The sequence below is a fragment of the Lutjanus erythropterus genome, chromosome 7 (genome assembly GCF_056507025.1).
Source record: "Lutjanus erythropterus isolate fLutEry1 chromosome 7, fLutEry1.hap2, whole genome shotgun sequence".
NCBI lineage: Eukaryota > Metazoa > Chordata > Actinopteri > Lutjaniformes > Lutjanidae > Lutjanus > Lutjanus erythropterus.
Window position 1 is genome coordinate 23789925 of NC_139323.1, and position 144179 is coordinate 23934103.

The 144179-nt window shown below is 40.1% G+C and overlaps 1 protein-coding gene across 8 annotated transcripts; it reads right to left on the reverse strand.

Annotated features, from left to right (window-relative positions):
- Positions 1 to 22185: 22185 nt before the first annotated feature.
- Positions 22186 to 98055, reverse strand: ephb3b (eph receptor B3b). Of its 8 annotated transcripts, none has more exons than XM_084723258.1 (16): positions 97276 to 98051; positions 59282 to 59346; positions 53206 to 53878; positions 47886 to 48041; positions 46526 to 46861; positions 43671 to 43795; positions 42886 to 43048; positions 42225 to 42333; positions 40182 to 40234; positions 39877 to 39999; positions 36572 to 36819; positions 35566 to 35781; positions 34010 to 34159; positions 32425 to 32624; positions 27583 to 27738; positions 22186 to 23998 (listed from the first exon to the last, which is right to left on the reverse strand). In XM_084723258.1, the coding sequence occupies exons 1-16, from the start codon at positions 97337 to 97339 to the stop codon at positions 23890 to 23892; spliced, it is 2946 nt and encodes a 981-aa protein (XP_084579384.1). In that variant the 5' UTR covers positions 97340 to 98051; the 3' UTR covers positions 22186 to 23889. The 8 variants fall into 8 exon arrangements, with proteins under 8 accessions (XP_084579384.1, XP_084579380.1, XP_084579383.1 ...); XM_084723254.1 differs by having other exon boundaries at positions 39793 to 40011; XM_084723257.1 differs by having other exon boundaries at positions 43659 to 43795.
- Positions 98056 to 144179: the final 46124 nt, after the last annotated feature.

The window sequence follows — 144179 nt, forward strand, 5'->3', positions numbered from 1 at the left end:
ACAGTTAATTAGTAACTGTATTGGAATACATATTTAAAGTAACCCTTCTACCCCTGGACTTAGATTTCCATAGAGAGATCATTTATATTTTTGGTTACAGCGCTGGTTTTCTGCAAAGTAAACATGCCTGAAGCCTTTTGCAAACACTGCAGCACATTAAACTCCCACCAACATAAGCCTGCCGGATGTCTGCTGAACTGTGATGAGGACACGAGCTCAGCGGGGGAGCTGGGAGAAAGTAAATTCATTATCTCGCCAGGCATCATGTATGCATTGCTGTATATGTGAGCCCTATTCCCCTGAGTAGCAGGCCCGCGTCAGTGCGGTTTCATGCTAGGCCATGTGATTTATGTATTACGGTGCTGCTATTATGCTCTGTTTACAGTAAATTAAGGTTCTGTCGTGATAACTGCAGCCACGAGGATATCTTATCTCCCCACAGTGGCATTTTGATGAGCTTGTTCAATGGCCTCGCCGTACCTGAAGGCCGCCGTACCTCTCACATGTCATCGATTCCCACCAACTGTCCAGCTTTGACCGTGAACTCCAGGTCACCCTGCATGGTTCCACGGGTACAGTCCTGTCGAATATTGTTTGTCTGGCAGACACACTCAACCTATCAGACAGAAAGACCATGCAGCTGCACCCAAACACCCAACAATAGGATGCTTGTTCTGGGACAGAAAAGGTCGGGTCCCCTTTTTGGAGAGGGGGTGATGTGAGCGGGTGGTCAAATATTTCAGGGGTTTTGCAATAGGATAATCCTTTGTGATGTTGTTTTGAATAGAGGCAGTCGTCTTTAGCTTTCTGGAGTATTCAATGAAGTGAAAAATTCACCCTTCCACTAGTATTTATTTACTGCATATAGACATTAAAAATGATCTATGTAAGAAATGTGCTGGTAACACTTTGATACACACTGATAGTTAGGTAAACTTTAAGTAATATTTTTTTTACTGTCAACAAACAATAAAATAACAACAGATTTCCATGTATAACTTTGTAAATGGTGTAGTGCATTTATAAATGTTATTTGGATAGACATTGAAAAGCTGCAACTATTTTTTTTTTATAATACTTTGTAAGTGGTTAATAAACACTGTGTGGTGCATCTATAAACATTATTTCGAGGCCATTATAAAGTTATAACTGATGTTATTAATACTTTTTAGATGGTTTATAAATACTGTGTCGTGCATCTATTTGGATGATCAGTTTAAATTTGCAACTGGTATTTACAACTCTTTGCAATTGCTTAATAAATGGCTTATAAAGCATACAAAAACACTATATATATGTTTGTTAACAGTAAAATAATTATTAACTTAAGTTTTATTATCTATCAATTTATCATTTATTAATGATTGTTACTATAAAGTGTTTCTGTAAAAAGCCAAGGGAGAAACATGCTGAAATCAGCATGTCATAATTAATGTATTCTTAAAGTAACAGGAATTAATCAAATGCCAAAAAGCCTGAGGTTTGGAAATCAGTGCAGTCACGTCTGGAAGTGAGTGCATGTGTTGGAAAGATGGTGTGGGGGTGTTGAAGACTGATGTTAAAAAAAAAAAAAAGGAGGAGGAAAGCCAAAAGCGTGGTGTGTGGAGACGGTCTGGACTGAACTAAGCTAATCAAACAGGAAATTTAATTAGCATTGTCATGACAGACAGCAAAATAATACACCAACAAGAAACGTGGCGTATGACACACTGGAACTGACACTTCACAGATGACCATTGGAAATGCAATTTAATGAAATTAATGACACATTTTGAAACTCTTCTATCATGCATATTGCTTATGTTTTTTAAATATTTTTATATATTTCTATTTGTGTGCTTGTTCCACAGGACTTTTAACTAAGAGAAGGAAACAAAGGTACAGATAAACACACACACACATGCTTCTTTGTTGGAAGTATTTGCCAATTAGCAAGTTGTGGGGCTGGAGTGGTAATTAGGCTTTCCAGTCGGCTGGTGTCTGTGTACAGCTTAGCTGAGACAGGTCCGAAGCTAAACGCCTCGCTATTTGTCCAGCAATTATGTCAGGTCCCCATGTCACAGTACAGACGTGACCAATTAGCTGTGCCAAGCTAAAGTGAAAGAGAGGGATTATGGCAGAGGAGATGGGAGAGGATGAAAAAGTAGACAGACAGAAAACGGGTGTGGGGGTGTTGGCGGGGAGCTCATCAGAGGGGGAGACTGAGGGATAGTCTGTGGGGAATAAGAGAAGAAAGGGAGACAGAGTTCGGCTTTGGAAATGAGGGGAAAGAGTGGGTGAGGAGGGTGTAAGAGAGCGGATTTCTTTTTTTATTCTATTGCTGTGTGATCATGTTTTGCATTGATCCTCGTCCTGACCGACATGTGGCAAAGGCGTGCTAATACACAGTGATATTTATGCTAATGCCGCTTCTCTGACCGAGCAGGGATAAGAAATTGATCTTTATTGACGTCTCAATAATTCTCTCTCGCATTATATGACATATTTTGATGAAACAGGCCTGCGCACAATCAATATTTTCCAGCTTGGAGTAATGTGACACTATGTCAACAGCCGTAGGAAAGTATACAGTGCTCTAGTTCATCTTGGCATTGGTCCATACTTACTTCAAACTGACAGATTATAGGTCTGCGACGTATCGAGCAGTGAAGCAGCACCTGCTCTCTGGGCTAGTCAAAACAAGTGAAAAAAACATAACACGGTCTGTTTCAGGATCTTAGAAATAAGGGTTCCAAAAGGGTTTTTCCTGAAGGACCGAGGTTCTACCTAGAACCATTTGCTTCTGAAGAAACTTTTTTTGAAGAAAGGGTTCATCAAAGGTTCTTAGTTAGGCCTTGGAACTGGCCATTCCAGTTCAAACACCTCATTTTGAACCACCAAAATAAATTGGTTCAGAACCTGAAAAGTAGATTCCCAGCAGTAACTAAAACATAGAAGGTTTTTCATGGGAACCAAAGTGGGTGTGTCATGTTCAACAGGTTGCATTGTGCAGCGCCCTCTGTTGATGACATCCTTGATCCTGATGAACCAAGGTCTATGAAAGTCTTGAATGGAACCGGTTCAAGAACCAGAGCTAGTGGAAGAGGGCCTTGTAAGACAACAGGTTCCATTAAGTACCCTTTTCATCTGAAGAGCACTTTTTGGAAGCGAGAGTTCTTCAAGGATTGTTGAAATTCTTTTGTTCAAGATTCATGACTTGTATGACATGTATACATACACATACATACATACATACATATGAGCATACATACATATGACCATGCATACATTCATATGACCATACATACATACACACATACATACATACATACATATGGTCATACATATGACCATACATGCATACATACATACATATATAAAAATGAGCATACATACATACATACATATGAGCATACATACATACATACATACATACATACATATAAGCATACATACATACATACATACATACGTACATACATATGACCATGCATACAAACATACATACATATGACCATACATACATACATACATACATACATACATACATACATATGACCATACATACATATGACCATGCATACATACATACATACATATGACCATACATACATACATACATACATAAATACATACATACTTATGACCATACATGCATACATATGACCATACATACATACATACATACATATGACCATACATACATATGACCATGCATACATTCATATGACCATACATACATACACACATACATACATACATATGGTCATACATATGACCATGCATACATACATACATACATACATACATATGAGCATACATGCATACATACATACATACATATGACCATGCATACATACATACATGTGACCATACATACATACATACATACATACATACATACATACATACATGCATACATATGAGCATACATACATATGAGCATATATACATACATACATATGACCATACATACATATATACATACATACATACATACATATGAGAATACATACATACATATGACCATGCATACATACATATGAGCATACATACATACATATGACTATGCATACATACATATGAGCGTACATACATACATATGACCATACATACATACATACATACATATGACCATACATATATACATACATACATTCATACATACATACATATGACCATGCATACATACATACATGTGGCCATACATACATACATACATACATACATACATACATACATACATATGAGCATACATACATATGAGCATATATACATACATACATATGACCATACATACATATATACATACATACATACATACATATGAGCATACATACATACATATGACTATGCATACATACATATGACCATACATACATACATACATACATACATAAATATATTTATAAATTGTTTTTAGAATTCTTTTTAATTTAAAATTTAAAATGAATTGTGACTTCTTGATGTTATTGAATATTTTAGCATATGTTTATGAAATAAACAATGTTCAAATTGGAAAAGGAACATTCTTTTTCGCTTACGCACCATTATGGTACAATGTTGCCTACAGGCAACGAACCCCAAAAACTTCCAAAAATAAAAATAAAAATAAAATTTCTTCAGATTATGTTTATTTAGTCTATTTTGAGACATAAAAACACATTTCCCTCACTGGCATCATAATGTGTACCATAGAGGGATATGACCATAAATACATACATACATACATACATGCATACATACATACATACATATGACCGTACATACATACATACACATACATACATATGAGCATACATACATACATACATATGACCATACATGCATACATACATACATACCTACATACATACATATGACCATACATACATACATACATATGAGCATACATACATACATACATATGACCATAAATACATACATACATATGAGCATACATACATATGAGCATACATTCATACATATGGCCAAACATATGACCATGCATACTTATGACCATACATGCATACATATGACCATACATACATACATACATACATACATACATACATACATGCATACATATGACCATACATACATATGACCATGCATACATTCACATGACTATACATACATACATATGGTCATACATATGACCATTCATACATACATAGATACATACATACATACATACATACATACATACATATGAGCATACATGCATACATACATACATACATATGACCATGCATACATACATACATACATGTGACGTACATACATACATAGATACATACATACATACATATATACATACATATGACCATACATACATATGAGCATATATACATACATACATATGACCATACATACATACATACATACATACATACATACATATGACCGTACATACATACATACACATACATACATACATATGAGTATACATACATACATACATATGACCATACATGCATACATACATACATACATACATACATACATATGAGCATACATACATACATACATATGATCATAAATACATACATACATACATATGAGCATACATACATATGAGCATACATACATACATACATACGTACATACATATGAGCATACATACATATGAGCATACATTCATACATATGGCCAAACATATGACTATACATACAAACATACATACATATGACCCTACATACATACATACATACATACATACTTATGACCATACATGCATACATATGACCATACATACATTCATATGACTATACATACATACATATGGTCATGCATATGACCATGCATACATACATAGATACATACATACATACATACATACATACATACATACATACATATGAGCATACATACATACATACATACATACATACATACATACATATGACCATGCATACATACATACATGTGACCATACATACATATATACATACATATGAGCATATATACATACATACATATGACCATACATACATATATCCATCCATACATACATACATACATACATACATACATACATACATACATACATACATATGACCGTACATACATACAAACATACACATACATACATACATATGAGCATACATACATACATACATGTGACCATACATGCATACATACATACATACATACATACATACATACATACATATGAGCATACATACATACATACATATGAGCATAAATACATACATACATACATATGAGCATACATACATACATACATATGAGCATACATACATATGAGCATACATACATACATACGTACATACATATGAGCATACATACATATGAGCATACATTCATACATATGGCCAAACATATGACCATGCATAGACACATACATACATATGACTATACATACATACATATGACCATATATACATATGACCATGCATACATACATACATATGACCATACATAAATAGATACATACATACATACATACATACATACTTATGACCATACATGCATACATATGACCATACATCCATATGACCATGCATACATTCATATGACCATACATACATATACACATACATACATACATACATATGGTCTTACATATGACCATGCATACATACATACATACATACATACATACATACATATGAGCATACATGCATACATACATACATACATATGACCATGCATACATACATACATGTGACCATACATACATACATACATACATACATATGAGCATACATACATATGAGCATATATACATACATACATATGACCATACATACATACTTAAATACATACATACATACATACATACATATGACCATGCATACATACATATGAGCATACATACATACATATGACCATGCATATATACATATGAGCATACATACATACATATGACCATACATACATACATACATACATATGACCATACATACATACATATATATGACCATACATACATACATAAATATATTTATAAATTGTTTTTAGAATTCTTTTTAATTTAAAATTTAAAATGAATTGTGACTTCTTGATGTTATTGAATATTTTAGCATATGTTTATGAAATAAACAATGTTCAAATTGGAAAAGGAACATTCTTTTTCACTTATGCACCATTATGGTACAATGTTGCCTACAGGCAACAACACCCAAAAAATTTCCAAAAATAAAAATAAAAATAGAATTTCTTCAGATTATGTTTATTTAGTCTATTTTGAGACATAAAAACACATTTCCCTCACTGGCATCATAATGTGTACCACAGAGGGATATGACCATACTTACATACATACATACATACATACATACATACATATGACCGTACATACATACATACACATACATACATATGAGCATACATACATACATACATATGACCATACATGCATACATACATACATACCTACATACATACATATGAGCATACATACATACATACATATGAGCATACATACATACATACATATGCACATACATACATACATACATATGAGCATAAATACATACATACATACATATGAGCATACATACATACATACATATGAGCATACATACATATGAGCATACATGCATACATATATATGAGCATACATACCTACATACATACATACATACATACATGTGAGCATACATACATATGAGCATACATTCATACATATGGCCAAACATATGACCATGCATACAAACATACATACATATGACCATACATACATACATACATACATACATACATACATACGTACATACGTACATACTTATGACCATACATGCATACATATGACCATACATACATACATACATACATACATACATACATACATATGACCATACATACATTCATATGACTATACATACATACATATGGTCATACATATGAGCATACATACATATGAGCATACATGCATACATATATATGAGCATACATACATACATACATACATACATACATACATACATATGAGCATACATACATATGAGCATACATTCATACATATGGCCAAACATATGACCATGCATACAAACATACATACATATGACCATACATACATACATACATACGTACATACGTACATACTTATGACCATACATGCATACATATGACCATACATACATACATACATACATACATACATACATACATATGACCATACATACATTCATATGACTATACATACATACATATGGTCATACATATGACCATGCATACATACATAGATACATACATACATACATACATACATACATACGTACATACATTTGAGCATACATGCATACATACATACATACATATGACCATGCATACATACATACATACATACATACATACATACATACATACATATGACCGTACATACATACAAACATACACATACATACATACATACATACATACATATGAGCATACATACATACATACATACATATGACCATACATGCATACATACATACATACATACATACATACATATGAGCATACATACATACATACATATGAGCATAAATACGTACATACATACATACATATGAGCATACATACATACATACATACATACATATGAGCATACATACATACATACGTACATACATATGAGCATACATACATATGAGCATACATTCATACATATGGCCAAACATATGACCATGCATACAAACATACATACATATGACTATACATACATACATACATATGACCATATATACATATGACCATGCATACATACATACATATGACCATACATACATACATACATACAAACATACATACATACATACATACATATATACTTATGACCATACATGCATACATATGACCATACATACATATGACCATGCATACATTCATGTGACCATACATACATATACACATACATACATACATACATATGGTCTTACATATGACCATGCATACATACATACATACATACATACATACATACATATGAGCATACATGCATACATACATACATACATATGACCATGCATACATACATACATGTGACCATACATACATACATACATACATACATATGAGCATATATACATATGAGCATATATACATACATACATATGAACATACATACATACATACATACATACATACATATGAGAATACATACATACATATGACCATGCATACATACATATGAGCATACATACATACATATGACCATGCATATATACATATGAGCATACATACATACATATGACCATACATACATACATACATACATACATACATACATACATATGACCATACATACATACATAAATACATACATACATATATATAAGACCATACATACATACATAAATATATATATAAATTGTTTTTAGAATTCTTTTTAATTTAAAATTTAAAATGAATTGTGACTTCTTGATGTTATTGAATATTTTTGCATATGTTTATGAAATAAACAATGTTCAAATTGGAAAAGGAACATTCTTTTTCACTTATGCACCATTATGGTACAATGTTGCCTACAGGCAACGAACCCCAAAAACTTCCAAGAATAAAAATAAAAATAAAATTTCTTCAGATTATGTTTATTTAGTCTATTTTGAGACATAAAAACACATTTCCCTCACTGGCATCATAATGTGTACCATAGAGGGATATGACCATACATACATACATACATACATATGACCGTACATACATACATACACATACATACATACATACATATGAGCATACATACATACATACATACATATGAGCATAAATACATACATACATACATATGAGCATACATACATACATACGTACATACATATGTAGCTCAGCGTAAGTTCAATCAGGAAGACCTTCTATTACGCTGCCTTCATTCACAACTTTCCTTTACTCCGCCTCTCTCCTCCTATTCCCTCTAATCAGCTGTTTGTGGGTGTTCACCTTCGTCTTTACCATCCATTCAGATTTTGCCACGGTCGCGATAGCCAGTCAATTTGCTGCTGCCAAATCTTTAAATCGCCTCTGTCTTTGCTCCATCAGTTGTCATTCAGTCAATCGTGCGACCCTCCTCCACCCCTCTCTCCTCCAGTCACTGGACCCAGGTAGCAGAAGATGTTCACCTCGATCCTCCCTGACGCCCTCTCCTCCAGCCTTCAGGTCCAGGCAGCAGGAGTCCAGAGCCACTTCACCTCACCAGTCTCTGCTTTGCACCTCATCATCACCACCACCACCAGTGTCTAGACCCCAGGGGGGTTCTCTTCACTACAGCTTCATCACCCCCATTTATATATACATATTGTTTCACCTCATTGGGGTCTAACCGCCAAAGACTGTTCATGTTTCATATATCATGCATGTGCCAATAAACCATTTCTCTTTTACTCTTAGTCTCTCCTGATTGAAATGAGCATACATACATATGAGCATACATTCATACATATGGCCAAACATATGACCATGCATACAAACATACATACATACATACATATGACCATATATACATATGACCATGCATACATACATACATACATATGACCATACATACATACATACATACATACTTATGATCATACATGCATACATATGACCATACATACACATGACCATGCATACATTCATATGACCATACATACATATACACATACATACATATGAGCATACATACATACATACATACATATGACCATACATACATATGACCATGCATACATACATTCATATGACCATACATACATACATACATACATACATATGACCATACATACATATGACTATGCATACATTCATATGACCATACATACATACACACATACATACATACATATGGTCATACATATGACCATGCATACATACATACATACTTATGAGCATACATGCATACATACATACATACATACATACATATGACCATGCATACATACACACATGTGACCATACATACATACATACATAAATATGAGCATACATACATATGAGCATATATACATACATACATATGACCATACATACATACATACATACATATGAGAATACATACATACATATGACCATGCATACATACATATGAGCATACATACATACATATGACCATGCATACATACATATGAGCATACATACATACATATGACCATACATACATACATACATATATATGACCATACATACATATATATATATATATATATATATATATATATATATATATATATATATATATATATATATATATAATTCTTTTTATAATTCTTTTTAATTTAAAATTTAAAATGAATTGTGACTTCTTGATGTTATTGAAAATTTTTGCATATGTTTATGAAATAAACAATGTTCAAATAGGAAAAGGAACGTTCTTTTTCACTCATGCACCATTATGGTACAATGTTGCCTACAGGCAACGAACCCCAAAAACTTCCAAAAATAAAAATAAAATTTCTTCAGATTATGTTTATTTAGTCTATTTTGAGACATAAAAACACATTTCCCTCACTGGCATCATAATGTGTACCATAGAGGGATATGAACATACATACATACATACATACATACATACATACATACATACTTATGACCATACATGCATACATATGACCATGCATACATACATACATACATACATACATACATACATACATATGACCATACATACATATGACCATGCATACATTCATATGACCATACATACATACAAACATACATAAATACATACATATGGTCATACATATGACCATGCATACATACATACATACATACATACATACATACATACATACATATGACCATACATACATATGACCATGCATACATACATTCATATGACCATACATACATACATACATACATACATACATACTTATGACCATACATGTATACATATGACCATACATACATACATACATACATACATACATATGACCATACATACATATGACTATGCATACATTCATATGACCATACATACATACACACATACATACATATGGTCATACATATGACCATGCATACATACATACATACATACTTATGAGCATACATGCATACATACATACATACATATGACCATGCATACATACATACATGTGACCATACATACATACATACATAAATATGAGCATATATACATACATACATATGACCATACATACATACATACATACATACATACATACATACATATGAGAATACATACATACATATGACCATGCATACATACATATGAGCATACATACATACATATGACCATGCATACATACATATGACCATACATACATACATATGACCATACATACATACATACATACATACATATGACCATACATACATACATACATACATACATATATGTGACCATACATACATACATACATACATATATATATATATGTTTTTTTTATAATTCTTTTTAATTTAAAATTTAAATGAATTGTGACTTCTTGATGTTATTGAATATTTTTGCATATGTTTATGAAATAAACAATGTTCAAATTGGAAAAGGAACGTTCTTTTTCACTTATGCACCATTATGGTACAATGTTGCCTACAGGCAACGAACCCCAAAAACTTCCAAAAATAAAAATAAAAATAGAATTTCTTCAGATTATGTTTATTTAGTCTATTTTGAGACATAAAAACACATTTCCCTCACTGGCATCATAATGTGTACCATAGAGGGATATGAACATACATACATACATACATACATACATACATGCATACATACATATGACCGTACATACATACATACATACATACATATGAGCATATATACATACATACATACATATGACCATACATACATACATACATACATACATACATACTTATGACCATACATGCATACATATGACCATGCATACATACATACATACATACATACATACATACATACATATGACCATACATACATATGACCATGCATACATTCATATGACCATACATACATACAAACATACATACATACATACATACATATGAGCATACATGCATACATACATACATACATATGACCATGCATACATAGATACATGTGACCATACATACATACATACATACATACATACATATGAGCATACATACATACATACATACATACATACATATGAGCATACATACATATGAGCATACATACATATGAGCATACATACATACATACATACGTACATACATACGTACATACATATGAGCATACATACATATGAGCATACATTCATACATATGGCCAAACATATGACCATGCATACAAACATACATACATATGACCATACATACATACATACATACATACATATGACCATATATACATATGACCATGCATACATACATACATATGACCATACATACATACATACATACATACATACATACTTATGACCATACATGCATACATATGACCATACACACATACATACATACATATATACATACATACATACATACATACATATGACCATGCATACATACACACATACATACATACATATGGTCATACATATGACCATGCATACATACATACATACATACATACATACATACATATGAGCATACATGCATACATACATACATACATATGACCATGCATACATACATACATATGAGCATACATACATATGAGCATATATATATACATACATATGACCATACATACATACATACATACATACATACATATGAGAATACATACATACATATGACCATGCATACATACATATGAGCATACATACATGCATATGACCATGCATACATATATATGAGCATACATACATACATACATATGCGCATACATACATACATACATATGAGCATAAATACATATGAGCATACATACATATGAGCATACATGCATACATACATATGAGCATACATACATATGAGCATACATACATACATACATACATATGAGCATACATACATATGAGCATACATTTATACATATGGCCAAACATATGACCATGCATACAAACATACATACATATGACCATACATACATACATACATACATACATACATACATACGTACATACATACGTACATACTTATGACCATACATGCATTCATATGACCATACATACATACATACATACATACATACATACATACATACATACATATGACCATACATACATATGACCATGCATACATTCATATGACTATACATACATACATATGATCATACATATGACCATGCATACATACATAGATACATACATACATACATACATACATACATATGAGCATACATGCATACATACATATGACCATGCATACATACATAGATACATACATACATACATACATACATACATATGACCATACATACATACATACATACATACATACATACATACATACATATGACCGTACGTACATACAAACATACACATGCATACATACATACATACATACATATGAGCATACATACATACATACATATGACCATACATGCATACATACATACATACATACATACATACATACATACATACATATGAGCATACATACATACATACATATGAGCATAAATACATACATACATACATATGAGCATACATACATATATACATACATACGTACATACATATGAGCATACATACATATGAGCATACATTCATACATATGGCCAAACATATGACCATGCATACAAACATACATACATATGACTATACATACATACATACATATGACCATATATACATATGACCATGCATACATTCATATGACTATACATACATACATATGGTCATACATATGACCATGCATACATACATAGATACATACATACATACATACATATGAGCATACATACATACATACATACATATGACCATGCATACATACATACATACATACATACATACATACATACATACATACATACATATGACCATACATACATACATACATACATACATACATACATATGACCGTACGTACATACAAACATACACATACATACATACATACATACATACATACATATGAGCATACATACATACATACATATGACCATACATGCATACATACATACATACATACATATACATACATACATATGAGCATACATACATACATACATATGAGCATAAATACATACATACATACATATGAGCATACATACATACATACATACATATGAGCATACATACATACATACGTACATACATATGAGCATACATACATATGAGCATACATTCATACATATGGCCAAACATATGACCATGCATACAAACATACATACATATGACTATACATACATACATACATATGACCATATATACATATGACCATGCATACATACATACATATGACCATACATACATACATACATACATACATACATACATATATACTTATGACCATACATGCATACATATGACCATACATACATATGACCATGCATACATTCATATGACCATACATACATATACACATACATACATACATACATACATACATACATATGAGCATACATACATATGGTCTTACATATATACTTATGACCATACATGCATACATATGACCATACATACATATGACCATGCATAAATACATACATGTGACCATACATACATACATACATACATACATACATACATACATACATATGAGCATACATACATATGAGCATATATACATACATACATATGAACATACATACATACATACATACATACATACATACATACATACATACATACATACATATTAGAATACATACATACATATGACCATGCATACATACATACATACATACATACTTATGACCATACATGCATACATATGACCATGCATACATACATACATACATACATACATACATACATACATACATATGACCATACATACATACAAACATACATACATACATACATATGAGCATACATGCATACATACATACATACATATGACCATGCATACATAGATACATGTGACCATACATACATACATACATACATACATACATACATACATATGAGCATACATACATACATACATACATATGAGCATACATACATATGAGCATACATACATATGAGCATACATACATATGAGCATACATACATACATACATACATACATATGAGCATACATACATACATACATACGTACATACATATGAGCATACATACTTATGAGCATACATTCATACATATGACCATATATACATATGACCATGCATACATACATACATATGACCATACATACATACATACATACATACATACATACTTATGACCATACATGCATACATATGACCATACACACATACATACATACATACATACATACATACATACATACATACATACATACATACATACATATGACCATACATACATATGACCATGCATACATTCATATGACCATATATACATACACACATACATACATACATATGGTCATACATATGACCATGCATACATACATACATACATACATACATACATATATACATATGAACATACATGCATACATACATACATACATATGACCATGCATACATACATACATATGACCATACATACATACATACATACATACATACATATGAGAATACATACATACATTTGACCATGCATACATACATATGAGCATACATACATACATATGACCATGCATACATACATATGAGCATACATACATACATATGAGCATACATACATACATACATATGACCATACATACATACATACATACATACATACATACATACATACATACATACATGACCATACATACATACATACATATATATATAAATTCTTAATTTAAAATTTAAAATGAATTATGACTTCTTGATGTTATTGAATATTTTTGCATATGTTTATGAAATAAACAATGTTCAAATTGGAAAAGGAACGTTCTTTTTCACTTATGCACCATTATGGTACAATGTTGCCTACAGGCAACGAACCCCAAAAACTTCCAAAAATAAAAATAAAAATAAAATTTCTTCAGATTATGTTTATTTAGTCTATTTTGAGACATAAAAACACTCCAAACATTTTTTCCCTCACTGGCATCATAATGTGTACCATAGAGGGTTAAGTTACTTTTGTCTAAGTGTTGACACTGGTTTTAATACCAAATGAAAGTTGAACAGTACAGATTATATGATCTTATTATATGGGTTTATTAAATAGTTGATTCTGATTGCTCAATTATTGGTTTGTTATTTCAGCAGATAGCTGCTATCAATAACAGACCGTTGCTGTGGACACAGTTCTGATCTTGTGGAGCAATAAAATCATTTTTGAATCAATAAAATAATTTTATTGCATCAAATTATTGTTTTATTTAAGTAGCCATGTAATAAGCATAGAAAGAAAATACCCTGACAGGGTGGGGTAGGGCCATATCACTGTGTCCAGTGAGTCTGTCCTCTAACAACAACAGAGGGGGACACAAAGCTGTAAAAGTTGTGGAGCTCTGAGATGAAATGTATTCTGCTTGCTGCAACACAAAAAGAACCCAAATAATCCTCCGTTGAAACTTCTCCGAGCGCATCTAGGGGGAAGTGTTTCGAAAATATCTGCTCTACCCAGACACCGAGACCACCCAATCCAAGGCTCTGTATTTAATTGGACAGGGAACGGGAGAAGAGGGGAGCCAGGGGACAAGGAGAGGGGTGGATGAGGTAGAATCTATGATCTGAGCATCTTTCTCTTTTTTGCTGGAAAACAAGACTGTTGGAGCAGTGCCTGCAGAGATGAGTGGAGCTCATATAAATTAGTGCTTGAAAGACAATATGGGCAGCTTTGGTGTTGCATGGTATTGACATAGCTCTACTGTAGATTGCAAACTTTTTGATTTGCTTGTGACATGTTTTGCAAGCTTGTGAAGTCTGAGGCACAAAGCAACCCCTGTTGTGATGGTAACTTTTGAGGAATATTATCTGATTTGGAACTATGCTGCTACATTTTTGGTATTCTTGTCGACATTTGTGCAATTTAACTCTTTTCACAGCTAAATCCGGTGAACTACTTTAGAATAGTGGCCTTTAACTCATAGTAACATCCTCAATAATGGTGAGGAACTTGGCGACTAAAGGAGCATTAGAAATAGATGAACTCTGTGTAACTTCTCCCAAGGATCAATATTCATTCATCAGGTGCCCGTAGCTATAAAGATGAAAGAAAGCATTAGAAAAAAAAATATTTTTACAGACAGTGTTACTCTAAATGTCCTCAGGCTTTTCCAAGGCAAGAGGAATCACTCAGCCTCAACCTGTCTGAAACACAAACATCAAATCAGAGAGCTCTGGATGAAAAATGAACAATTCCTGCTCAGGTACACTGGGCACATACGTAGACACATGCAGAGTTAAAGGGATAGTTCAGATTTTTTGATGTAGGGTTGTATGAGGCACTTACTGATAGTCAATATACAACCCCAATTCCAAAAAGGTTCAGACGCTGTGTAAAATAAAAATAGAGCACATTGATTTGCAAATTCTTGTCTACCTATATTAAACTGAATACAGTACAAGGACAAGATATTCAAACTGATTAACTTCATTGTTTTTGGAAATATACTCAATGGCTGTAACACATTCTAAATAGTTGGCACAGGGGCATGTTTACCACTGAGTTACATCTCCTTCTCTTTTAATGACACTTAATTAGCATTTGGCGACACTAATGTTGAAGTTCCCAAAGTGTCTGAACTCTTTTACTATGATGCCACAGTGTTATAACTCATTAAGAATGTGTCTTCACATTGTCTTGCTTAAATAAGCAGGGACATCCCTGACAAAGATGTTGTCTGGATGGCAGCATATGTTGCTCCAAAATCTGTATGTACCTTTCAGCACTAATGGGGCCTTCAGATGTGCAACATATCCATGTCGTTGGCACTAACTTGCCCCCATATCATCACAGATACTAGCAACTAAACGTTGTAGGAGAAATCAGCTAATTTTAGTGGAGCAACCTGCATTCTGCAAGGTTTGGAGAAAGCAGTTGTTTCCCATCAGAAAAGGCTGTCAGATGACAAAATCAAGTGGTGAAAATATTCTAAATACAGCGTACACTTAAACTGATATAGATTTTTTTCAGGTGAACCTTTGTTGGCTTGGCTGCAGTGTATTTCATATCTTCCGTGCTGGTGCCCCTCTCTGCCTCTTCAAAGTGGGGGGCTCAGTTTAGTTAGTACCTCAAAGTATTTCATACAGCCCCACTTAAAATAAATCGAACTACACCTTTACATGTGGGAGTGTAGTATGTTTATCTGAAACAGATAATTATCTGAACTGAGGCTTTGGTGCCACTTTATCATCAAGAAATGCTATTGTGATAACTGCTGAAAAAGTACATGCAGTTCTGGTAATGATTATAGGAGTGAGTGATGGCCATAAGCAGTGAAATTAAATGTGTTTGTCTTGGGCAATTACTTGACTGGAGAAAGTGTGTGTGGTTATGTGTTGGCATGCAGTACATCAAGGAGGAATGATTGAGCCCACATGAATGAATTATCGATTCCAAACACAACATAAAGACTCAGTCAGGAGATCAGGTCACATTTCTTAAATAATTTAATTGCAAAAGGGTCTTTTAAAAATATTTCTACAAGAATGCATCATCATTTTTTTTAGTAATTTGTTGTGTATGTCTGCACCATTAAATACATCTTAATGCTTTTCAAAGAGGAATTAACAATTGCATTTCTCAGCGCTTTATTCCGCCCCCCCCCCCCTCCCCTCCCAATTCACTACACATGTACAGTACTCTCTGAAACACTTCCTTGTACGAAGAGGGGGTTTTCAAAAGTGACCAAAAGACAGATGTGGGGTGAGCTTGTTAGAAGACAGAAGAAAAGACAGCACTGTATATATTTATTTAAAACAGACAACTGAAGAAAAGAAAAGTTAGTACGTGGTAAGAGGTTTGTTTGATGATCTGTGGAGGATGTCAAATAGGGATAGAAAGGTGGAAGGAATGTTGGGATAGTTTGGATCCTATTGGCACACACACAGATAACCACATCTGACAAAGCCTAAACTCTGCTGATCAAAGTGTTGTCTGTATAAAATGGCAATCCTTTTTATTTCACACACTCTCTCACATACACAAACATAACAGTCTGTCTTAATTTCAGCAAACGCGCAGTCAGAAGGATGAACAAAAGAGCGCAAGAGAGAGTGAATGCTGAATATTTAACACTCTCATGAATGTGTGAAAAATCCCACTTAAAGATTAATTGTTTGCAGTTGATGTGGTGGCAGTTTAATCACTTTAAGATGTGCAACACTGCCAGTTGAGCTCATCGCTCACGGCCGGTTGACTTTGGTGAACGCAACTCCAGACCCCGGCGCACCATGTGCACCTCATCAATAGTTCATGCAAGCTCCACAGCGCTGCCATTTTTCATGAGTGGGCATGCCTGCCATCTGATTGTGTTTAGCCCACATATGCCCCGTCTTTTTTTTGTGTGTGTATTTATCAACTGTGTCTTTTTTGGTGTCACATGCGAGTTTGCAGCAGTGGGGTTTAGCTGATAGGATGATTGAGGGATTAGTATTGTGTATTCCTGGGAGACTTTGGGTAAAAGTGAGCTTCTGATTGCATTAATTCTGCTTCAACTCTCACTGCTTTCCAATCAAAATGTTGTTTTGCTTTGCAGAGAAACAAAATAATTCTGCAGAATGATATCAAGAAAAAAAAATTTGCACACCTAACAGGCACTTTCAATATTGTCTCTTCATGATAACAAACACTGGTGCTTCTGATTCTCAGCCATTGTATCAGTAATCTAAAATGACGCTTTGATGAAAAAAAAAGTAAGGATATAAGGCTTATTTCCTGTATAGTTTGAGTACACAACAGTTGAATTACTATTTGATTGTGAACTTCAACTGTCACTAGGGATGTTACGACTTTTCAAATCCATGTTTCGATTTAACTTTTGCTTTTAAGTTTACGATTAGATTTGATTTTAACATACCGTAGCACTGACGGCTATGCAATTGTTAGACTACAGAATCTTGATTTGTAAAGATCAGATTGGTTTTATGCCCTGACAACTGTTGTTTATGTTTTTAAATTCTTTAAAAAGATAGTATACATGCTATCTAGTGTGATATAACAGCCAGTAAACTACGCTATGTTTTGGGAGACTACTGGGACAATTGCGAGTCTGCTTTTTTGCTTCAGTTATTGAAACTGAAAGCTCAGTTTTTAATTTAATATTGAAACCGTGACACCCCTAACTGTTACAAGTTAGTAAGCCCTTTGCAGAGTGTACTAGCAGTAGTGAAAACTGTATGTGGAATAAGATGAAACAATATAAAATGGGAAACACATCGTTTTGCATAATATCCTCCATTACTTTTGAAGGGACTTAAAGAGAGGCTGACAAAAGTAATATGGCAAGACACACTGCATGGCCACTAACATCACACTATCATTACACACCTAACTAATAATATTCACATATTGCATTGATCAGATCCAACCCAAACAATATGGAGACTGTCTGGAAGATCACACCGGCGATGCAGCCTCATCCATCCCTTCATTCGCTACCTTCAAACACCCCTCTGAGAGAAGTGCAAATAGTACAGTCTCCATGCTGCAGCTGCTATCATTTAGGATGAGGGGGGCCTGCAGATTTTTAGCTGTCTGCGTGCCAGGGCTGTTGATCCTGCACTGTACTAATCACGCAGCAGCCCGAGTTGAGACAGGATGATTGCAGGCCAGACAGGAAATGAAGAGAGATAATGATAGGTCAGCCCGCCGTATGTCTGCCCTCACTGCATGCTCGTATCCTTGCGATGCCAGATTGGCTGCTGCATTAATCGACCGATAGATTTCTGTTCTGACAGCTTTGGGTTTGATTGAAATGACTGGCAGGTGTAGGCTGCATCATCTCCGGACCTTCCTCCTAATGGCTCCTTAACAGTCCTACGTAAAATGGGTCCCACTGTTGGAGGTTGATAAGTAAAAAATAAAACCACAGAGATGCATTCGAGCGGTTTGCAGGAGGTTTTGAGTTGAAAACAATGTGCCTGGAAGACGATTAGTAACAGCTCAGTGCTTCACAAATGCTCTTTATGTTGAGGATGAGAATGGATCGCTTAGCGGAAGCTTAATATCCAGTTCAGGTGGCGCACACAGACTTGGACACACCTACACAGACACTCACACAACAATGGACGGAGAGCAAAAGGGCGACATGTTATTACCAGTAGTCTAACCATGGGTGTTGTTCCTCTCTACCTCCTGACTTTTCCTTTGCTTTCTGTTAATTTCACTCTGAATCAAACATTTCACAACAGCACTTCCATTTTTGTCAAAACACCATTTTTCTTGTTATTTATCGTATTTTTGTTACAAAACATGTACAGGCTGTTTAGAACAACAACAAAAATACAATATCCAATTTTATATGCAATTTCTTTTGTTTAATAATCATCAATTCATTCGGTGAATCCTCTTGGAGTGTCTCTTCCTTCTGATTGTTCCAAGTCCACTGTCCCAAAAGGCCTGAAGTCCATCTGGGTGTAGGTGGTGGGTGGGGGGGTGGGGTACAAATAAATACATAGGGCAGGATGTCAAGAAATTAAAACAAGATTTGATTATTTCTAAATCCAGATAATAGTAAGTAGAAAGTAAGGTGTCCGTCATGGTTTCTCTCAGTCTCTGCATGATGCATATATATATATCATTTTATATATATATATGTCCTAAGTTCATTTTTTTGGATTCAATAAAAAAGAATGTTTAACAGTTGTCCACAGAATATAGCGTAATTGTTTCAGATATATTTGCTCCTTGTCACGGTTCAGTTCATGCGTTAATTCTCCACGGTGGCAAATAGCGTAAGCTGTATTGTACAGTATACTTGTGTGCAACTCGACACACCCGCACATCCAAGCACACTTAGTCACACATACACGCACACATGCGCACGCACACATACAAAAACGCACACAAAAAGGCCAAGTGGTCTTTCTATAGTGTTGCCACAGTCCTTGTGTCCCCCTTTAATCACGTAAAGTGTCCAGTGGCGGGGGGGTTTACTTAGGTTTGACCGGCCATTTTTGAAACCACAAATCTCCCAAAAAAATGTGTAAGAAAACCAAGAAAAGAAAAAAGAATGCGGTGTGGACAAACAAAAATAAAACATTTTCATGTGTAAAAACACAGCTGATGATGAGCAGGTGATGATCCCGAGCTGCGGAGCTATCCTGAGTCACTTCAGGGTCAGGGTGAAGAGGTCATCTGCTGAGGACGCGGCAGCCAAAACAAGCGTCCAAAAATGTGGCTGCCCTCCTTCAACCTTTTCAACCTCTGTCATCCTCTTGACCTTTGACCTAATTTTTCCTCTTCCACCACCTCACCCTCCTCCAGCAAGCAAGTGCCCTTTTAGATAACACACCTTCAATATGAAGATGGAGAACAACACACACGTGCACAGTAAAACGACTTCTATCAGGGAAAGAACTGTCCTCTATCTATCTCCTTGGGTCCTCTGTTTTTGTTTTTTTTTGTTTTTTTTTTTGTATTTTATGCTTTTTTCATATCAGGGTGTTCATTCTTCTATGTCCATCGAAGCTGGGTTGAGAGATCAAGGGGAGGGACTCTTGCATGAGGATCAGAGTGTGACGTTTCGGTTACAGGGCTAAGGCCAACCTCACTAAAACACACATGCATGCAAACGTCAACCCACACCAGAGCTGGTGAGGCACGCATGGGATATAAGGGGGCTTCTTCCTCTTTCAAAAACACGCTAATTCTGATTGGATGGAAAAAAAGAAACAATGACGAATAACAAAAAAAAGCAGGAACAGGAAATGGTAGTGGTAGTGAAATAAAGAAAAACAAAATAGTCAGAGGCACTGCAAGCCAGTTTCATAGCGTCTAATTGGCAGAGATGGGTCAGGCAGCTAGGGTTTTCCAATGGCTCTCTCTGGCACAGTTCCTCCCCTGTTTTCCTGTCTGTCCGTCCTTCTTCGACTGCATCGGTCTGTCTGTGTGATCCCGTCGCTCACACCTGGACAGGAAGTGTTTGGTTCATCTGTAGTCTCATGTCCTGAATGCTACCAAGAATCTTCTTCTGATGGCCGGCCAACGTTACCCCTATCCGCAGCAAGTCCCTGTGAAGCGAGAAGAGAAGGAGAAGAAAATAAGAACAGGTGGCTCAAGTCGTAAAAAAAAAGAAAAGTAGGCAAACATCACATGTCCACAGTTGAAGTGCAGATTTCACTTTTCACATGCAAGTAAACACATACTGGACCAGGTGGGAATGGGGGCAGGCAAGCACCTTGGCAAATCACCCGAAAAATGGTTGACAGAGGGTATGTCAACAAAATGGGGACACTCATCCAGCTATAGTGGCTCTAACATACTTCTGTTGCCCGGCAGGTGGGAAAGATGAAGGTGTCAAAGGGCCGTGATGTGATGGTTAATGATTAAAGAGCAAACTTAGCTACTGTTCAGCAGCTGGCAGACTTCGCACCACACCACTTAGTTATAGAAACAGGGAGGCAGAAGATCTTTTTATGTAAGATATTAGTCAGATTACTGATGTCATTCATACTTAGAATGGGTCTGAGTGTCAGGAAATCAGCTTTAATTTGCCCACTGTTGCACAACTTATTCAGTGCTTAAAAATATCCATGAAAACCTACAGCAAATAAGACTGGAAACTGTAAATGAATCTTTTAATCACTCATAATCATCATTAGTAAGTGATAAATTGATTGTTAAACTCAGTTAGTTAATACTTGATTGACTTAACTGTTAACAAAACTTAATTAAGCATTTATTAAGCACTGTAAAATTTTATAAACATCAGCTGCAACTTTATTAAATCAAAATTCAAATAATATTTACACATACACTACTCAGTATATATTAACCATATATATAATATTATTAATATCAGTTGCAATTTTACAGTAATCATCCAGGTAATAGATGCAGCAGCTTGGTCGGCCTTATATACTTCAAATTATGATGCTGGGAGGAACCCCTCTACTATCAGTTTTTCCAGATAAAGTTTCAAATTATGCACACAAAAACTAGGAAACAAAACCATTTGCGTAGGTTTAGGAAAAGATGCTTTACATGCTTTGGGCTAAAATAAGCATGTAATGTAACATAATGTAACATAAGTTACATACATAAGCACATAAGGTATCAGTTAGGTTGACAAACTAAAGTCTGTTACTTGCACATACAAACTCATTTCTAGTTTATTGACCATAAAACAGATGTTACAAATATCTGGTCCCTCTCTCTATGTAAGGATGTATTTAAGATTTACAAATCACCAACAAATACTTAATATAGTATATAAAATGTTACAATATTTGCAACAATAAACTGTTAGTTTACTAATTAATCAGACTCTTATTGTCATTGCATCTTATCAGCTATGATGCAATATTTTATAAACTACTTCTATATTACACAGACTAATGATAAAATTACAAATTATAGTATTAGTCATAATTACTGATTAATTAATTATTTCATTGTTTAAAACAACTAATAGCTTAAGTTTAATAAACTATCAATTTACCATTTATTAATGATAAAGTGTTAGTGTCTTTTAGTGAAGGGCTCACACCAAATACAGTGTGTTCTTTAACGTCAGGTGAAGGGTGCAGTGAGAAAATATGAAAATGTTGACATACAGTTGACATTACTACACCCTAAAAAAAGGCCTGGGAGAGTGCACCTGCTCTGGCCTTCATTAGTCAGACGCCATAATCTAATCATCATGGCCATGTTGGTTTAACACTGTAGAATAATATCACGAGAACCTCTCTTTTCCGCTCGCTTGTTTGATTTCCCCAGCCGATAGCTGAGGAGAGATCGGACGGCGTCTGGGGCGGCGATTAGCTGACTGTTGGGGCTCTGCCACAGTCTGCGTCCTCTCCGTTTGCTCACACACACACACAGACACACACACACAAATACTGGATAATCTAATATTACACACAGACACCATACACTCTGCTTGTCTCAATGACTTTGTGGCCTCATCTTTTGTAGTACACAAGTGTGTGCTAAAACCCACACATGAACAAACACACACACATACAGTCCATGCATGTGCACACAAACTCAAATCCACACTGCACATCCATCCTCTCCGAAGCCAAATAAGGGCGCATCACCGCAATTTCACACAAATAAATGGTGTTTTTTTGTTTTTTCATATTTCGCTATCCCCATCAGAGCAGCGATGGTGGATGAAATGATAATAAATGGGCACCATTAGAGGAATTACTGGCCATTAAGGGCAACAGAGAGCCACAGTACACCACACCTGTCAGCCTGGCCAAATTGAAACAAATTACCCCCACCTCCATTGCCTATTATGCGGCTAATGAGGATAATTTATTTATCATTATAATCCTAATTCATTTATTTGATCATCACTGGCCTCCAATTTCCATGACTTCCATTACATCATTTCCTGTTTGTAAACACGGCAGAAGGTGGGTGAGTCGTCAAGGTCAACTGGATATCATGGAAGCAGCTACAATTGTTTGCTGAAAAATTGTACGACGCCGTCACACTGTGTGTCTGTGGATTGTAAATTTCTAATTCACATCTGAAGCATGTGATTATTACCAGTCCTCTCCTCCTCAATTATATATCAAATTACAGGAAAAGCATGAGAATCTTGTGTTATCTCATTTTGTGGGTCTGCATAATCTTTGTCTCATGTCTCTTGTCAAGTTGTATTGCCAGTATATCTCACATATTCCTTTTTTAAAACTAGCATTTCTTTTTTTTCTACATTATGGCTGGGTTCAACCAATAAGAACTAATTTTTAAACCCACTTAAATCATGGTTTAACATGAAATTATGTTGAACTGAACTCTAAAACTATCTTAAAATTAGTTAAATTTAATTACTATAAACCTAGATTAGATAGATAAGAGTTAAAACTTTCAATTCCAATTTAAAATGTGATCCAGTATTAACTTTAAACTTACTCACGAGAGGTTTAACTTTTAAAATAGCTGCCTTTTTGAGATGAATTAAGAAAGTTAAGGAACAGACTCAAACCAATTGAGATTTATGATAGGTCTCTTCTTTCTTTCACTCCAGTTGATATGTTAAAACTGCTGCTATAATTTAGCCACATTGCTCCATTAATTTGGCTCATTTATTATTTATGTATTTATTTATTTTATTATAGGCAGACAAGCACCTCCATATTTATTAAACTCTATTTAATTTTGGTTTACATGAATAAAGTTGGATTACTAAATTGGAATTACTTTTTAAATTGTGCTACAGTGATCTGCTTAATTTTAAATCTGGATTTACTCATTTACAGCCCAGCTTTTGTAGATTAAATTAATCTTTGTTAGTGCAACCCAGTCTATGTGTGCATAAATACTGGAAGAGTAAAAGGCATGATACTGCATGTCTTCAAGGCATGATTTATCAGCATAGCACAACAAAATGTATTCCTGAAATGTCTGCTAAATGTACCCATATAGTAAAATATGTGTGTTTTTTGTCCTTTACGTTATTCTTTGTACATCTGAGCCGAGTCACAGCTCCTTTCCCACATCTTATCATGTTTAATTTAGCCATGAGACTATTTTTATTCCCTCAAGGTCAATCTGAGTAACACTAATTTGACTCTCAAACTCAGCCCAGTCAATCACTTTAGGCCTGATTAGCTGAATCCACTCCCTCTCCACTCACTCTGCTGTCATCTGGGCCACCAGGTCAAAGGAAGCAAATCCGGCGTTGACGAAGTTGTCACGGTAGCGGCTCATCTTGATGGCGTCCAGCCAGTCCCCCACAGTGGTGAAAGTGGTATAGTCTGGCACACAGCGGTCAAGCAAGGGCTGGGATACCCTACATTCGGGGAGAGGGAGGGAGGGAGGAGGGAGAAAGAGAAACAGAGAGAGAGAGAGAGGGTTAAGGTCGTCACTCTACCGCCTCTATCGGCCAACCTCACCCCTAAACGCCCCCCGCTGAGCGCCACCTCTCCATCTCTCCACCTCTCCTCCTCTCTTCTCCCCTCTCCTCTCCTCTCCTCCACATGTAAGGAGTTTGTGTGCGTGTTGGGGGGAATGGGGGGGGGGGCACTTTTATGACTGGAGAGACTGGCTGGAGGCTTGGGTGGTGGATGCTGGCGCTGCAGCTGGTGAGGCTGGTGTGTGTTCACAGAGCAGATGTCAAATATGATCTTGAATGATGACTACCCACATTGTAATTTACAAGGAACCAGATCAGATTTATGTTAGGAAACTATAATCATTTCCTATCATTACAGCAACATGTGTCATAGTAACCAAGGGCGCATTTTTTTGTCAAGAAAGCGTTTATTTGGCAGCATCTGTAATGTAAGAACGTGGAATGTTTCCAATGTGTTCTTCCTGTTTTTGGTTAGCTGCTTGTTTTGTTGCAATGATATGTCACTGTGTTGCATGGGGAATCAGAAAAAAAAAACTGCCACATGAAACCCAATCTGAGTGGTTGTACTGAGTTGCATTTTCAAACCAACTACAAATGTGGTTTAAATCTGATCTGGAAAGATTGGATTCCATGCGGTTTTGCTGGACAGCTCAAATCAGATTTGTGCTGCCTGTATGAACATGGTAGTAGGATGTATGCCACGTTCTTTATAGATCATTGTTGTTGCTTTTAAAGTACATTATCTCAGGGTGTGTTTGAGGTGAAATACTTTGTGACGGTGGAGAAATATCTATGGAATGTAAACAAATATGTTGTTCTTCTGTATGTGGCTGCATTGTGGGACTGACTCACGAACCTGTGGACACTGTTTGACGTGCATGTGTGTGTGGATGTGAATATAGTGTAAAGATGTATGAGATACGAGTCGGTGTGTTAGTCACAGTAGATGGCGGTTGGCACGCCACCAGTTTGGAGAAGCAGAGAGGACTACCAGCACCAAAGCAAAGCAATAAACTGCTGTGGACAGGGTCAGCAACAAAACATATTCTAGCAACTTAAAAAAACACCCAGCTGAAAAAGGATAGAATTTCAGATATGACACCGCAGTTACTTAAGCCAAATATCACTCTCTTCAAATTAAGTAAAACTCCATAGGCAAAAATCTCCACTTTTACCTCACAGAAGTTGCCCCAGTCTGTTAGTCTGTGTCATCATGTGACTTGGGTAATCTGAACTATCCTTTTAAAACACCAACCTGACACTGTAATACAAACAAATTAACAGATCGAGACAGCAGTAGTCCAGAAGCTCTGTGAGGTAAAATGACTGATTTTGCCTCTGGAGTTTGGTTAGTTTTAAAAGAACAAGACTTGGCTGATATAACAGCTGTTTCTCATCTGAAAAGGCTGTCTGAGGGCAAAGTGGTGAAAATTTTAAACATAATGTACACTTAAACTGGTACTAATTTTTTTTTGGTGGACCTTTTAATATCTTTTGTTGCTGACCCTGGCCACAGCAGTACATTGCTTCCACGCTGGTACTGCTCTCTGCCTCACTAAACTGGAGGTGTGCCACCGGCATCTAATGTAGCCAGTGCACTGACTATTGACAAGTACCTCGTACAACTCCACTTCAAAAAAAAAATCCAAACTATCCCTTTAAGTCGTGTGCTAGTTTCTCTTATCAGTGTATGTGTATATTCCTGAAAATGTGTTTGAGTGTGTTTTGCATGTTCTTGCGCACCTGTTGACAGCCCAAAAGGGCCTTTCTAAAGAAGAAAGTGTGCGCTGATCAATGCTGCAGATAGAGAGGCCACCTTGGGAGTTTTAATAAAACTGTGCTACAACTCAGAGCGAAGTGAAGCGGATGAACAAGAGATGGGAGGTGGAGGTGGAGGTGGAGGTGGAGGTGGAGGTGGAGGGGGGAGACATGGTGGGAGTTGTGGAGAGGTGAAGGAGGAGAAACAGATGAGGGAGCGGGCTAACTGAAAGAGCGCCACTGTCTCCCCTCCTCTCTGCTCTGTTGATCCCTGTCATCCTTTTTGATGGCATTAGATTCATTAACAATTAAAAGAGGAATGGAGAGAGAAAAGAGGGAGAAAAGAGAAAAGGCATGGAGGGAGAGTTAATAACAGTGATACAGAGGCTCCATTGAGTGGTGTAGATGGAGTGATTTTTAATAAGGCCTGCGCTTTGGAGCTCAAGGCCTCAGGCCGTCGTTAACGCCAGACTCTGGCTTCTCTTAATGGAGTATTGTTAGTCCTCCTTCTCTTCAAAGTTGGCTTCAAAAGGGTCCAGAGAGTTGCTGGCCACATGTGAGCCACAAGCAGAAACACAGCAGGAAAGCTGGATAATATATTGCGCTAGCTAGTGAGACAGGCCAAGCCTAAATTCAAGGTCAGCGGCGAGGACTGTTGCAGTTTCTCCAAAGGGTTAGACTATTTTGCATGTTTAAGAAGTTTAGACAGTGGGTGTGATTCATTTCTCAAGTGTGATTTCTGCAGACACTAAACAGTAGAAAGATAAACACAGAAATGATTCATGGCGCTGCTGCCAGAAGTGTGACACTACCAAAGCTCAATTAGTCATTACGCTTTACAACTTCAAAGCAATAAGCAGTCATGTCAAGTCCACACAACACACACAATCAAAGGACCTCTGCGCCAGACAGTGCTAGCTAACCTCCAGCCACCCTTCAATGCCGAACAGGACGACGGTATCATCTCTCACTTCTCCCTTGTTAGGTTTGTCGGCAGGAGGCCACCTCTCCGCTGGCCCGTTTAAAATCTCGTTAGTGGCTAATTAAAAGGCGCTCCCATCTCTTTTTTGCATCGCCTTAATCGAGCTAATTAACCGCAAGCTTAATCTTCTAAGAACGTCACTCCGGTGGCCAACCGAGACCCTGGTTTCCCCCATGAGCCCAAACCAGGATTGTCTGCGGCCCTCCCTCAAGACAGACAGACCCTGATGCAGGGACAGATAGGTAGGTCATCCCCCTCCCCTGTCAGCTCCAACTCTGCTGCCACCTCCTCTCTTCCAAATTCTTTCCAAGAAACAGGTTTCAGGGAGAAGTAGTGCGGCTAAATGTAGATGTGACATCATTGATTGAGCTCCCAGTTGGCGGGGGAGTTGCTTTAAGGGCTGTATTGAGCTATGGTAATTTGGATTTGCATAATGGCCCAGGCTGCATTTGTTGAGAATTAAAGAGTTGCATGGGAAGAAATGTGTGCACTTTATAGAAGAGATTGTTACAGCTGAGTCAGAGTGACTCACGTACACTGTATCAACTCGGATAAGGAATATTTGCACAATGGAAATCATTATCGCGGCCGCTCTGGCTCAGGTGCAAATGAAGCGGCTTCAGCCAGTTCTCTCACGGCTGAAAAGTCAAGTGATTTCATTCAATAATCTAATGACCTATTACTGTAATCTATCAGTCCAGTAGGTCTCCTGCAACAGCCTTACATAACCCTACACTGTAAAAAAAAAAGTGGAGAAAACTCATAGTTTCAAGGCCTTTACAAGATTTTCTAAGTTTGTCATCAAACTCAAACTCTTTAGTTTTGAAATGAATTAAACAAAGTTTTGCCGACTTGTAATCTTTTGTTTATGTAATTTATGGTAAAACTTTCCAATAAGGGTCCATCAATTCACATTAGTTTATACAGTGTTAGGAATTAACTAACAGTTAATTAATAGTTAACAAAAGTGTCTAGTAATCATTTGCTAATAGTGTTCACGTTAACTATAGTATCAATTCATACATGATTCAATAGTTTATAAAGATACTATTAACAGCAGTTAATCCTGGAACAAGCATTAATTAACAGCTAATTAACACTTTAATAAGCATTAAGTAACATTAACAAGTTAACATGTTCAGAGTTAAGCTATTTTACGTTAACATGTAAACCATTAATAAATGTTAACAAGAGACATTTGTTAACAGTTACTTAATGCTTATTATAGTATTATGAACTGTTAGGTAATGTGGTATTACCTAATGTTAATAGCATCTTTATAAACTATCAAATGATGTATAAATTAATACCATAGTTTACATAGTAAAAGATTACCAAACACATTACTTAACTAATAATTATTTTATTATATGTTAATTGATGGACCCTTATTGGAAAGTATTTAACATTTACTTTTCTTCTTTCGATAAACTTGAATCTTTGAGTTTTAGAAACCCACCCAAAATTTGTATTTAAAAAATTGTTCATGATGACCTGTGAAACTGATTTGTTATTATTTGGATGCTTGAAAATTAAATGGTTGCAACTGAAAATATTAAATCCATTATTCACTCTCACTTTAATGAGTTTATTGAACATTTTTTGAAATACATTTTTTTCTAAAACTCGGAGTAACCCGGAGTAAATCATCTCAGCATTCATTATTAGTTGTTTTAAATGGACTCAAAACTGAAAAATCTGTTGAAGTAAGTTGACTTGAAATTTTGCATCTTCTCAGCTTTTTCGTTTTTACCATAATTAGACAGCATTGCTGTTTGTCAGAAAACTCAATAAGGACCTTCAAGGAAACTGAGAGCATCACAGTTAAAGTCTACTTCGATCATTACCAGCAAAAAAAATGCTAATATTACAGTTGAGCTTACCCAGTGGACTGTGTGCTGTTAGTGACCACCTTGAGGCTGGCAGCGTTGCGGATAAGCTTATCCAGCGTGGCCACAATCTGGGTGAATTTGGGTCGCAGGTTCCTCTCTTTCACCCAGCAGTCCAACATGAGCTGGTGCAGTGCTGTGGGGCAGTCCATGGGTGGGGGCAGTCGATAGTCCTGCTCCACGGCATTTATCACCTGAGGAAGGACGGCAGAGAAATCACAATCACTTGTAATCATGGAGTACGGTGTAGAGGGAGGACGGACAACGCAAGGAGAGAGAGGGGTCGATGAAAAGAGGGAGGATAGGAGAGGATGAATGAGGGAAATGATGGAAGAGTCAGAGATAAACAGGGAAAAAGGCTGTAGGGAAATAAGGGCTGGAGAAAGATTAGTGTTGAGTGGTAGTTGTGGGTGGGTATGTAGAGAGAGAATGGCTTTTGGACAGTGATAGAAAAAGTGGTTGAAAACTATTACAATTTTAAACGTCGACATTTATATCCTCTACTGCAAAATGCTTCTGTTTAATGCTGAACATTTCAACTGAATAGCTTTTCTTATAAATTATTAATATACTGTGCATTTCACATTAAAGGATAACTTAGGTATTTTTCAACCTGGACCCTGTTTTCCCATGTCTTTGCCTCTTTGTGACTAATGGACACAGCAATTTTTGAAACTGATCTGGTTTTGAGGAAGAGCGCTGCAGCCAGATGAAACAAAACTAAGCTACAGTGCACTGTCTCCAGCCACTACGCACCGCCAAAGTACATTCACTGAAAGCGGTTGTTTTTGCCAGTGACAGGCTCAGATTGTCATTATAAATGTGGGACATCATTATGGAAAAGATCCCTATAGAGAGACCTTTTTTTTAAAAGAGAAACAGCTGTTTTATTGATCTTGCCAAACTGACCAGACTCCCTTTGAAAAACTATAATCTTAACATCATGTTCACTCAAACTTGACAGAAATAAAAAACAAAATGTCTTTGCTTGTCTTTCCACTTTTCCAACAATCACCGACTTTGGTTTGGTCGAAATAAACCCTTAACGTTAGATGTGAAAATATCAGGAGAGGAGCAAGAGGGAGGTCGGACATCAGAGACGTAGCAAGGAGCCAGAATATTTTCAAATCTGACAATGTGAATTAAGGGTTTATTTCAACCAAACTAGAGTCACTGATTGTTTGAAGAATGGAGAGATGAGTAAAGACAGTTTTGGTGAGTTTTAGTTTGTTTCTGTCAAGTTTGTATGAAGATGACAATGATGTTAAAATTATGGTCTTGCAGAGGTAATCTGAATAATTTGGTGAGAGCAATAAAATAGCTGTTTCTGGTTAAACAAACTTATTTTACACTACAAAAGGTCTGTCTCTGTAATGATCCTTTCCAAATAGCAATCTGAGCATGTCAGCGGCAAAACAAGGCCAAAATCAATACTAGACCAATTTCAAAAAACTGTTGTCCCCATAGTTACTTAGACGCAAAAACAAGGGAAAAGGGTCCAAGTCAAAAAATACTAGAGTAACTTTTAAGTATGCAAATATCACATCATGGTATAAATAAAATCTTCATAACAGCTTACATCTTGATTGCTCATGTCCCAGTACGGCCGCTCGCCATATGACATCACTTCCCACATGACAATGCCGTAGCTCCACACATCACTGGCCGAGGTGAACTTCCTGTAGGCAATCGCCTCGGGAGCCGTCCAGCGAATGGGGATTTTCCCTCCCTGTGGATATGCGAATGAGTAGGTGAGCATGAAATACTGGAGGGATGGAGCACAAACACAGAATCACACACATACAAGAGGAAGAGAGAGGGTGAGTAAACACAGTCTAAGGGAAATGTTGATGCACAACACATGGGTGCAGACTGTAGAACCCAAACACCACATACATACACACAAGGTTAGTAACACAGCTACAGATAATGATATGTACAAACACATGAAGCTATAAGAATATTTAATGTGCTACAAGCTGTAGTTTTCAACATCAATATATCAGCCTCATATAATCCTCTCATAAAACTACCAGACAAATTGAGCTGTAGGTGAGGTGATTGGTATTTCATGCCTGCAGTGATTCAAAGTAAATAGCACACGCTTTCCAATTAAAACGATTGTTTCCTGTCACCAGGAGACTTGTCATCTTTCACTCTCCCTGACATTGCTCTGGGAGTCGTTGCTTTTTCTTGCTTTTGTAAACAGGATATGCAAGATGGAAGTGACTTTTCAATCAGACTTCATCGCTTGTTTCATGATACTACTGCAACATATTCAGAACGCTTTAGCTGGTTTTCACTGGAAGAAGGGAGCCTTCACCGGCCTTTGTAAGACTAAGGGTTCCATAAAAACCCCTTTTCATCCAAAGAACCATTTTGGAAGAAAGAGTTTTTCAAGGATCAACAACAAGGGATCTTTAGACCATAATATAAAAAGGTTCTTGGTAGAACCCCTTGGGTGGGTTCTTGGTAGCGCCCTTAGACAGCTGAAAGATTCTACATAAAACCGTTAATGGGAAATAGACAGAGTCCTGGGAAGAACCATTACACCATAAAAGGGTTCCCTGTAGAACCTCTCATAGGCGGTTCTGGGTAAAATCTTTTGCAGATGATTCAAGGTATAACCCTTTATGTTGGGTTCTAGCTAAAACTTTCTGAAAGGGTTCTAAGTGGAACCTCCAAAAATCAGAAACTGAAAAGGGTTCTCCTTTGGGGATAAGCAGAAGAACACTTTATGGTTCTCAAAAGTGTCCATAATTCTCTCCTTTGGAGGCATTTTGTGACTCTGATGTCACAGTGTCTGCAATACACATGAAATCAGCTGCAGTATATTTGCCTTAGTCCATTGTTTCAACTGTTCTTATTTTTCCCACCTATTATTCCCAGTGAGAAGAAAAAAACTCCCTTTCTGCTCAAAATGGTCATGTCATGTGGGAACAGACTTGACACAGATCTATTTTCCGAATGCACTCATACTTGGATATTTTGTAGATTAATTTGTAAAGGGGGCTAAAATTAACACATTAGTGATGTATTGATGTTAAAACATTACATGTAGCACCTTTAAACATTGATTTCAAACATGAATACACTTAGACATGAATACACACACACATTTACATCCTGACTCACCAGGGAGCTGGTGTAGGTGGGGTCTGTGGGGTCGTCCTCGAGGAAACGAGACAGGCCAAAGTCAGACACCTTACACACCAGATTACTGTTGACCAAGATGTTCCGGGCAGCCAGGTCTCTGTGCACGTAGTTCATGTCTGACAGGTACTTCATACCTGCCGCGATACCACGCAGCATGCCAACCAGCTGGATCACTGTGAACTGCCCGTCATTGAGCTGGAAAGAAAGGAAAAGACAGAACGACAAGGATGAATTTGATTGTATATCAAGGTCGCTTTTCAAAGGAATATGTTTATCTTTTTTCCAGCTTTATTTGTCCTACCTATCTTTACGTCTCAGTGTCTCTTACATATGTCTTCTTACCTGCATCTATCATCTCCCACTTCACACTGTCTTTTTCTTTTCTACCTATTCGTCTTTTCCACCTATCCATCCTCTGTTGATCTCTTCTCTATATCACCTTGTATCACTCCCCTTTCTCCGGCAGACAATGTATGATGTGACTTTGAGGCAGTGATTCATTGGAGACTGAGCTCTTTGTAAATGTCACCAATTGCCTGAATGCAGCATTTGTCAGATATCCATTGTGGGCTCTGCAGCAGAGCTTAAGAAGACCTTTTATGGCTTCAAAGAAAGTGAGATAACGAAAAGCAAGATCACGCAGATCCTTATGGAATTATTTGTTACTCTTATGTAGCGTTGTTTTATTGATAAAATCACAAACACATGTTTTACATGATTACAAGATGTTGTTAGATCTATTCTTGTGTATAGAGGTTGCACATAGATGTCACTTTTCAACCAGAACCAGAAGCTCCGATGTATTGTTTAATCTATTTGTACAATCAATCACACAGCAGCTCTTTCTCATTTTAGATGCACTTTTGTGTTTTTGCAGCATTGAAACTGGACGCTAACACTTGTTGGGTGAAACATTAGTGACTTCCATATACTGTGTCACATACATGCCCTCTATAATGTGAATGTCAGTGCCTGTTTTTCTCACCCGTAGGAAAGAATCCAGTGCCCCATTCTCCATGAATTCAGTCACAATCATCACTGGCCGACTCTTGGTGACCACACCTTCCAGGCGGATAATGTTGGGGTGGTCGAACTGGCCCATGATGGAAGCTTCAGACAGGAAGTCTCGCCTCTGGCGGTCAGTGTAGCCCACCTTGAGAGTCTTGATGGCTACGATGATCTCCCGCCGCCCGGGCAGCTTGAGGCGACCGCGGCACACCTCCCCAAACTCTCCTGTGAGAGCCCAGGTGAGACAGCCAGAGAAACAGCAGAAGGAGACAGAGAAAAAGAGGGAGGGGGGAGAGAGGAATGACGGAAGAGTGGAGGAGAGTGGGGGAAAAGAGGGGAGAGGGGACAGTTAACTGGTTAGAACCAAGGAGCCAGGGAAGGGTAGCAGGAGGGGTGGGACAGGGGGAACTGCAAGAGAAGCCACAACTCTAGGCCAGTGTCAGGGGATGATGGTGATAGGGGGGAGCATACAGTGACTTTGTGCTGTTAAACTACGGATTAAAGGAAACAGCGTGGTGAGTGTGAGGCATGGCGACGGAATGTGAGAAGATGTAGAGTTGAAAAAAAAAAAAAAACGCATGTTGAAATAAAAAAAAAAAAAATGGGTAAAGTATGGTGCTGGAGTGAGAGGAGCACAGGGGGATAGAGGAGGGAGGAGGGGCTGGTGCTAAGCTTCAGATTGGCTGGTGAAGCGGGCACAGGAGGAGGAGACAGGTGGAGACAGAAGCTTGGGGGTTCTCGGGGTCATGGACCCTTTACGTTTAGAGTCTACACCAAGCGTGTGCGAGAATGCAAGACAAATTAGGCGATGAGAGCGATGTGTGTCAACACGAGTGCAAAGGTGATTAAGTGAGGGAAGTCAGGGGAGGGGATGGAGGAATGGAGGGATGGATTGAGGAAGGGGGGGGGGTAGAGGAGAGGAAGGGGACAGGGAAGACAGGGGTTGAGGGTTCGTCACTTTAAAGGCGAATGCTGGGAAGCGACGGGTTTCAAGTAGTAGCCTCAGCAGTAGAAGAGCTGTTGTAGTAGTAGTAGCAGTAGTAATGGTAGTAGCAGAAGCAGTAGTAGGGGCTCCCATCTCTGCCATCACAACGTCTTCCATTTTGGCTCAGATACAATGCTAAGAAACTCAACCTCACTTGGCACAGTCCTGCAGCTTTTGAGCAGAGATATTACTATCAAATATATCAAATACATAAAATATTTTGCTACAACATCTACAACATCACATGTTAGGGAGGGTTCCTAAAAGAGGGACAACCACATAGTTAAAGGCCACATTCAGACAGAATCAGGTGCTGAAGTGATAAGCAGGGTTGAGCGGCAGTGTGGGGGTGTGCAGGGGTGTTTATTTGTGCTTAGAACAATCACTTTGAAACAATCATGAAATAACGCTGTATTTCTCTGATTCACAAGCTTTCTCGCAACAAGTGGTCCCTCTCCCCAAACAGTCTCTACCTTGTTTGACCACTGTTGCGTGCTCTCTCTAAGCAAATGGACACAAACCAAAGAAGGCTTCTTGGGCCATTTTACAGTATAAATGGTGAGCCAGATGTAGCTGGTTATGCAAAATAAACCAAGCAAGGTACACATCCAGTTTCAGAGATATTTAATGCTGACTGTAGAGCAATCTGATTGCTAACTAACGTGACTGGCCACTGCACCATGACAGTGGGTTGTGTTTCTCTGTTTCAACTTTTCCACTGCATATCACTTCATGTTTTTTCTGCATCCCAATTGGCCACCACCACTGCAGCCTTAATGGAATACCCTTACTCAAATGAATCAAATAACTGGTGCTTTCACCACAATGCCTGATTCTGTCTGAATGTGCCTGAGTGCTAGATAAAGGGGTCAAATATTGTGATCCAGTAGAAACCCTCTTTAATAAAGAGGTTCTCAAGACACTGAAAAGTGGGCAGGGTCAGAGACAGCCAATCCTGGACTAGAAACATTCTAATATCTTGCACCCCATCCAGACAGGATTCATATTTCAGGGAGATGCAGGAGACAAGTATTAGCTTTGCTCCTTGGTAACAGACATTGCTCTGTACAACACAACACATCCCCCTGGCCACTTCACATAAGATAACGATAACCTATTTGATGATCCTGTAGAATCAGATTCTCCATATGAGCTTTCAATAACACCTTTATGCCAGAAATCAAATAATGGGTTTGTGTAAAATCTGCAGAACTTCCCGGAATTCAAATGTGGAAGACTGCGAAAATTCAAAACTTGGAAGTGGGGAACTTCATGTGCAAGTATTCAAAGTTACATTTTAAAACATAAAGTGTCTATCCATATAAGCATATATAAAAAAAATACAAGGCCAATAAGTGTGCCAAAAAACAATACAACTGTAATTAATACAGAAAAAGATAAGAGGAAAACTGCACACATGCTTGCACAGGATTAAAATGTCCTCTAGAGAAATAAATCCTGTCTGTATGGGGCTTGCACTGTCCAAAACCTGCTTCTATTAGATTCATGGAGATTTTTAATCAATTAGAAATGGCTGCTGGTTCATTTTTATTTAAAGGTCCAGTGTGTAAGATTTATGGGGATCTCTTGGCAGAATATGGCAGAAATGGAACATAATATTAATAGGTGTGTTTTCATTAGAGTTACATGAAAACACATTATGTTTTTGTTACCTAATAAATAATAATAAATGTCTCATTCATTTATCTCTGTAGAACACACCACCATATTTCTACAGTAACCCAGAATGGATAAACTAAACACTAGATCTCTTTCACTTTTTTATACACATTCAAGGCAAACATAGGTTTTCTTACATGTTTGGAAAGGGAGTGTTCACAATCTGCAAGCTCGCCGCTTGATACTGCTAAATCCTACACAGTGGACCTTTAAAATAAATAAACATCTTTGCACAGCATCTCTTTTGTTCCAGGATTGGTCTCTGATTTAAGGACACAGGTTAAATGATAATCCACCATACAAAAGGTATGCAGCTACTCCAAATGCACATGGCATGGTAAACAACTTAAGGGTGCAAGGACTGTGAGTCAGGCTAATTTAAAGAGGACATACTGTAGCTAGTAATGCTTAAAATACAGGTAAGGAGAGTGCTGGACACATCTGTAATACTGGAAAAGGGGGTTCCTAAGAGGTGACGAGTGTGGGAGGGGAGGGAGCAATGAGAGGGCTAGCGATGAATTGAGTGAAAGTACCGCTTGGTGTGAAGTCCTCTAACGGAATGGCCTGGAGGTGACTAGCAGTCTTCCCCCTGTAGCTCAGGAGCTTTGGTGGGTTACCTGCGCCGATGACCTCCTCGATCTTCACGCAGGAGACGTCGATCTCCTTGGCAAACTCGCGCACCGCCTCGTTGGGGTCCTCGTAGGTGAAGGGGTCAATGTAGACCTTCATTCCCGGCGTTACTATTGGGGATTCAGTGGCAAGAACAGGAAAGTGAATCTATGCCATCGAGCAAAATTTCAATTTACATTATGAAAAGTTCTGAAAACCAGCCAAGTGTAGATCAAAGCGATATCTTTGATCAAGCCTGCTGTTTTATTGTGAATAATGCAAAAGGGAGGGTCATCTCAGCAAAGAGACTTACTGTACTGCTGCAGTTTTTCTGTGTACTCCGACTCTGAACCGTTTCTCTGCTTTCTGTTGGAAAAGATGAAAACACAAACTGAGTCACATGGACTCCACACAGCATGGTGCAAATACCAGAAAGGAACAAAAGCAAGAGGAGAAAACAGATTCCTAATAATGTCTGCAGAGACGTAGCCATGCTGCAATGTGGCATTGTAAAGATGCCTTGTCTTTTTGCACTGGAAATGAGGGATATGCTATAGATCAAGATTGGTGGTAAAATGATTCATATTTGCTTAGACTGGAATGAGTCTAAACAAAAGGATATCATACCATTGTCTGAAGCAGTGAACGAAAGCCATTCGCTCCTGGTACCCCCCAAAATGAGCAGCTGAGACAAAGGCACACTCAAACAGCAAGCTCAGCTGTCTCGCCTTCCTTCTCCCTACAGACATCACACTGTTCATTTCAGTTCAATCTGTCTCTTATTTTCTTCTTATGGACTCTCACTCCTTTGTCATTCTTCCTTCCCATTTTTATCCATTTCTCTTCTCTCTTTTTCTCTTTTACCCATGATGTATCTCAGTTTCTGTATCTTCCTGCATGTGTCCCTTCTGCACCAAAGCAGGGGTGGGTGGGGGGGGGCACAAAGACGATGACAGAGCGAGGGGGCTGGGTTGTTGAAATTACATGTTAATGTGCTTCCTTTGTTGTCTAACCAGTAACCAGGGCAATAATACCCGATGGTGATTTGCATCTTATTTCAAATTCTAATTCGGTTCCGGAATATGCCGAAGCTCTGTGTTTTGTGTTATTACTATTTTCTCCTTCTACTTCTGTGGCAGTCGGAGCAGCAGCGGCTAAGCCAAGACCCTGAGAGAGACACAATGTAGCGGTGTGAAAATAGAAGAGAACGAAGAGGCAGGAGGGAGAAGGAGAGGAGGGGGAGCCAGGGAGATTATTATTCAGTCTAGCGTGACCGATGCCCACGCTTGTCAGCCGCTGCCTGAACTGGCTTGTGGAGGGAACCCAGTGGGCGCCAGTCAGCAGTGGGTGCCAACCCTTCACACACATATACACACACGCACTGCATTTGCTGCCTGACAAATGAGTGGTATAAGGATAAACGAGTGCGGTTAGACCCAGCTGATGTGATGTCAGACTTTTTGAAAGGTCTGAGCAGCCGCTCGCATCTTCCCAGTCAATTGGGCCCAGCAGACAGGGGCGCATCTGGGCTCTTTGTGGTCGGGCAACCGCACAGTTGATTCTGAGTGCTGGGCCATGAGGGCAGGCCTATCAGGTCCAACAGCTGCTCCACCATGCTGTGTCCAGTGAGCAAAGTAGCATTTTGGCCAAAGCTGTTTACTACTCACAGATTCAGAAGGCTAATCTGGCATTCAGTGCCCTCACAGGTGGCATAGCAATCCACGGAGACTGTTCTGGGGTGGTTTGGAGGACATGCAAACAAAGCTGACATTTGAAGCTATCTCATTTTTTTAGAACTTGAAGGAAAAATATTTCCTTCGAATGCATCTGCAAGTCCTCACTGTTTGAACATATTCTGTAGGCCACACAAAAGTAAATGCAGGACATTTTCACGTTTGCTGTTTCCTGTGCCTGAGTATGATTGCCCCCTTCTTCAATCTCCTGCCAGCCAGCTTTCACATTAGTAGCGTTGTTCTCTACCTGAGTACACTTGCATCATCACCTTATAGAGTTTATTTTATTTGTTGCTATGGTGTAAAAAAATCTGCCAATCACAAAGTCCCAAGTCCACTTCTTTGATTTGGTACAGTTAGTTTTCAGACCTGATGTTAACTGTGCCTAAGTACACATGAACTCCACACAAGACCCCTTTTCAAGTGGACCTGGACATGGTACACAGTATTCACACCAATCAAATGAACTGGATCTGATCACATTATGATCAAGCATTCATATGTTGCATCAACATAAATTTTTTGTCATCTGGAGAACATATCTGGATACAAATCACATTTTAAAACTAGATGTAAATGGGATGTCTGACTCTGAGAGGCTGATAGAAGAGTTATATTCTGACCTGAGGCACACGATAGCAATGACCACAACTGCAATGATGAAGACCAAGGTGGCAGTGGCTGATCCCACGATGAGTGGCAGCTGCTCCTGCCATGACTTTGGAGGGTCAGCTTTAGGGGTCAAGGAGAAAAAGTGGTTACTTGGAGAACTTGTCACAAACATACATCCACACAGGCTACAATCCATTTGTACAGTTGAGAACTGTGCCGTAAGTGTTACTATAGGCTTGTATGCTTCTCTCGCCTAACTCAGAATTGTATGCTTACATCAGTAAAACCATGCCCTTGTGTTATTCAGGCTCTATTAAGCAGAGAGTAAACCTGGAACTAATAAATGCATTTATGAAGACTGCATGATAGACTATTCAATTCTTTTACTTTATCTTCGTAATGATTAGTCTGACGTAAAGGAAGAGAGAGGCTGATACCTTGACTGATTGCTAAGAAATGCTAAATTTTCTCAAGATCATGAGTCAATTTCTCTTCAAGGATTTCAGTTCTTTTTGCATGAAAAATAGGCATAGTAGCTTCTGACTCTATAAGCTTTTGAGCCTCCATTATGTTCATAAGCTTATGCACAGCACTATTATAGCGGTATTGCAGCTAAGCCACAAATATCTCAATATATCCCTGGGTAATGAAGTAGGTATCGGAGTAACATACTTTGCAGGTTGGTGCTGAAGTCAGCCGGGCTGCTGTAACGGCCGTAACCAGCCACTGTTCGGGCACGGACCTGTACCACGTAAGGCGTACCAGCCTTGAGACCTTCAATGCGAGCGTTGCTCCGCTGGGCAGTCATGGTATGGGCAATGGCCTCACCCTGATCCTGCAAAGACAAAGAGAGTGAGTGATGAAAGCAATCCCATTCATCATCATCATCCCTCTCTGATGCCTAACCAGTCTCACCACACAGGAGACTGAAAAAATACAGAGACAAGAGTGAGAGAGAGAAACGAAAAGAGGCAGATTGTAGCCGGTGTGACAATCCGACGGGAGAAGGACAAGACAACAACCAGAGCAGATATACACTGAGTGTCTTTGTTCTCTCCCAGAGGCGAATCCAGTCGCAACTCTTTGGGTCCCGGGAAAAAAAACAGAAACTTTCTAATGCATGGATTGTGAGAGGATGGGGGGATAAGAGGGAGGGCAAGAGGGAGAAATGGAATTAGGGGTACAGAAAAGGGCAGAGCATAATAGAAATGTGGGAAAGGATTGGACAGAGAGAAAGAGAAAAAGGAAGAAGGGATGGAGGGATGTGAAGAGGGGAATGAGTAGGGGAGGATCATCATACAGGCTAAGATTGTAAATAGTGACTTGCCTCACTGCAACCATGTGTTTATCAGCAGAGGCATTGTTTCCCACATTTACAGAAACACAGATGAAACAGAGAGCATGCAAGTCAATGAAATTGGATTGAATTAGAGGCGTTGACTTACATTGCCGCTTACCTTCTCATGGTACTTAATCTCATAATCCAGAATGATTCCGTTGGGTTTCTCTGGAGGAAGCCAGGACAGGCTCATGGTGCTCGCTGTGGCCGCCATCAGGTGAACTGTGGGAACTGCAGACGGAGCTGCACAGGGCAAAACAAATAGAGGAAAATCTGCTTTATTTATCAGTTTCTGTGTTATGCCTTTTCAAATTCTATGCCCTTTGTGTGTTCACAGAAGCCCAAACACAAAGTCTTAGGCTGTCGGCTTTGTGAAAAGCTTTGGCCAATAGTTAGTATGCAGAACCATTCCCCACTAATGCTCAAAGTCTCCCTCCCAGGGGGAGAGAGAGGGGATGTCTAATTCTCCTGTGACAAGAGAATCAAACTGCAAAACTGATGGATAAGTCTCTGGTACATGCAGTTCCCTCTGCCATACACCAACTGTAGGCAAGCCTAGGGAACACACACATCCAAGATGTAGACTTTTCACACTTTTAACTGCATGCTTGTTGAACTACTGCACTTTTGCTCTTTAATTTAGAGGAAGTCGTGTTTTTTCTCCGCAGCAATCGTAGTTGTACCGCACAAGCAAATAGACTGACACAATATAGACTACACCTGTTATAAAAGGAGCACACAAATACACACATTGACATGCATGCATCGGTTCTTGGATCCACAGAAGAGCATAAAACACACTGGCACTCCACCCACCTGGACTTTTTGTGCTTTGTTCACATGTGCTGTCTGCCTCCCTGTCTCTCTTTCCTCTTCTCTAAGTTCAGACTTGTTCTGTACCTCTGACTCACTCCCTCCTTCCAGTCTACCCCATCGCTTTTGTTTCATAACTTTAACTGCCTATCTCCAGTGGTGTCTTCTGTTCAGAAATAAAGTTCCACACTGTCCTCTTTAACTCTCAACTTTCCCTCATCCCTTTCACCACTGCAGACCTCCATCTCTCTCCCTCCCTTCAAGCATTTTAATCCCCAGTTTTTAGTTCTTTGATCCAATTCCCTTGTGTTTCCTTTCTTCCTCTGCTGCCTGTATTTGTGACCAGACATCCTTCTGTCCCAAACCTTCCCTTTCCTTGCCTCTTTCCCTCCCAGGCCAACCCCGTCCACCCAGGCCCTCCATGTCTCTCTTTCTCCCCCAGAAGACAATGCTTCCTAGACAGATCCCCTGGTTACTCCAGCCAGGGGATTAGGGGCCCTCCTCTGGGAGAAGAAGTTGCAGTAACCATGGAGGTGGCCTCCGGGGCTTATCACCGCCTTAGTATTTATTTTGCTTCTTAAAAGGTGAATGCACATGCAGGGATGGTCTTGGGACTACACCAGGGGATAATCTGATCACAGTTGATGCTCTCTTGGCCCCTCCTTTCCCTTCACCTTATTCTCTCTGTGCCCAAATGACCCCAAGCACCCAAGGAAGGACAGTGGTCCCTGTCAGCCCAGTACCAGACCCCTCATAAAACAATGAGGCCCTCACTTGGGGCCCAGTAGGGCCTTTGGGTCCTAGACCCACAAACAGAAGGCATTCCTAAAGCTTTCAGGAGCAGGAAGGTTAGAGGTGAGGAGGACAAGGCCATGGAGAGAAGAGAAGGATGATGGGGGAAAGGAGCAAGGGATAATCCATGGTGTTGTCACAGCCTGCAGTAACAGCAAATTTAACATAGCGACTAAACACATCCAAGGCACAACTTAAGAGCCCTGGGAGAACCTCAACAAAGAGACCAACTCACAAGAACAAAAGTGCAGAGTAAGCTCCACAACACGGAAATTTATTGAGGGCATTTAAAGCCAACTGAACCAACTAAACTTACCAAATTTCTTCAGTAATTAAAAAAAGATATATCCATCTACACACTAACCAAACCACATATCTTTCTACCACCAATGGAGATTGGAAAAAAAATGCCGCCAAAGTGCCTCCTTAGATGCCCCCATGGTAGATCAAACATGATTAAGTGTCCTCTAGAGTGGCTTTCCAGAGGAGACAACATGGTAGAGTGCTCTCTAGGGTGCCGTTCCAGTGGTCAAAACAGGACAAACAGGTGCCATAGGCTGCCCTACATGCTGGAAAATTAGTTGGCCTCTATGTGCCTCTAAATGGTTAAATATTGAATAATTCCCAGTGGGTTTTTATTACAGAGGTACAGCAGTTATCGTACTTAGAGTCACTTAATGAAACAATTTAATGTAAACCAGGGATTGGGACTGTTTTACCATAAATACATAACTTTTGGCACACTGGTGCCCCACCACATACAGCTCATGTCCTTTTATTTTTTTTCACCCCTGCCCCTGGAGCCTCAGTACATTCCTAAATCATTAACCTTGACATTCAATTTACATTGTTCATCTCTGTGTTATAAGGGGCATATGCACTAGCTTATAATTACTACCGTCAGTTATTCTGTATATGCGTCAGCTTGGTTTCAGTCTTCTGAACCCATGAAATTTCATCTCAGCACTGATTGCTACGTTGGCCTAGTTACTGTTGTTGCTGTGGGCTGGAGGAGCGGTGGGTTGGAAGCAGTGGGCAGCTAGAATACTGAGGGTTCAACACTTTGAATACACACACTGCCTCGCTATTGCTATTTGTAGCAGTGTTAGTACAGAGCATGTTGTGGGCGTGTGAAAAAGGTCCCTTTCTAAGCTCATTCAGAAGAATGTCTTCCTTCTCAATCCCTGTTCAAAGGGAAAATATGTAACACACTCCTACGTGCATACAAGAAATTGATCTCTACTTCTTAACCGTATTCTCTGACATTCTTTTGTGCTTTTTTTTTTCTCCAGTCTTTGAAAGTCAGCAGTGCCTACAAGTTCAATATTGATCGTTGACAGGTAGCCACAAGGCTGAGTTTCTACTTACCAGCCTGATTTGTGGTGATGTTCACTGTAGAGAATTGAGGTGTATAGGGGCTCTTGTTGGAAACACCATTGACCGCCTGGATCTCGAAGCTGTACTGCGTGTGGGCTTGTAGGTTACGGACGGCCACCCGGCGCTGGGTTAGGCCGAGGTGGCGCGGCGAGATGTCGACATTGTCATCACACCGCGAGCACATTCCCCGCTCGGGAAGGCACTTCTTGCAAATGACATTGTAGAAGATGTCATCGCGGCCACCCAGGTCACGTGGGTCACTCCATTCCAGCACGAGCGAGGTTTCGTTCACACTGGAAATGACATTGCGTGGTGCGGAAGGAACAGCTGTAAAGGGGAGGGTAAAGCGTGGATGAGATGAGGAAAATAGGTTTGGAATGAGAATGAATTTAATCTCCGTGCACAATAGGTGTAAAGAAATTTGCCTTGGTGACAGAACAGAGACATATTGACAATAGACGGAGATTCGTATTGCAAAACACAGTTTACATATCATTATATGCACAAACATTCATTATTCCATAGCTGCTATCAACAGAATTCATGACCCAAGAATTTTCCTTGTGCTGTGGCATTAGTACATTTTTCATGCATTAACAAGAATGTTTTTTCTTCCACATAACAAGAGACTGTTCCAGCAGTTTTATTTTTCAGAAAAAAAGAGGACAGGAGTTCAAATTTGAATTGCATGCTCATTTCCTCTGTGTGTCAGTGTGTGTCTGTGTGTGTGTAAAGTGCTGGGGGGGACGAGCGAGAGACAAACTATTGGCAGAGCCTTGGCAATTCTTATCCAATTACTGGAGCCTTATCTCTCACTGCACTGTGGGAGAATCAGCCCCCCACCCCAGCAACAGAAAAAAAGGATCTTCTCTCTTCAGTAGCGAATGAATTAGCTCCTACGTGTGCGTGTTTGCTCTTAACGAAGCCACTGCTGCTAGAAAAGATCCGCTAGTGTCTTCCTCAACTGTCTGTGGCAGCAGCGAGAGCAGATTCAGAGAGCAGACTTCACAGAGAGGCGGGGGAGGGGTTTGATGATAAATTTGTTGATTACGTTGGGAAAGCAAGCAGACTTGTTTGCCATCGGTGTGGTGCGGTGGGAATGTATTCCCAAGGGCTTTTATCAGCCACTGAGGGCACAATTCAAAGAGGGAAGTTTGGGAGAACATTTACCAGAGTCAGAAATTTTGTTTTATGGCTACCAATGAATTTGATTTCTTTTATTTTGATTGTACTTTGACAGGGAACATCAACAAGCAGAAGTTAGAGAAGGACTGCAAAAACAGCATTAGTCATTTTCAATATGACTTTCAAACATGCGTAACACAGTCAGTTGAAAGCAGCCTTTACTTACTGGTGCATGGGGAGTCAGGCAAATCGGTGTCTGAGCGGTAGAAGCCATTCCGACAGGAGCAAATGTTGGCTGCTCCTGAGGTGGCACGGCTGTTGGCTGGACAGGGCAGGCAGAGGCTGTCTCCCTGTTTGGACTTAAACGTGCCGGGGCTGCAAGCTGATGGAAAGAAATAGAGAAAAATGGATATATAAAAGTGTAAATATCAATAACAAAACAACAACAATAATAATAATAATAATGGCCAAATCTCAAATAATGAAATAGTCAGAAGTGTTCTAGGACATACCTAAATGTCTATGAGCTGATAGCAGGGTAAATACGACAAGGTCCAAAACCTTTTATTTTTTTGGTATATCACACATGCTGGATACAGGTTGCAATAACGATAACAGCAGCAACAGTAGAAAGAGAACATGATATGATATGGATGTACAGAATAAAGTTACATTTTAATTTAAAAGATGTACTGACCCCTTTCAAAAGAAAGGCCCGATGATGGTTGAATGGTTATATTTCCATGTGCTCATGATAGAACCTTTCAGTGGACTGTATTTTGCCCAGATCTAGCTTAGAAAGAGGCCATGAAGTAGTTTAAGGTTTACGTAACGATTAAAGGTAAAGCTATGTAGGTAGATTTTTAACATTTGTGTGAGGCACATTGAAGATGTTAAACTAATCCTGAGCTTTAGTATGCAAGTGTTCACAGCAGGATGCAATGTCCTAACTAAAGTGGATAATTTTGTGGTGACATTGCCTGCATTCGAAACACTGTTCCAGCTCACTGGTCAAAATGACTAAAATGTCTTATTCAATGTGTTTAGCACGTGTTTGTTAATGTACGTGTGTGCACACGCACATGATTTGTTTTTGTCCCCCTCAGCGCCACCTTTCCCTTTCTCTCACTTATGGAGAGTGCATTTTCTGCACACTGTAGTGGAAAGGGAGAGAGGTTTTTGAGCAGCATGTAGCTGTTTGCATAAACCCATGCTCACACGAAGAGTCTTGTCAACCCAAATTACATACACGACCCTCAGAGCCAAACGCTGGCATGTTGCTTTCATCTGAATTTACTCTTTTTATGAAATAGATACAAACATACACAGAGAATCAGAGAGGCACAAATAACACAAATATGGGTCTGCATACCACTGTACAAAGATACATATCTATATAGACACATACACTTAAGTGTAATCAGTGTTAAGTTGCTTCTCTCAGAAAGTATTGCTGCATCCTTCCATCCTTTAAGGGATAGTTCAGACTTTTTGTTGTGAGGTTGTGCAAGGTACTTATCTGTAGTCAGTGTATTAACTACATTAGATTAAAAAAAAGTCAACCCAAAAAATCAACTTTTATAAAATCAACATTTAAGTGTATAATAGATTTTGAATATTTTCACTACTTTACTTTGCCATCGGACAGCTTTTTCTTATTCGGCCTCCTCCAAACTCCATAGGTGAAATCAGTCATTTTACCTTGCAGAACACAGGAGTTGCTGGTCTACCGCTGCTGGGATCTGTTGGTTTGTTTGTGTTACCGTGTGACTTTGGTGAATCTGAATTATTCATTTAAAACCCTGAAGTCACACAATAGCAAAAACAAACAGACAGATCAGAGCAGCGGTAGACCAGCAACACCAGTGCTCTGCAAGGTAAAATTGCTGATTTTGCCTATTGAGTTTGGTTGGTTTGGAGAAAGTGATACTTGGCTTATATAACAGTGGTCTCCTGCATTCTGACCAACTTCTTTTCGATTATTTTATCTTTCTAAACCAGCATCTCCCTTTAAGATCATTCACTATGTACTGTAGACCTGCACAAAAGAACCTTCAACACAGTGTTTACCTGGACTGATTCTTGATTAGTGACGCCTAGTTAATCAGATGAAAACTCTGCTAGCCTTTGTGAACGCCCTACCTCCATTTATAGCAGCTGTTTGGACGTTTATAACTCAGGTGATAAGTTGCAGACGTACGTGGAAACACTGACAGCAGCACTGTGATCCAGAACAGTTTGGCAGGCTCCATATCTTTGATAAACTGTCTCGTTAAAAGATGAATGAGTTTGCCGCAGTGCTTAATAAAAAAAGACGAGAGCAGGTAAGACAGGCAGAGTTTACGGGGGCCAGTTGATTAGCTGACCCACTAGTGCGTTAGCTCATCAATGTCAAGGACACACAGCTATGTTTGCCCCTCTGAATGATAATTATCACCACAGCTCCTATGTTTGTTCTTCGCTCCCTGTAGAAAACAACCGAGGTTGGAGGTCAAATCTACAACAGACCACTTCCTGCTCCTGCTGTTTTCCCCATTTCTGAAAGTTCAAATATTAGCACAAAACCACCAGTTGGCTCCACCGTGTACATTAACACTGAGTGTATTTGTTCTTCCACCATTAATCTGAGTCATCCACACCACTGGCTAACAGGAAGTACCGCTTGATAAACAGATAAGAAACGACCTCGAGCTTTCGCAGGTGGGAGAACAACTTCTGACTTGACATCACAGCCCGTGCAAGTTTATTTAAGTTGACTGCATAAAGTAAACTACAAGCAATTTCTCAACTCGCAGGGGATGACTATTGGTTTTTGAACATGTTGGCCTAACGAAAGATGTTGAGGGAGCATTCCCATTAAAAGAAGCAGGGAAGGGCTGAAAGTGCTGATCAATCACTTCCAGTGAGTAAAGGGGTCATCCTCTTCCTTTCATCCATTTTCTCCTCAGAGGAACCACCAAAGAATGAGGAAGAAAGAGAGACAAGGGGGCTAGAGAAGACGGGAGGGAGAGGTGGAAGAGGTGGAGGCATAGAAAATGCTAATCCTGCAAGCGCCCCCCGCCCCCACCCCCTTTCCCCACTCCCCTGTGTCTTATCCTCTCATGCAGAACATAGAGCTTAAGGAACTGATTAGAATGTAGTATGCTGAAATTGGAAAGTGTGGAGCATGAAGAAAAAAAGTAAAGAATATTGGGGGTGAAAAATGTGCAGCAAACGAGTGGAAAAGCAAAGAAAAAAGAGGCTCATCGATTAATATTAATGCAGACATCCTCACTGTAACACTGGTGGGGTATTAATGAGAGCAGTGGCCTTCAGATTAGGAGAGAACGGTGGATGGAGAGGTAAAGACAGAGACAGGGAGCTGCAGGACAACAGAAAGGCAGAGAAAGGAAGAGTCATGGCAAATAGATGATGAGTGGAGTAAATGGTGTGAGAGGAGAGAAAAGGAGACGTGAGGAGAGATGATGTGAGGAGAGAAGAAGAGATTTATCCCTTGTGGTTTCAAGTGAGGCTTGATTAGAGAACATTTTATCAGGGCCCAGTCACCAGGGCTTTAACCTTGAGCTGCCAGGAACAAACAAATGAGTTTTTAACCACACACACCATGCTTTAGATTTACTACATACTAACATACACACTCTCCTTCTAGAGGGGAGTACACATCCAATATTTAGGGTCTGCCAGAAGCTGCCAGTGTAGTAGCATCCACCCACTCTCCTGATCACCAGCATGAATGAGAGCGGCCATACGTCACGTCCCACAGCCCCCTTTAGGTGAAAACAAGATCTGTAAAAGTGGCCAGTCAGTATGTGTATCTGTGGCAAACATTTCATCACAGGTTAGTTAATGATGTTTCTGAGTAAATGACGTGTGTGCTGATTGTGCCTGTAGTTCAAAGTGAATCAGAAAAGAGTCTTAATGATGGTGTAACTAAAGTTTTTATTGTGCAAAATATATAGTGCTACTATCAAACACCTGTTTTCAGAATGGAGTTTGGTTTAATAGTACCAAAGCAGCAAAATAAAGTGTCTTGATGATATAAACAGTGACAGATGTCTGAAATACTAATTCCAATCATCAATCAGCAAAGACATAGCATAATTGTTTACCAGACTGGCCAGAGGATTTAGGCTCCTAATAGCTAAATAGCAATGCCATTTTCTTATTTAATGCATTTGTTATTAGAGTGGTTGTTTTCACTCAAAAAGGGGTGGGGGCATGATGCAGGAATAAAGTATCCAGATGGGTTACTCTCATTCATGGGTGCTCAACAAAAGGTCTTCTCAGCTTCATCTCTCTCTGAAGAAGAATAAGCCCTCTGGACCTTGGCAGGCGAGGATGACGTGCAAATCATACATAAACCGCTCATGCACGGACACCTCAAACTCAACACCGCTGATCAATAATCCCGCCAAGTCCCCTTTCTCCTTCTCATTCTCCTGTCTCCATTTGACCTACGCATCCTAAACCTAATTTTATGCCCCTGTACCCCTCAACACACATGCATTTTCCATTTATCCTTCCCTCTCCTCACGTTGTCACCTGCACTCCATTTAAGCCGAGACCTTGCTGTTTAAATTCACCTTGCTCTCAACCCCTGTGAACCTGTCATGTTTTCCATCAGACCTGAAACCATCATAGACCCTCGCAGCTCTCACAAACAGACAGCCTCCCCCTGCATTTCCATTTATTTAGCAGCCAGCTGCCAGGCAAAACTGAGGTCAGAGAAGTGAACAGCCGCCTGCTGACAGTGTCGTTGAGTGTGTATTATTCTACCTTGTAGTCATTGGATGGATGTGTCAAAGAACACGAGGCAAATAAATGGCTCATAATAATGTGGCAGCTGGACAATCCAGTGATAGAGGCTGTAACCTGTGGTTGAAAGAATACTGATTCAATCTCTCCAACAATCAGCGTGTATCCACATGTCCAGATGAAGCGTCCTTCAGCAAGACTTTGACCCCTACTACCCACTCATTGTAATTCACTCAGCATAGAACCATCAGATGCTCTGAGCCGAAAATGCAAATGTAACTTTTCTCAGCAGTAATAATGTGATACATTATTGATCGCCACAGGGAAATCCCCCCCAACCCCACCATCATCTTCCAGGAAGGTAAGACTCTGGAATAAGTTAGCACATTGCACTGTGGATTTGTAAAAATTCATAGACTTGCTCTGTGTTAGTTCAGCTGCTAACACATGAGTTGAACCTTGTGTTCTCTGTTGAAGTATGTCTCTATAACCTCTAGATTAGTCCACCGTCACTAACACTGAGTAATAAAATCTAGGGTTGGGCTGATGGATGATGCCATCATCCATCACTGATGGCTGACAGTCGTCGACCACTGAGCCCTCTACCATCGTAACATGGTGATCTAAAAGCCTTCTGTGTTTGAGGTAGTGTGTCCCCTCATAGGTGCCATAGAGACGTTCTTTCCATTTTTGACACGTGGAAAAGAAAATAATGATCTTTGACAAATGTTTGAATTTGGTAGACCCAACCATAATAAAATCCTTGGCTGACCTGTCATGCAAACACTCACCTTGACATTGAGTCTCCTTCATGGCTGGTTCAAACCCAGCTGAGCAGGTGCAGGCTCCCACAGGAACCATCCACTCGCCATCTCCGTTGCAATAAAGCTTCAGTGGCACAGACACCTCCAGGGCGTTTGGGACACAAGTTCCTGGAGCAATGACCAAGGACGTTGCCTCAGCCCCAGTTGCTGTTTCTGGGAAAACGGCAAAGTTGGCGATGGTTGTGGAGCACTTCTTGTAAAAGACCCTAACTGAGATGAGTGACATGCAAGCACCAAGGTCCTGGAAGGCCAAGTAGAACCCGGATTTGGACAATGGCCCAAAACTTCTGACTTTTGTGTTTACACGTCCAGACTCCAGCATGGAAAAGCTCTCATCTGGGGCAATGGTGTCCACCTTCACATAAGGGTTCTCCATCCAGAAAGGGCTGGTGGCTGTGGCTGAGTCTGAGTCAGACTCATAATAGAAGAGGTTGAAGGTCTCTTTACAGGAACCTGGGATGTTAGGAATGCTGTTGCAATCGCGCACTGTGAATTTCATCTCCACATATACACGCAGCACGTCCTTCCGTGGGATGAAGTCACTGCGTAGCCAGTTATTCTGGTTGAGCTCACGTACATTGCAGACTTGGTACGTCCGGATGGGGTTCATGGCGTCATCGTAGCCACTCACCTCTTCCCACTGCAAAGTTAGAAAAAGAGAAACATAAACATATTAGAGGTTGTAAAGGTTTGTAGATATCTTTGACAGACAGAAGACATTGTGTCTGTCAGATTTCTGGAATATTTACTTTCACTCGATGTCCAGTCTGTACACTTTGCTTCATTCAGTCACTTTGCATCATAAAGAAAGAATGAAAGAATCGGGGCAGAGGTTAGGACCTAGAGAGCAAGAATCAATAGGTATTTTTTCATTGCTTCTAGGGTATTTTCAATTAAAATCCCTTGCCTTTGCCATGCTATGTCTTTCATCACTGGCTAGTGTAGCGAAAAGCCAGGGACAAGGACTGCAAATTCATCACAATTACAGCAACCTGTCACCTCCTCACCACTGAGCCACCACAGCATGTTTACCTCATATCTGTTTGGAAGTAGGAGCCACATTGCTTCACAACCAATTACGCTTCAATTACAGAGCAATGATCGCAACGTCCTCTAATAAAGACAGGGAAAAGGCGCCGGTTAACCTTCATGCTTTTCTGTTTTTACACTCCTCTACATCTTTCAATGCTACTACAGTACCCAGGGGGTGAATTACTCTGGATAAAATGGGATTAAATTTTCTAAACTTTGATTACCAGCTTCATTAAATGAGCGCAAGCAAACTAGACTGTAAAAGCTTTGCTGTGAGACACTGTAATCTAATGCATTTTTCAATCTCGAATGAGGACACCACGATTAAATCATTTCACTTCAAATAGCGATTCCTGTGTGTATAATATGTCTTTGTGTGTGTGGGTGTGTGTGTGTGTGTGTGTGTGTGTGTGCTGAGGGATCTGTTCTCTTTTCCTATCAGGCAAACAGAGTGCATTTATTTTTTAGCTAAGCCAAGGCCTGGTAAGTTTATTTGCATAGCACCTTTCAAATACAAAGGCATTTTGCATAGGGCACGGCAATGCATTAAATCATTTAAAAGATGATGGGGAGGGAAATTAAATAGAACTAGCATTGCTGCCTCCACCAACGGATCGAGTTGCTGTTTATACCCATGCTTGTCCCGATGTCTAGACTTGTATAATGGTCAATACTTTGAAGAGATTTAATAAAATGTATTAAGTGTATTTTTTATCACTATATTGTCATGTATGATTCCAGTGAATAAACTCCAGTGAGAAACATGCTGTCTTCACAACACGCTTTTACAGAGTAGAGAGGACTGATAAAGAGCTTCAAGTGTTTTTACAGAACATTATGATGTCAAAGTGTAGTTGACCTTTGACCTTTTGGGTACAAAATGTCATTTCTTCAACATTTTATCCTGTTAGACATTGGTGTGAATTGTTGGATTTGCTACCTAAATCCACGAGATTGAACCTGTGACCTTCTGATTACAGGACGGTCTTTCACATCACTCATCATCTCTGCCACTTTAAATGCCAAGACACGTCTATAATGAAAAAGAAATATCCATGGTTGCACTCTCGGGACCGAAGTTTGCCGCAGAACATTTGACTGTCTTGAAACTCTGGCATAAAGGCACCAATTTGTTCTCCAGAGCCAGTTGTTTCCATCTGAGCTCTGAGCATCTTAATTAAGGCTGTGATATGGATGTGGTGGAGACAGGGCTATTCATCCAAGACCCTGGAGGCCATGAGGGAGAGAGGCAGAATGGGCGTAGCTCGGCCGTGGCATTAAAACGATGGCCCGACGAGAGCAAGAGAGAAGGAAGCGACCAGAGGGAATCGATAATCGCCAGCCAGGTCAATGAGATGGCTAAAAGCATGAAGTGTCAATGGGTATTTAGTTTAGTGTAATAAATCACCCACTGCAAAAGAGCAATACAGCCAAGTGTTTGTGAGTGTGAGTGTGTGTGTGTGTGTGTGTGTGTGTGTGTGTGTGTGTGTGTGTGTGTGTGTGTGTGTGTGTGTGTGTGAATGAGGTTGTGTGCGTTTGTTTAAATGTGCTTATGTGAGTCTGTCTGCCCGTGTCTACTTGCTCTGTGTTTGTTTGAGTTTATGTATGTGTAGGTGTGTGTCTGTTTTTTCTGTGCGTGTGTTTAGAGAGAGGTCACCCCCCCGAGACATGCACCAGTGGCCAAACACTCCAAGCGCCTGCTTACCAGGCCTGAATGAATTAAGTAGGTCATGTGAAAAAGGGTCAAGTTTCTTGGCATCGATTTCCAGCAAGATGAATCGTTATGCAAGATTTGCGATCCACTGTACTTTCCTTTTGTCCTTTCCAATCAAAGCTTTAAATTTTACTTTCAGATGACAATGAACAATGTTTCTGTGACGCACTATCACCCTCCCCAAAGGTCCAAAACCCCGCTGGATAAATATATTTTGCAAGATTTTGGCCAAAGATGATACCAAGGAACAAGCTGCGGATATGAATGGAGAATGAGGAAGCAAGTTGTCTTGCATGAATTCTGCTAAGATCTTGACACCCTTTTTGTCTTTTAGCCTTATGAATTCAAGGCGAACATTAGCAATTTTGATGGCAACTTATATAAACTAGTATTATTAGCTTAAAGGGATAAATTGTATTATATTAAGTGGGGTTGTACAAGGTACTTGTTGATAGTGAGTGTATTTGCAACAGTAGAATTATTTTTTCTTTGTTGTTGGCATGGATAAGCTCCCCAAAGCTAATTCTAAGGACATTTTGGCTTGTTCATAACACGTTTTAGCATGCTGGGGGTCTGTGAAGCAGACAGTGATACACTATAACAATAGTTATTATCTGCACAGGCTGACTAACTTGGTACATTGTTATCAGTGTACGGTTACATGGGTGTCATTCAAAGTCTGAGGGGAGCCCTACTATAAAGTGGAATTCCCCTTCCTTCACCCATCTGTTTTGGAAGATAAATGATATGGCATATGGACAAAGACACACAATATCAGGAGACTGAAGAAAATTGGAAATCCAAGCACCAACTCAACTGGTGCTCGAGATATGTGTTGACATGCACACACAGACACCTGAACACAGACATGCATGATGCACACATGCTACAGGCTATGAAGACAGATGCAGACATTGTGACTGAGGGCTCCACATACCAAAGTGCAGACACACAGGTGAAAGAAAATGAAAGAATACATGTACACACATGCACACAAATAACATGGTATGTGAAGGCCTTGCACATGTCAATAACTGAATGTGCTCTCTCAGATAAACGCTCAGAAATGGCTTTCACATCCAGCTTTTACACCCAGACTGGTGGCATTAATAGTAGCACCTATATACCGGTTGTCTCTGGATTCACTGTCACAAACAGACATACTTATGTTCCCTCTTGTAGCTTTATGTCTGTTGCTTTATCTGTTGTGCAATACAAAACAAGACCGAGATGCTGTGACTCAGACTTGGCTGGACAGCATCCCTTGGAGAGAGTCTGTTTGTGAGTGGGTTTATTTCAAAGATTTTTTCTTAGAAATTGATTTTTTTTTCCCTTATATGCTGTCTCCCGCTCTCTGTATGGACATTTCTCTGGATTTTACTTAATCTCAGTCTCTCAGTGCTCTCCCAGCTCTCGCAGTGTGTTGTTTTATTTGTCCTCTCAGCCACTGTATCGGTTCCTCTTAAACAACCCTAAGAAAAACAGATTGCAAGGACCTCAAAAGCATAGAAATAAACACACATATATTGTGCATAAAGACACAAGTGAGGCAACAGGGAGGTTTGAGTTTTTTGTGTAAGATATATATAAATAAAAGGAGGAAAAACATGAAGCATGGAAAGATAACTCGGACAACCACCGTCTGTGGCACATTCAGCTGCAAAACAAAAAACAAAAAAGCTAGTGGAGGAACTCCTCTCCAGTCTTTTGGTTAGCAATGTGGGAAATCTGGAGTGCAAAAGGCTCTCCACTGTATGTATATCTCTTGAAAAGGAGCATCTGTTGCGGGTTTGCTTGCAAAAGGACCGGGGAGGCGTTTTTCTTAGTTCCTATGCCATTCTGCATGGGACCGGTGGGAGCATCACTGTAGCTTAATGAGGAAGAGGGGGGCAGAGGGAGGCAACAGAAGATGGACTGATGGGAGGAGGGAAGGACGAAAGGGAAGAAGGGCATGAAAAGCTGCGAGGGGGTTCAACCTACTGATTGTTCCAGCTTATGTGGCTAGTGTGTCTGGCTTCATTAGTGCTTAGTTACTTGGAAATAAAGGAAGGGGAAAATACAAGGGTTTGTGACTTTCTAACAGCTGGGGTGGCAGCTCCCTGCAAGATCCTCGGGGTGAAAAACAAAATATAAAAAATGGGGGCCCAACTTTCAAAACACAAGGGCCAAGTCAGAGGGCCACACAAAGCCAAGAGGAGGAGTGCTGGAGGTCTTTGAAGTATAGCTGAGGAGGGGTCAAGACTCTTTTTGCTCCTCTTTAGGCCATTGTGGAGACCACATGGGAAAGCAAGACGCGGCTGTCACTGGCACTTTGTGTGTGGTAGATTTGGATGCCTGGGTGTGCAATGGGTCAACGCCAAGAAATATTTTAGCACTTAAAAGGTTAGTTCATGGGGAAACTGACGTTTTTTCACAAGTTTTAAGTGCACTGAGGCAGAGGCAAGGGCAAGGGAACATCTGTGACTGGGCGGGTCGGTGAAATTGGATTGCAGTGTATCTTTTTCTGTTCGCTAAAAAGCGCATCCTGTTGAACCCTACAACATATCCTGTTGAGTGATTTGATGATGAAAGTGTACAAGACTGTTCAACATCTGAGAAGCATGCAGACACGCTATATGTAGAGGCATATGCACACATACTTAATACTGAGTTTACCCCGTATACAACTATGGGGTTAAAATTAGTTTTCACACATGAACATATAACATAACATTAAGTATAAACACAAAATCCAGCAGCAGTTATGCTGGGTACACAACAGTTGAGAACCAACTGTGACATCACCGTGGTTTGTGGACTACTGAAGCTTTGAGTTTGACATCATGGGGTGGAGAGCTATTTTGTTTTTTGCAATCTGTCTCATATTACAGCTACTAACACTAACATATGTTTCTGAAAACATTTTAAGCAAGAAATAGGTAATGCCATAACAGCATATTGATCTACATTTGTTCAACGCTGTCTAGTTTGACAGTTTGATTTGAGTTTCGGAAGGCTTCACTGAGGAACCGAGAACACAATGGTAATCACTTTGTCCCAGTCTTTCTCATATTACACCTAAACAGAACATTAAAACATGTCTCCGAAAACATTTTATGTGATGCCGCATGGTCATGATCTTTAAACAGATGCATTAAGGACTTTTCTTATCTCTCATCTAATAATATTTTAAGTGAGGAATGGGCAACATAGTGACAAAAGATTGATCCTTATTTGATTAGCACTGTCTAGTTTGACAGTTTGATCTGATCTGTTGATCAAAGGCACACATGAACACACACTGCACAGTAAACTCACCCCGGTCTCAGGGTGTGCAGTCCAGGCTAATTCTGTCGTGGCCCACTTCGTGTCCATCAGCGTCTCTGTAAACAGAAGCAGAAAGAAAACAACCAGGTCAGACAAAGAGGAACAGCGGTATATCAATAGAAACTTTCAGTGGTTTTACAACAATGTCATAAAACTTGTCCTACAGAGGAGATAAGACGCTTTGACCAAAGCTGTTCTCAGATAACTGGCTGAATAAGTCAGTGACAGAAAGCACGGGCTTAGAGCGATATTAGAATTAATTAGACAAAGAAGCACTGTAGCCTATGCCTGCGTCGTGTGTGACAGGAAGACCAAGAGACAGTGGGAGAGAGAGAGACAAAGATCGAGGTGGGTGATCTGTGAGGTATTGTGTGACATTTTATTGCAGCTCCTTGTCTGACTAATTAGTCTCAATTAGACGTTTGCTTTCATACAGGGGAAAGGAAACAACGGCAAGTCTCACTGTGAAACGGTTCCGCTTCCCACAGGGCGCTGCAAGACACACACACACACACACACTTGACAACACACACACATGCAGTAAGTAACAGGTTGTAAAACTCCACAAGATATATAACCCAACAGAAGGCTTGAATGGAGAGGGGGGTTATAAAGTTAGGAGCCACAAAAGAGGAGCTCTTGAGCGCGACAGAGGTCAATACACTTCAATTGGATTCACTGTCTGTCAATACTTATAGTTTGCTTTACTTTAACGCCTGTCTTCAGCCACACACATCATACACACAAGCGCACAAAATGGAGTCTCCTGCAAATCCCTTCTCTCCTCAACACTTTCCACTCTCTTATTTCTACTGGCAAAGACGGCTGCTTTGTGAGAGCAGGGAAGGAAGACTATAAATGTCGACTCTTTTACTACCTGGCGCTCAAGGCGCAGTATGCAGCCACCGTTATTATCTCAACCGCTGTGCTGTTCTACAAGATAGTAAAAGATGATGAAACGGCAGAGCCTGATAGCGAGCTAACACTGTCCCTGGTCATGGAAGGGAGTGGGAGATGTTCCACGGGATGAACCTGAAGAAGTCCCTCAGCCCACTTGGCTGCTGAGGTTTTCTCATCCTCTGTCTCTGTCTTTCATCTCGCCTGCTAAGCTGGCAGGAAACGGGACTTGGGAGCAAAATAAAAGAGTAAAACCCCAGGATTTCACCATCCCTTCTCCAAATACCTGCTGCCACCACTGCTGCATTCAGGAGCACCAGCGGTGACAAATGCAAACACTCTCAAATTCAAAGACCCCTTGAGAATTATGTCTAGCTCTGTAGAGATGGCATACTACTCCTACAGCTGGGGATTCCCATTGAATTCCACCCCCTCGTGCTTTGAGTGACAGAGTCTCTGACATGTGTATGTGCCTATTAAACTGGTGAGACAACATGACTTCCAAGAGGGCTCCTGCCAAAGGGAGTGCAAAAAAACCCACATACAATCAGATTTCAAATGTAGCTTTGGCTTGTTGGCCTCAGGCGAAATGGTCTGGAAGCTTCACTGAGCCAGTTCACACAGTGAGAACTGTCTCTCTGGGAGTGGCTCTGGGAGCTGAAGTGAATATCATGTACTTCTAGCAGCAGCAGCAGTAGGGTCAAATCTAGCTTTGTCACAAACACTTCTTTCCCTTACTCTCCTGTCAGCAAATAGAAGGCCTAAAATATTGCCTTGCTGCATAATGCATTTTAATCCAAATGAGACCAGAATTTACAAAATCTACATCATGCTGTTGACACTACCTCTCTGTCTGCTTTGTCTTGTTATGTCTTACATGGTGATGTGCATTTTAGAATATTTAGATATTTTAGAATGTAAGGAGCAGAAAGTACAGAAATTTGTGTTAAAATGTGGGAAGCAGAAGTAAATATAGATGTTAGAAAAATAAGTACTCAAGCGCAGATACCTGAAAACTCTACCTAAGTACAGTAAGGAAGTATTTGTACTTGGTTACTTCCCATCTCTGTCTGTTTGCGTCTCCAGCACTCTGTCTGTGCTGATAGGGGAAATGCTTTTAAACTCATCATTAATGCTTTTTCTGAGAGCTCTTTTTGTAAGCAGATGCAATGAGCCACATTTGTCACTTGAGCAAATAAGGGCCTACTAGTGTTTTCATCTCAGAAAACTGTGTCAGTGCACATTAGCTGCGGGACTTCCCCTGACTCATACCGTGACAGTGTGCGATTTGGGACCTGTTACCTACAGCTACACAGGTAGGTAAGCCGGTATGGTGGAAATGATACACCTCCGCCTGACTGGTGTTTATTGTTATGACTGGGCCGTGTGTACTGTGCGTGGGCTTGTCATTAGGGCTGACCTTGCTGAAAATGACAACACGTTGAAACACAATGACAGACCGAGAGAGTCAAAGGGGGGGGTGGGGGTGGGAGGTGGGGGCGAAAGAACGAGAGCTGGAGAGCAGAAAGAGATATGCAATACACACGCAGCTGTGCGGTCTGACTCAGTGGTTTAAACAGTGGGTCATTGGGTAGTGCATGTGCAGCAGTAACCCTTCCCTTCTCGATGCATCTGCATTGTTTAACCTCTCTGCTTGTGTGTGTGAATGTGTGTATGTGTGTTAGGGTAATTGTGTGCGTGTGTGTATTTGGTGCAAAGCCCTGCATTGTACCCAAAGTGGAGCACCAATCCTGAGTCAATGGGCCGGAGCAAAAGCACTGACTGACCCCGACCTCACCCGGGCCGCTCCCTCTCCGCCAGTGTGTGTGTGTGTGTGCATGTGCATGTGTGTGCATGTGGTTGGCTGATATGCTCATTTGTCTATGTGTGTGTGTGTGTGTGTGTGTGTGTGTGAATAACAACAGGCAATAGAAGCACACTGCAATATTCATGACCATACAGCAAATTCAGACACCTGCACAGTCACAGAAAACACACATACACACACACAAAGGAAACAAAACAAACCAGAAAATAAAGTGCTATATGCCCACGCACAAAAGCAACCGTTTTCACGCTCCAAACCGACAAACTTGTGCTTTATGGATGATAAAGGATGAGAGAGAGGCAGAGTAGGACAGATTAAAGAGAGAAAGGTATTTTTTAAAGCAACAACCTCTGAAAGCTTCTTAGACCATGCTGGCGGCTTGCCTGATGGGACCGGTTGAGAAACAGAAAAAAGAAAAATAGGCGGAAAAGAAAACCAGAAGGACAAGTTGAGGGATAAACAACCTCTGTATGACTATAAGACCCTCCCCCGTATGCAGAAAGGTGCTCTTCTTGTTTGCCTTTTTGGCTCCACACACTCTTAGAAATAAAGGTTCTTCCCGAAGGGCTGAGGTTCTAATCAGAACCATTTGCTTCTGAAGAACCCCCTTTTTGAAGAAAGCGTTCATCAAGCATTCTGTGTAATACTAAGGGTTCCATTAAGAACCAAAGCAGGACAAGCAGAAGAACTCTTTATGATTCTAGCACCTCTGTGTCTAAGACTGTGCATTTCACCTTTTTCCTTCAAATCCTGGAAATGTAAAATGAAAGAAGGAGAGGTTGTAGGTTGGAGGGGGATGAACTGAGTAAATTAGGCAAATGAACATGCAAATGTGCCGCCATAAAACAGAGTGAGAGTGAGAGTGGAGCATGCAGATGTGGGCGGCAGCATTGGATCAGGATCCACAGATGCACAAGGCGGTTAAATCCATCTTCCTTGCATGCGCTCTCACTTTTTTCTCATTCATTTTCAATCTCTTTCTCATCATCCCTGTGAAATGATGGATCTAATTCCCCATTGTTTCCATATCTCCATCTCTTTCTCGTCATCTACCCACTTTTTTTTTCCACTTTAGCACTTTCTCTAACTGCTTTCCCTCCACTGGGAGGTGATAGGTTTGACCTCTTTTCACTCGTCTTCTTGCTCTTTCTCTTCCCTCCTCCTCCTTTTCTTGCCGATCTCTATATCTGTACTTGTGCTTTCACGCTGCGCTGTGATGGATGTGACGTGTGGTGTACGAGGGAATGTTTTTCAACCTCCTACTGCTTACTGAGACTATTCAATTAGCGAGTCACTGTTTGAATTACTCAAGGATCGCTTTAGTAAAGTGTTATTTATGATATAGAGGTCAAATGCACCTGGGATTAGCACAACAAACATGGGGTGAAAAATGGCAGCGACATTTGTTTTCTCTGCGATGTCTGATTGTGTGAGAACATTTTTCAGAATACAAACAAGGTTGGAGAGATCATATGCAGGCAAATACATGTGTACACGCACACACACACACACACACATACACGCAAAGCCAACCCCTGCACTCTAATCCCGTAATGACAGGGCAGGCCTAATAACAGGGGAGGGCACTGAAGCATTCGTCCCTATGGCCGCATCCAACACACACTCACACACACACAGCAGCCAGAGTTACAAGCCTCTTAAAATATTTCTTTGTTCAAACAAGCAGACTTCTTAAAAGAAAGGAAAAAAGAGAAGGGCAGAAAGAGGAAAGGGGGAAGAAAGGCTATTATTGAGAGAGAGGAATGTGTAGACGTTTCACAGGGGCTAAGTCCTCGGGACGCGAGGAGCAGACAGGTGAGGGATTTAGCTTGGATCTTGCCGCAACTACTTTGAGCTTTTTAGCGTGCTCGTCTTTGTTAGCGTGACCCTGTCAGATGACAACTGAAAGATAACTGAACCGAACCCTTAGGGGAGCTAAAAGATATGTCGCGACGCCCTCGGAGATATGGGTGTTACAGAAATGCTTGAAATGTTAACCAGAAGCTTTTTGTTGAGGGAATAGAGAAGTGAAGTCCCTCCCCTTCCGCCGTCCCCCACGGGACCTTCAGAAAAAATATGAATGGAAGACAATGGAGTTAAACCTGTGCCATGAATTACACATATGACTGTCATTTTAAAAGGTAACGAAGTCAGGAAAGTCTCAGTCTCATTTGCAGGTTTGCCGTAGTACCATTTAACCACTCAGTGAACTGCATCTCATGTCTCCCTCAATATATGTCATCAATATCAACATTGCGGACCCTTGTAACGTTATTTTACCTGAAGTGTTTCATCCTGGTCCTTTTATCAACCGGAAAGTGAAAGAACAAGCAAGGTCTGTTGCTCATATGACTACATCCCAGCACAAAACACACAGGCATCGTAGCGTCAGTGGCTGACATTAACTTGTGGAGTCATTACAACACATACGCGGCTTTTGAATTATGTATCTTCACAGTATTATACTTTAACATGTGTATGGCCAACTGTGACTTGTAAAATTAACTATTAAAGGAGCAATTATGCACCTAAAAGTGAGCACTATGGTTCAAATAGTGAGTTGGAGCCATAGACAGTATATAAAATAGGTTGAACCGATATTTAAATGTTAAGTTAAGCCAGTTCCTGAAAACAAGAGCCCGCTGTTAGGAAAATACACACCATGGAGACTGCCTGTCTCACTGCCTGCCAGACTCCATTAATGTATCGCTCCATTTAACCATTATGAATATTAATGATTTCTTACAACTCAAAAACAGACACTAACACATTAGGCGAACATTTAACATTAATTTGATCTCTGATTACCATGAAATGGGAAAACTAAAACAGCTATTCTGCCCTGGAGTGGAAATTTCAAAATTTCACTGTGGCTGTAGTGTTGTCAGAGAAGCAATTATTTCAATTTAGCATGTTTCTTTAATCTCTGATGGCATATCATGGTCATTTTATGACAAATTACAGTAAATATATTACAGCTTTCTCCTTTAAATTGACAAGCATCATATGTGTAAGGGTAAGTGACTTCCTGTTAGCTTGATTTCCTGCCACAAGCACAAAACAAAATGGCTTCTTCTCCTCATGCTAGCATTAACTGCTGTATTATTGAAACATGATGACAGCAGGATTTTGTTTTCAGCAAGAAAAAGTAATAAAAAAAAAAAAAACTTCAAACCCCCTAATGACTCCTTCCCCTAAATCCTTCCCCTCAGGCTTCTCCACTAGTTAATTATCTTCTCCCCACCTCTTCTCGGAGCTGCTTTTGTTGTGTTCCTCCACAGTCAAACAGACCAAGCACATGGCAACCTGGCATGGGGTAGCCACTCCATTAAAATACTATGCCGTCTGGTTGCCAAACACTTGAGCCTCTGTTTAGCCACAGAAACAGTGAAATGTGTCAACATTGAGAGCGAGGACCCCACGCTCAACTTATTAGCGCTATTAGCCTGATTGCTTTGTGCGCTATCTTTGTTGGCTCGCCTTTTGTCGTCCCAACGTGAAGCGGAGGCACAGAAAAGAGGAAGAAAGATGCAGAAAAAGAGAGCAGGAGGAGAGATGCCATTCAAATTCAAATTGTTCCAAGCAGCCTTTTTGCCTTTGTGCGGGGCCAGAGTGCGATGATTAGGAGAAGTCCCCTCCATTTTATGGCAAGACCTCCCCTTCAGCACCCACACACACACACACACACACACACACACACACACTCACAGTCACGGTAATTGGCTGCTACGACATGGACAGGCCAAGGAGGTGATTCCTCTGTGGAATTCCTGAACGGACTCGCCTCCCATGACAAAACCCCCCACCCCCCACTTTCCATCAGCACACACACACACACATACTTCGCCCTGCTACCACTCACTGTCAGTCATCCCACAATGGCTGTCACACAAGAGGTTTGTCCTGTGTGTGTGCTAACAGGGTTACGCCGTTGATTCCTAGGAGATAAGCTCTCTTTCTACCTTTCTGTCTCCCTGCCTCCTATTTTTTCCTTTCCTGCTCACTCAGTATAACTTCTGTAGCATCTCGCCCCATGGGGAAGTCTAATGAACGCAAGTCTTTGCCCTCTGCATTTGTCACTGGGCCCCTGCCCTCAATTATTTTCCCCTCGTCAAAAGATACCTTGGGGCTGAATACTATTTGGGTTGTAACAGCGTGCCATTTTTTTTTGTCTCTCTGCCTTGCCTGTTTGGCCCATCTTGTCTGCAGAGGCAATTTCTGACAAGCAGCTCTTACCCGATGACACTGGAACTTGTGATAAATAAACAAAAACAAGCGCACGACCATGTTCTTTTCTGTCTGAGGCTTTGAGGGAGCCGAGCAGAGCAGCTGAAATGGAAAAAGAAAGAGCTTTGATCGCAGAAAGGAGGACATTGTGAGCTCGTGCAGCTGCTTTTTGAAATTACATATATGTGCATGTGTGTAAATGTGGGTTTGTGTGTGTGTGTGTGTGTGTGTGTGTCTGCTCTGACTAAGGAGTGTATTGCCGTTTTCAAGGGCTCATGAAGTCTAGTCTAGTTCCTGTATTGCCGATGGAATGGGCCTCTTTGTCTTTAACCCCCTCCCTTTTTCTTTCTCTCCTTCTCTCTCTATCCCCTTCTCTCACTAACTCTCCTAATTACAAAGCACAGAGGATCTGACGAACAGGTAGCCCTAAGGGCAGCTGTCTACAAAACCAGGTGTGCCTCTATGTGTGTGTGTGTGTGAATATATGTGCGTCAGCATGTATGTGTTTCAGTTATTGTGTCTACGTAGCCTACAGTATGTGTGTAGGCTTACGAAGCCGGCGTCATGAGGACTATGAGTGATCGTACGTGTGCCTGTTTGAGTCACTCATGTAAAGTATGCATAAATCTTAATTGGCTGAAACTGGAGCTTCTGCTTTGTTTACTGTTCTGTCACTGTGGCTTTTACTCTTGTACCGCTTCACATAGGAACTGAAGCTTATTTCTTTGTTTCACTCAAAGTAAGACACTATCGTCATCTTTGAGTATCATCTAATACAGAGTACCAGCACCACTGATCTAGTACCAGTGCCACTAACACTGTGTGGATGTGATAGGATTGCTGTCAAGCTGTTAAGTCAAGCACAACTTATTTATTGGAATTACACACAGTGAACCAAAGTCACAACAAAACAAAAGAAAAAGTATCAAACAAAGTACTCTATTGATAATGGTATCACTTTAAGCATACTGGAATGAGCACTGGTATTGTAGCTTTTTAAAAAAATGCCCAGCTCTTGTCTGTATAGATAACTATATTTTCTAACAGACTCTAAAAGCACATTAAGTAAATTCTACCACTTTTGGTCTCTCTCACAGTAAAAAAACAAAAAAAAAACAAAAGACAGGACATTGTGAAGTGGCGTGGGATCAAGAGAGCTGTTTTCTTCAATTTTAAACAACGACCATGGCAGATGAAAGTCTATCTAACATAACTCAGGCAGAAATCGTGTCCATGAATGAGGTAATATAAAAGATCATTTCAGTACGCAACTCAGCAAAATGGATAATATAGCATTTTTATGTATTTTAATATGGAAATGTTGGATATTAGAGCTTTAATGAAAATGCTAAAAACCGCACACCACAATTTTCTGAAAACTCCTTTTCTCAGCTTTGTTTTAGTACGTGTGCATGTGTGTGTGTGTGTGTGTGTGTGCACATATGTGTGTGTGAATGTGCACATTCCTCTCCCTTCTCTTCTCCAACTTCCTAGTTAGCCACACAACCTCTCACCCTGCCTGAGACTCGGCATTCACAGCTGTCCGCATTGTCCCGTGGGTTCATTGAATGGCTCTGTGTTCGGTTGCTATTGAATAAGTCACAGCCCCTTCATCAACAGTACTGACAACATAACACGTACACACACAAACACACACACATTCACGGCTGGGGGTGAGCCATTAGCACTTGTTTTATTGGCTACTTGCTCTCTGACACAAGCACTTTAGAATACCTTCAAAAATCCAATTCTGGGGAGGCTGAATGGGAAAGCTCCATAGTGTGAGTGTCTGCCATCTTTGCTCCTGCACATGTACTTTATCTAATCAGCAGATTTTTTTTGTTGTTGTTTGCTTGTAAATGAAATGTAATAACAGCTCAGCAGATTGCACAAGACATGCAGTTTAACTTCCAGCTGACTGACGTGTTTTCAGCTGAATGCTTAAGCTAGCTTTGAACCTGCAACCTATTAGTTACCGCTTCATTTCCCACACTGTGAGAGCTGCACTTAACATTTTGCTCTGTGAAGGGAATGTAAAAGCTTTTGTTCACTGTCCATAACATTCCACATTTATCTTTATGTCTCTCGCTGCCCCTTTACGTAACATGTACACTGCTATCTTCACGTGCAGTTTCCACAAAACTGCAGATGCTGACTAGGCTGACTTAATAATGGAGTTCTTTTGTCTGAGAAAACCTGAACCACCTTTGTTTTTTTTTTTTTGTTTTTTTTTTAACAATCACTGCTCCCTGTGTGACGTGAAGTTTATTGGGCTTCATTCCCCCAGCGAAATATTTCTCTGAAGGAGTCATGTGAGACCCTGCTGATTTACAACACTGAGATGCTTGGCCTTGTCATATGAGATCTAATTAGGGCTGCCGGTGCTTTAATTCAACTCTAACTGGAAACCAAGCGTTGGGCCACATATTTGATCCTGACATCATCTGAAATGGAAATGTAACGCCTACATTAACAGGAAATGAGGATAGAGTCAATGCAAACTACCACATCCCTTTTCATACTTTTTAATGAGTTGAAAAAGGTCCTTCAATAAGTCAGAGTTATAATCTACAAGCATTGTTTCATTGCAGTAATGATTTTAAAAGGTTTGGTGTCACATTTACCACTTACATTTCATTTTCGAAAGGCATGTTCCTCATTTGCAAATGACTATGTTAAGGGCATCAGGTCTGCCTGTGTTTAACCACCACCAGGAAACGGGCACAAAACCAGATTTCTGTCTGTTTACATCACCTAACATGGAAACTATTGCCTCAACCTTCACCATAAATGAAGTGATTTTTATTTTAAACCCTTCCTGGAAATTCTACGCACCTCTCTCTATGTGTGTTTTACAACGTTTCATAATTCAGTCTGGGTTTTGATTTTTTTTTTTCTTTTCTGCAATAAAATGACAGTAAACACAGTTTAACATAACACTCTAGTCATGAATTAGATCGCTGAATCCAAGTGCGGGGTTGACTTGTGCAGCCTCTGCGTGAGACGCCGAGATTCCATCATCTGATTTCCTGGCAAATGACTCAGCCAACTGCGACTGAAAAATGCAAACAAGCAAGCGAGGAGCAGGTTCACGTTTGCCCCAAGGATCTGCATATGGAAATATGGATCTCCTCATCGAGTTTTGTGGGTATTTGTGTATGTGTGCATGTTTGTATTAGTCAGAGAAAGGAAGCAAAGCGAGACAGAGTCATTTGGTAGTCTATTTGTGTGTATTTGTGTGACACTACAGCTGTTGATTTCATTCTATTTCACCTCCCGCTCCCTGGAGGGGGGTGGCAATACCTGGAATACGATTCATATTTAAAACAAAATATAGTGTAAGTGCAACCCCAGCAGGCTCTGATTGATTTACTAGTCTGCCAGTCAGATGAAAATCAAAGACACCACAAGAGCACATGTAGGTGCACATTTAACTTCTGTGTCTTCAGCTTCTATGAAAATACTCGTTTGACGCATACCACAATAACAAGCTGCCTTCTAACACCACCTCCACTATTATCTAGCTTTCAACCACACTTATTTATAACATATGCTGTAAAAACTGCACCCTCTGTCTTATTCAGGCAAAAGCTTCCTTTGTTCAAAGCCTTGCTCCAGGGCACTGCAGTACAGGGAGAATTATACAGCAGACTGTAGTGTTTTGCAGTTATATAACAAAAATGGGCATTATTATTGGACATAATTCATCAAATAACTTAAGATTCCTTATCCTGTTAGTATTTTGTAGGGATGTACACCGTGTGTGTGCTGATGAGTGTTAAAAAATAGTTAATTTTTCAGATAAACTATAATAAAATGACAGCAAAATTAATAGTGCATCTTGCTGTATTTTAATGTACAGGGGAAAAGTTGCACCACACTGTGTTACGTTTCCTTTCTGCTATTCTCTCACAAGTTTGATACAGATGGGTGTGACTGTCCGCGGCTGCTCGCTTGATTCTCCTGTCTCATGGTTTTTCGCAGTCATGTGACACGGACGGGCTAAATTCAGTATGTCAGGGCTGTTCATTGGCATAAACATTATACAAAAGCACCGAAAACATTTGGAAGTGATGCAACCACTCATGTTTTGTATTTCCATAACATTATAATTGAGTTTTTTTTTTAAGGAATCAATATCAAATGAGTAGGTTGTGAGAATCAATGTATTGATCCTGCAGAATCGATCTGCCCATAACTGTTGTTTTGCTATATTCCTTATTTCAATGCGACCTACAACTCACCCAGCATAAAATATTCATTCACATCTCTTTATCTATCCATCTCATATCCCATGTACTTTGGCATGTACTTAAAGCTTGTTACTGATGTTCAACAATTGCCTCATTATACGTTCATCTACAAAGTGAGAGGCATAAAAGGGGGGCGGAGGAGCAATTTTCACAATGAGATAAAGCAATGCCGATATTCTTTGATTTGCTGCTTTGTCTGGCCCAACCTGCAGACTGCTCTGATGACTCCTCACTGGATGTGGATAATGAACAAATGGCACTCTGCAGCTCGCAACACTGATAAAGATCATGTGAGCTAATGCAGACAATAATAAATATGAGGTGCCTCAAAGGTCAAATGAGAAGAGGGAAAGATATAATGTGATTTAATTAGTTTTTAAATTATCTATCTATCTATCTATCTATCTATGGAACACAGCATCCCAGCATTATGTTAGTCTGTGCCTGTGTGTCTGTCTGTGAGCACAAATTCACCTGGCGCCTCTGCCTCTCTGAGGGATTTTGGGTATTAGCAGTGCAGGCTAACATTGTGACAGGTGAGTGTCAGGACTCGCTAACCCTTTCCAAGTCACATTTAGCATATCAAGTCTGCCAGCGGGGCTTTAGCAGCCGACAATCTGCCCTTATGCCTCTGTCTGTCCTTTCAAGGGAGCAAAGACTTGTTGGGAGAGGAGAGTGGCATTGTGGTCACAGAGACCACACTGGAAGTAAAAACTTCACAGAGTACACAATCATACAGGAATGTAGTGGAATCAGCTCATCTTTTCTCATTAACATAACATAAACAATATTTTTTTTTATTCAAAATAATGAAACTTAAAATTAGTGGTAGTATTTTTGGAACACTAGACAATATAACTATAAATTCTTCTAATCTGAAGTATTTTGACTTGAAATTATGAGTTGAATGAATGTAATGTTCAGTCAATACTAGTTAATTAAGTTTCTAAAGAAACATGTTGCATGAATTGTGCAAAAGTTAAAACTCTCTTGAGAGCCTTCTTTTTTGGGTTTGAAGAAAATATATGATGAAATCAAGAAAAAGATCTGTCATGTTTGTGACTGAAGATTTGTTGGTTCAGCTTCATCATAAACTTATTGAACATGCTTTCTCAAGTACAAAAGAATGAAAATCATGTAAATTTGTTTAGAATTATTGCAAAAAGTATTTTTATTATTTAAAAATGCCTCACCTTGGCTTGGATTCAGTGAGCTTAAAACTTTACATTAGCCTGGGCACTAATATTTTTAGTTGAAACAAATGTATTTTTACAGTGTATATCACCAAGGTCAGTGTGTGTTCATTAGTAAACTGTTAAAGTCTCCTTGAGAAAGGAAATGAACTTCTATTTGCTCAGTGATTATAAGTCACTCTAGCAAAACTGACTGTTTGCAGTAAAATTAAAACGTTATGACATCCACGCCTGATACAAAAAGCAATGAATGACAAATGTGACAACAATAAGAGAAAATGTGCCAACAGTCTCCTGCGTTTTGAATGCATTGCTTCCCAGACTGATACAGCCACAACACAAAGGAAACAACTATTGAATATGGGTTTATTTATCGAGATAAGCAAGGGAGAGGCGGGTGCAGAGAGGAAGAAAGAAAGAGGGAGAGACTCCCAGCGTTGGGTGTGGCTGCTTGATTTAAAAAGAAGTCATTCAGCACACACTCATTTATACCAGAGTTGCTTGCAAGTCTCCATAGATTTCAGCAAAAGAAGAAAGAGGAAGAGAAAGAGTGGTAAAAGTCAAGGAAAAACGGGGAGGGATGGGGGACCAAGAGATGGGAGTGCAAAAGAAAAGAAGAGATATTCAAGGGGAGACGGAGGGGGCAAAGCAGAGAGAGAGAGAGAGAGAGAGATGGGAATGAAAGGCGAGGGGGGGGGCAGTAAGGTAACAAAGGGGGGAGCAGGAGGGAGGAGCGAACACAGAGGAGAGAAAAAGAGGGAGAGGAGAGGATGGAGAGCTGCTACACACTCTCTTGTATTCCCCACAGCCTCAGCGCTTCTTTCATTGCCACTGTGCTTTTGGCATGCTGACATGCAGTGGCCTTCAGAGACTGTGTGTGTGTGTGTGTGTGTGTGTGTGTGTGTGTGTGTGTGTGTGTGTGTGTGTGTGTGTGTGTGTGTGTGTGTAGACGTTTACAGTGTGTTGTGCATGTTTGTGTGTCTGCCTGAAGTGTCTGTGTTTAACATGCAGCCTGATGGGAACTGTTTTCTCTCATTGCCTCAGTGCAGCCCAGGGAGCCACCGTCTCCTCCACTGCTGTCCTTTTCTCTGCTCCGCTCCTCTCTACACACTTAGAAATAAAGGTTCTAAGTGGAACATAAAGGGCTCTTTGGCTTGTGTGAGAACCCTTTTTGGTTTCTGGTTGAAGGTTTTATAAAAGTTTCACTTTCAGAGAGTTCTATCTAGAACCCAACATAAAGTGTTTACCTAGAACCATCTCAAAAGTTTCATCCAGAACCCCCTAGGTTCTAAAGGAGAACCGTTCTGTGGTTTAATGGTTCAACCCACTAGAGCCCATCCAGATGGTTCTACCGAGAACCATTTTATATTCCAAAGTTTCACCCAGAACTCCATATGAGAGATTCAAAAGGAGAATCATTCCCCGCCCATTGGAGTGTTCTATCCTTAACCTCTGTATATTCCAAGGGTTTTATCTAGAACACACTCAGGGTTTTCTAGAAAGGATCCATTTATATTCCAAAGGTTTCATCTAGAAGTCACTCAGGGGTTCTTTGGATGAAAATAGCACTAATTGGAATCCTCAGTTTCACAAAGAACCTGTGATGAACCCGTTCTTCAAAAAACGGTTGAACCTCAGCCCGTCAGGAAGAACAATTTTGTAACCCTTATTTCTGAGAGAGAAATATAGTCACTTTCTCCCTCCTTTCCTCTTCTCTCTTGTTCTCTTCTCTCCTCTCCTGCCTTCCTCTGCCCCTGTGCCAATCAGGGCAACCGTTCACAATAGCCCGATGACTTTGGCAACAGACTGCATAGAAGATGGCACACATTCCCGCACCAAATACATGAAAATGTGATCGCACCATCTTGTCCTTGGGGAACTTTCTGTGAATTTCAATGGAAACATTTCATTGGTGCATGGTATGGCGTTTGTGTGTGTGTGTGCGCACACACTCACCTGTGTGAATGAATGAGTATTTGCTTGTATGGGTGGAAGCTAGTGATTATCTGAGTGTCTCAGAGGCACTAGAAGCATAAACATGCACAAACACACACATATACACACTCTTTTGTTCAATAGGAGGTGGGCCATTGTGCTGCCTGTGCAGTCGGATTGTGCGTGAGCAGTTACCTCACAGCTCTAATAGCAGGTTTCAGGCAATTTAGTGTGTCAGCAATGGCTGACTCAACAAACAGAGCTCAATCACATGGGAACACAAACCCATACTGTACACTTACATAATGCTAATACATACACATTATGCATAATACATTATTTAAACAATAATAAAACTAAAACACATACAAATAGAAAATGAGACATGTTATTAAGACTGGTACACACACACACATGCCCGCGTACACACACACACATGCCCGCGCACACACACACACAAATCCTGTTTTTCACAGGGGGAGTAGCCTAGAAAGAGCTGGAACCGGGCATTGAATAAAAGCCGTGGCTTTTTGAATGGCTGAGCACCACAAGAAAAGGGCTTAGCACCCAGCTTTGCCATTCTGTTTCAATAGCCACTCAGTCCCCCTCACAAACACATGCCCTCTTTATCTCCCCCTCCACCATTGTTTCTCTTAATACAGTCTCTCTTAATACAGTCATCTGCCAACATATCAGATCACCTTACAGTGCACTTCCAGCTCAGCATGTAATGATCGTGTTGAATCTAATTAAAGATGGCTACTTCCTGTTACACCCGGAACAGCTGCCCGTCCGTCTGCAGCGAGGGGCAAAGCCCCAATGCGGTCGGCATTTTCCGCATGCCAGTGGCTTCCAATTACTTTAAAACAGTTTAAAAAATACTGCGGTGGTAGAGACCAAAAGTCTTTGAGGTCTGCATGTTTCTTTTCTGCTTCTCCTCGGAAACTTTCGCAGACAGGGTAAACAAAAAACAGAACCAAAATAGGAGCTGGGGACTACCCTATTAGCACGGACTCCAGCTACAAAAGCCGTCTTTCGGCTCATCGAGCAACCGCTGATGATTTATGAAGATGTTTCAGGGTAATTATCAAGTCAATTATCACCGCCAGTCATGTTAATTTCCCAGGTATGCCCCCGTTTACCTATGAGGAGGAAAAAAAAAGGGAAGGGTGGGAAAAAATGGAAGCGAGAAAAAATGGCAGATGGGGAATTTTAGTAGATGAGTAATTACACTCTACCCCCACCACCGTACACATCATCGCACCCCCACTCGCCTGTCTGTCCTCGCTGTTCAAAAGGAGGGATAAGGAGGACCAGGTGACGTGCAGACCCTGCGGGCAGGCTGCTGCTTCTCACACCAGCTCGTTAGGCAGACAGAGGGCTTGTTACGGTTTACCTGCTTGGCCAGTCATTAGCCATTGAGGTCAAAGACGCAGAGAACAAAAGGGAGGTTAGGGCAGTTTAAGTCAGGAATGCAACCTGCCAGGTCAGGGCTCTGCAGGCCTGTGTGACTCTCACACATGCACACACCCTGTCTGCTACAACCACGCAAACTCAGACAAACAAAGATCACATAAAAAAACACAAAGATATCTCTTTCACTTTACTCTCACTTACAAAGACGTTGGGGAGCGGCGCTTTATGCAAAACAATTTAAATTCTAAGGTATCATGCCACATTGAAAATACAAACAGGAACAAGAACAATGGCCCAGATGCACTATCACACCAGATGCTGTTTATAAAAAAAAAACGGGCAAGGTAAACTGGGTAGGTCAGCTGGTTTTGTCTTTTCCCCTCATAAATCCTTCCTTCCCTTCGCGTCGGTTTATCTTTTGTCTCTACCTTTATGACAGAATCTCTCATTCACATATACAGCTACCACTCCCACTCTTTTCTCTTTTTCTGCTCCCTAGGTGTGTGTGCTTGCTGGTTATAACAGTTTGGAGCTTTGTTCAAGTTTCAGCTAGAAGTGTTGTGATGCCATTTTTTTCCTTCCCGATACTGATTCTTATACCTGAATTTGTGTATCGGCCAATACAGAATAACAATTCTTTATCAAATCATAAAATATACCACTTTCCCTGTACAGATGTGATATAACCATGGAGCAAACAGTAGACTGAACACACCAAGTGAGCAGGTCATGATTTGCAAAATAAACCAAGGCAGAGTGGTGCAAGACCTGCGTACTTGCTGATACTGATACCAGCATTTTAGGCAGTATTAGAGGCTTTTTTTTATACTGATATCAGTATCGGAACATCCCTAGTTTCCACTGTGCAAAACCAACAGCCGGCAGCATCGCTCCAAATACAGCCTAATTTCTGCCTGCCTTTTTTCATTCTTTGCACTGTGAACAACGGTTAATGGTCTATGATGACAAACAGCTGCGGACTGATTACTAAAAAAAGGTTTATATATTTATTTTGGGGACCAGGCTTTTATTTCATTTCAGTGGTGGCAGATAAATGTGTTTATTTGTTATTTGGCATCATTAGCTTAGAGTAAGAGGTGCCGAGGAGAGATCATTATTATTTATGGCTATTTTGTTTTTCAATGCCACATAGCCACAAATGGCTGGCTAAGATTAATCACGTTGATCTGTTTTGGAGTGGAGACTCTCTCGCACACTATCTGTGTGTGTGTGCCTCGCTCTCGACCTCCCCTCCCCTCGCTTCCAGAGATTCTCGTTGGACCCGCATTCTTAATCGCCACTGAGTTAATTAATCTCACACTTGGCTGCTGTAATAACTTGACTTGTTAGACCTCCTCTGTGCAAATGGACTTCGCCTCTTTAGCAGCTAAAAGCACCAGTAATGAACCAGCCAGGAGACGGGCAGGCAGAGAGAAAGAGGGAGAGCATCAGGAGCATCCAGCAAAAGCTTAAAACACAGCCCTGTCGATGCTATTATCTGCTCGACCTTACATGTACATTACATTTACATTTCAGCCATTTAGCTTACATCCCCGCAAAGTGGCTTCTTGTGAGTGCAGCGGTGGAACGAGCTCCTGCCAACATTGCAAGATGATATGAGAAACATCAGCGACAGCATTCTGACAACAGATGCAACAAAACCTTCGTGTGACTCCGGAGGTATGATGCAATTTAAAGGGAATAAATGAGAGCTTTTTTCTGGCTTTTATAGGTACCAGTTGTTCTATTGCCACACTAAATCATTACCATGTTTATTCTGAGGCATTTGTATAATTACCATAATAAACACAATCACTGCTGTGAAGATTGGCAACCCCTAACCTCCAAGATAAACTTCTCTTTTTGTGCCACACAGATTCCAAGAACCTGGCTTTATAACTTTACAGTACACAGAGGGATTAACTTTATGACATAAAACAGTAACGACGTTTATACTGCAAACAATGCAAAACTTTATTCCAGTTCCACGGTTTCAGTGACATGATCCCAATACAATGAAGGACTGTTTTTGGTTCTTATTTTTATGTTTACTGTTATAAATAAATACAGTGGGTGGAAGAATAAATAAGCAGAGCCTACTTCTTATGGGAAACAAGAAAAAAACAATTATTCTCTATATAACCCCAGCTAAAAAAAAATGCAGTAAAATTGTATATTGTATATATTAGAAATGTAATTTAAGAATACAAAAGCTATTACAAGTGCACTTTTATTTGCTTAAATTGAAGTATATTTAAAGTGTACTTTTAAAAAGTGTACTTCAAAACAGATGTCATTCAGTTCAACTTAAATGTACTAAAATTAATTAATTCTACGATACTTAAAGTGGCAGCGCACTTACAAGAAGTGTACTTTATTTTAAGTGCATTTTTAAAAAGTATTTTAAATTGCAAATACTTAGCTGCAAGTTAGTTTATTTTTTAAAAGAATAATTATTTTCAAGTCCTTTCAAGCATACTAGTATACCTTATTAAAACGTACTTTAATTTCACTTCATTGAGTAAATTCAGCATGCTTACAAAAAGTGCACTTCAATATAAGTTTATTTAAAGCTGTAGTTCAGTGTTCATTGAAAATGTAGCACAAACAAGTTAAACTTTAATTTCATTAATCAAGCATGTATTAGTTACATACACAGTACCTTAAGTAAAGTTGTTCCACTTAAGCACATACAAGTGCACTAAATACACTTAAATTGTACTTTGTCATAATTTAATTACAACTAAAATATACTTTATAAAAAATAATTATTCCAAAACAGTAAACTTCAAGTTAACTAATCATTAACACACTTGTAGTAGACCATGCTGATGATTAGTCAGACTGAAAGCACACTCAAGTATGCTAAAATTTAATATACTTAGCATATTTATTTTCACCGCTGTTACCTTTATATAAAAAGAGAGTAAGGAAAAGAGAAAATGGGGATACCAATGACAGGATGGGAAATATTGCAGCCAGACTAGAGGCTTCTGCATCTTCATCCTACCTGTTCTGAGCCCAGCTCAGCATTATCTGGTCAATCTCATGGCCAGGGATTGGCGAGGTCCCAAACCTTATTACATATTAATGTATTTAACCTATGGAGAAACCACTCGATAGATCACCGCACAGAATCCAGGCTCTGGGCAATTAAAAGGAATTGACGAATGGACAGACAGACATCCGAGGCTGCTGGGGTCCATATGGCAGGGGGCTTTCACAGGCCCACTTCAATTACATAAAGACCTCTGTGCATTGGCATGACACACTGAGGGTCCCAGACAGCAACACCAGAGAAAGACGGACTAAACCATACAGTGGTTAATAACACACACACGGACACATGTGCAGAAACAGACAGACTGGCACGGACACAAGCAGAGGAGGCCAAAGTACACACATTCTTCACTCGAGGAAAATTACAGATACTTGTGTAAAAATAAAAAAGACTGATGAAAGTAAAAGTACAGATTCAACTTCTTCAACTTATTATGCCTTTACTTTTTCATCTTGTTTCATCTTTTTAGTCTTTTTGTTTTAGTCTTTGCTACATCTTTTATGGAGATATTTTTATCATGTTATGTCTTTTTTTGTCTGGTCACATCTCTTTTGTCTTGTTATGACTTTTCAACTTTTCATGCTGTTTTTGTTCTAGGTCATTTACTGATTTTTTTGTCTTCTGTTTTTTATGTCATTTGATCATCAATAATTCCCCTAAAATTCATTAAAACCAAAGTAACAAGCCTGTTTTGAAAATGTAAGGATGAGAGAGTACGGATATTTGTGGCAGTAAGAGAAAAAGATTTGCCAGAAAAATAGTCAAGTAAAGTAGAGACACCTGAAAACCCTTAAATACAGAAACTTAGTGTTTGTACTTCATCCCTTCCCACCTTTAGAGTTCCAAAATGCAGAGGCTTCACACACACACACACAGGCTGACACAGACAAAATGAGCATCCTATATTTCTCTAACACACACAAACAGAAACCCATCCTGTCATTGTCCTAGTAAGATGGATGTGTAAATAATCGAACGATGATTACAGAACCACTTGCATCACCGAACCACGTTCAAGGACCCTCACACTCCAGCAAGTCTGCTAAACCCGAGCCAGCTGACTGGCCTAAAGTTAATGCCTCGGGTCCTCTTTCATCTGAAGGTGTCCTGTTGTCCTTAAAGCACCTAAACAGCAGCATAAATCTCAGAGAGAGAAGCTGGCTGTACATCAGGACCAGAGAGGAGGAGAGTGACGCTATCTAAACAAGAAGTGAGGTTGAAGTTTGATGTTTTGGTTGAATGATGTGGATGACAAATGAGATGAGGGAGGAAATGGGGAGCTTCAGGTTAAATATATTTTCTCTTCTTGCTTGTATTCTCTCTATATAAGATACATGGTATAGATATTTTTCATTTTGTCATCTGTTTATCTCTCCATCCCTCTGTCTGGTTTCTCTTGGGATGTGTAGGAGGAATATGTGCTACGCTGGCTAATGTATTATTCACCCTTCATTGATGTGTAACTAAAGCTGGCAGTTTGGAGGGAGCAGGGTGTCACCAATTATCCCCACACCGCCACTACCTACACACGCAGACACACACACACACACACTGTAGCTGTAGCCACAAGGCCGCCAGGCACCCATTGATTTATGTGCTAACGCACAGTGCATGTCTGTGCACATACATACACACACATGCACACTTTCCTGTATCTAAAACATGGATTTCCATCTTAAACTGGTGTGCATCTGTGTGCGTTTGAGTGTGTATGTGTGTACAGGGACGCAGAAGGTCATGTGGGAATTTCAACAGGACCACAGAAGTATTATAGAGAAGCTACATTATCACCGGCAAACACCAGCAGCTGTGTGTGTGTTTGTGTGCGTGTATATGTGAGTATTGTGTATTGCCAAACATCCTCGAAAACCAAATGCAGGCAAGGAGAAAATAAATTAAAATGATATTTATGAGCAGAAGGGGAGGATGGTAAGCATACCGTAGATCAAAAGGACAACAATTTTACAGAGGTTAAATAGGTCAGGTTATTGGCACTGTCACTGTTCAGTTTATACATTAACCTTTGCTGTTTTGATGGCCTTCTCAGTTCATCAGGATCATTTTACTACCGGAGAAGCTGATGGGACAAATTGTGCCACGGTGAAAAAGAGAAGGAACGGCAGTGTTCAGAGGTGAAACTACTCTGAAGGGAGCTGCAATCAGAATCAAAATGAGCTTCACTGGCAAAGTATGACTACGTACAAGGAATCTGACTCAACTTTAAGTTGCTTTTAATGTACTTAGACGCAGACAGTTCCTTTAACAATTTATGCAGACAGACATACAGCTAAAACAAAGGACAACAAAGCTGAAAAAGATTGGGACATATTAATCCAATTAACCTAGAGCTAATTTGTTCCAGCACTGCCACACAGACAATATGTGAAAAATTGCTCCCGCTAAATTTATTGTAATATTTATTGTAAGTGTGGGGACTGAATTAAACACTAACTTTCAACATGGAGTGTTTTCATTTTTGTGAGATCAAGCAACCATGACTTATATTAAAGTGTATTGGGAGACACACAGCAGGTTTTCATCATATATGTTCTTTCTGAATGATAAAAGAGAAAGGTCTGAGGTGAGTTTTAACTCTCATGCAATGTATGCCGGGAAGTCTGCTAATATTCTTATCATGTTTCTCAAGAAACTTTTTTAATAAGTTGATTGAGGTCTCTACAGTATCTTAATTCAACTCAAGAATTAATGTTTCTGAGTTCTTAAGTGGTCTAAAAATAAGTCATAATAAGTGTAAATAACTTGAACAAATACAATTTGTATTGTATGTATGTCTATTTATGTCAGGTTATTGAGAAAAGATAAGTTGATTCCACTAAATTTTTAATAGTGCAAGTGGTATCTTGTTTTGCACCTGGGTTGTCCAAGAGAAGCAATGGTTAACTTTGTCGAAACTCACCCAGAAGTTTTCCCGACCTACCCACCTGCCATTCTGTGATCCTTATAACACAGCCTCTGGCGAACTTAGCTAGTTAAAAAATAACAATCCTAGTGTTTATGCCTAAGCTCACCCATTAGCACAAGTGTTCAGCTGGGTTCAGTTCTGTTGTGGCCTGTGGCGATGCAATCTGAAGGGAATAAACAACAACAGGGTGCAAGTTTGTTTTTCTTCCCAACATGGAGACATGGGAAATGAGGTGCACCAAAAATATCAGTGTTTCCATCCAAGTCATATGTGTTCCATCTACCTTCAACACATGCACACATACACGAGCCAGACCTCACGGTGGTCCAAGTGAGCTAGGTGGGGTTGGTACGGCTCCAACCGCAGGGTGTGGATCAGCACTGACCTGATTAGTCATCGGCCCTGACCCTGAACCAGCCAAAGTGGGTAGAATACAAATGAATCCCCAGGGCTGCTGGCCAGTAAATCTGACTCAGGAGCGGTGTTTATGGGATTCAAACCACACCAACAAGGCCACAGCGGATGGGCTAACTGACCCTGAACAGTGACTTCATTTAGAAAAAGGGAAAAAGGCTTTTGGATGTAGTGTTTGCAGGACTGATTGGTAGCTACAGTAATTGTAAGACTGGGGTTATAATAGAGGTGTTGTACTCGAGTCACTTGACATAAGTCACAAATTTGAGGACTTGAAACTTGCATGACTAACAATGACTTGCTTGACTCACACTAATTTAAGATTCATGAATCTTTCTCCCATGCAAACCTCATTTATTTCCATTTTGGGGGCTTATGAATTACCACAAAATGCCAAATATCAGTTAGATTTATAGGGTGTAAGCAGGCTGCAATAGTTATTGATAAAACAAAACTTAGTTAACTGATTTAGATCATCAAAATTTTGTATAACATGACTTGTGACTTGCTTTAATTATACTTGTAGGGACTCAGTTTGACTTGATTCTCACCACAGTGACTTGGGACATGCTAGAGACCTGACGGTTAAGGCTTGAGACTTTCTTGGTGACTTATTCCCACATCTGGCTTATAGTGATGATGTCTACTGGCATACTTCACTCACAAAGGTGTTACGAATCAACAGCACACATCTGTTGTTTTTCTCTTGCTTGCAACAAGCCCCTGTTTAAGAGAGGATACACATATCAATAAGTCATGTCAGAGTTAAATCTGTAAAGCCCTTGCTGCCCTGGGAAAGTGTTAATATTTCACCAACGTGAAGCCCTCCTGTTCTGTTCCTTCAGGTTCTCTTCCATATCTAATGACTGTTGAGGCTCAACATATCCGGGCTGCTCTACTCTCAGGTTAATGAACAGGTGAGGAATTGCTAAAACAGACGGAGATGGAAATCGATTTTTTTTAAGTGTTGCCTCATTATCCCATGTGGGCCACTTTATCCAGTGCCCACAGAAACACAACACCAGACAACGTGGGGTTGTGTAACGTCAAGGTCATATGGGTGTTATGGTTCTTGTGTGTGCATTGACAGAATGGGGGTCGCGGTCTGGATTGAGATTGTATGGATTGTCTGGAAGCAGGGCCATTAGTGAGGGACTAATTAGGGGAGACCGAGTGGTCTCCAGTACCGGTCGAAGCCAAGATTCATAAATAAGTAAGTGCAGGGGCAGCTTGGTCGCTTAATTAACAAAGCGTGAAAAAAGGGCGTGAATCCCAAGAGGCACAAACCCAATCTGGTTGCAAGGATGGGTGATCGGCTGCAATCCTGTCTATCCTGGTGGCATTGATTGATGGCAAGCCAAATTGAATCTCTAATCATCACCACGCTTTTATATCTGCACCCCTGGGGGTTTACAGAGGCCAAAAGTGGCACAGGGGGTAATGCTTTTGTATCCCTTTCCTGACACTAGCGGCATAAACATTGCAACCCCCACAGCCTCCCTCCTCTGCTCACTTGACCATCCCCATCTGGCCAGGGGTTATCTGACCCCCGTGTGTGTTCTCGCTCACACTTTCATGTCTCTGACGATTGTTTTCACACTCTAAGCTGTTTGGCTGAGGTATTTTAAACCCAGACACCTCACACGACTCCCACTTAGACACCCTCTGCCACCTAAAGCAACATATTGCATTACAGCCCACTGAGGCACTCTTGCTTTTCTCTTTTTTAGCTGTTGCTCCTGCGCTAATCTTTTCATTGTCCAGGCTGACAGGCAAGGAACATGTTTTGTGGAAAGAGCCGAGGGCGACAGTGACATGCTGAAAGAAAAAGTTCATGTCAGACCTGTCATGTAGGGGAACAATTTTGGTCAGTGGAATGAGGGGAGCTGACATGCATTTGCCATGCCTTTCAACTGCAGACGCTCCCCTCTATATAAACACAATAGGGGGAAGTCATCTTGACAGTCAAGACCTTATCAAGTGGTATGTAACAACAAAGGGTCTCCCAGCAGTAAATAGCATCTGTCTCCCGGTTTCTTACTGTCACTGTTGGGATTTTGATATCACAAGGACATGAGATAACAGGGAAAGGAAAATAATACTGCAATTAGGACCTACTGTAACTGTGATAAGATGTGGTCACAGAAGAGGTAACTGAAGAGGGGCAGAGGGCAGAACGATGGACAAAAAGGATGGGATGAAAGAAGAAAGGACAGGAATGACAGTTTAAGAGAGGTGGCGGAGAGATCATAGTCTGGGAAAGGGACAAGGCCAAAGAGAGTGACAGGGAGGTGAAGAAAGGGAAGGTAAACAGCATATAAAAGGCGGCTTTGTCTGCAGGGGATTTTGCTTAATGCCCACCTTTTTTGGTGGAAAGCCTTGAACCTTTTGGTTTCTCCTCTTTGGCAGGCAAGAGCGCCAAGCTGTCTGGTTGGCACAATACATACAGGGACCCTGAAGTTGACGGTACCTGATAAACTTAAGCCAAACCACCACTGCAGTTATACGACCTCAGACTTCCTCTTATCAAATGGCAGTAAAATATATTGTTCCATATAAATCAATGACCATCTGATCCATAGGTAAGCTTTGCCACTCTATAAAAAGAAACCAAATGTGTAAAAATGACACCATGCATTGTTCCTGTTGATAACTGAGTTTAACAAGGCTTTGAATTTCTCAGACACTTAACCGTAAGCAGGTAATAAAAGCCCAGTGCTCGGCTATTGGTTGAGTTTGCCTTCACAGCTCATATGAGATTTGTGTTTACTCACTTGCTCCCTCTGCCTTCTGTTCAACTCTAATTATTTCATTCCATCTGCCAATGACTCACCCATTCTGACAATATCGGAGATTGCATCTTGAAATCGTCACACAATGTTTCCATTGATCGGCACTGGCCCGCTTGTCAGATTCATTAAAAAAACGCTGGCAGATCCCTCCCAGACTTCATCAAAGCCTAGAGAGCTTTCATCTGGGACCAATGTGAGTGTATGTGTGAGTGAAATACACAGAGACTAAGGGTAAAAAGATAGATGAAAGGTGGAAAGCAACGGCAGGCACAGTCCTGTATCTGGGAGGAAGCTGCATGGTGTGAAAGTGGTGGCTTGGACGATGGGTTGGTGGAAAGCGTCCAAGTCAGGAGATTACAGTTTCTCTGCTCAGATTGATCTCACAGCCTCAGAACCTACTGCTGCTTTGTTCCTCAGCTCCTCATACTCCTTCCTGCTCTTTTTCCGCCTCCTACCTGCCTTGTCCTCCTCCACTTCTTCCCCCTAACCTCAACGTAATTGACCTTGGCTCCCAGTAACCTCTCTGCAACCTCTGTCCTGCATAGTTGCTTCTCTCAACACCTTTAGATATGAAGCAACTGGCCAATACATAGAACTAAGTGGCTTTTGAAAACTTGCTCTGCATGGCCTCATACACGCACTGCTCCAACTTCAAGGGGCTTTAATAACTGATAACCTTTCTGACTTTGACTCAGTAGGTGGGGGAGACGAGCTCGGCGAGAGTTGGACCCACCATACACATCGTTCACCTAGCCAAGCTCGAGGCTTGAACACCAGAGTAGGGCGGGGCGGTTGATACCTCATGGCAAAACAAGGGGCATCCCTGGAAGCGAACGAGCTTGCACCTGGCCGAAATCCACCACCTGCTACGTCCAGCCTTCCCGTGATGTTGGAATCCACAGCGCTAACACGCTAGTCTCGCAGAGGTAAAAGGAAGGTCAGATACCATGTACAAACTCTAAGAGAAGACGTCTTGGTTGCTTGATCTTTTTTTAATCCCTTCTCTCTCTTTCATTTCACACACATACATACACACTGCTACACACCATCAAAACACCATATTTCTGGGGAACCAAAGCGGATAAGAAATGAGGAGTCTTTGAACTGCCTGGATGTTTCAAGCCCCTTCTTCTCCTCTCGATCTCCGAGCTCCCCTGCTGCTCTGCTGGGACGGGGAGAAAGGGGCTGATCGATGGGGTCTGACAGCAATGAAATGAATGGAACCAGCTGATTGATTCATTAGCAGAGGAGTGAGTGGATGTGGTCTCTGACCCACAGAAGCGGGTGGGTGCGTGGGTGAAAATTTCGCAGGGGCTTGTGTGCATGTGTACAGGGCGGAGATAATGTGTGCATGTGTGTGTATGGCCGTGTGATTAAGCAACTGTCACCATTCATGTGTGTTAAATGTGTGTGTATGAGTTGAGAGGTCAGAAGGGATTTCCATTGGGTGTGAGAGGGGAAAGGGAAGCTGTTTATGGCCTGACTTGGCACAGAGGGAGGGGGTCAGCCTATATTGTCCGGTGCTTTCATCTGGCTCATTGCAATTAGTCTTTCACAGCACTCGTTGACAAATCCCTGTTAATATCACAGCTAACAACCACCGTATCGCACATGCATATAAACACTGAATATACATTTGAAATTGCATGATATATGTATATATATATATGCGAATTACCTTTTTTATCACAATTGAGTTTTGGGTTGTCTATCCTTTGTTTAATTTTCCCTCACTTTTAAAATGGTACCAAGCCTAAATGGTGCCTGATTGTTTACTTAAAAGAAAGAAAGATGAACATATTAATTGTCAACAATACATATATATATATGAAATCTATCAAAAAACTTAAAACATGCATAACAAATTCCCATATGCACAACCTAACCCGACTACGATAACTTAAATAACAGCTAAATAAATTGCTACCTGAGGAGAGGCTGCTGTCATCATTGTCAGTGGTCTCACCATCATAGACACAAATGGCATTGTGACACATCACATCTCGTGTTTTATATCTATGCGCCCTACTGCCGGAGCCAGGAACGCCCACACTGCCAGCTGATGAGCCTGGCATGGGGTCAGAAAAGCAATTGAGCATGGCGCTTCCCTCGGCCCTTTACATGCAACTGTTTTTAAACATTTTTTGGTCATCCCACCCGGTGTTGGAATGCTTTCAACTGAAATATAACCACACTTTGAACCGCTTGTGTTTTAATCGTGATTAAAGTAGCTAGGCAATGGTAGGCTACCTGCTGCCATAGCCAGGTAGCATGAGTGCATCGCACCAGAGTGTGACTATTTTAATCAACACCTAAGGCAGGTGACACCAAAATCTACATTGTTGATTGTGATTTGGTACTGGTAGGTATTATAGGAACCGGTGCTATATTGACACCAGGTTTCAGTACTCAGCCGTAGTTGAGTTTGCAGCCAAGTAAACAAACAGTATTTAAGTAATAAGTAAGTAATAATAGGTCAGAATAAAGTAAGTAAGAATAAGAACTTTAATTAAATTGATATACTCAACCAGTTGCAGTATATTACTATCTTAAGGTGGAAAAAACAGACTTTGTGAACTGACTGCAGCTGATGGCAAAACCACAGGGAGGCCTCCGTCCTCTGTCTGCTGCTGAAAACACACATCGTGAATGCATGTGTGTCCCACACACACACCACTTTATTGCTCTCTGCCATCTCCTGTTCTACCAAATGGACGGGTGTTAGGGCCATCTAAGCAACAAAAGACCAGAAGCAACACCTCCACATTTGCTAGATTGCCCCCCCTTGAAATGCTTGCCTTTAATAATCACCAGTTAGACTATTCGGCCTCTCTTTCATTGCCCTCTAAATTTTGCGCTCACTTAGACATTAAAGTCACTGTGTCACTGAAACTCCATTTCAACTTGAGTGGAGGTTAAATAAATGCTCCCCACAGCTGGCGGTGCATCTAGGAGGCCGCAGTGTGGAACCATGGAGATTATGTAAATATCTTGACAAAAGGTCACGTGTCATTGTCGCTGCTGCCACTGAAATGTGTCGGATGCACGGTGTGTAAGCTGTGCAGTTAGAGAGTGAGTGTGTTTAAAGATGTTGAGGGTAAATTTGGTGCACTGTTGATAAGAGAGCAGGGGTCTGGTTAAACCTGCTGCTGTTCTCAAGAAGACAAAAAGGGAAAGGGAGAAATATTTAATAGAAGTGGGGAGCCCTCCTCCTGCCTGCGGGGCTTTTGAAGTGTAGATGAAGTGCAGGTGGTGAGTGTTTTTGACATCAAGGATGAGAAGTGGGGCAGAATAAGGTGTGATGGTGGCCTGCTGCAACACCGCGCTCAATGAGACCCCTTACCAAGTAAAATATACACTGTTCAAATACTCTTGTTCTCACACATGCATTAAGGTTAATTGCAATGGACATTTTAGCCCATCACATTAGTCTTGACTTCAGCGTTTCCCTTGAAGCCGTTCCTATCATCACACATAGGCTTATTTGAAAATTAGCAAAAGCTGTTTCCCTGCTCTTGAAGGGAACAAGGCCTGGAGCTACACCCAGTGCCTCGAAAAGTCCCACCATCAACCACCCAACAAAGAAATTTCCCCCATCTGTCTTTTCTTCTTATAGTTAACAAGCCCGGCAAAGGCAGAAACCAGGTGATGTGGCCTTTCTCCACCCCCTCAAGGCACACTGGTTTTACAGCGGCGTCCACTCTCCAGACAGATGTAACTAGCTATTTTTTAAAGACAAATATCAAAGATCTCTTTCTGCTCCATCGGCAAAATTTTGTTACAAGAGTCTGTAGCTCGTAAAGAAATGGAGGGAGGAGGCCCCGAGGTGGAGCTGCACTGTAAAACATCACACAGAAATTTAGTTGAATCAACCAATCTTTTCTTGTTAGCTTAACATAAATATATACATTTTAAGAATCTTAAGATAAAAATATTTAACATTTCTGGTATATTAAATGTTTTTAAACATGAGTTATTCTGACTCAAAGCCACCTTCGAATTACTGTGTTGCTGTGAATTCATTAAACTCATTACATTAAAAAAAAAACTTAATCAGATTGAATTAAAATTCTCTTCAGACTTATTTGTTTTGTAGTTGAAGAAAACATAAGTAATGGAAACTTGTGTGTCTTGTCAAGATTAATCATTGTTCTTTCATAATAAAAACAATGATAACTTAGTAGATTCAATTTAATATCTTAGGCTTATTGAACTGGAATGTTTTCTCAAATTTATTTAACTCAGTTGGTTTCAAACTCCACCCTGTGTTCCTCCAAGTGACGAGCCAAGGGCGTGTAGTCATCTCTCATAAGGGCTCCAGGTCTTACATGTAAGTGGTACGACTGGCCTGATGTGCAGGCTGGCAAAAATAAGTCAAGCACACATCTCTGACCCAGTCTCCAGCTGTGCTTTTGACCTGGTCTGTTTGTCTGAGTGTTTATGTGTGTCACCGAGCCGTGGAAAGTTGCACAGTCAGACTGTCTAAATGTACACATCCTCTTTCAGCATATTTTTATTCGCCACTGGAAAAGGATAACCCCTGGAGCTTGATTGTGTTAGGACAGCTATTGTTGAGAAGGAACAAGACCAGCCTTGGGGAGTAAGTAAGCCCCCGTCCAAATTCATCCACACAGACCACCCCTCCCGCGTGACCTCCAGACAGGGTTCACAGGACGTGGGCTGAGAGTGGGTGGAAAGCACAGCAGGTCCTCCTAACTCACTTCTAATCTGAACATTTTGACACATGGTAATTTCAGCTACACTTTATGGACATCCGGTGCCGACAGGGCCTATAAAACGCCAACTCTGATGGCCGTTAATATTATGTCAAACATTTCATCAGTATTTTGGAAGCCGTTAATATAACACATTGAGGACCAAAGATGGGAGACATCCCTGACTGAGAGAGCTGAGCAATGTGAAATACCCATCATGCATCCACACAAACACACACATGCTATAAAACTTTCATGTGTGGGGATTTCCAACAAAAAATTGGGTCTGAATAAGTTTAGACCAATATACAGATGCGCGAGTGTCAGTTAGCTTTTTGGGCCTTTCATCTTTTGTGGGGAATACAATCGTAAGAGAAATGCTGTATTCTGGGAGCATGAAAATGGCCTGAAAGTACCTGAAAATTTTACTCCCAGGAGATACTTTTCAGGGAACAAAAAAGTCCTCTCAGCCTGTTGTTGTCTGCATTTCCACAATGAAGATGTAAACTACCAATCAGAAATGTTCAACAGTGCGCCCCCAAAATCCCTGTACATTTGGAAAGTAATATCTCAAACGTTTGGGGTGAAGGACTTTTTGGGGGGTAAAATAATGACCCCAGGGTTTAATTTACACCATGGCTCCTCCACTGAGTTCCTCCAAAGGATACTAGTACCTGGGGAAAGTTCAAAGTTCTGGGGACATCATTTTACCCCCCAAAACGTCCCTGTTCAGGGGGCCGCATTTTTCAAAAGAACAGAAACTCTATGGGTTGGACAACAAATTCCATTCTCCAGGACTAAAAGTTACAGTTACTTTTTTTCCTGAGGTAGAACCACGGCTCATATTGATGTGTCGAAGCACAATGAATAAAAAAACTTTATCACGAGTAGTAATATAAAGGGAGGGGCCTCAATCTCTCTATGTTGCCATTGTGTGACTATTTTTAATTCAGTCCACCTTAGCTGGGGGGGGATAGACATTCCATGACATACTGTGCCCCCAGCAACACACATGCAAATACTCCCCAACCCCTGCAACCTCCCAAACACACATATATTATCCACACTCCTGGCCCCTAAATGCACCACCCATCTTGCTCTTCCTGTGAGTGCAACTCTCTTTCTCTCCCTGTGTTGTCTGTGTGGCTCTGCCTTGTTCTGCTCGGCTGGCTACAGACACCAGCAGTGTGTCTGTGCAGTGGGCAGGCCCAGACACATTCGCCCTCCTCTGCTTGCTCTCGACAGTGGGTGTCAAAGACCTGCCATCCCACAAGGCCCCTCTGTCGGATGCCGGCATGGACTGCACACACAAATACCACATAGAAAAAGAGCCGCACACATGAGCTGCATACACACATACAGCGTTGGATATTGTCCAGAAAATATCCTTAGACTATCCTGTTCCTCGTAAAACTGACTACGGCACAAATATTTAAGTTAAAACAATGATGTTAAGAAAGGCAGGAGTCATTTTTAGTGTGGTTATGTTTGTAAAAGCAACAGAAGAAACGGCGTCACTTTATGGTGTCATTTTTCCAAGCTGTTCGTAAACCAGAAAGATAGTTGACGGTTGAGTCTCATTCCCAGGATGTCAAATACTGACATCATGGGTTGGTAAAGTGTCCCAAACACAGCAAAATAATCACAAGATAAGGAAATGTAGACATAATTAAAAAGGATTATGTTTACATGAGATTTTTAAATAAAATGTTACATATTAAGCCTTTAAACTAGTTTGTGTATCAGCATTAGTGGCTTTCAGTGGTTGCTATGAAACATGTAGACATTGCTTTTGGCATTTATATCAAAATATTGATATCAGCTGCAAAATATGGATGGATTTACCTTTACATGTGAAGGTCGCTGTAAACTCGCACTAATAATCTACAGAACATATTGTATTACTGTAATACTCATATTTTTCTGACACTGTCATTTTCCTCCTGGTTTCATGTTCTGCCTCTGTTGAGCCTGTTTTGCAAGCTTGAAAATCTAAACAATAATCTAGATTTATGTTGCAAAGCCCTAAGCAAATACAGCAAACGGACATGACATGACACATACCCGGTATCATATTTAGTCTCATTGTCAATTATGCAAGGGAGTACAATGCTACAGAATCAAAGCTGAGTTGAAACATCCCTATTTTCATCCCTGCTGCCTTTATTTCCATTGGTCTTCCTGCTCCGTCCACTTCCTGGTGTGTGTGAAGGCCCAGCAGGCCCGACACGGCTGTTGCTTGCCTACATGTGAAATTCCAGCTCGGTGAATCTTTTCCGTGCCACCATATGAGCCATGAACCATCAGTGGGTGCACATGAGCACTCCTGCAGGCCCGTTGCATCTGTAAAGTCTGTCAACTCTGCTGCTTTCTGGGTCTCTGATCCAAATCCCCCCCCCTCCATATCCCAGCCACCACCACCTCGCTCCCACCCCCCAACCCCCCCGTTTACCATCCCACCCCAACTCCCCAACATGTCGTCATCCACTCCCCCCTTTTTTCCTGAGCGCCTTACGCCAATCTGAACCTAAGTCACTGTACATCTGTTCAACATGGCGGCTGCCTAGTGTATGACCTAGCGACTGGCTGGGCTCTCTGTCGAGGTCAGTACACCAGGATACTGCTGCGGCTGATGGACTGATACTGGTGTTTTCTCTCATGTCTTTGTTGTTTAGTTCACTCTGATGCAAATATTAAAAATAAATATTGTTGCTGTTGGGAGGTAACCTTGTATATCCCAAACATTATTTGTCACGAATTGAAGAAAAAAAAAAAAGTGAAACATTTGAGCAGTGCGTTATCAAACTTTTCACTGGTTAAATATCTGTAAAACCCACAGATCGACATAAAGGGTGACCAAGATCAATAATTTATGAAAAATAAATAAAGAAAAGTGACAAAATATGGAGATAGTAAGGTTTCCGTCCAATATTCAAATTCAAGTGTACATGGAAAGTAAACAATGTAATGAAAATAATAGGCAAATATCATCAATAATTATTGTAAGATAGATAAAAAATTATTTGACCAATAATAACATCAATTATCAGAGTAGAATAATAATGACGATAATGTTAAAATAATAATATAGTTATCAGTTAGCATTATATATTAATATTCTATTTCTTTAATTATTTACTATATCTCTGCTAATAACATAAATGACTCTAACTTGATTTTATTATCTATAAATCAATTCTTATTTACAATTCTTCTTCTTTTTATTATTATTATTATTATTATTATTATTATCATTTTTATTCGTGTTATAATAATAATAATAATAATAATAATAATAATAATAATGTTATGATTTATGTTATTGATTTTATTATTGCTCTGTGATATTTCACGATTATTATTACTATTATTATTATTATCATTAGTGGTGGTGGTGGTATTGTAAAGGCAGAAACCCAGTGTTCATATTATCGTGGCGAAGTCATTCTTCACCCAGTCAATTGATTCAGGACGCATTGATAAATATCTTTATGAATTGGTAATTGCTTCTAGCAAGCAGACAGCTAGGCAGCCTCACGCAACCAACCTGATTCTGCGCTTTTAAAAGCTGAGCGGCGCTGATTCACTCGATCAATAAGAGCGAACCAACTGACACTTTGAACTCTGTTTCGCCTGAACGACTGACTGTCTCTACCAGTATTTTCTTATTTCTTAGCATAAAAACCTTTTTTTTTTTTTTGTTTGATAAGCCGTATAAAAAGAAATTAATAGTTAATTACACCAATATACCTACAATAGATAGATAGATAGATAGATAGATAGATAGATAGATAGATAGATAGATAGATAGGTGAATCACTGATCCAACTCATTTACCGTTTTGCTGACCTCGGGGAATGATTCATTAGCAGAATTGCCAGGATGACTTTGCTTTTATTTTGCAAATTCACTTTCACGCCTCTTCAGTACGTTTCCACTCGGACATTGAATGGTCTGACTGATGGCCACCATAGAGCCACTTATAGTTCCCTTTGTCACTTCAATTGTGACCTTAAATGCATTTGTTCAGCGGAGGAACTCCTGGAGTAAAGTTTAACATAGCAGCTTGACTGTGAGTCCTGCTCAGGCCACACACACACACACATAGACACACACACACACACACACACACACACTGATGCTGCGCCCTGAAATAAAGCCTGCTGCTATGAGGGCCTTCGACAGCAAGTGTGCCGCTCAAAATGGCCCCATTACTCCCTTTGTCGTAATGTTCATCGAGTTTTAGGAAGATGCATTACTTTAAATCCAAATGGAGGATGGCAAATGCGCGAATTTGTTCTTGAACTTTTACTGAAAGCGAAAGGGGGAAAAATCAAACAAGCCGCCACGTAGGCTATTTCTTTGAAAGTCATTAGGTTAAAAAAACACAGCAGTTAAGCATTTACTAATGTATCCTTAAAATCACGTCAAGTAACCTTTTAAGTTCACGCACGGTTTATATTTGTGGGAACAGAGTTTACGCATATTTTTCACCTCTGGCAGAAATTTCCGCCTGATAACATAATGAAATAATGAAACATAAGATTTTTTATTATTATTATTTCTATTCTTAAATTAAATTAACTAATTTTATAGGGGCGCTTTGCCCGCACTAACTGGAAATAATAATTTAGACAAAGCTTTTCCTTGTCTTTTATGATTTGCCATTGCCTCACTGTCTGTTAATGTATAATAAAATAATGATGCTGACGAGGGGACCTCCTGCGCTAAAGAAAGACCAGGGGAGAATAAATCACGGGAGAGAGTTGGGTGAGAAATTGTGCCAACTGCAAACAGGCACAGGGAAGCTCCTGTGGAGGTGTGATCTCACCCACGAAAAAACACAAACATGTGCGCTTCAAAGGCCCTGGTTTTTGTGCGTAATCACCCCACGAAATACGGGGCCATAAATAGCAAAAACAAGCACGGAGAGTGAGTGGGGAACCCTGAGCTGCGACCACAAAAGCCAATTTGTCATTAGTTTAGGCTATAGAGTTAGTCCAGGTGAGGGTATGACTTTTTTGTTTTGGACATTGTGTGATTATAAATACACGCAACACTTTGCAATTAACAGAAGTCTATTCACTTGTGTCACTTAAACTGGGAGTAAGTTTATTCCTCTCACTCATGTCCTAACATGCATAAAGAGTCTACATAAGAAAACGTAATATGTCTTCTTTCAGCATCATATTAACCTTACATAAAGACAAGCAGCTCAGATAAACGGCATCGAAGTGGGTGCACTGCTCCTCCGGTCATTAATGGGCCTGTGTGCACTCCTTTTTTTTTTCTGTGCTTCCTCCCTCCATCACAAGTAATTTACACCGAGGAGTAACCAGGCCGCCTGTGCGACTGTCAACGACGCAATTTGTCTCCTCAGCGCACTGATAGCAGCTCTGAGTTCAACAGTCAAGACCGAGGCCACTGAATATTCTGACCTCAGCAACACTGCAAAGATCAACCTCTCATTTTTACAAAAACATAATGAATTCCACTTTGTAATGAAGACAGAAAATAAATTCAGAGGACTTAAGAGGTCGTGATCCTCAGACAATTAAATACATTTAATTATTTAAACTCTACAATAACTGAATGCATTATAATAGGAAAGATGAGCCATAAAACAACCATTACTGCAGGGATATCTAATCTGTAACAAAACAAGTGGTCACTCTTTTATGGGCATCATTACAGTCAATCAGTCACATGAGGTAAAGTTGGTAAACTGATTCAGATTATAACTGAGAGGCCAGAAACGGGCTGTGATAGGCCCATAATTAAATAATTAAAAGTAAACAAAATTTACAAGATTTAAGACTTTGGTTTTAACTGTTACGTGTCAGTTTAAGGAGCGGATGTGAAGAAGAGAGGATGCAAAGGAAAAAAAAGGAGGAAAAGAAAACATGAATTCATTTGGACCCTTTCCCCGGTCTGGGTGACCCCGGGACCCGGTGAGACGCACAGTGGGGACGGGGGAAACTTCCCCTCCCGCCGCCAGGCCGCTCGTTTCTTCCCTAAATCGCCATAAACCCATGATATCCCAGAAAGAAGTCCCAGCATACAGCGGCCATAAATCATTCGGCTGTATTAAAAGCTTTGGTAAACCCCCAGCCAGGTCAGCCGGGTACAATTTATGGCATCACTTACGTAGGGAATAGATTGTTCTAACGAAATACATCAACTTCAAGCCTGTGCGCAGCCAACTCACTAATATTGTCAAAGAAACACAAAGCTCTCTTTTCCAGGATCTACCTCTCTTTTTCATTTTTTTCCCCTTCCTCTCTTCCCTCTTTCTTTATCTACCTCTGGAGCCCCCAGCTTCTGCACAACATGCATCCACTCATCCATTCAAACCATGTGTTTTAAGTCAGTGCTTCCCAACTGGGGTCCGGTGACCCACAGGGGTCACTGCAAGGGGTCCAGGGGGGTCCCTAGCAAAAATAAAGAACTACAATTTCAAAATAATTTCGTGCAGAAGAAGCTGATGTCAAAAATGGTAACGCAAGCCATCCATCTGCAGAGTGTGACAGTCATTAATTCAGTATTTTATTCTGCAACATCAAAACTGCATCTGACTTTGTGATACTTGAGCAAAAAAAGTCACTTTTGCACCGGGACTCGTATCGTAACCTGGTCCTACTTAGGTCGCCCTGTTATTCAGAGGCACCACTAAAAAAACAACAAACCTTATCAGATAAGCTTTACTCTTATTTTCACTCGTTTTACTCGTGAATTCTTCACCCCTGGTCCTGACTGGATGGGGCAGTGGTGTGAAAAGCAATTTAGTCAGAATTGTGATTTCATGAGGAAGAGTTAAACCAGCAGTGTGATCTATTCTTTGCACCAACCGACTGCAACAGGCCTACGGATGTTTTCTCAAATGAGGGTCACGACACTGGAAAGTGAGCTGAGGAAAAGAATTAAATCTAATGAGCAAAGTGCAAAACATAATTTTTATTTAAATGATTTAGTTTTATGGATGTTTAATACTTAATACCACCCTTCATTTGGAGTAAAATAAATTAAGACTTGCTTTCAAGGCATTACGGTTTCGGTGGGATCTTTATGTCTATATAAGCAGTTTATCCACTACATATGGCAGATTTTTCCGTTTTATTTCAACTAATTGACGTCAAGCATAAAATAGGCAAGCAAAGTAAACTTTAAACAATCAAGTCCCTTTAACTAAATGACAGGCGTATTTCAGTAGCTTAAAGAGAGAAAAAACTCTAAAGACATGGTGCGGACAGGTCGAGAAACGAGCCGAGAGAGAGAAAGGCGTTCACTGAGCCAGTGGCCCACTGTCCTACTTTCCTACTGGCATCACAAGCCAACCGGGAGCCTCGCCTGGGCTCCAGCATGCATATAGTTCAAGCTTTAGGCCCCTTTCAACCTTATTTCCACTATTCCGTCTTCTTATTTCCCCCTAAAACGGAACAGAGTGAGACATTCCAAAATGTAGAGGAATAAAAGAAGAGTGAGACCTCGCTGGGCAGAAAAAAAAAGACTGCTTGAATTTCCCATCGATTTTACGCACGGCAAACATCAACACTCCGCTTAAACAGATGGCTTTGTTATTGGAACTGTTATGAAGTACAGCTATAAATAATCTATCGATAGCCTACCACTTCAAGAAAAATCGTTAACAAAAGTAAAAATGGAAGTAATAAAGCTTAAATGAAGGACGGTTAATTTCACTTTATTTACTAAATGACATTCTGCCTTTTAAGCAATTGTGATTAATTAGAAAAATCACACTGCAGCTTTTCCAAATCACTTGAGTACTAAAATAGACTATTATCGGATTTTTTGAAGTGTATACTTTGACCTCAAGCTGAGAGTCCACATGTCAAAAGGCCACACACTCACACAGCCCTAAAATACACGCAGCCGACCTGAGGGAAAGTGTCTGGAGGGGCTCGGAGCCGCGACTCCCCGATGAGCTACAGTGTGGCGCTAATTTCCTTAAAACGACTAAGAAAGCACCAGCAGCCGGCAATAGCTGATCTAACAAAAAGGAATACACAAGTAGCATTGAAATGGATGAGCCTTCGTTGACGCGCATAACAATTGTGTAGTGAAACCTGCACCGGCCACAGCGGCGCTCGGCTGCGTAAAGCTAATAATGTCATTAGTGATTCCTAAAAAGCAGCCAGATGGCCACTCTGGAAATGAAACGTTGGTTTTACTTTGGGGGTGACAGAAAATGAAGAATTTGGGTGCACATGAGCCTCACCCGCTGCGGCGCCCAGCCTCCGTGGGTGCTGGCTCACTTGGTATGAGGGGAAAATGGGCTTATCGTAACAAGAAACTGAAAATGAGATTTCTTACCTTCAACGGCGGACACCACGGGCAGCAAGAGGCTGCATAAAAGCAGAAAGTAATCCATTGTCATAAAGCAGTCAGGTCGGACATGTAAATAGACCCACGAGAGGAGAGGAGAGGTGGGAATAATCCTGGGTGATCCGCCGCTCCACGCACCCAGTCCCGTCCCAGTCCCTGTCCCAGTCACAGTCCCTGTCCCAGCTGTGTGTCAAGCCCCCAGGTTCAGAGTCACCCCCATTCACCAGAACACGTAAAAGGTGAGTGTTGGGAGGAAATAACACCCCTGTTGGTGCAAAATGTGTCAAAATATCACCCTCTCTTTTCTGTGATCTCCAACGTGCCCTTTTTTTTTAAACCAGAGAAAAGGCAACGGGCGCAAGTCTCCCAGTCCCTTCCCCTCGCATGAGCTGAAAACAGGTAGTCCAGTCCGCGGTCACCATCCGGAGAATATTTCCAGCAAGATTTAGTTGAGAGTCAACGAAATTAAAAAAAAAAACAAGTCACAGCCTTTTTGAGGAGATTCCAAAGACTTTCTCTTGTGGTCAGAGGAGCGGAGGCAGAGATAGTGTCAGAACCATGGTGGTGGTGTTATAGTCCCAGCCGGGCATGTGTGCGCTCTCACATGCGTCCACGATCGAGTGGTATTCCTATAAAGAAAGAACCGCGCGGTTTTGCAGATATTTATTCCCTGAGCGAATTGATCAGCTTTGGCTGCTGTGTGTGAACCGTCTGCTTCGCTCCCTCGCTCGGCTTGTTGTGCACTGGAATGAAGCTCACACACACACGACTGTGCAGGAATAACGGGAGAGAGAGAGGGAGAGAGAGAGAGAGAGAGAGAGAGAGAGGAGAGGAGAGGGAGCAGAGCAGGGGGGCACCAGCAGCAGGAGGAGGAGGGGTTACGGTTAAAGCAGCTGCATTGAAAAAATGTCTACCTTGACAATCATTTAGTCAGAATAAAATCGCTGCCTGTTTAAAAAGCTTTTATAATATTTGCACTTCTTCCCGGAGCAGTCTTTGTTTCTCACATCTCCTACCCGCACATTAATGCAGCATGCCAGGCGATCCTCCCTTCCAGACACTTCATTTCAAACATTTCTGTTACAAAAATAGAATAATTTTCTGTTTTTGGAACAACTGGCGCAAAAATCGTATCCTCACTGGCGTTTTCCCAAAGTATTTGTAAGCGTTAAATTAAAGGCATAATTGCCGACTTGGACTTATTTTTTTTTATTTCTATTTTATCCTTGTTCTTGCAGCGTGTCACCCTGCCTTTCCTTTCCTGCATGGGACTCCAAGCCCCGTGTGCTGCACTGGCATGGACACACAGCGCCCCCCTGCGGGTCGCTCCGTCTGGATGTAGGGAGGAGAAAAGAAGTTTCTGCCGAGTTTTTTCTTTGATTAAAGCTATTTTTCTTTTCATTTGCGTGAGTGCAGAATACTAAAAACATTTCTAAAAGGCTCCGTTGGACGCTGGACAACACCTAAAGACCCAATTCAGAGAGAAACTCGGCCGTTTTGAGATTTTTTTCTGTGAGTATGAAAGTGATATCACTTCATCCACTGCGTTTATACTCTAGACTTTGTTTAAAAATCATGGATTATTACATTTTATACATTATATATTTATACAATTTAAAACTATCGAGTCATTAAAATGTCAAAGGTTATTTATAAAAATCTTTGCTATCGATGTTCTCCATTTAATTTCAAGTAACAAAGCAGAGAAACTTTCCAAGACGCGACGTTTTTTTACTTTAGAGCAACTTAACAACGGCACAAATTGATCGTTTGTGTTTATAGTAGCCTGCAGTCAGACATTTAACCCGTTCAGGCGGGTGAAAGGCAGCCGGCAGTGTATTTTCCTGCAGGATTACAGACCTGCAGTTTACTTTTCCTCCTCTTCCTTGGATATGTTGAAGAAGCTGAGGGGCATCAGTCACGACCGGGCTTTTACAGCTTTTCTCCTCCAACTCTCTGCCTTTCACACTCGTTTTATTGTATCAGTGAGACTTCAGCCTATATTGTGAAAACAGCACAAATCAAAGTTCAGGAATCTGCCGAGAAAACTTGCATTTTAGTCCAACCGTAACCCTTCATACAAGTTACTTTTCATTTACAGAAAACACACTTTTGCTTCACATTTTTCAGTTTTAGGAGGTCATTAAAACGCTTTAAACGAAAGGAAATAGCCATTTGCTCACTCAAATAAAATCCTGTGATCTGTGGGGGAATTACAGGACTGCTGACAGAACAAGTAACTCAGCACACAGGTTATGGGCACACCCTGATGTGTAGGGAATATTTGAATAATATCGACACCTGCTTTAATGCTGAGTAGTATTTGTTTAGTTTAATTTTAGTAATGACTAACTGACGCATTAAATTAAGTCAGACATATATAACCGAGCCAGAGATGACAGGCTCAGTTCTGTACTTGGCGCAGTCAGCATTCATACTGGGCTGCTAAATAGCAGAAGTCGATTACATTATTAATTATGTTGAATATTGATGTGTTTTCTGCTGTATTTGGAGATAAGAAAGAAATGGGGAGCTAAACACGGCTCCTCAAATAAAGTTGTTAAAGTTAATGTAAGGGATTTGCAGGCTGGTTCTGACTTAACTCTAAATGTAAAGAATAACAATTACATTAACAGAATGGAATTTGCCGCCTGTTCTGCAGGTATATGAGGAGATGTTTGAGGTGTGCTGTGAGGAAACCAGACCTGTGAAATGTCGACGTGAAGCCAACTGACTGGTGCGTTGTAGTGGCAAGCTGAAAGGTGACTGGATGCCATTTCCTGAGAGGCACAAGCAAACATGTAACCATGTGCTCTGCTGTGTGTGTCTCTGCTTCCAGCGTGTTGCCACTGCCACAGAGCTGGCTGCTAATAAATAGTTTTTAAAAAAGATCATCTTGTGCCATTGGGCTAATTTGTCCACAATAAAAATAAATAATATCAGAATTTAGTGGAATAAACTAATCTTTTCAAATTAATGTCACATCAACCTGCAAGTTTTATTTATTCAAGTCAATTAAACTTACAGTTTCCATTTATTTCCAGAACACTTCAGAGCTGAAACGAGTTCTTCTAAGTTGAAGTTCATGTACTGTTGAGAGTTCAATCAACTCATTAAATTAAGTTTCTAAAGTTCTAGTTTCTAAACTGAATAGTATTTTAGTGGACTTTCCGGCATGTGTTCTTTGAGAGTTAAAACTCTCCTGAGACCCTTTTATTTATTTTACAGAAAACCTGAGGAAAACTTGCCGTGTGTCCCTAACACACTTTGAGATCATTCATGACTGCTCACTTTCTCAAGCCACTGTGAACCATGATGAAGGTTAGTATTGCATTAATTAATCAAAAGTTAATAAATAAATAAATAATAAGTGTTAAATGTTACAAAGCTTTGTCAGTGTGACTGTTGGTTTAACTAAATATATTGAGCTCATTGAACAGTTTTTCTCATGTACAACTTTGTTTTGAATGATTACAAAATTACCTCAACTTGTCTTTCAAATTCAAACAACTTAAAATTTTAAAGCAGCTTAGACGCATTTTTTTAAAAAAAAAGTTAAAGGTTTATTTTTACAGTGTAATTTATTTTCAGTATTTCAGCGATCAAAGCGAAGTTGTTGCTTTTGACATCACCAAAACTCCCACATTCATTTCCTGAATCAGATTTCTCAGATTTTCTTTCTTGTATATCTGTGTTAAATGCCAAAAATATGGATAGGGACAAATGTTACCACTATTTTTTGCTAAAAACAGAGAATGTCAATGTACATCAGTATGGTTCCCCAGATAATTCATGTTTTTAAAGAGAGACTCCCAATGCAGATTTAATTGCCCAAATATTACTATGCAAGTGTAAAATAGAACTTGTACTTGTAAACGGTTGTTGAAAAGTTATAATTCTGCTTGTAGAGTGTTGAGATTAAATTGGCTTAAATGTTCCAGCACAGAATCGCTCGCTTACTTAACTCTAAATTTTGGCTGATATTAGAGAGGAAAAATATGAAGAAAGTGTTTGACTATTGGATGTGAATGAGAAACTCTTCAAAGTTTTCCAACTTGGTGTTACAGGCCAACTTGTGTAAGAGTTTTCACTTTGTGTTCCCTCATGTCTGAAAATGACTTTCATGTTTGCATAATATAATATATTTTTTGATCACTAAGATGATAAGAGGGAAGTTGTAAGAGGTGAATTAATGACCCACAATGTTTTTTTTTTATTATGAGTAGAGATCAACCAAAATACTTAATGAAAAGAAATGTAATGAAACAGTAACCTCAGACGGCAGTATAAATAGTGCATCTGCAACATTTTCTTTCAACAATTCCTCTGTGATTATTACTGTTGTTGTCTGGTGACATAGCAGCCCTTCAAAAGGGATAAAAATTTATATAAAGTTTTTGCAGGAATATTGTGTTATGAACAGTCATTTGATGTTGTTGCTATATAGAGGATGATGATATACAGCTGTACACATTTCTGTGGTAAATGATGGATTGACTTTTTCAAAAAATGTCATGCAAAAAGCTCACAATTCTATGGAAACTATATGGAGTTGCATTTCATGTTTGACTTGTGCTACATAAATAAAATTTGATTAATCTTTGCCTGTTTCCATCGGATTTTCTATGATGAATGATTTTAGCATTTTCGTCCTGATATGTTAAAACACTCAGAAACTGGAAGCAGAGAAGAAAAGGACGCTAAAGGTTCTGTCAGATGTAGTCGAGGTATTTTCGGAGGCTGGTCTCACTGACACAAAATTTGTCAGATTCCCATATGAAATCCTGTATACCTCACGACATAGTCCGTTTGAAAGGAAAATCATTTTACAAGTGAAGCGACGTGGGTAAGAGGATCCGTGGAGGCTTCAAAGTAGACTGTCTCATTTGTTGCCAAAACCACTGAAGCCCCAGCGCTCCTGCCTGGTCGCCATTAAAGGGCAACCAGAAGCACACTGAGTTCACGACTGCCACCTCTGTTACTTCTATACGCTCATGGCTGCTCTTAAAAGGAAATGAGGTAGAAAGACTTTAGAGCAACTTTGCTAAGAAAAGAAAACATGGATTTTACAGATTTTTGTCGGGAGTCTGTTACACCTTTGAAGGTTTCTTCCAGAAGATCAAAAAGCAAATACCTTGGTCTATGATAAACAAAATATTACCAAGGGGTAAGTCTCAGAGAATTCCTGAACCCCCAACTGTTTGCCAATGTAAAAATAAGTGTGTCAAACCATAAATATGGGCCTGGTATAAACCGACACGCTGGGGGGGAAACTTTTTCCAATGACTGAAACGTCTACACTAATAAATCAACTGTTGTGTATTTTATAGCTATGATTTGGTTTTTACAAAACTTATGGAGCAGGTTTATTTTTCTACATTTTATAGTCTTCGACGGTTGAGTTTTCTCATGTATGAATGGCAGCAGTAAAACTGTATACACTGTAAAAACATGCAGGAATTTAGTGGAATCACCTTATCTTTTCCCATTAATTTGACACAAATACACAAGTTTTATTTATTCAAGTTAAACTTATAATTTCTAGTATTTATTTTCAAAACACGTCAGAACTTACAAACATGAGTTCTTCTAAACTGAAGTCTTTTGAGTTGAATTGAATTGAAATTAATGTATTTTACAGAGTTATTTTTTTAAAGAAACATGATCAGCATAAGCAGACTTCCCAGCATGCACTGTCTGAGAGTTAAAAGTCTGCTGAGACCCTTCTTTTATAGGTTGAAGAAAATGTGATGAAAACTCGCTGTGTGTCACTAATCAAATCCAAGATATGTCCTGGTTGTTTGTTTTCACAACAATGAAAACACTGTGAACCATCATGAAAGTTAGTGTTGAATTCAGTCCCTGCCACTTTACACTTGGAATTTAGTAAATTCTCTGGAAGCAGTTTCACATATAGTCTTTGTGCCAATGTTTAACAAAGTAGCTCTATACTTGCCAACCTGAAGAACTCAAAAATAGGGAGAGTTTTGAAACTAAAGTGGAGAGCCTGGGCAAAAAAAGGGAATTTCATAGACTTTGTTTCTTGCATTCTGGTGACTTTTAAAGAATGAAAATAACAAAATAATAAGTGCACATTTTTTGTCAAACAGATGGCCACAGATGACCTGTAACTGACACTTATTGGTTGGAAAATTCTTCCAATAATACGGAAAATGTATATTTTACAATGTTTTTAAGGGTGTGTTAGGCTCTGTTACACTGGCTAAAGTATTTGTCAGTGTTTGTGTCATGAAACAACATTTGGTGGAGCTGCATTGCTCGGTGGATGGAAACCACCGAAGACTTGTACAGTCACAGGGCTTATACACATTTTACAGTACCAGGAACAGGTTGTGATAACGAAAAGAAGAAAAACAGGTGCGAAACTTTGTCATAAATCTGGAGAAATATGATTCCAAGAGAAAACCGGGAGAAGGCGAGGAAAACCGTGACTCTCCGAGGAAAATTTGGAGGGCGGACAAGTATGATTAGTTCCACTTAATATCTTAAGATTATTGAACATGTTTTTCTCAAATACAACTGAATTAATATAAAGTTTACTTGACTAGAAACATTCATTTGTTTTGAACCATTACAAATTATCTCAACTTGTCTTTTCAAATTTAGTCAACTTGAAATTTTAAGGCAGCCCTGACACTAATTTTTTCATCTTATTAATATTTGAAAGAAACATGACTAACTTAATAGCAAACTCTCCTGAGATCATTATTTTATATAGTTTGAAGAAAAAATTTACAAAACATATATAATGAAAACTTTTAAACTTTAAAAAAAAAATGCACTTAAAGATAAGTCATGGTTGCTTGTTTTCAGGATATTGAAAACACTGTGAATCATGAAGGTTAATTAAAAGGTAATAAAAATAATAATTAATTTTAAGAGTAATAAATATATGTCACTGTGACTGAAGAGTTACTGGTTCAACTTAATATTTTAACCTTATTGAACATGAGTTCTCAAGCACAACTGAATAAATATCAAGTTTGACTATAAAGTTTATTTGTTTTGAATCATTACGAAAGTACCTCAACTTGTCTTTTCAAATTCAGTCAATTTAAGATGTTAAGTCAGCCCAGAGAAATAATTTAAGATGAAACAAAAATCAATTATTTTTGCAGTGCCTTGTTGTTATAAAATGACAGTAAAGGGTCAAGACTGGCATTGAAAACACCCACCAACACACACATAGATAGATTATTTCTGGAGACGTTGCATCGATATTTTTTTTTCCTGTGACCATTACCCATAACCAAAACATGCCTGACCCTAACCATTGCTCATACCTTTACCCTATAATCTAAGCCTGATGAGTTCAAGAGGATATTTCAGCTGTGCCTGAATAAAACTGCTCTCAAACCAAACTGCGGATACCAATTTTGTCCTGAAGCAGCAGCGGATCCGAGTCCACAATTTGTTCCAAATGTGACTTGAAACAAACACATATACACACATACCGTACACAGACAGGGAGAAATGGGCCACTAAGCGCTCGTGAGAAGCACCTGGTACACATTAGAAAGTCAATAAGTAAAGTGACGGACATTTTACTGCCATATGGAAATTTCTCAAGCTTACACCTACTGAGCCCTCGCCAGACCCTCACTAACCTCATCCATCCGTCATCCCACTCATCTTGTGCCAGGATATCAGTGTCCCAACTTTGTCTCCTTGTAAAGAAGAGAGAGTAGCACTGAGGAATATATCATTTAGCAAACTTTTACTCAACCATGTCTGACAGTAAGTCGCACAAAATCCTTTCGGCCTTCATCAGTGTGTACAAACACACTGTAAATAACTACTTAACAAAGTACATTTACATGTGAATAATTAATCTATTATTCTAAACATGCATTTGTGCACAACAACGATGAGAATATCTGGACAAACAATTAAAATAGTAAACCTACAATTAACATAAAACATAATATTGGACTAAACCATTTCATTATTTTTGATATTGAGGGAATCCAAAACTAATGAAAGGTATTCAAATTACATTACTTTAATATTGTGATATTTGGATTAGGTTACTCACTACACATTTTACAGGTAATTAGTAATTATATCAGAATACATTTTAAAGTAATCTTCCCAACTCTGTTTAGGATACCAGGTAAGTTACCAGGTGAATGCGACCAGTGTCTGCCATGTATTAAAAATCTGTACAGTTTCACCTCGAATCTATCTGTGAGACATTTCAAATAAACAACAATCATCATCACAACTTCCAAATAACATGTAATTTGCAACACAATAAAAAAAATGTCTACAATTTTACTAATTCCTTGCAATACATTATTGCAGAGACTTACAAAAATCTTTGAAGGAATTAATTGAACAAAATAATGAAATATTTAAATCTTTTGAAAAAGTATTGGTTTCATTTTAGAAGTTATAATGTCACTAGATTTTACAGAAAAGGGATGCAGTTGTGTTCTTTTTCATAACACACACGAACACAGACCCAAGACTTTCCTGACACACACTAAACTTCTCCAACCTTTCCTCCCTCACAAATCACATGCCCGGACACAAACACAAACACACACACACAGCCTCTAGCATACATAAAACTCTGGCAGACGTAACACACACACACACACACACACACACACACACACACACACACCCTGTAGCTCTTATGTCTGGGTATGGTCTAATAGCAGCACTAATGTGATGTGAGTGTGAGGGGATCGCTTTACTCTGGCAATATTAAGGGAATGGTGAGCCGTTGGTATGTTCGAGTGTCTTTTGACATGTGTGTGCGCACTGGTGCATGCATGTGTGTGTGTGAGCAAACAGGCAGAGTACTGGTAGTGCTGGTGGAGGAGGAACTGGTGGTGGGTGGCTCTGGAGAATCTCACGAGGGCTCAAAGCTGGAATCCAGGCAGAGAGGAGGTGCATGTGTGTGTGTGTGTGCGTGGGAGAGAAGGGGGGCTGTTTACAAGAGTTTTTGGTAGGGTGGGGAAGGGTGGGGGTTTAATCCTAAAGGCCTTCACCACTGACCGAGCACTTAACACAGGATCACAAATGCAGCCCCAACTGAACCCCCTCAAGACCACCATCATCCACCCACCTCTGCACACACACACACACACACACACCCAACACCACATCCACTGTCTCGCCTCCAGCTAAGGTCCTGCCGCTATAAATCAGCACCTCCTTGCCACCCCCCCCCCCCCCCTCCTCTTCTCTTACCACCACCTCCAACACCCCAACTTCTGCCACAACCAGCTACTGTGTGTCTCTGGTGAGTATCTATCAGCTTTCAGCACCTCCTCTACCAAACACAGAAAAGATATATTTCACTGTCTCTCAGCTGACTGCAGATTTATGACTCAACGTCCCATCACCCCGACCCCGCTGTCTTTGTGCCGACAGACAGACAGGCAGGCAGGCATTTAGGCAGACAGGCAGTCATAGATAGACGCAGTCATACACGTACGAGGCTCACTGTGTCACGCAGGCATGCACATGCTGACAAACAGCCGGAGCATGCAAATTAAACGATGTGTGGACAAAAAGTGAAAGAAATAGCACATGACAGGATTCCGTAACATAGAGAACATGAACAGAAACAGACAGTTTCAGGTATTGAGCTCGAGTTGGCAGAGAAGTGATTACATTTGCTTCCAACTCTGGTAACTCATGTTCAGTTCCTGGCTTCAGGGAAAGCCTGTACCTGTAAATGAAGATTTAAAGCCCAACAAAAGTCATAAACTTACGTAAACCAAATTTTCAGCTGCCTAACCTTAAATGAAGTTGTTTTACTTGCTTAAAGGTTGGGATTATTTGAAGCAAGTCTGTATTAGGTACTTACTGATAGTCAGAGTATTACCAAAAGTAGATGCTGGTCAGCCTGCCCCGAATTTGGAGAAGCAGAGTCCACACTAACCTTTGAAAACACTGACATCACACAACAACACAAGCTAACTAACAGATCGATGCAGCAGTAGCCCAGCAGATTCAGTGTTCTGCAAGGTAAAATTACTGATTTCACACATGGAGTATGGTCGGGCTGGAGAGAGCAATATTAATATAATGTATATATAATGGTGGCAGTAGTACATTACTTAGCTTCCTACACCAGGACTCCAGCTACTTTTCCAAACTGATGCCAACCATCATCTACTGCAGGTAATGCACTGACTACTGACAAGTACCTCATTCAGCCCCACCTCAAATAATCTGAACTATCCCTTTAAACTCAATTAAGTACATTTCCAAGAGACTTGAAATTAGCATGTCATCATCATGACATTTGTGTCCACATTCCTAATGCGGGTGAGTCCGTATCTATTAAAAAAAACTCTTCTCTGCTTTGTTTCAACATCCCCTTTCCCAAAATATGAATAAAAACCTGGTTATGAAAATGTATCACAGTTGTAACCCGCAAAATAGAGCAGGAAAATTCAAAAAAGGTCACTCAAAAAATGTGTTGTGCTTATCAAGACTTAACTTGAATGTTTGGCCTTCACTGTTGAGAACGAATGATGTATGGCTGTTTTCATGTTCATCTGTTGGAGAGGAGGACAACGTGTTTCCAGAACGGATGTTGTCTTATTTCAAAAGCACTTACTAAAAGTTATACACAAAAGCAAACATCAGTCCATGCAGCTCTCTCTCAACTCTTAATCTCTCAAACATGTTTTTCTCTGCCTGCTTTTTTTCCCACCGTGCCTCTGTTCTCTGTATTACAGTATTTTGTCTGGCCTGAGTGGCAGAGTATGTGGGGGGAGGTCAAGGCAGGTGCACTGGCCAGCATAAACATTACTGAACACTTCAGAGCTTTTCCCATTAACACAATGGAAAAACCCTGCCGTGTGTTGCTACTATCATTGCCATTGTAAATGCATGACCTCCCCCAAGTGTGACCTGCTCCCTCTCTGCTCCCGAGGTACGCTCGCCTGTACGTTCCAGATTTATGTGCTGTCTCCTTACATCCATGGCTGAGCTTGAAATATCTTGAGCTCGACTCATGCCAACAAAATCGCTTTCGATTCATAAATATTCTGGACGTTTCCATTGCTGCAGTGGATTACTTTCATGTTTGGACTGAGAAAAGAACACTCAATTTACTTTAATAACTAAATGTTTTGAGGAAAATACAGCCATGACAAATTCCCAAGGACAAGTCCAGACAGAGAGGGGAATAAGGAGGCTCATTTGACACTGGCCGATATCAAAGGTCTAGGATGAATAATCACCCATGCTGGCCCAATAACAGAATGATTGATTGGCTCAGAACCCCACACTGTCTGAGATAACATTGTTCAAAGTGTCCAAACACAATGTCAACACAGTGCCTCCCTCATGAGCGCCGTTCCTCCTCCATACTCAGAAACCCACAGTTGACCCGTGACCTTTCAGCATGTCCAGGTGCAGAATGCAATCTTCCATGCAGCCTGCGACCCCGAGGGTCGCCAACAGCGGCAAACGGTGGCAGATGCTCTCTACTGTAGGTCATCAGAGGTCACTTTAAACATTCCTCAAAACAAGCCGGGATATTAACTTATTAAACAGGCCTGCCTGCTATTTTAAAGAACATCAAAATCTGTGATAGCGTAGTTACTGCTACTCTCATATCTCACACAGAAGACTTATTCGAGGACATTGACAGAAGGAGAGGTCAATAGCTTTGGTGTCTCCTTTTTATGAGCATCAAATCATAACAATTCATCCCTCAGTGGTGAACTCAGGCTGTCTGAGGGACAGGGACGAAAAAAATAAAAAGGGGAACCAGCACAAAAAGTCGAAAATTATCATGTTTTATCAACTAGAAGGGTCTTATAGGGCACCCTAACACATTTTCTCTGTTGGAATGACACCCTAGAGGACACTTGATCACATTTTGTGCACTGACAGGGAATCACAGAAGGAACTTGATCATGTTTTGTCCACCGGAAGTGATACTTTATCACAGTGCATTGGAAAATGGGTCCTAAGGGTTGCCAACAGCAGCAAATACTGGCAGATGCTCTGTAGGTCATTGGAGGTCATTATAAACATCCCCCCAAAACAAGCCAGGACATTTATTTATTAAACGGGCCTGGAGGAATTTTCTGCAATTTGAAAGTACATTAAAATCTCTGATAGCATAGTTACTGCTGCGCTCATATCTCATACAGAAGACTTATTCGAGGACATTGACAGAGGCGGAGGTCAATCGCTTTGGTGTCTACTTTTCATGAGCATCAAATCACAACAAATCGTCCCTGTCTAGTTACTGTCAGTCAGGTGAAAAGCGATTTTATTTCCCCTCGGTGTCCAGCTCGGCTCCGGCTCTCCCAGAGGTAGTTAGTCATGACAAAGTTTCTAACCACAAAAGCACATGGTTTCAGTTTAGCCCTCGCTACCATGCAACATGGCTCCCATCCGGTTGCTCCCTCTCTCTGCACGATCACACCACTTGTATACGGCATGCCATGACCCAGAATCTGTGTAATGGGAAGCAGAGAGCCTTAACCGCCACCACCACCCCCAAATCTGGACACCCAATAGGAAATGTCATCCACATCTGAGGGTAAATGCTTGTAATATTTCTAATGACCCTGAATCCTGAATAAATGTGCCTAAATGAGAGGAGATTGTTTTGCAGAGGTGGTGCTGGTGCAGAGTGTCAGCTGGTCAATTGGTTAGCTGGTCTTCTGCTTGGCCCACTGGCTGCTGGGCATGTGGTGAGAGAGCAGACACTTGGCAAGATGGTGCAAGACTGGAGTCATTCAGTGTGTGCGTCTGTGAGTGTGTTTATGTGTAAGCCAAACCCTTATTACCTCAGTGTGGGTGAGTGTGAGGTGGTCTGTGTATATGTGTGTGCGTGTGTGTGTGCGTGCTAAGTCCTTATTACCTTAGCGTATGTGTAATGTAACCAAAGTACTTATTACCCTGGCATGACATTGTGTCTGTGTGTGTGTGCATGTGTTTGTCCCTATTAGGTCCTTCCTCCATACCAGATACTCCCTGAGTACCAGTTAGCATTAAAGCAACAACAGACAGCAGGACTGAGCCAGGACTGCCACAGACAACGTTATTAACTGTCATGATACTCACACAGACACAAGAGACTGGTGCAAAAATAGTCACGTGGATAGTTTTAGTTTTATTTACCCAGATTTAAGAATTCGCTCCCAGTACAGTAGAAAACTTTCCAATTAAGAGTCAAAGTCAACCATCATAGAGAAGGGGAGACATGATTATTGTTTGAATTTGGGGATATGGATGATCAGATGTCAGACTGATGGTTCCATATTGTTACAAAAATTGTCAGACACAGCCACCATAACCGAAAGTCAGAAAGGGCTTCGGAAACTATTCAACCATCCAATAAGCAGCTCTGATGAAGACGCTGGCAGCTTTACTTCAGATAACCCACAGGTATCGTGGTGAACACTTTTCATTAGAACTATTTTTTGCCAAAGAAACAGTCCCCATGAAAACTGTTAAAATCTTATTCTGTGGATTATCCAGAGTGACTTGGACACTGTGTGTGGAAAAAGATGACGCTGTTACATTTTTAAATACGGCTAATCTCCATTTTACTGAGTACTGAGAAATCTCCGATATGGATTTCTCAAAAGCAAGTGTAGGAAGAAGCCACTAGAGGTATGTGAGGTCATATATTTTTTGTAATTTATGTGAACCAACCCTTTAATGTGGATCTTGTGCTGTACAGGGTTCAAATCTGATTCCCAATCTCTGCTGCTAATTCTGTATAACACAGTATTATGTATCGCATCGTATGTAATAGTGAAACAATGTAAATGTAAGCTAGTAAGTGCACACAAAGGAAGAGCTGGCAGAAGTGACTGAAAATGCTTTTTATCTAGAATCTGAATACAAAACTGTTCTTCAGTCCAGCTGCAAACTATTGCAGCAGTTAAAATTCCATATTTCATGTCTGTGCACAGTTCTGTGTTATTCATGTGACTGTACTATCTTTACTGCATTTTTTCTCTACTTTTGCATCAATAATATCTTTGCGTACCCCAGCGCATAGAAGTCTAGCCATACATGAAACAAACCACCCTGCAGTTTCGCAGCTGTCTTTGCCTCCACTAGACTCAAGGCAGACAAAGCAGGGCAACATTATTGTTTTGCCTCAGGGCTCTGACTTGTCCGTGCACTTACACATGATTACATCATCAATATTTGGGGCAACAAGTGAAACCAGTGCTGCCAGGCTGCAGCTCATAATATTTCACCTACTTATGAGTCACAACAAGTTATATTGCTAGATGCAGGTGGATTGCTTCACACGTAGTCACTATCGTATTTGTCTGGTATCGGAGGAAGCAGCCTCGATAACCAATAATCATGGACTGACTGCAGATGACTTTCAGCAAACTTGTGTTATTGCTCATGTTGATTCAACTTTAACTCAGCTTAAACATGCTCATGTCAGGACTGTAAAGTAGGGGAGACTGAATACAGTTGAAACACTTTTTGATTTTTTTTCTAAATTACTCAGAGACTAGTTGGACTGCATCAACCAAATCCACATATATTAAACTTACATCTTTCAACTACATATCCATATCATTTAAAGATGATGTTGTTGTTGCAACTGACCCCAACCATGGGGACAGTTGCATCACAATAAGGGTATGGTTGCAACATATTAAAAATACATTAAATTTTATTAATTAACTTTTGCATTTTGTCTCATTCCGTATCTGAAAATATACATTGTTTTACAATAATATTGTAGTATTATTTATTTATTTAGTATTATTTACCAAATAACAGTTGGTCCTTTTATGTGCCTTACAATAACTTGTGTATATTGAAAAATCCTATTGTGTGGTCTATTTTGATATGGCTGTTTAGCCTGAGGACAATGTGTTGCAACCATCCCCACCACCTACCATGTTAATAATAAAAAATATAGCTCACAATAAAAAATACTTTCATACCTCAAAACTCAGTTTCCTTTCCTTTTTCACATATGTATAAATGCAGCAGCAGATATTGCATGTGTCTTCTGTCTTCCTGGTGTGCAGTATCAGTATCATCACTCTAGCATGTTTCTGATTGGAGGGATAAGACTTGTTGCAAATGTCCCCTGTTGTTGTTTTATTAAAAGATGTTTCTGTCTCATTTTTTAAACTTACTTCTGTTTTTAAATGTCATATCACTTACTGTCCTTTTTAAATGCTACACAAAAACTAAGCTAAAATCTGACAGAAGACTCCAGCTGGTTGTGTGGGTTTAAATATGAGGTTTGGAATAAAGGTGCAGCATGTTGCCCTCTCACTGTCTCCACTCATGCATGCTGTGACAACCGACTGGCAGACCAAGAGAAAGGCAAGATCCCTGGCAGAGGAGGTAATTCGGTAAAGCGGATATGTAATTCAAGAACGTGCACCCATGCACAGACAAGCCTGCACAGTATGCACATGGCAGCAGGGATGAATGCATGCAGTTGTGCAGGCATAAACACACACACACACACACACAAACACATGACTGTACCCAACGAGCATTTGACAGACAGCAACACGCAGGAGGTGGCCAAGTTCAACCACTTTCCAATCCCCAATGACATTTACATGACGCACAGGTTGACTCTCTGTGAAAACATTAAAGCAGCTTTGGAAAGTGTTTGGAGCTGATATCATAATGGTATTTAGTTTCTGATTTTATGAAGCAATGCATGCAGTACGAATGGAAAACACAGAACACTGGTGCTATATTTACATGGGTGCACTCCCTCGTATAAACGTCAAAATATTCGCTAAGTATGCACGCTCGGATGCACACATGCACAGACACAGAGACGAGTTATGAATGTACAGAGTTTTTTTTCCCCCTTAAGCAGCCCCACCCATCTTTATGGCACAGATACACAGACAAGGAAACAGTTGCACTGCCAGCGCCTACCCACACGCACCATCCCATAACCACCAGTCAGCCGCCTTATGCCTGCCGCTGATACAAACAGACAACACAAAATGCTCTGCCAAGAAGCAATCAGTCAGAAAGAGTGCCTCAGTGATTTGTTATGAGCAGGTGCTGTGAAGAAAATTGACAGGCAATGTTTTATCAAGACAGAGTGAATTTACTGCCAGTAAATTGATAGTAGACATAATGAAACAATAAAAATGTCTGCAGCACCAGCCAAGAGACAAGGTGCTCTGTGGTCGCATGTATGTGCGTGGACATGTGTGTGAATGTGTGTGCACGTGGTGGGGTATGTGTGTGTGTGTGTGTGTGTCATGAGCCATTGCCTCGCAACCCACCAAACTCCAACATTACATACGCTCATTCATGCCCCATTGTTTTCTTAACTGATAAGGAAGTACTTGAGCTGTTTGCAAACAGTGTGCCAACAATGGGAGAGGACAATAGAGCTATTCAACAGCCAGAGAGAAGGAGAACGGGGTAATAAAAAGGAAAGAGGGAAAGACAAACATGGAAAAGAGCATGAGGCTACATCAAAAACACTAAGTTCTTGTTTTGAAATGCATAAGTTTTGGAATATTTATGCGTAGTATCCACATGCAGGACACCTAAAGTGGAGACGTTTGGAAACGCTGCTGGCTCCATTTCAGTTTTAAAACTCCAGGGTTGTGTTTCAGTCTGCATTCACAGAAACAAAGCCTTTTGGAAATAACGAAGCAGACACCCACATGCGCCTCCTGATTGGGTCTTATCAGTCATGATGTGTCATTCCCTGATTTGACTAGCATTGCTGGTGTTTTACGAAGAAAAGAGACGTTCCTCCACACTGTGGTGAAGGTGACCAACAACTGATCTACACTTCAGCATTATGTTTGGACTCAGTGGAGCTGATTCCATCAGTTTTGAGTCACTCACAGCCGCTGTGTGGACATCACAGCACAGCTAATAAAGCTAATGGCTACTCGGAGAGATAGCATGCTCGCTGTATTACCTGAGAGACGAGGGAATCTTCCTGAAAACTGTTAATGCATTTGGACTATCCTAACAGGTTGTTTCATCAGTGTGTGTGTGTATGTGTGTAAAGTGACCAAGGCAAAGTATTCCAAAAGGAATCCAAAGTATTTAGAATACATTACTGGACATAAATTCAGTAATCTATAGTGGAGTATGTTTTAAAAGTAACCCTCCTGACACTGGACATAACTGAACATTGAAAATACAACGATGGAGAAGAAAAACAAAAACACAATGCTGTTGACGATGTTTTAATAAAAATAGCATCATCTCAGAGAATTACGTGAAGAGCAGTCACATTTCACTGCCTCATCGTTTTTGTCCTGTGGTCCTTGTTGTCCTGACTGCTTCCTTCGTACACCGGCACGCACATGCCCAGTGTGGTCATAGCATATGCATTTTCAGGCGTGTTAGTAAGGACCGAGATACTGAAACTGTGCTAAAATGGCCGTCTAGACAGAGATCCTGTTTTAAAGTGAAAATGCAGCAGTGTGAATGTAGCTTGAGAGGTGTGTGTGTGTGTGCGCCTGTATGGTTTGGCAGACCAGAAAACGGGTGCCATTCAAACAAACAAACTTCACCAAAGTGGCTAATTTTCAGCATTGTTGCATTATATCACGTCACCCTGTTGCAAGTCATCACAGGGTGTTTAGTGACTTTGCCCAGTGCTCTCTGTATACCTCTACCCCTCCCTCCCACACACACATACTCACACACACAGACACACACACACACAGGTCTGTCACCCATGGCGATGTGAGTGATCTCTGTATGGACGCTGCTGAGCAGCTCAGGGGGCATCTGGTCTTTTTCCCCTCTCAGTCGCTGAAATGTAAACACCCCAGTTGCCTGGATTTGCCAAATGAGCACCTGGTATTTCAAAGTGGCCTCCTGGCTGTGACTTTTTTTTTTTTCAAGTTGGGGTGGGAGGCAAGGCTGTTCTGCATTATGTAGACATACACACAAGCATGCTCGCACGCACACTCACTGTTGTTCACCGCAAATGTATAGAGGGAGCGGAGTCACAGGGTGAGACAGGCCAGCAGGCCCACACACACACACACACACGAACACACATTGACACAACTACTTTAAGTAAGAAAAATGCATGCTGAGGTACATGCACACTATTCACTCACACACAAACACACATACATACATACACAACACACTCCGTCATTCCCTCACCTGGCCTTGTGTTTAGTCTATACCAAGTGTAATGGTATACGGTAGGATTACTGTGACTCTCTGAGGTGCTGCAGTGCAGCGGTGTGGTGTGTGTCAAGACTGTCTGTCCTCGTCCCTGCGGGCTGCTGCGGCTTGTCATCGGAACAGTTAGCCACACGGAGCTAAGCCAGATCCCAAACCTTCACACTGTTAATCTGAGAAAAATGATTGGGGTCATCACACATTATATCCATTATAACAAATAAAAACTGAAAAAAAGAAAAGATACAACAAAGTGTTTTGTTGCATGGTCCATTTTTTCAATTTTATTGGCTAATTTAGTCTAAGTTCACTTTATTGTCAATTTTGTCATATGTACGGGACACATGAAGGTCCAAACAGTGTTTCCGTCAGACCTCCATGTTGGTAAACATACAAGTACTAAAAAAAGCACAACAGTTAAAAAAATACCAGAACAGACTATCACAGCTTTGTCACTCTATATTGATACTGACCTATAAGTGGTCCAGTATGTGCCAATATGATTTTTTTTAACAGAACATTGATTTTATTTGTTAACTTTATAGACAGCATTTTATGTACATTTGATCATTTTTCTTACTTCCGGCTTAATATATACATACATTTTCTTCTATTTGTGTTTTTTTTATTTATACTGATTTATAAGTATTAAAAATGCCAGTGAAAGTTTACTGTTTCAGTTCCCTGATATCATTTTGGACAATAAAGATTATTATATTCAGTATAAGGATATTTGCTGATATATTGACATCAAATATCCAGCACTGATTAGTCACTAACTGAAAATAATAAAAAAGAAACAAAATACTAAAAAGAAATAAAATACTGAAGGAGCACTATGAATTTAAATATTAATATATAGCATATAAATTAAACAAGGAGTTGTAGGGGACAGTGACCAGGAACAGATAAAGAGCAAGAACTGTAATGGATAATATGAACTGTAATAAGCAATTATAGGGAAATAGAACAAATAATACAAATTAGCTGTACAAAATCAAACTTAATTGCTCAGAAGAAATTGTAACAAACACATTTTGAGGCATACGGCTTCACTGGGATTTAACAAGATACCAGAACTACAGCGTTGAAAGTTCAAATCACTACTGATTAGCTGATAAGCTTGAATTGGATTCATATGATAATCATCCCATGTTAATATCCACAACCCAGTACAAAGAAATCTTAATGAGAAAGAAGAGGAAATTTGTCCAGTTATTTTCCACTACTATCTTGAAAGTCATCAGTACTTGTTCAATGTTTTTTATTTTTGGGAATTAATCTGTTTTTCATTTCTTTTACCATTTTGAATGAAACAGCATATTTACATATATTTACAGCTATGTACACCCCTGCTGTTATAACATTTGCTAACAAGCCTATTGTAGCCCTCCTACTCCCTCTGCTGCCTTTTTATACTGTCTTTTTTCAAAATGGCAAAGGGAGAGAAGAACAGATAAAATGTGTCTAGTTGCTTTTTTGGGGAGGGGGGACTCGGTTCCCTGCACCATAAAAGAGGATGCAGTCCTCTGTGGTGTAATTGCTCATTCTGTTGTTTATGGAAACACTTGCCAAGCTGACTCTTGGCTAGATTTTTATTTTGAAATAAATAACATGGCTGAAAAATTTATTTATTTATAAAAATTTTATTATTCTTGCTCTTTTTTCTACCAAAGTGAAAAGACTGCAAATGAGAATGACTATAACAGCAATCACACTGTTTAAAGGCCATGTTACATTGGAAAAAAAAGCCACTAACGCCCGCTAACATCTGACGTTTGTCTTCAATGGGAAAGGGTACAACTGTCCTTAACTCTCAGGTCGAATGAAACTTCAGTAGTCACAGGTATTTATCAGTTTCAGCTTAGATCGCTAGTGATGTTAATATGACACCTGGGTGGACGCAATATTTTTGCACCTTTTCAGTAAATAAAAAATCAGTAAATTGAGATGAGAATGTATTGAAATAAAGCAGACACCTAAAAGTACAAACAGCAACACCGGAAAAATAAGTTAGAAGCTACAAACGTACAGAGGGCTGAACGCAGACACTTTTAAAAATGCCTTTTTCTCTGCTGTTTTGTACACATGTGATTTTTCCAGCGCACATCAAAAGAATAAATCTACTATGTTCAGCCATGTTTAAAAAACCTGCATATACTTGCCAATTTTGGTGTAAAAATGGTATAAGAAACCAAGTGAAAAGTGATGATCTCATTTTGCACATCGACAATGCCTCACAAAACGTTGTCATTCTTATGACAAAACTGCAGCCAGCCACAAAAAAATACACATACACAGACAACAACTCCATTTGGCCTGGAGAGCCTTTGACTCATCCCCCTTTAACCTCTTCCTAAAATGGAGAATGATGTCTTGCAACTTTGACGGATGTTGATTTGTGGCCTGTTGCTTTTGGGCCTGATTCACATTCATGTGATAACAGACTGTGTCATGCCACTGCGTGCCTCGACATTGACAGTGTAGGGCCAACAGTGGCTGTCTGTCATCGGTGCACTCTGACACATCCTGGCCTACGCCCACTCAGACCTGAATGAGGAATCGTGGGTAGAACGTAAGGTGTCTCTTTTTGGACTCCCAAACACATTCCATGGCACTTAATCACAGCACTTTGGCAGATGAGTGAGAGTCTGAGCTGGGTTTATTATTTATGTGTGTATGCATATGTTGTGGCTGATTTGTGTTTACTCGACTGGATGAGCGAGTACAAAATCTGGGCACGAGTGGGTGTCTGTTTTTGTGGGACAAGCGTTTGGTGTGTGAGATCATAGATCAAAGTGTGTTTTTAAGTCTGTGTATGTGTGCATTCTTGTACAGTATGTGGCTCTGGATGTATGTGAGCATTCTGACACGTCTCAGTGAACAAATCAGGCACACTTCTCCTCTCATGCTTTCAGGAAAGTTTCCACGAGGGACCGCAACACTCTCCTCTACCCACTCCAGCACAAAAGTGGTGTTCTGCCTTTGTAGCAAATCACTGTTTTCTCAACTGGCTGCATCCACTGGGGAAAGAGAACACATTCTACAGACAAGCATGAGAAACACCCTGACAAAACAGACTACAAACTGCGAGCACGGCTACAGAAATGCTGATAACGTCAGTCTTTCTCTTTTTTCATCTCTTCTCCCCTGTCTCCATCGGGGGAAAAACTACAGTATCTGTCATTGTTTGTCATTTTGTCTTGGGTATTTTCTGCTGTTCTGTGTGAATGTTCAGAAGTTTCCCATGGGTGCTGGTGGGGGAAAAAAAGATCCTGGCACCATTTCATTTCATATAGACTTCCTCACAAGGTTGCAGGACCTTCAGTCTTTCCCACCTTTGCTTTTCATTACCTCTCTTTGTCTTCCCCTCCTTCTCCTTTTGCCCTTCCTTTTACTCTTTTTCATCAAAACTTCAGCAAAACGGGAGCTCTGTGGTCTCCTCCTATGCGCTGGGGGCAAAGGTGCTCTAGATTAAAAAGAACCTCGCAAATTGAATTCACACTTGATGAAACAAACAGATTTGCATGTGTCTATCCGCCTGAGACGGGGTGGCCAGCTCCAGGCAACGAACTGTCCCACCTCTGAACAGTGTAATGCACTCAACTAATTAATGGGCTGTTATTGGAGAAATGTGTCACAGACTTTGAGGTGAGGCGATGTAGAGCGGTGCGACCCCAGTCCAATAAAGGTCGAGGTCCTTGCTAATAGGATGGAACCGGGTCATTTCTTAACCTAATGAAAGTTTCCAACTGAAGTTTGCAGCGCTCTGTATTAATGGGACAGTTCAGATTATTTGATGTAGGGTTGTATGAGGTACTTATCGATAGTCACTGTATTAGCTACAGCAGATGCCAGTCGGCACACCCCAGTTTGGGAAAGCAGAGCTAGCACAGAAGTTGGGCAATCTGTTAGTTTGTTTGTGTAATTAAGTGACTTTGGTGAATCTGAACTTTCAAAACAAGAAGTCATACAGTAACTCAAGCTAACTAAGAGATAGAGGTAGCGGTGGACCAGCTGTGTTCTGTGAGGTAAAATGGCAGATTTTGTCTATGAAGTATGGTTAATTTGGAGAGAGTGATATTTGGCTTATGTAAATGGGGCTTCCCATTAGAAAATAATGCCTGACATTAAAGTAAGGCAATGGAAATATTCTGACTATAACGTACACTTAACAGCTATAGATTTTCTAAAATTCCTTTCTTGCTGACCCCATCCAGCAGGGCATTGCTTAACATCTGTTCTGGTACTCCTTTCTACTGTAGGTAATAATTGATAAAATAGTCAATTCAACATCAAATAATTCAAATTATCTCCTTAGGTTTTGTATCAGTCTGCCTCAATTCACTTTCTCAGAAAGCAAAGACTGATTCTAGTATGGTTGGTCGTTCTTGTCAAAAGGCTTACATTGTCATTTCTTTGTATTATGGTGGCAATATGTAAAGTATTCAGGCTCCTTTGAAGCCATATTGTGGTGACAGCTGCGCATACGAGTTGACAGCTGAGTCTATTATCCCCTTCCTTTTTTCATCAAAAGATGTGTTTCTTCACATTACATCAACTTAGAAATTACAGTGATATGCTGAGGCAATATGTGTGTTAGAATCCTGTCCTCTCTTGGGTTCATTTATGTGATGCATTTTCTTCATTTGTTCCTCTTTGGTCCCAACCGGTGGTGTTATTTTATGATGTGCCCTAAGCTATTTATGTAATGGCTCAGGCCACACACCAGCAGAACAAGGCCTCGTCGCCTAGTGTTTTGTTGGCCTTTATGGAAGCCTCCCTGCTGGTTGCCAACAGAGGTCAGTGGGGAAATCGGTTGGGCATCGGCAACCACAGATAAACCCTCTTCTCTCCGTGGCATGATGGGATGGCTCATGGGAGCAGTGCGGGCAGACAGGCTGACGCGTTTCCTCGCCCCCCCCTTCAGCTATTTACCAGACGGAGGTCCCATCCAAGCAGGAATTTCACACCCTATTGACAATGTGGCTTCTGTCAGCTGCCGCTCCAGCACCCATTACCAGGGGCTCATCCTTTCTTCCGTCCCTTCCTTGTTTCCCTCTCTGTGTCCCTCTCTGTCTTATTTTAATCCTTCAAGGGGGTTCTGCCTTGCAGCTTGTTAAAAGAAAGAGCAGGATCCGGACTTTAAAACCAAGGGTCGATGGTTGGTCAGGGATGTGTAGCTAGGGTGTGGTTTGTTTTCAAGGTGCTGTGTTGGTTTAGCTGGGGGGATGTGAGTGTCAGTGTTGAAAACAGAGAAAATGATAAGTCACATGACCGTATGGTAAGGAAATAAACTATTGCAGTTCTCAGTAGGCTTTAGGATGATATATGTGGGACTAATGTCATGGAAAACATTTTGACAGCTTGTTTATCAACCGCTTGTGAAAGGGTTTTATTTTTAACACTGACTTTCCAATCCAGGTTGGGCTATAATTTACCCCATAAGGTTATTCACAGCTAACACTTACCCACCATTCTCACGAAGATGTTAACCATTCAGTGTCACCTCCCTCCTTACAAAGGTGTTAAACATGTTGTGTTTCCACTGCATGGTACGAATCAACCTGGATCACCTCTGTTTCAGTTTGTTTTGGTTGCCCACTATCAAAACTTGTGAATAGTATCAGTTGTGAATAGCACTGTACCAAGAGTACAGTGCTGTAGTAATCAAGATCAGTCAAGAACTTAATCTTTTTTTAATAAACATGTTAATAAAATGTGGCTGCCTAAACCATCCAAACAAGAACACACAGTATGTAAATTCTGCAATGATGACACAGGCAACATTAATACATCTAGCTAATATTTAAAGAAAATACTTTATCTCAATGTTAGATAATGACAGCTCCAACAAACATTACATGCTGTGTTCCTGCACCCTCACTTGGGTGAGAGAGATAAAGATGGGACGGCACTTGGTCTTGACTTGGTAAAAGCCCTGAAATTCTTGGTTTTGTCTTGGTCTCAATATATTCTGGTCTTGGCCATGAGTTGGTCTTGTTTTTAGTGATCTTGACTACAACACTAGCCCTGGTTCTTTTTTTGGTATCGCCTTGGTTGAGGTTCCAAGCAAGCTGAGCTGAAACGGTGGAGTGAAAACACTGCAGGTCACTGACTGGTCAAGAAGAATCATCACTTGTGCAACACAGACATCGTACATACCGACCACAAACTGCAATTGCAATTTTTTTTTAAATCACATGACCTCAAATAAAAAAAAAAATGGCAACCTGCAAAAACCACACCATAGTCAACTGCAGATGTGTTCTCCTTGGTAACTGCAGATCTAAAAATGAAAGTATATCTTCAATTGTTCCTTTGTTTGTATCACATTGAAGATGATGTCATGGCAGTTTCACCCACAGTCGCTATGACAGTCATCTAAAGAATCTCGTCTACAATAGGGGGTACCAACTGCAGTGGGAAACAAAATAAAAAAACAGCCTACAAGGTAAAAAAAAGCCTGGTGAGTTGACTTGAACCAAGCTGTACCATGCAACGGAAACATGGCTTAAAACTGCCTTTGTACCAACAAATGTCTAATTTATTCAGAGGAAAGATTTTTGATGTTAAAGAGTAAAGGTAACACCAAGGTGTGTTTTGCTGCCCTCTGCTTGAAAGTTTCAAGACTGTTTTACCTCAGATCACACCCAGGATTGCTGACAGGTGTGGCTGGGTAAGGTAAATTGGGACATGAGCTCTGTTGCACCTGTAACCACACTCAACAATGATGTCATGATGACATATCAGGTCCTGGTACCAGGTGAGAAGTCAAAGCACTGGAAGTCGGCAAAAACAAGACTCTCAGGGGGTCTTAAGTTACCCTTTAAACATTGCTTTTGATCAGACAAACAGCACAGCTTTTGAACCCGGAGAATGGTCAACCAGTTAGTCAGATCCATTCAAGATCAGCCATAATACATAAAGAAAATGGTATAAATCTTCAGAGAAGAGCAAAGCAAAGAGATATACTGTGCCTGTGTACAGCTGGGGGGTGCAACAGGAGTTGCATATGATGAATCACAATTGCAGAAATGAAAATGTCCCAACGGAAAGGTAATACATTTATGATAAGTGCCACTGCCTATCTGATCCACCCAATAACTCCCATAAGTCCTACATAATGAGCTCAGTATCAGTTCTTCATACAATTCCTTGAAGCATCTGGTGGGGTAAATGGGTGGGTTGGCAGGATGATGACAGAGAAGATCCAAGCTGTGACAAGTGACAAGGAGGGGGTGGGTAGGAGTGAGCAGCGCACCTCAGAAACCTAAGGCCCTGGGTTTACTCGTTCAAACCCTAACTCCTGTCCCTCCCCCACATAATTTGCCAATCATGGCATGAAGCAGGTCTGATTGTGGGGTTGTCAGGTGATCAGACATACCTAATCTGGTGTTAGAGAGGTGAGTGGGGTAGAGGTCTTCTGAAGCTATTCAAACATCCAACACTAGGTCTGATCGACTTCTTAACCCTGATGGATGATGATGAGTCCATTTTTTAAAAACTCTGTTGTATTCCCATACAGCAATCCAATCATGGTTCAGTTTAGTGTGCCAAAATTATCTGAACTCAAAGATCAACTTACTAGATTTTTTAAGCCTTTAACTGCATCTCACATTCTTCATCATCATGAAATGAAGTTTGCTCAAGTGTTCCAAATGAAAGTAAACAACTCTGGGATGGTGGAATGCTTTGATTTTCACTTTAAGGTGAATTTCAACTGTAAATATCTGCACATAGTAAAGGGCTGGGGTATAATCAGTTCAGTCAAATCTGACACATTCTCAAAGGCTGATGAATACACCGCTCAGTGCAAATTTTCACTTAGTAAGACAGTCATTCCTTCCACACAAGAAGATGGAGTTTGTTGGTGATGGTGAGGAAGTGGTGAGGTGAAATCCTGACAAAGACAACATGAACTGTGGCTGCAGTTATGGCTAATAATTCATGAGGATGATTATTTAGTTCAGTGGGCCTTCTGATTCTTTGACGTAGTTGCTTCTTTCTTCTTGCCTTGTTTTCTGTTGAGGGCATTAGCAGGAAGCTAGTTGTATGTGTTTGTGAACACAATGTGAAACATGCCATACCTACATAATCCCACCTACATGATTGTTATTCTAAAGGAGGGCAACCTGAATTCCCTTGACTAAAACTGTCATAAAACATCTATCATCACACACAAGTGTTCCTTCCTGAAAGGGAAAGGTCACATCCTCTCCTGCAATGAGATGTGTACTGTGGGGAAGGGGAGTGTCACTTTCTCTTCCCTGTGTGTTTATGTGTTGGTGTAAACACCAAGACTGGGAAGATTAAAGGTAGACTGCACATGTTTATTTTAAATTTCACCTAGAAATCCATGGTATGTGGCGTGATCGATAATCATGTCAAGGTAAGCTAAATTAAAGGTGTGGTTTTTTGGTTTGTGATGGAAATGTTGCAAAGTTTCCAACAGCAAAGCAGATGTGGTTTGTTGGCTTGTATAAAATATACAAAGGACTGGTCCCTGCTGCATAATTTCTCATACTGTCTGCACATTTGAATCATGATAAATATACAACTGAACAGTGTGTTTCTGATGATTATATAGATACAAGTTCTAACATTTTATTTCCACTAATGGATTATTAAGTTTCTATATTGGAGTGTCTATTTGCACCCGTCACAAGGCAGTTATTTTGCATGTTATTTGCACATGGCCTCCTAGTTTAGCTATGGCTGGACTGGAACACAGCTCTGCACCCTGGGAGATAAGGTTTGGGCATCAAAAATACTTGGTTAGGTTTAGGAAGAGATCATGGTTTGTCTTTGCCATGTGGGTGTAAATAGCCAATGTATTTAGTGCAAATAACATTGTTGGTTACCGATACCTGGGTGCTTGTCTCTGCCATCCTAGACCATATACACCTGGGTGTAAATAGCCACATTGGCTAAACTGGCTTTACACCCAAGGTGAAAATAGCATTGTTGGCTACAGACACATGGGTACTTGTCTCAGCCATGCTAGACCATATACACTTGGTTATAAATGGCCACAGTGACTGTTTACACCCGAGTGTGCAAATAGCATTGTTGGCTACAGACTGGGTGCTTGTCTCTGCCATCCAGGGCTATATACACCCAAGTGTAAGTAGCCACATTGGCTATATTGACTGAGTGCAAATAGCATTGTTGCCTATAAACAATTGGGTGCAAATAGCATCCTCATTTCTAAATAGCATACAGTATAAAGTAAAACCATAGCATAATATGTACATTTTTAGAATTTGCATTGTAAGAGTTCTATAAATGTCACAAACTTATTTTTTTCATATTATGCTTCATTCTTGTGTTTGCGGGTTTAAAATGACATGTTTTACTTCATCCTACTGGCCAGTGTGTCATTTTGGGACAAAAATATCACTTCAGATGAATGAAAGCATACATCTTCAGCTAGCAGCTTTAAGTTAGCTTGACATAAAGGAAGGAAAAAGGGATTCTAGTATCAGAATATGTTCAGCCAGTAGTATCTTCTTCTCGTCCTCTTGCTTGAGAAAAAGTCAAACCTAAAACACTCATATGGTATGCTACTTGAAGCTTGACTAAGACCATATTGCCATGGAAACAGAATATTTTTTGGTTTCATAGAGGGATTTTTTTTTTTCCTTTTCAGGAGTGACAGTTTGAACGAACACACTCGTAATGGCAAGCTCATCTCTGCCGCACACTGCTCACACGATGCCCAAGAGCGAGGGTTTCTGGTAGAGGTGCATTAAGTTTACCTTAAACGTGATTAAAGAAGGGGTCGGGGATGGCAGGAGCTAAATGAGATGGAATGAAATTGGTGAAGGGGGAAAGAGTTAATTAGCTTAATAAGATTGGGGAGACAGGGAGTGGTCGGAGCAGAGAAGGTGAGGAGCGGGGGCTGTGGTGCTCGTGTTTTGGAGGGGGTGGCTATGCCGCTGTGTGTCTCTGGAACATGCCAGAGGTACAATAGGGGTGCTAATCTGGCAAATTGAAAGGTGCTTGCAGGGATGGGTGTGGGTACGGGAGTGGCACTTGGGCTCCCATCCCTGGAATGAGAAAAACAAATTAAATTTTTGTAGCCTCAGAATAGCCCCCCTCTTCCACCCCACGCTCGTTTCCTTGATTGAATTTGTGCCTTGCGCACAAGCCTGGCTGTAATTTTATGAGAGAGAGGGCTTTAAATGTAAAATTATGTCCAACATTTTGTAAGGTGTGTTTATACCCACACCTTACAAAAATCTTCTAGGTATAAGTCGAGAGGGCAGGCCAGTTATTCCTGAGTTTGTACACTGTAAAACATACAGACATTTAGTGGAATCAACTAATCTTTTCTTTTTACCCTGATGCAGATATCTATGCTTTAATGCCCTCAAGATAAACTGATTTAATTAAAATTTTGTAGTTTTTCTTTTCAGACCACGTCAGAACTTATTTATGGTTGAGAGTTGTCCTGACTTAACCTTTAAAGTTGAATCACTGTACTGCTGTGAGTTCACTTATGAAAATGGGTTTGGAAAGAAACTCAATCAGCATATAAGTAGATTTCCCAGCATGCAACCATTTGAGAGTTACAGTACTTTCTGTACGTCATTAATGCATGTTAATAAAGACAGTGCTAACCATGATTAAGGTTAGTAACAAATCCATTACCTACCCCTACAATTGATTCAACTTAATATCTTGCACATACTAAACTGGAATGTTTTCTCAAGTTTACTTAACTCAGCTGTCCGTTCAGAAGTGCTGATGTTCAGTTAACTCATATTTTTAAGAAAGCAGTAGAATTTACATTTTTAAATTAAACAGACTTAAAATGATTTGCAATGTATCACTCAGTTAAAAATTCAGTCTGCAAGGTTTGCATCTCAGTTAAGAATTATGTGATTACTATGATGAAAAACAACAGAGGTATATTAAATAATGAAATAAATAGGGAAATATCAACCATGATCCATAGCAATTAAGTCAGAGCATTTACAGCAGTCTTTTTGTTGTCCCTGTGGCTTTGATGCAGTGAATGCAGTTCCTTCAAGAAGTGCTCCAACAGCCATAAAAGCCTAATCTGCAACTTTGAGCATCCTCACTCTGCCTTTTAGCATTAATCAATACTTATCAAGCTTCCCAAACTCTCATCTATTAAGATGGCTTGTCATTTCTTGTTTAAAGGCCAGATCAGCTCTTTTATGAGGCACCTGTTAGATAAAATCAGTATTCTCCCTGGAGAGGTGTCTACCCTGCCAAATTCTGACAGCTTAAAAAAACAGAGGCAGCCTCATCTTTGCCTGTGGCCAGTGTCAAATTAGTTACAATTATCCGCTTGTTGTCAGAATCAGACATATTTTGTCCTCCGCCTCATTGGCAATAAAATGAAGGGGGTGACTGACAAATTGAAACCACAGGCTTAATTGTAGGGTCCTTGATGGATGAGGGTCCATTCAAATAGGTAGATAATGAATGAGAAAGGCGATAGGAGAGCTGTTGCTGAGCAGTGACAAGGACAGATTACCCCTGTGCCCTGCAGAAAGCTTTGATTGGTGGGATTTGTTTGTCAGCTTGAGTGCCAGGAAGAGATGAGGTGATGTGGGTATGTGCATGGTGTGAGGTATGAACTGTTGCCAGTGACGTAGCGTCTGATTACAACAGATCCTAAACTTCTAGAGGCCCCAATGACAGAGACAAGAACATAAAGATGTCACTGGGTTTTACAGTGTGGTTTGGCTGACAAGTTGAGTGTTAGGATATTGTTGTGCTCTTTTCTAGCTGTGATATAACTCATATACAGCATTGTTTCAGCAAGATTCATGGCAGACTGGAATATGTCAGTCATACTGTATTTTTCTCCTGAAACTGCTGCAGGAAATTGGATAATGTTCCACAGAGAGACTTTGGCACATCAAAGAAAAATGTAGGAGAGACTTAAATTTTGTCTGTCTCATATGCATTAAAATGTCCTTGTTGCATTTCTGAAAAGACACTGACAAAGTATCAGGATAAATCAAACGACAGGCTCAGAGTCACCTGAGTAGTTACACTTTTAACGCCTCTGTCCCAGGCAGGAAAATATGGTGCCCAAAACGTAATTATTGTTTTTGGTTCTGGTAAAACTGATTGAACATTCTTGCCTAAATTTCCTGCATGTTAAAACGGCAAGTTGTTGTCTGACACAAAACTAAGGTTATCATTAAGTTCCCAGAATATTCTTGGAAAGTTAGTTGAATGTTCCAAGAGGGTTACTTCAGCGTTTCCTGTTAGTTTTGCAGACATGTTAAACTAGCAAGATTTTCTGATGTAAAACCAATATTATTATATTATTAGAGCATTCTTGAAAGGTTAGCCAAAAGTTCCAAGAAGGTTGTGTGAACACTTCCCAACATCCCCCCAAAAAAACCCATTTTCACAACATTTTTAATACATGTTGGGAGGGTTTCCCAAAAGGCTAAAAGCAAGTAACCTCGGTGAAACATTACAAAAATTACCCCCAAAAAAACAATATCACATGTGGTTATTAGAACTTTTGGGGATGTTACATTGCACAAAAACATTTGCACAATGTTCTTAAAACATTATGGAAATTTTACAAAATAGCTTTTTTTCTTAACGTTTCCAGAACATCCAGGAATGGTTACTAAAACATTCCCCCTTAACATACTCTGGATTTTGAAAGGAGCGTTTTTCCAATGCAAAAGTAACATTGTAGTTACGTTCCCAGAATGTTCTACTTTGCCAAAAAATGTTACTGTATATTTAGGTGTTAATCAAACAAACGTATTTGCACAATGTTCTTAGAATGTTATGAGAGGGTTACCTGCAAGGCTAAAAACAGGAACCTCAGGCAAATGTTACAAAAAAAATGACCCCCCAAAACATGTGGTTATTAAAACGTTTTAGGAATGTTATGATGCACAAAAACATTTCACTGTTGGATTGTAACCCAATAGAAACCTGTAAGGAAGTAAGGAAGTATTTCACACAATTAAACGTGTGTTACGATGTTTGAAAGATTTTTCAGGTCAGAGAGAGGTCTTATGAGAATATGGTTTATGTCTAACTGGATTACGATGTCATCTATCTTTGACAAAACCACTATGTGGAGTTACCAGTGGCTACCGCACAAACAAGAAGAGCGCATCGCATGCCAAAACCTTATGGCAGACATCAGCAATTCATCCATGATCCCAGTCCTCTTCTGAACTCATTCATATCAGCTTCACTCCATCTTTCTGTCTCTCATTCCCTCTCCTCTTCTCCTTCCACTTACTCTACAATATGTTGCCCTAGAAAGATGCAAATAAATAATGCATTGCATGATTAAATTACAATTTCAATTGTAAATGCACTGATGTAAATGCGAAAAGTAAGTTGCTGGCAAAGAATTAAAAAAAGGGCTCATTTGATTATGTAAAGAAGAGCTCTCAGGAGTCAAGAAGAAGGAGCTGGCAGTGACCTGTTATTGGAAGAAGGGTGGACTTGGCTCATTATCCTGTGTGTAAGTGAGCCTAAACTTACAAGTTGATGGAGCCATTTTGGAGAAAGCAGAACATACGATATGGGTTCTCTTCCATATTTCCTTTACACATTAGTTAGACATTACAACAGGCACGTTATCGCTGGGTTTGATCCCTCTTTAATATGCTTTTATTGTATCCATCGTTTGACTCATGCCCGCTCATCAGCACCGGCTTCTTTGTCCTGTTATGTGGGCTGGTGTGCATCCCAGCAAAACACATGATCTGGGGTTTCCGCTGGCATTGGCTTTACTGCCATACCATGTTGAAAATAAACAGCGTTCGCCCCCATTATGTGGCTGTCAGTAAAATGCACATCCATCCTGTTAAATAGACCACAGACAATAAGGCTGGATGTCAATCAGACGGAGGGTACGATGCCAACAGGGTGGGGGAGATGAAGGAACCTGAATTGAGAACTCTCCAATTGAAATTCCAACTTTGGATTTAAATGTCTGAGTGGAGGCTCAGTGAGGATTTGTCATTGAAATGCAAACCGTTTTGCTTGCAGTGCTGTATACTAAGGGATGAAAATTAACATAAATTTTGATTTTCAACACATAAAACCAGTGCCTTTTCAGCCAACATGCCAGGATTGGAAATGCATTTATTCAGCATGCAGTCATTCATTATTCATGTTTATATGTGTGCACCTCATAATTGCTTTATTCAGACTCATGTCTTGTTTCGGCAAGGGGCCTTTTGATGGCTTACAGACTAACTACTTGAAATTTGGCCGCTTTAGATGTAATGAGTGTCTAATGGACACCTGCACTCGGTCTGCTGGGACGACCAGCCATCCAAAAACAGCTTGGCCACTGTCCCTTTGAAAATGAGTCACACAGGATGTCCTGGTGGCCAAGTGGCTCACACTTCCTGCCTCATCTGTCACCTCAGGTTTTAGGGCCCACTCTCCATTACAGCAGTCTGGTTCACAGCGCAAAGCTGTGTGGTATTGTAAAACCTCTCACCCCTGACCATCTGTGCTTTTTTGTCACCACAAGGCCAGACGTACCAGACACATTTTGTACAACCCCAATTCCAAAAAAGTTGTGACGACATATTCAATTTAATACAGTGCAAACACAAGACATTTAACGTTCAAACTCATTTTTTGTAAATATACACTCTCTCTGAATTCGATGGCTGCAACATGTTTCAAAAAAGATGTGACAGAGTCAATCTGAAATGTGGACTCATCAGAAATTCAGAAGGAGCGTATATTTAGAAAAAACAATACAATTAATCAGTTTGAACATTAAATATTTTGTCTTTGTACTGTATTCAATTGAATATAGGTCAAAATGTTTTTTAAAAAATGTTGCATTCTGTTTTTATTAACATTATTAACATTTTACACCACATCCCAAATTTTTTGGAATTTGTGTTGCCGATGGTTGAAATCTTAGCAAGTGACATGAAGTGTAGCATTTCCTTACATGGCTGCCACTATACTGTCTTTCACCATGCTGTCTAAAGTGACCTGGTTCACGTGTAATTAAAGAGAAAAATTGGCCCAAGCTTGAGTGGGGTAGGGGATTATTCCACTCGATCCCCTTGTGTTCTTTTATTCATTCTTTTTTTTCTGGATGACTACATTCCTTTAATATGATGAATGGAAATGCAACAGCCCAGTAATTTCATTCTCCAGCTATGGCCATTTTATTATTTCTCGGGGCTTAAAGAAATGCTGCTGAAATTTTTTGGAACAAAACCACTTCAAAGTCACACCAGACCTCAGGGCTATCGAGACTAAGAACAAACAGTCTCCAGAATTGAGTTGATACATAGCGAGCAATGAATTTAATCCTTGACAAAATTCAGACCAACATTCACACGGAGAAGAGAAAAAAACACATCATGGTTATTACTTCCCATTTATGTTCACTTTGCATTTCAAAGGCACGGCCTCTCCTACTTGTCACACCCTAGTTAACAGTTTAATCCTGACACGGATGAAGTACACAACCCTCCTTTGTGAGTCGACTGCTAAACGTCCAATGGCTGGATGGCGGGGAAGTGATGAAATCAGCAGGAAGGGATAGGGAAGGAGGGCAGGGAGGGGGGGGATGATCTGAAGGCTACTTTATCTGCCAGAAGTCACACCGAGTGATTGCCATCAATGAGGCAGAGAGATTAGCGAGTGGGTGTTTGGGTGGGTGGACAGGAGGAATAAAGTAAAGCATCCAGACGGCTGGAAGCCAGGATGTGTGTGTGTGTGTGTATGTCTTCACTGAAAGGTGGCAGTTACAACCAATGTGTCTGATTCTACTATACTTAACCTCAATGCATTTTTGATAAACCTACTTCATTATAATCAATCCATCACCTCCAGCCCACGGGATTCCAAAAGTGAGAGCTTTTCTTTCATCTAAAGCAAGATAAATGCTGACCACTGATAAAGTATGAAATGCACCAGTAATAAGTCAGTTGTAAGATAACGCCTGACCTGTACCTTGAATGATAACCTATGTATGTGTATATCATCGCCTTATCTAACTGCGATGATGTTACTCCATACCCACCTGGAAAAGATCCAGGTCTTAATGCAGCTTATATACATGGAAATGTACCTAGTTTGTTGAATTCCTTGCTGCTTCCTGATGATGGTTGAAGGCCAATTCATGGTTGCCACATCACCGAGGACATGGTGGTCTCCTAACATAAATTTTGTAATTTACCAATTTCTGCAAAGGTCTGTACGCTGCCCAAAATTTGTGACCATAATAAGTTTGACCAAATAACCAATGCAGTCAGTTTTCCGGAGAGAGCAGTTTTTTCCTTTTCCTGAAAACTTCTTGACCAAATAAGCAAGAATTAATGTTAAAATTAGGAGGGAAAAAGTTTAACAGTCATAATGCATAATGTCAGCTAATCTTCTTCATAAGAACCATGAGGGTCTGGTTTGATCTAGTTGGATTGACAATGGCCAGAAAAGATTGCATGTGGATTGTGCAACAACAGTGGATTGTGCACAAACATTTTTCACTGTCCACCTCAAACCAGAGAGAAAGCATGGACAAAAACACAAATGTAGAAATCTCACGTGAAAAAAACAGAACTGCTCTAATTTTGGCAGAAACTAGTGTGGTCATCTACAACCTCATCTCTCTTAGAAGATTGTAAATGTAGTTTCTCAGGGTCTGTCTCAGGGTCTTGGTAGACAGCTAAATTCTACAGCAAGTAGTGCTTTTTAATGTTGACCATATGTTTATCATCATATCACATAGGTCAAATCCTAATAATGCGCAATTTGGATTGCTTTTTCTTCTGAGCTATTAGTAATTAATTGTCTTTACTCCTGGACTTCAGCCGTAACTCACATGGGAAATCAAGGAAAGTGCAATTAACAGCACTGAATATGATAATTGATAAACTTTTCTATTTAATTAACACTAAAACTGCCAACTGTAAAATTTACCTGAAGTTGTTCCTTAATCATATGTAACTTTGTTTCAATAAAATAATCAAGCCCCCCAGTGTTTGACTTCTCCTAAAAGTGTTATTTAGCACTGCTGGTTATTAAAATAAATTACAAGATAAAGCCAGATTTTTAAAACTGCATCATAAGTGAAAGACTACTCTTCATGTAGATAAGAGAAAGACAATTATGAATGTAAATCACAAGCATGCTCAGCTGCTAAAGTTACATAACTCGGGGTAACGTTTACACCGTCAAAATATGGTATTCTTTGAATCATTAGCATCACTAAAATGCAGATGGTGTGGGTGCAGGGAGGTGCATTTTACAAGCAGGTACATTTCACTCATCAGCTGTTTTAGGTATACAGAGAAACCCCGTCAGTGTTAAAAAACAATTCAAATCTTGACACACATTGACACATTGAACACACTTTATCTGTCAGCTGCAGTCTAAACATCTTGAATGGTGTCCAGCTCCTCAAACAACAGCAATGACAACAGAACATCCAGTTAGGGGATACAGTTCAGTCTTATGTCAGTGAAATGAAATGCAAATGAAATGAAATCTTGCTTTGACAGATATTGACTGTTTGTCAAGATTACAGACTGCAGAAGGAGCCAGAAGTTGGTTATGAGGGCAGAGACACAGCGCGCCATGGTTAGAATTTGTCAAGTTCTGCTCATCAAAAAAAGGAACACTTGATGTACAAATGGTTAGAGCAAGATTTTTCTTTTCTCCACACTCGGCATGATGATAAGGAGGCTTGTAAAATAAAATGTAATACTCTGACAATATGAACATCCTGTACTACCAATATATTGGATGCCTGTTTGAATCTGATGCAAGTCAGACGACTTCCAGAGGAAAGTATGTTTACGTCTCTCTCAGTGTTTGATAGCAAAATCCGAACAGAGTACTGTGCAGTACTGTGTGTGGAGTCAAAACATAATATTTGAATCTTATCAAAATTCATCAGACCTGCAAACTCCAAATTCATCAGCTCATTCCATATGCTTTTGAATGTCTGTAAAGTGTCTGTGAAGGCTGGATAAATGAGCAGGAAAGATATTATTATTTCAATAGGAGACATCAGGAAATCAAACTATGCGGCAGGTTGAGTGAGTGAAGTGAGGAAGTGATGTGTGTGCGTATCTGTCAAAGTGATTTTCTTTCTGTATATGCACATAATGTACATTTGCATGTGTCTGTGAATGTGTGTATGCATGCAGGCGTGTGTCCTTGAGTGTGCGACTATATGAAAAGGAAAGAAGGAACAAAAACAGGAGATTGAGCAGTTGATCAAAGCAGAAAAGGAGAAGAAATTCATGCATGTGTATTGACACACTTGTGAGAGTCCTGGTGTGAGTTTGTGCGCGTGTGTGCCAGTGACTGTCTTTGAAGTCAGAAGAAAAGAGACTTGTATTTCCGCGTCTATGCTTTATTCAGCAGGACACAGACATCCACAGGCCTAAATAAAAATTAATAATGAACTGTGACTAAATTTTTTTGACAGAGAGAGGGACGAGTTTTATTTATTCATAAATTTTACGAAACACAAACTAACATTCATTGTGTTTGTGGAGCAACATGACACTTGACCATTGCTGCCATCCCCCTGTGACTGAATTCTGCCTGCTGCTGGTGCCCCTAAACTCTGGCCTCTGTGGAAGTGGACTTGATCTTTTAACCTCTCCCCTGTGACCCCCACACAGTCACATGGTTGGCTAAGCCGTGACCCTTTGCGACCTTGTTAGTTAAAGGAGAGGCAGCTGTGTTGGGGAGGTCAGGCAGAGCTACTGCTAATAACACTTTACGTACCTTTAGCTCTTGGAGCTGCTGGGTGAAGCAAAGCATGCTTAATCACTCCTGATGCGAACAGGCCCGCCATAAACGAGTTTAAGACCATGTTAGTGTCTTTGTGGATGTCTGTGAAGAAATATGCATGTCTTAAAAAGCAGCCATGGGGACAGTTTAACTGTGGATTACTTTGATTTTAAAATGAGTACAGCAAATGAGTATATAGAGAGTTGGAGCCACAGACTGTATATTAAATAGGTTGAATCCTATTTAATATATGATCTCTGGCTGAAGCGAGTTGTTTCCCCCACACCCCGCCTCCCCAGACTTGAGGAAGCTTGGGCTTACAGCTGGAGCACTGCAAAAGTGCAAGACATTGTAATTGTAAAATGACAATAACAAGCGATGCCGAATCCTACATTTAAAGTTGATCAGCAGTTTAACACTATCATTTGTCTGTCAATGTAAAGCTAAACCTGTTATCCTGAAAACAAAAGCCCACTGCCATGAAAATACACACTCTGGAGTTTAAGTTACGTGACTGCCTGTCTCACTGCCAGACAGACTCCATTAACAAATTGCTCAATTTAACAGTTCTGTTTAACATCTACGGCTTCTTTTGGATTATTAATCATTCCTTATGACTCACAAACAGGCACATACTCATTTAGTGAAAATACAGCATTAATTTGAACTCTTATTAATGTGAAATGATCGAACAGTAACAGTTATTCTGGCCTGCAATAGAAATATAAAAAGGAGGGCACTACAGCTGAAGCATTATTGTTGGAGAAGTTTCCTTGATATTTGATGACATATCATGGTCATTTTATGATTTATTACAGTAAACATATGACAGATGTCTCATTTAAATGTACATATTGAATATAATTAAATCATATTTACACATTTTCTTGAACATAACTGCAACAACAGAACAGCAGTGGGTATGCAGTGGAGAATGGGCTCTCATCCAAAGTATTGTGACTCATACAATCACATATCTCATTTCCTGCGTGGCCTTGGTGTTGACTGACTTAGTGAGGGAGAAAAAGAACATCAATTCTCTGAAATTATCATCAGTATGAACAACAAATAGACCTAGGTCAAAGAACATTAGCTTGTCATATATACATGCTTGATATTTATTGTACTTATTTTGTCTGTGATGAAGGTTTTTATTTATGTATTTGTTTGTTTACACAATCAGTCAGCCAACCACCCAGAGGCAGACTCAGGCTGTTGGAGGGGCTGGAGCGAAAAAAAAATAAAATTGTCACCAGCGCCCCAAAAGTGTCCACTGGACTCCACTTGGACTTTGAACTTTTTGGGTGAACTATTGGTCGGTTAGAACAACATATTTCAATATGTCAACTTTGGAATGCGGAAAACTGTAGAGACCAAATGATTGCTGATTAGGCCTGATTGAGAAAACAATATGCAGATTAACCAATAATTAAATTAATCATTTCTATTACCAATTATAATGCGATCAGCTGTGCTGAGTCATGCCTGAGATGGACCTTATCCTGAGTGTAGCCAAAGCCCACCCAATCCACCTCCAAGCCGGTTGTGGTGACATCTTGTCAAGTGCAGCAAGGTTGTCACATCTCCCCCTCAAACAGGCATGTGTTGTGAGACTCAGCTCATGTCTGCGTAAAGTGACCAAAGCGAAACACATTTTTAAAAGTCTTTGTGTGTTCAGCTCTCAGCCCTTTTATATCTTCTAACTGAATCTTTGTGGTTTGAAGTTTAGTTTCTCTCTTGTCTCCCTGTTTGTACTTCAGGTATCTGATTTATTTTACTGTTGCATGTTCACTTGCAGATGATAGGAGTCCCATTAAGTTACTGGTGAAGAAAACAAAACATTTCCTGATTTCACTGCTTCATAATAAAAGCATTTAAATAGCAAAAAAGAAGGGGGGATTTTATTGTGAATAATTTGTACGTTTTACAGCCGCTTGTCTCAAGCAAAGCTTGTCTTCAGTTAAAAGACACACCTTCAAGCAGGTAGCCCTGTTGCAATGGAAAGCCCTACTAACCCCTGCTGTGCTGGGCTGACATGCTAAATCAAGCCATGCTAACATGTGTATGGAAAAGGGGTATTTGTAGAACAGAGAGCCCTTAGAAGAACCATTTAAGAACCATTATTCTTCTGACAACAAATGATGGTCTTGACTGGTACTTGACTAAGAGTTCTCATTTGTTCATTACACATCATCTGTGATTGTGCTTGTTTATATAATTTGTTATATAACATATAGCAAAAGATTTGTCTGTGAAACCTCTTGAATGCAAACTTGATTGCGTGAGAAACAAAGATGAGCATGCGACACTTTAGCGTGAGAGACTTGCGGCTTTGTCGCCCATCCAGCTGTGAGACGGTTTCCTTTGTTTAATTTTTGTCTCGAGCTTCTGACCCTGTCTTGGACATCCCAGTCATGCCATTACACACTGCACATTTTTCTCTCTTTTTTTTGTCAGCAGTTTTGTAGTGTGAGCCGCCTAACACCCCAATTTGTCACTCTGGCCAATGTCAAGAAGGAGATTACAGTGAGGCCCTGACCTAATGCGGTCTTGGCAAAAATGATGGACCACACAGTTCACAGTGTGAACAAGTAGCCTGTGTGAACACATATAATATGCATGTTTATGCACACACATAGCACGTACAGTCGTATTTCATGAATTGGTCTATAAACACATACAGATACACACAAATGCATTATTACACTCGAGGTCTGCCAGTTTTTTGAGGAGTGAACCCAAACAAGCCTAGAGCACCAAGTGTTTCAAGAAGTGAACCTGACATTTATTGAATCAAATTGAAATAAAAATAGTGAAATACAAGCCAAACCTCTGTAACCTTCTCTTGGCCTTCTCACAAAGATTCGAGCTGTTAGAGGGGTATTCAGTTTTCCAGACATCTCTCCACTGCCACACACACTAAAACTGATACGCTCTGCCACAAAGTGCTGCTCTGTACAAATTGTTACATATTGCCGTAGTTACTAGATACAGCAGAAAAGGATTTCACAGAGCACTTATAGAAAATCCTTACTTATTCCACATAATCCACAATAGACCCGATGTTAAAGGGTCTTCGTACTATTTTCCCTCAGGGCAAGTTCCCTTTACACCCAGATTAAGTTCAGCTAGGACTTTTGTCTACTTTATATGGAGGTTTTTCTCTTAAGAGCTGAACTGGCCTAGTTTCACCTGTGTTCAATAAGGGCAGTCTATTCTTAAATGAGTAAAGAACTGTTTGTTTCAACTGATTAGTTTAAGTTGGCAGAACTTAAAAACAGCAGGATACCGCAACGCAGACAAGCCCCAGTGGCACAAAATCAGCACCATGGCTAGTTTCTTTGAGAAGAGTAATACGGTGTGATATTGGGGTCAGTGCCACCGGCTGTCTGCTTCAACCCTACGTTCAGAAAAACATGACTGTTTTCGTTTCTCTGTGTACGTTTTCTGAGCTATGTAATTACCCCTGTCATCTCTATCGTGCAGCCACTGCAGCCGAGCCAACACAAATGTACAACAGCGACCTGGAATTGGGTTAAAAAAAAGAAATATCTTGGCTCATAAAATCCTGCTCGAAGGAGTTTCAGTCTGCTTTCTTTGTTCAAAGTGTATGCTGCAGAAAAAAGACAGTGGATTGCCCCCAGGGTTTAATTCTCGCTCTGCGCTGTCAGTGCAAGGGATGGGTGGGTGGCCCGGGGAATGCCGCACAAATAACATGCTTGTTTACGCTGCTTGGATGCAAATGATAGACTGAGGTCACAAACTTGGAGAGATTGTGAGACAAAAGGCGTCTTGCATGCAGCCATGCTTTGTGGATGAGATTTGAGGTTTCACCCTGAGATTCATCATTACTCCCTAAGGGGTGTGTTTGATCTGGCCCCTCCTCGCCTTGGCCTGATGTGCGCCACTCTGTTATGGCTGCGTCTTCTTTGCTTTGCTGTGTATCGTTACAAATTCTGATTTTGAAAGTTCAAACATGCGGTCCCCGAGGATGCCGGCTGATTCTACACCAGAGCAGAATGAGAGGGCGCCCCGCTGAGAGTTCCCCTGCTTTTCTGAAAACTGGGGAAGATGAGGGTGGAAGGGGGGACTAGAGAGCGGGAGGAATGTTTGAGTAGTTGATCATTCTCCCATCTTCTCAGCAGCTGTGCAGCAGGACGGGCCTGAGTTCACAAGTGTGTGAACAAATCTATGACTGTGTTGTTCATCTCATGTCAAACACATGGAGAATATACTGTATAGGGATTGGGAAGAATGTGAATTGATCTCACGGCACACAATTTAAAAGCTAAGCTCATTTTTGTGCACTTTCTTTAAATTGCATGCACCATTGCTCACATACTAGCAAACAGGATGCAACTTTTATATATTATATTTTATATAACTATATTGTGGGGAAAAATACACAACGGGAAGCACAAAAGGGGCAGACAGAGAAAGGGAAAAGGACACTGGTTTAATGGAAAGTCTGCATCAGTGTACCATCATCAACGCTCAGCTAAGACCACATTCAGACAGAATCAGGCATTGCAGTGTTTCACCAGCTACAGGGGTATCCCAGGTAGCATTTCAACGGAATACTCCCATTCAAATAAATGAGATTCCTGACATTTTCACTGCAGCACCTCATTCTGTCTGAATGTGGCTTTTCCATTGTCACTTTTGGCTGTGTCTACATTGAAAATTAGCTTTTTTTTTCCTGAGAACCAAAGATGGCATGTCAAATTCTATAGGTTGTTGTGCATTTTGCAACATCCCCTGCTGATGCATCCTTAATTACATTGGTTTGATCAAAACAGGTGGAAATGTGGCTGGGTCATATTATTTGGTGGAAAAGAGTCTTGTGTCTCAGTACTTTTGTAGCTTCTAACAGAATCTCTGTGGTTTGAAATTTTGTGTCTCTCCTGTATCTGTTTGTACTTTCAGGCATCTGCTTCATTTCTTTCAGTTTCGCTTTCAGCTGTACAGGAGTCTAATGAAAACCCAACATTTCCTGGTTTTGTTGCTTCCCAATAAAAGCGTTTAATTAACAAAATAGCAGGGAACTTTTATTGTGAAGATTTTATAGGACATGAAATGTGTTTATCCACCATTTTACAGCAGTTTGACACAAAGCAAGCGGGTCCTCGGTTAAAAGACATACCTTGTAACAGAGATGGAGCTGGAGATGCAGATCCCTGCTGTACTGGGCTGACTCACTGATTCAAACCGAGCCAAGCCAGCGTATGTGTATGGAAAAGAGGTTTAAACGGGCCACATCACAAACAGATCGGATCAACATGCCAAGTGCATCTATTTCAAAAGGTGGAGACATGATGAGAGACAGAGTGAGAGTCTGTAGGCAGACGGACAGAGAGGGAGACAGAGAGGGAGTGCAGACCTCTGTGTCAAGTACATCAATTGTAGGATGTAGAGAAAATGATGAGAGACAGCAAGAGTGAGGGTTTGGATGGAGAAAGAGACAGACGACGAAGTGGAGAGATGAAACGAGAGGAAACAGAGAGGAAGAACGTCCTGGAGAGAGAACAGGCCTCCATGTCAGGAGTGTCAACAGCAGGAAGTGCAGTTTTGATGACAGGCAGAGAAGGAGCCAGTGGTAGACGAATGTGGGCAAACGTGTGAGGAGATTGATGTCACTCCCTGATAGCTAATTGAATGTTTCTATGCTTTCAGCTTTGTTATTTCTGAAAGTTGAAGAGGAGACTATGGAGCAGATTGTTTTTTTCCTGCAGAAAGATTTGGGCACATGCCTCTTAGACAAATTCCTGTCCTTTAAAAGATTAAAGTGAGTGTGATTGTAAAATGACAGCCAGCTGAATGTTCACATGCTTCACCATGTCAACCTGAGTGATATAAAAACATCCAGGAAGAGATAATGAGCAATGATTTCAAAGCACTTTGCTGTCCTTTGACAGAATAACAAAATACCAACAATCTATCAGTAAAGTGAGACTGAACTAAATGAGCTTGTGCATGGCGTTTAGAGCAATTCCCTAACCAAATCTTTCGTTTGTGTGGGACATGCCATTGTTGGCTGTGTGCTGATGATGAGAGGGGAGGAGAGGCGGGGGTGAAAGAAATGGGTAAGGAAGAGAGAAATGGTGAGGAAGGGGGGGTGTCCCAGTCCCCTGGAGAGCCTGGCCAGGCATTAATCTTCTCCCCTTGACAGCTCCCTGAAAGTTTCTCAAGAAGGGCCATTTCCTTGAGCTATTATAATGCTTCAGTCAAGCACAACCCCTATGCTGAGTGTTTGGGGGAAGGAGGGAGGACCGGATGGATAGAAGGGGAGAAAGAGTGGAGAGGTCTGTGGGACCTCAGGAGCAGAATATAAGGGATCATTTAGTGGATCAAGCGGCAATCTGTCACATGGGGAAAAGACAAGTATGGAAACTATTGCTTATTTTGGATTCACAGTGTTTAAGTACTTCATATCAAGTGACTGAAGCCCTTGATCACAGCTTACTTAGCCATAATAAAATTAAAAAAGGAACCGAGTATAAGCGCATAAGCTAAAACAAATGCAAGTGAATGAAGTAATACATGGCCCTACTGTAAATATCACTGTCTAATTTTTGAAGATTTTATACTTACATGCATCAGAATTTTATGTTCCTTGGCTGTTTTCTTATTTCTTCTCACAAAATGTCTGCGCTTAGAGTAACGCCAGAGGGAATCATTCCAAAATCTTTGAACCAAACCTCACTTATAAAAGTCAACAGAAGGCAAGATCCAAAACAGCATACTTCCATCTTAAAATCAAATCCAGGATTTGACATGTCTGATGTACGGTTTTTGGGCTTGTTCCACACTGAGAAATGGCTACGTCAAAACTCAGAAGCCACAGTGTTCACAACAACCAAAATTAACTCTGGAATTTATTATTCCAATGTTAGTCTGTCATTACTGACTTTGTGTAAATCCCTGCATTGATTATAAAATCTTTTTTTTTCCAACTTAAAAAGCCCTGTGGCCCTGCAGTGCAAAACCAAATTATTTACTTCCTATGACCATGTGTCTCCTGTCTCATCACAGGAATATTTCTTCTTCCAAATTGTGGAAGACAGCATATTCTGGGTGCCTAATGTGTCTTTGGAGCAAGCTACTTCCTATGTCATCAAATCAGATGTTCTATGTGTGTGTCCCCAGCTTACTGTGTTGAGTTTCAAGACATTAATAGTGAGCTGAGAGGGAACTTTGCAGTGTGGCAAATCTCACTTGGTTTGGTAATTTATAGCGCCACTGGTGCTATACAAAATCAGGGAGTAAATCTTTAAGCAAAGAGTGAAAGTCAAAGTCATTTAGCATTAAGTTCACCACTGATGTGAGCTGTACTAGCCAGCCATGTTTCTTTCTGCTAAATATGAAGCTACAGCCAGCAGTTGGTTAGGTTAGCTTAGAAACAGAAGGAAACTTCTAGCTTAAGAGTCCAAGGTCTGCAGTAGTTTAAATTTTTTATAGACAGACAGTTGCATCGATTTTCTTAACAAACTCTACGAATGAGTATTTCCAAGGACATCAGACTATTACTTTAAGTATAAACCAATATATGCAAAATAAATAGCCTACAAATCACTGAAAGAGATAGTATTTGAAGTGGGGTTGTATGAGGTGGGCTACTTATGCATAATCAGTGTATTATCTACTTAGTTGACATCCGACACATCCTTACAAAAATTATATAGAAGTCTAGTATCAATACTAACATCAGTTAAAGTGTACACTATATTCAAAATAATTTTTACCGCTTTATCTAAATACCTAAAAAAACGCAATTATATCAGTCTCTCCAAACCAACCAAACTCCACAGGCAAAATAGTTTGGATTCCCCTGAAGTCAGACAAACAAACTCAAAAAAAGGCTTATGATGGCAAAGTAAACCAGTGAAAATATTCTAAATATAGTATACACTTAAACTGATACTGATTTTTTAAAATATGGACCTATTTTTAATGGCTAAAATATGTGTTTCTGGTGACCCTGTCAACAGCGGTGCACTTATGTGCTCTTTAGTTCTCCAAACAGTTGGTGTGTCAACTGCCATCTACTGTGGGTCATACACGGTCAGTAAGTACTTCATACAACACCACTTCAAATAATCTGAACTACCCCTTTAATTAAGTCTTTTTTTCAGAAAAAGATGTCCCTCTTGGCTTAAATAAGCTCACATTGATTCACATATGTCTGCTTAGCTAATATCCATAAACCCGTGTGCTTCTGCAAATATGAGAATAATACAGGTTTCTCTGTTTCATTCCCTTCTGCCTGAGGGCTGTCGCACACTAACACCTACTAATCTGTAAATCTCCTCATCTCTTTCTCCGTCACTCTGTTTTTCTAACACATGTAGAGTGACATGGACACTGCACCACGAGTGTCAGTTTCCACCATGTGTGAGTTCTTGTTGCACGATGTGTCATTATGCAGTGTGAATCTCTGTATGCTGTCAATATGTCTCTGCTGTGATGCTACCAAAAACATGTGCCTGATTCCAATTCACCCCACACACACACACACACACAGACAAATTGTCCTCACGATTGCAGTCAGGACTGGTTCTGCTGGCGGTGACTGCTGTCACAGATTGTCCTTCAGGTATGGACAACCCTAGCATGATTACCCAACTCCAACTTCACCGGTGATTAAAATTCACCACGGCTCGCGCAGGGTCAGGGCCACTGACTGGGCTGGGTAGCTTCGAAATCAGACAACAAATTAGTTTCTTGACCCCCCTGCAGTTCAAGGACAGCAGTCTAGCCCCCTCTGGAAGACCAGGGCTGGTGATGGTGATAGTTTGACAAAGTGGAGTAGACAGAATGTAGGACGACAAGAGGAGACAGGGAGGCAAAGAAAAACTTGGGACATACAGAAAAATCTGAGCACATGGCGATAAGCGATAGAGCTGAAAAAGAAACAGATAAGCAAGAACAATAATGAGAAAATAAGAGTGAGAGGAGAAGAGGAGTTGGAGACAAAGTTAGGTTGCAGACAGAGTGGGCAGGAGAAATGTAAGAGAAACATAGTCAATGTGAGAATGTTGAGATCCTGTAATTGCTTGGTAAGTCTGTGTCTCTGTCTGTTTCCTCTTGCCAGATGCTCCTAAAGGCAGACAGGGCATATTGTTGGCATAATCAAACGAGGGAATGCGGGAAAGTGTGATGAATCACCTTGGAACAGGTGAAAATTAGATGCTGTGTTGAATTACGATGCCAGAGGGAACTAAAATATTCAGCCACTGACAGAATAGAAGCTTACACGGTCTTCTAAAGCGTTCAGGATGGTACTAAATTACTGTTTGTTTATGATGTTTTAGTCGACCTGTAAGACAGCACACGTAAATCACTTCATTAAAGGTCTACTGTGTAAGATTTACAGGGTTTTATTGTCAGAATATGGTAGGAATGGAATATAATATTCATAAGTATGTTTTCATTAGTGTGTAATCACTTGAAAATAAGACTTTTGTTTTCATTTGCTTGGAATAAGCCGTTTATATCTACAGAATGCGCCAGCCCTCTTCAATGGAGGTCGCCATGTTTCTACGGTTGCCCCAGACTGCTCTCATCCCAACTCGTCACATACTGACAATTTATCACTGCCCCCTGTCTGATATTGAAGCACAGGGTACCCTTTAGCAGCTGTATAAGACGCGGTCAGAAAGCCTTATCACAATACTTAAAGCTTTGGGTAGGTTTAGGCATAAAAACTATTTGTTTAGGTTTAGGGCAAGACCTTGTTTGGGGTTATAATAAGTACATTATGAAGTGAGTCACAAGATGGAAGTCCCATGATGTTATGTGCCCTACAACTTTTCATGACATTTTGTTTCACATGAGACATGAAACCCAGTCTAGTTTACTCTGGAAAATATCAACTACATCTCATGGTCTTCCTCAGTACCACTTATTTGCACTTCCCTTTTTTAATTAAAAATTAACTTTATCATTGAATTTTCTTTTTACAAAATAAAGGCATATATTTATTGAGC

Coding starts and splice junctions, on each gene's coding strand:
- ephb3b (XM_084723253.1), bottom strand. CDS start 97,339: ATGACAATGGATTACTTTCTGCTTTTATGCAGCCTCTTGCTGCCCGTG. Junction 53,879..59,281: donor CTGCACACCCTGAGACCGGG/GTGAGTTTACTG, acceptor CTAACTTTGCAG/TGGGAAGAGGTGAGTGGCTA. Junction 32,625..34,009: donor GGGACATGAGCAATCAAGAT/GTAAGCTGTTAT, acceptor GTCCTTCCTCAG/GTGATAAATGCCGTGGAGCA.